Consider the following 140,818-nt stretch of genomic DNA (forward strand, 5'->3'; position numbering starts at 1 on the left):
AGGATTTTGTCGAAGAGAAAAAAAAAAAAAAAAAAGTCTTAAGTATTTAAACATGTCGGACCACGCATGCATCCGTTCCCAGCGTTGTGGGTTTTGTTTTTTGGGGTTTTTTTTTTTTTTTTTTTGGTCTCTTCCCTCCCTTTCCCTTTTCTTTTTACCAAAGTATATTCATCAAACTGCTGAGTTGGAAAGATCTGTAATGAGTTTTTGAGCTGTATGACTGTGTTTTTTTTTTTTCTCTCCCCCCCCCTCCTCTTTCTAAATCTTCATCTGACATTAAATAAAGCAAATCCCAAACAGATTCACTGCCGCACGGTTCTGCTCTGTCTCCTCAGTCTGTTCCCAGGTCTGGCTCGGGGCCGGGCGGCGGCGGTGGCTGCGGGAGATGCCCGGGCGGCCAGCGGAGGCCCATGTGGCGCGCTAGGTGGGACCCCGGTGTCCTGAAGGCCGAGGCCCTGGCCCTGCTGCCCTGCGGCCTGGGCATGGCGTTCTCCCAGTCCCACGTGATGGCCGCTCGGAGGCACCAGCACAGCCGGCTCATCATCGAGGTGGACGAGTACAGCTCCAACCCGACCCAGGCCTTCACCTTCTACAACATCAACCAGGGCCGCTTCCAGCCCCCGCACGTTCAGATGTAAGTGGAGGCTCTCGGCGGGCCGGCTGCCCGGGGCCGGGGAGGGGGGGGGGCGGGAAGGGGCTTGCTACAGGCTCCAGGCAGGTTCAGACCCTAGTTTTAGGCTGCCTGTCTTCCCTCACCTCTGCCCCTCCCTCCCTCCCTTTCGTCCAGACCCCTTTGCCTCTACTGAGATAGCAGAGATGCTTTTTCCAGTCCCGCTCCCTGCCCCTTGAGGCTGATGGAAAAGGCCAGCGATGTCCCAGCAGTAAGGCCAAGGCGAGGGCACAGACTCGAGAGCCCCCGCGACCGGTGGGGGGAACCTCTCCCCTCCCTGGATTGTTTTCTGAGGTCTGGAGAGGAGAGGAGGCCCAGGGAGGAGACGGATAAACTCCTTGCTCTGCCCCAGGCGGCTAGCTCCTTGCGTTCCTAGGAGACCCTCCTCCTCGTTTATCCCCCACTTCCTCCAGGGCTGCGAGCACCATTTCTAGGCAGCCCCGGTTCCGTGGGGGCCTGGCGGCTGTTCCTTTGGGGAGACTGGAGAATCTGGCACGTGGACCGCTTTGGAGAAGGAGCCCGGGGGGGTTTCCAATCCCAGGCCAGGAGGTGGGGGCGGGCGGGTTGTGGTTCCCTCGAGAGCCGTCCTCTGCTGTGAAGGGTGGGTGCGGGGAGCTTCGTCACGGGAGGAAGGGCTGAGGGAGGCAGGCGGGCACCGGGCCTGGGGTGGGCTCCAGCCCATCTTCCCTCCGTGCTTGCTTGGAAAAACGCTCATTTCTGTAGGGACTGAGGCCTGGTGTTGTCTGTAGCTGCCTACTTTATCTGTTTGGGAGACGGCCTCCTGTTTCCATTTTGGGGCCAGATCGGCAGGTTGGGGCAGGAAGGTCTCAGCATTCTTAGTATCCGGGACCTGGAGGCCCGGCAGGGCTGCTGCAGGGAGGGGGGCCTTCCCCAGGCCGGGTTTTCTCTTTCGTCGATGGGGTTAGTCTTCCCGGGCCGGATGGGACCCGGCCTGAGGTCCCTGGATGCTGGGCTGGACTCCTGCCCCAGCGGGAACGCACAAGAAGAACATGTGGGCAGAGCGGGTGGGGTTCACATGGCCAGTGCCCCCTGTGCGCCCCCACTTAGAAGGGTCCCCAGGATGGGGTGCCTCAATGGCTCCATCGGTTGAGTGTCCGCCTCTCGGTTTTGGTTCGGGTCATGATCTCACGGCTGTCGTGGGTTCGAGCCCCGCGTCGGGCTCTGTGCTGACAGCACAGAGCCTGCTTGGGATTCTCTGCCTCCCTCTCCGTCTGTCTCTTCTCTGCTCTCTCTCTCTCTCAAAATAAGTAAACATTAAAAAAAAAAAAGGAGGAAGGGTCCCCGGGTGCCAGAGCTAATTCCACGTGGCACCGTGCTGTCACCTACAGTGCCCCTGCCCGGACCCAGCAGACACCCAGGCAGGCCTCTGCCCCAGGACAGAGCCAGGGAAACAGGAGGTCGGAGGAGAGGAGGGCCGGGGGGCGGAGGAAGGACCCTCTGGAGAAGATGACTTCTAGGTTGAGGTCCGAGGAAGATGAGCGAGGGCAGCAAGCTGGGAGAGGGTCGAGAAAAGGGGACACATGAGGAATGCAGAAAACGCCCGGCTGGGGGCTGGGGGCTGGGGGCTGGGGGCTGGGGGAAGCCTTCCCGTGCGGACCCCTGCAGGCCAGGCTGCATCCTGAGGAAGGGCAGTGAGCGACCACGTGGGAGAGGGGCCATCTCCCCCTTTAACCCCCGAGCAGCCGCGGGGTCAGGATGTTTGCGAACAGGCGCATAGCAGGCCCGTTAGAAATGCGCGCCCCGAGCCCGCCTGCCGGGCTCTGAGCCCCTGGCTCTGCCACTGCCCTGTGAGGGGGCTCTGGGTGCCTCGGTCTCCCCATCTGGAAAACGCCGAGGATTCAGTAGGTAGATCCACCCAGAGCGGGGCCAGGGAGCAAATGTTCCGTGCCGTTAGTCCACACTGGGCTGGGCCAGGTGCTTGATACAGCAGCGATCAAAGACGCGCCCCTGCCATGCCGAGCTGACCTTCCCACGGGGTGGCAGGCAGTTAGCGCACGTGTCACGGCAGGGTGTCAGGTGCAGTGGGGAAAATGCTTCCTGGCTTTCCTGTGGTCACCCAGCTAGAGCAGGCAGAGCGGATTCACCCTGGCCTGCTCTGAGCTGCCACCACCTGACATGGGGCTCCCGGCTTCCACTGGCCGCAGGGCTCAGGGGGTTCGGGCACTGCCTCGGGGAGGGCGTGTGCTGAGCCCCGGTCCTGGGCTCCCCGTCAAGTGCTCCCTCACTGCCTGCTCAGACCGGCCCGGCTCTGAAACAGAGCTTTGCATAAAGCTGGGTGAAGCCAGGGCCATGCAGGGACCCGGGGGGACTGCTTCGTCCCGCCCCCTCCTTTCAGACCGCAGCCCCCAAGCCCGAGGGAAGCATGCAGGCTGCTGGAGGAGGCTGTTTGGATTTCCATGACGAGTTTCCATCGAGGGGGAGACAGGGAGGATGGATGCCGCTTCCCCACACGTGATTTATCACCACCCTGGGCTTTGTCTCCGGGGTGAGGGAGCGAGGGGGCCTTATTTAATAAATCCACAATTTATATTTAATAACAACAGTGACAACCCAAACATGGCCTCCGATTGAGCTGCGTGATTTATGCGATTGCCCCCAGAGACCCTGGTGGTGGCGAGGCTGCCTTTGCCTCAGTAATGAATGTCTGGATCTGGGCCTCCCGGTTTGGGGCCCTGAGGCCCAGGACCCCTCACTCTGAGGGCCTAGAAACCCTGCGGTGGCCTCGGGAGAGCCCCTCCAGGCACCAGCCCTTCTGACCTGGCTGGGTGGGTGGGCACTGGGCCCGGTGGCCGGTGAGAAGACTTGACCGCCAGGCCAGGGTCATCCTGGGGGGTCTGCCCTAGAGGTGCCCTGGGGGTTGGTGCCAGGCATAGCAACTCTTTTCTCTGGCCTTTAAAAGGAGTCCTGTTGGTGGGGACTTGAGTCATCCTGTGTAAAGACCCTCCAGGCATGTCTTGAAGAAGACAGCAGAGTCAGGGGAGCGGGGCTGTGTGTCGGGCCTGGGGAGGCCCCCTCCCGGCCACACTTCCCGGTCCTGGCGCTGACCTCCCTCTCCCGTGGGCTTGGGCTTCAGAAGGGATCCTGTGGCCCCAGTCCGTCCATATGCACTGAGAGGCCCCCAGGAGACAGTGACGGTCAGCCGTGAGCCCGGGGAGCGTGAAGGGGCAAGGCAGGAGGAGAGGACTAAGCCTGGAACATTCCGTGCCTCCTTCCGCCTCGGGTCTCTGCACATGGTGTCCTTTGTGCCTCCTCCATGCTCTGCCCTGCTAACACGGACTCATTCTTCAGATCTCACCCAGATGTCACTTCCTTGGGAAGGCCCTCTGACCGCTCCCCAGACCAGATCTCCCCTTCCCTTGACCCTACCCCCTACCGCCCGGCCCTAGGGCCTGTCCCTGCCACCAGCATGGGGCTGGTCCCTCGAGCCTGGCACAGCAGAGAGATGGAAAGAAGAAAGAAAAGGGAGTGAGGATAAGGCAGGGAGTATGGCCCCGGAAGAGTGGGGGAGATCGCGGGGGCTTCCCGGGGGCAGTGGCATAGCCCCTGGGGTTGGGGGACCAGCAAAAGCAAAGGCTGAGAGGTGGGAGGGGAAAAGGGAGGGCAGCAGACTCAGAACGAGGGCCTCGTGAAAAGAGCACTGGGCAGTGGACACCAAGCTAACCAGTCATTGCCCTCCTCTGGGCCTCAGTTTCCTCACGGTAGAATGAGGGGATTGGCAGACTCTCCCATTGGGAACCGCCGTGGCTGCTGCCCAGTCACGTGTCCGGACGGGGTCAGAGCCTCACTGAAGGGAGGAGTCCTCTGGCCCCAGCCCCCTGGCCTTCAGAGCTTCCCATTTCCCCAGAAGTAGAGATGACGGGGGAGATGGCCTCTGCTTCTGACGTCGGGGAGCTGGTGGCTGACGGGAGAGGGAGGCCGAGGAGGGGGCCGGGGCCCAGGGAACGGCTGCAGGGGGCACTCACATCCAGGCTTCCAGCTTCGAGGGTCCTTGAGCTCTCCCGCCTTGTCCAAGAGTGAGTGGGTGGCTCCCACCTTCCAGAGCTGGCCTGGGGGCTGGGAGGGTCCAGGGCACGGTGAGGAGGTGGCCGAATTGGGGTGCCGGCCGAGGCCTGGGTGCCAGAGGCCGTGCTCTCTATTCTGCACCCTTCCTGCTGCCGTGATTCTTGTGGGAACACCCCTTGTTAGGCTGGGGACAGGTGGCAACAGGTTTCAGGTCTCAGAGAGAGCCGCGGCCGTCCCCTGTTCTCTGAGGCCCGCAGAATGTCGCTGGAAAATAACCATTTTGCTTTGTTAGCCTCAACAGGTTAGATGCCCAGATCCCTGTTGTGGAGACCCAGGTGCCAATCTACTCTGTAACTTACTAGCCAGGGCCTTGGATATGGGACTAACTTTTCCAGCCTCAGTGACTCCACAGTCTTGCTGTGACTCAGGTGTCAGCCAGGGTGTTGCATTACGAGTGTCAGAAACTCAGTGTCAATTGCCTGAAGGATAAAAGAGTTTACTGGCTTACTTAGTTAGTAAGAAAGCCCGTGTTTGGACCCAGCTTCAGGTACAGCTGGATCTAGGGATCAACTTATGCTGTTAAGTTCTCCCACCTTCTTGTCTGCTCTCTCTTTCTCTTTCTCCATATCTTGACTCTCCTTGTTCTTTTCCTCACTCCCAAACACTTCCAGGTTGGGTTTTTGGGGACTCCACGAAGTGACCTCAGGGGGTATCCTGTCCACAGGTATATCCCTTGTGCCTGGCAGATGCCCGGCCTTTAGGAGGCCTTTAGGAAGCATTTGCGCGTAGATTGACTGAATGAAATGAGCTGGGTCTAGAAACAGTCCAGTCCGGTGGGGGTTTTGGAACCAAAGACTGGCTTCAAATTGCAGCTTTACCGGCCTGCATAGCTGAGATCCCGGGCAAGCCTTTCCTGAGCCTCAGTTTTCTCATCTGTAATATGGGCATACCCATAATACCCTGCCCAGACGGTCACGGTGCGAAGACAGTGGGTGCATGTAACGTGCTTAGCACAGGATGAGCTCCCGTCCGTGGGGAGCACCCAGCATCGGTGTCATTACTGTTGCTGTTATTTCAAGTTGAGCATTTGTTACAATCTAAATAGCCGGAGGACAGTGCAGAGAAGCAAGAGTCTTTATTTTTTCCTCAGGGGATTATTAGGTTTGCATCCTCACTGAGCTCAGTAGCCTCGGGGTGGAGGGAAATAAGAATAGTTAATTAAAGAGCCCAGGCTCCAACAGCCCGACTGGAGCCCTCGGAACTGGTCCTGCTTTTGGCTGGCTGATGGTGGGCGGGGCTGAGGCCTGCTCAGGCTCCATGCTAAGGGTTCACAGGAGGAGAGGTTGTTGGGACCAGAGGTGGCTCTGGAGGTGGCCTCTCGCTCCCTGTCTCTCTCCCCCTTCATCATCCCTCTCTGTCTCTTTGACTTGGCCTCTGTCACCTTTGACATGCTTATGACCTCGGTATGTGTAGGGGTGAAGGAGGGAAGGAAAGAAGGAAGGAAAGAAGGAAGGAAGGAAGGAAAGAAGAAAGGAAAAAAGGAAGGAGGGAAGGGAGGAAGAAAGGAAGGAAAGAATGAAGGAAGGAAGGAAGGAAGGAAGGAAGGAAGGAAGGAAGGAAAAAAGGAAGGAGGGAAGGAAGGAAGGAAAGAATGAAGGAAAGAAGGAAGGAAAAAAGGAAGGAGGGAAGGAAGGAAGGAAGAGAAGAGGGAAGGAAAGAAGGAAGGAAGGAAAGAAGGAAGGAAAAAAGGAAGGAGGGAAGGAAGGAAAGAAGGAAGGAAAGAAGGAAGGAAAAAAGGAAGGAGGGAGGGGAGGAAGGAAGGAAGGAGGGAGGGAGGGTGGAAGGAAGGAATTTGATTGGCTCACTCGTGTTCCTGTGCCAGGACAAGAGCCCAGTAGCAACCGTCTGCCCCTTGTCCAATCGGCTGCGCTGGGGGCAGGCAGGATGTACAGGTGACCCACAGGCCTGCTGCCTGCCAGACCGTCTGTCAAAGGGTTGGGGGCAGGGGAGGAGGGCAGGGACTCTGAGGACACAGGGATGGGAGGGAGTCTTTAGCTCCCAGACCAGCTCAGGTCCCGCCTCCTCCTGGAAGCTTCTAGGGAGCCCCTTGCTGGGTTAGGGCCTTCTCTGGCCCCCAGCTTCTCCGTTGCCCAGTCAAAGCCGGTGGCCTTATTGTCACTGCCTAGCCAAGTCTGCCTCCACCATCAGTCTGTGGTCTCCTGGCCTGGGTTTAGGCCCGGTTCATCCCCGGGGCCCCGGCACTGAGCTCGGGGCCGGCCCACAGTGAGTGGGCAGAATGCGCTTGGCTGAATGAATGAGTGACTGACTGAATGGATGGAGGCAGAAGGAAGGCGGGGCGGGGGGGGGGGGTGCCGGGGCCTTCTTGTTGGTCATCATCAGACTCTGAGGGTTTTCCTCTTCTCCCCGGTCATGCCCCACTCTGACCTGCCGGGAGTCTAACTCGCCTTGACCGGCCCCGGAGAGGCCCGAGCGTGCTCCCTCCCGGGACGAGGGGAGGCTGGCTTGGTGCCTCCCACTGTGGTGGATAGAGCGCGCTAACGCTCCCCGCACATTAGCATGCTGAACCCACGTCTCTCGTAAGGTGTTAATTAAATTTCTTCGAAGTATATTGTCTGAAAAAAAAAAAAAAGGATAATTAGAAAGATGTCTTTAAAAGTATTTATGTAACTGATACGGTACCGCTTTTGGTTTGCCGCATAATTAGATTTAAACACAACTCCTCGAGCGGCATACTCATTTGGAGAGAGCCGCTCGTTGAAATGTCATTGCGTTGTTTTTAAGAGTTCTGAGCCTGGCAGAATCACTCAGCTGAGGAGGCTGAGCGTGGTTTGGGGAGCACCGGACTGGGAGCCACGGTCTCCCTTTGTTCCCTGGGACACGCGGGGCCACTTAACTCAGCACTGTCGTCCTCGAAACCAGAGGGCTGTGATGGGCTTCGCGGAGCAAGAACTTACCTTTCTGCAGCTCTTTTTAATTTCCCGGTGGTTTTTGCTTCGTGAGGTGGCTCCACGTTACAGGCGAGCGGAACCAGGCCACGTGTTTTGCTGAAGGTCACACGTCAGTGAGAAATGGCGGAGCTGGGACCTGAAGCCCGGTCTGATTCGGGGACCCTTTGCCCGCACAACCCTGGAAAGCCCTTGTTTCAAAAATGATGAGACCATCTCACGGTTTTGAAAACTTGCTGCCTATCTTTCGTGCTTTGATTTCCCGCGCTCCTGTGAGATCCCCCCACCCCTGCTTTTGCACACATCTTTCCCTGGATGCTGCGTGCCCCCCGCACGGTGCCTGGGGCTGGTTCTTTCACTCGGACCAGAGGCCGTAGAACTTACATTCTCGATGGGGCTGATGGTATCTCCGGAGGGGGGTGAAACTCATTTTTAGGGGGTGAAGAAAGCTTATTCTTCTTAGAAAGCCCAGATATGCATACATACACGAACAGTTATCTGTGGGGTTAAAAACCTCACGGGAGGGGAGCGAGTAGGGGAAAAACTCATCTAAACAGGGTCGATGATGGAAAGGGCCGCAGTAGCCAAACAGCAGGTAAGCCGTTGTAATCGCACCGCGCCCACAGGTGCTCTCCACTCGATAGTTACCTCCTTTAGCCCCTGAGGGCCCCATGTTACTGAGGGGAAACTGAGGCTCAGGGGGACACACGTTTTGCTCAGCCAGCGAGCGGGAAAGTCGGGACTCGGAGCCCCGAGGGCCCACTGGGAAGTCCGGGTGCGCCGTCTGTGTCCGTGGCTGGCGGGGCCGTGAGCTGTGCCCGGGCCTCGTGCTGGTCACGCACCGCCTGCAGTGTCTTCTCTCCCCGCAGGGTGGACCCCGTGCCTCACGATGCCCCCAAGCCGCCCGGCTACACCCGCTTTGTCTGTGTGTCTGACACCCACTCGAGGACGGACCCCATCCAGATGCCTTACGGCGACGTGCTCATCCACGCCGGGGACTTCACGGAGCTGGGGCTCCCGAGCGAGGTGAAGAAGTTCAACGAGTGGCTCGGTAGGTGCCGGGCCGGAGGTGGCCTTCCTGCGCTGCCGGGGGCCCCCCTCTCTGGCCTCGCTTTGCCTGCCCACCTCCCCTGGGCAGCCTTCCCTGACTGCCCGCTGTCGGCCACGCCTCGATGTCTCGCACCCCAGCTTTTGCCTCCCGCTGTGACTTAGTTTGTGCGATTCTTTTGGCCTGGGAGACGCCCTCCAGAAGGGATTTTGTCAAGGTTTGTTTATGTCCATTTGCATGTGTAGCCCCTGGCTCCTGAGACAGGTAGGTGCTCAATAAATAATTGGTGAATGAATGAAGGCATAGTGGGCGAATGAATGAATCAGTCTCTAGGAGCGGCAGGCACCCAGCTGGTCTGTACCGGCTCAGCCACCACCACCGGCGTGAAGGCTTCCCCAGTGAGGGGACCCCCAGGCAGGGGACCCGTGCGGACTCCTCCCCGGGGGCAGCCGTTGGGAGAAGGAGTGGAGCTCGATGGGCGATGGTGGACGATGATTTATAAGCGTGCCCCCCGGGGTTTGTCTTCAGCTTTTTGCTTTCTTCCCAAACAAACAAACAAACAAAAAACATAAATGTGGAGTGCCTCCTGGGAAAAACAACCTGCCCGGAATCTAGAGAAACCGCACAGCGAGCTGTCTCTGCCGTGGCCTGGGGGACAGATGGACGGCCCCTGGGCGGCCCAGCGTGCCAGTGCGCTGGCTGGGAGGTGTGGGTGCAGAGCAGTCCCACCTCCGTGCCCAGCGCTGCTCGGCCGCCAGACGGTCCCCACTCCCCCCAGAGCACCCCCTCCCCCCCACCGCGCACTTGGCTGGGAGCTCCGTGAGCAGAGGGCCAGGAGCGAGGCGGGGGGAGCCGCAGGAGCGAGAGGCCCAGCTTTGCCAGTCGAGACAAATATTTACAAGCAAGGCCTTCCCTCCGCTTGGCAGGCTTGGAGCTTTAAATATTGATTTTTCAAACGGGAGATTCTGGTCAAGCGCCCCGTTTGGGCTGGAATGTGTGGAGGCCGAGGTGGGAGAGGGCTCCCGCAGGGCGGGTCTATCTCACGGCTCCTTGCCTTGTCGCGTGCTGCCTCCTGGCCCCGGGCTGCCCCCCCTAGGGTGGGGTCCCTGCCGGCTTCCCGTCCCCCACCCCCCAACGGCTGCGGGTCTCCAAAGATGTGAGGCTGAGCCAAGCCTGTGTCCCAGGCAGGTGCCAGGCTCCCGCTGTGGGCCAGACTCCTCTCCGTCACTGCCTACCTAACTTTTGGGAACCAGGTGAATTTGAGGACCGGTGCTGTTTTCGTCCCAATTAGAAGGAGAGTTAGCCCGAGGGTCTCAAGGGTGGGGACTGATTCCGACGAGGTCCCGTCACTGCGGAGGGGATGAGTGAGGCAAACGGCCGCCCGTGCAGCTGGGATGGTGCCACGTGCTCCGGGAGCACAGGTCAGGGCCGACGATGGCCTTCTGCCGGCAGGGGAGGCTTCCTGGGGAAGCTGACTCCGGGCCAGGCCTTGACTTAGCAGTTGCGAGTCGGTGCAGGGAAGGGGCAGCTGGGGTCAGGCGTGCTGGTGGGCACTGGAGAGGAGTGGCCGGGTGCTGTGGCCGGGGTGAGGGGGTTTGGGGCGTTGAGGGTGAGGGCCCCGGAAGGAGGGCTGGGCTGGCCGCGACTCTGAACGTGAGGGGAATTGGGGGCCCCAGGGGGCCAGCATGGCGAGCCGGCCATTTTAGAAAGATGGTTCTAGCTGCCTTTTCACAGAAGTCAGAACAACGTGCTGTGGGAATTGGGGGGGGGGGGGGGGGGGGGGCGTGGCAGGGTCTTCATGTGACCCGGAGCTGGATCGATTTATCTGCCTGGGTTGTTGCAGGTGGAAGGATGAGCTTACACAGGGGGTCCCCCAGGCGTCTCCCCTTTGCTGCCTCGAAGTGTTTGCCGATGTCAGTGCCGGTCATTCAAGTGGGATAGGGTGGGGTCGGGGGGGGGGGGGCTCCAGACTCCAGACTCCAGAATGAGGAGCCCCTCCCCCTATTTGACTGAGCAGCAGGGAATTTGCGCGTGAGTGAGCACGTATATAGGAGCAGGCTCCTAGAGGTCTACCTGCAGTGGGCTTTTAGGGAGCCTGCCTGTCGCCCAAAGTGAGAAGTGAGACTCCGCCTCTGTGGGCTGGCAGTTCGGGGCCCCGGGAGGTGGCGACCGTGGCTGAGAGCTGGCCTGGGGGCTCATTAGGCCCAAGTGCATGGTCAGGACAGGTGCGCTCTCACAGACGCCTAGCGGTTAGTGAGTGTTGATGCGTGCGGGGCACTATTCTCTGCACTTGGTGTGTCTTATCAAATCCTTTCATCCTCCTGGCGACAGACTGAGGCAGGAGCCGTTGTCACCCCCATTTTACAGAGGAGAAAGCCGAGACCCACCACCGTGACGTGACTTGCCCAAGGCCACGTGGATGGCGTGTGGCAGAGCTACTTGGATTCGAACCCAGGCAGTTGGGTTCTGGAGCTGAGCTCCTCCTCAGCCGTTATCTCCTTTCTTGTTCTTCTTACGGTGAAACCTCTCTGATTCAACGTAAACGTGTGCGCTTTGCCATCTTGGATCTGCTTCCTGCCCGGGTAATTACAGCAGCCACGAGACCTGTCTGGGCTTCAGCGGCCTCCTTTTAGAGGCAGGCGGTCAGGCTCCCCTTGCCCTGCCTACCTCTTTGGAAGCAGGTTGTTTTGAGGCTCCATTAGGATAGAGGAATGATCGGCTTCTGTGAAGTGTTGTGTATGTGACATTGTCGCCCCCCACCCCCACCCCAAACTGGCGTTTGCCAGATCAGGTCTCCCCTTGGGGTAGAGGTAGGCGTCATGGGCGGGTCCCCCAGGAGAGGGGAACATCTGATCTGAGCCATGGGGGTGAGTAGCAGGAGAATTGGTAGAACAATGTGTGGGCAAAAGTGTGTGCAGTTTCTGAGAAGTGTTGATGTATGATCTTAGCTATGTCTGCAGTTACACACACACACACACACACGGAGAAAAGACTGGAAGGAAGTACTCATTCATCCATTTGGTCTGTCTCACTGGGAACCTCCCACGTGCCATGTGTGTCCCAGGCACCGGGGTGACAGTGCGGTGGGAGGGACAGGGCATGCTTGCCTTCTGGTGATGGGGACACGGTGCATCTGAGGAGCGGGGGGCGGGGGGCTCCTGTTTGCAGGCCTGTGGGCCAAGGATGGGACTTGGGGGTTGGTTCCAAGTGCAAAGGGGATTTGGGGGAGGTATGTGTAGGGGAGTGACCTTTAAAAAGGTATTCAAAGGCCTGAATTACGGAGTTAGAGTGAGACCAAAGTCTCTGGAATGTTCCAGAATTGATGTCTGGGTGGTGGGTCATGGCGTATTTTCTTCTTTATGGTTTTCTCTCTCCTCTACCTGGATTTTCTGTACGGAGCATGTGCATCATATAAAGGCAACAGTAAAAATCTTATCGTTTTTAAAGAAATCTTAGCCTCTCTGGTATCTGGTGCAGAACGTGTCCCAAGATGGCGGTGAGGGCAGCCCTGGCCTTAGGTCAGGCCTGGTGTCATCCATCTACTCAGAATGCCACCTGGAGCCCTTCCCTAGGACAGCAGGGCTTCCCCCTCACTCCCCATCCCTGGAAGGGCCAGGCTCTTCTCCTTGGATAAGAAAGTTATGGATTTGAAATCTACAGTAGCCTGCTTCTTCCCCGTTCATTGATTTCACAGAAAGCATTTAAAATCATATTCTAGGGGTCACCTCCAGGCAGTCAAGAGGGGATTTAAGAAATTAATAAAGACCTTCTTTGCAAGTCAAGATTGGACACCTAACTGCGGTGTGTGTGGCTAAATTCAAGCTGACTCTAATTTGCTGGCGGGTGCACTGCTCTGGGCTTGGCTGTGAGTGGTGACCGTGTTTTGCCCATTTGCAGGGTTCTGTCTGGGTCTGTCTGTTGGAGGGGGCAGGTTTGGGGGCGACAGGGTTCTCCTGAGAAGACCGTTAATACCTTTCCCGTTGCCCATTAATATCCCAAATATATTCATGAAGTAGAAATGCCAGCTTGGTTTGTAAATGTTCCGGGAACAGCTCAAAGATCACTAAGGACAGGCTTTTCAGCTAGAAAGGGTGAAAGGAACAGCAAAACTTGCTGAAAATGGAAAGGAATGTGCTGGAAGCTCCTTGTTTTTCCATAGCTAATGACCTCAGTGTCACCCGAACCAGCTGACGCTGTGCTCCTCCGTCCCCACTCTTGGCCTTGGCTCCTGCTCTCCCCGCAGTGGGGAATGTTCTTCCTCCTGTCGTGCAGAGTCCTGCCCGCCCTCCAGTCGCTGCGCGTGAAGCCTGCCCCGCCCAGTAGGGCAGCGTTGGCCTCTCTCCCCTCTGCACCCAGAGCTCCCCGTTCAGATCCTGGTGGTGGCAGGGCATTATCTGTGGCTTCATGCCCCTGTTTCCCACCTAGGCCATCAGCGCCTGGAGGGCAGGGCTGAGCCTCATTCCCAGCACCAGGCAGCACTTGGCCCGGGGTGGGGGTAGGGGGCGGCCAGAGGCTGTGGGCTCGGGATGGACGAGTGGGCGGCACACTGATGTGCTGCGAGCCGGTCACTGTGTCCCCAGCAGGGCCGTGCACAGCTGACTGTCGTTGGGTGGGAGCAGCCGTAAGTGGGGGCTCTGGGGAGGGCCGGGCGGTCTGCAGGAGGGTGTGAGCTGTGGCTGTTGCAACTTGGAACTTGGGGTGGGTCTGAGAAGACCGAGGGGTGGAGGCCGAGTTGGGGTCTGCACGATGAGGCCAGGAGCTGAGGCCAGCAGGGATCTGGACCCAACCAAGGAGGGTCTGGTATTTCAGGTGGCTGTCTGGGGTCCCCCTTGGAGGCCAGGGGTGCCGAGAGCAGGAGGAGACGCTGAGCCCCAGCAGCACCCACCTCCCAAGATGCTGGCTGCCGAGGCTGCCGCTGACCCGGGGTCTCGACACCACCCGCATCCCGCCCCGGGTGTGAGCACCAGGCTGCCGGCTTCCACTGGCGGCCGTGCCTTGAAGGACTGATTCACATAGGGTCACCAGGCTCGCTCTCTGTGACCAGCAGGTGCCAGGCTGGCTTCCTCAGCCCTGGCCTCTGCAGCCCTCACTCCCACCCCCTAGCTTTGGTGGCCTCAGACGCCTGCATGGGCCCCGGAGGCCACAGGCCAGTTGTTCCCTCCCCTCCCCTCCCCTCCCCTCCCCTCCCCTCCCTCCCGGCTTCTCCACCCTCCCCCCTGCCCCCACCGCCCCGGGCTGGACACCGCCCATCTAACTTGGGTTCTCCCGCAGCAGTCTCCACCCCACCGTCCTCTCCGCACCGCCCCATGCCCGTCTCCTTTTGTTCCTTGCTTTGCCCCTGCCCGCTGAAGCCTTGGTTCTTTCCAGATGACAGTCACTCAGGCCCCCAGCTCCTGCTGCTGCCCAGACACCCGCCCCGTCTTTCCACACTTAGCTTTCCCTTTGAGATCCAGCTGGTGTATTGTTCACTCTTCTCAGAAGACACTTCCTCCTGGCTGTCCACCAGAATTTCAGACTCGTTCCGTCCCAAACCTGCGTGCATCCCTCCAGCGTGCCCTCTCCCTTCCCTCTGAGGCCGGTATCAGCTGTCACTGGTATTCTGACCTTGCTACTGTCTGCCTGCCCCCTTCACCTGCTTATATTACCTGCTGAGCCACCGTGGGCCCCCAGGCGGGCCGGCCAGCCAGGCTCGCCGTCCCCCTGCCGGATCCTGTGAACCCCTAGAGGGTGGAGATAGTCGCCGTCCCCCTGCCGGATCCTGTGAACCCCTAGAGGGTGGAGATAGTGCCCCGGTCAGCGAGGGTCCTCAGAGCCCCGCCCCCGCTGGCCCTGAGGGCTGCTGGGCGGGTGTTGGTTGAATAAAGCGTGGAGACGTCTGACAAGCATAAGATGTGCCAGTTAATTAAGTGGCGCTACCCTTAGCAGAATCAGGCAGGGGAGGAAGATGGGGGCCTGGTAATGGAGTATTTGGAAGTTATAATTAACTTTTTACTGGGGCCCTAGCATGAAACGAGATATAAGACAATATAAAAGGGGTCCAAGGATTTAGTTAAATAGAGCTGGGTCTCCTGCAAGTAAACCCTTAATTAAAGTCTGTGAGGGAGGAAGGGAGAGGAAGGGAAACGGGAAATCACTCCACGGCGGTGTTTTTGGTTCTCGCCTCATCTGCCACAGTGTTGAAGGCCCGAGGGCCGCAGGGGTTCGGCCGCAGGAGTGGGCCGCCCGCAGCCTTGTGCCTCTTTGCGATGTAGCCCAGGAGCCCGCGGGATGGCTGCAGGTGGAGGTGAGGGGCCCCGGAACGCGCAGGGCGCTGGCTCTCCCCACGCAGGAGCTGGAGGGTGCCCCCAGGCACAGGGATTGTTAGGGCCTGCGGGAAAAGATGGGCTCCCCGTGCGGCTGGAGGGTCCCCACCCCCAACCCTGCCAACACCGCTCAACCACTTGCCTTCCCGCGGCAGCCACGTCCCAGGTTCTGACTGTTCCCTGATCTCCGGTCTGCCCTTCCTGGCGGGGTAGCCGCCCTTCACGTGGAAGGCTGAGCTGTCCCCAACCGCCGCCCTCAGCTCTGTCCCCGGCAGCGTGTGTGAGCACGAGACCCTGCTTTTGTCTTATCCCTTTAACTTTTTGACCTCCGTCCTTCCCGCCTCTCCCCACCAAACATTTCTCATCTGTGTGCGTGTCACCTGCTTGCCACGCCTGGGCCGTGACCGTGGCACGTCTCATGTTTTGTGTACAAGGCTGCAGAGACGGCCCCTGCAGAGATAGTACACGGAGCCCCTGCACCGTCCCCGGTCCCAGGGCACCCCGCTGCGGAGCAGGACCCTTCCTGGGTCCCCCCGGCATCGGCAGCCTGCTCTCCAGGCAGCAGAGCTCTCCCACTGTCCAGCACTGTGCGGACAGGGCACAGGCGAGGAGCTCTGCCGGTGTGGCCGGGATCCCCAGGGGTGGAAGCAGCTCAGCTCCTCGGGGACGGGCCTCACCCTGCTCCGTGGACAGGACCCGCAGCCTCTTCAACCAGAGCAGGGGATAGAGAACGGCAGTCGGGGCTCCTGGGGCCCGCCTCTGGCTCTGCCCCGCACCAATCGGGTGACCTCGCTTCCCCCCCTGCTGAGTGTCCGACCTCCATAAAATGTGACATGTGGACCATGTGTTAACGAGGGCCGCCCCGGTGCTCTTGCTTGGCTGTGCGGGCGCTGTCCGGGGAGCAGTGCCCCGGGCCCACGTTCCTCCTGGCCTCTGGGCCCCGGTGGGTTGGGCGAGGGTCTGCTTCTCCTGCTGGGCTGTGACCGTGAGAGCACGGGGGAGGGGTCCACACTCACCCCGCTCAATACAGGTTTCAGGAGCCCACTACATTCGCTGGCTCGGTGTTGGGGGTTCAGGGATGTCCACCGCGGGTGTGGTTCCTGCCCGAGGGGCCTGAGGCAGGGACGGGTTATAAAGATTAAACAGAGTAAATAGACAAGATCATTTTGGTGATTAGATCAGTAAATCAGGTCAGCAAACAGGGCGAGGTGAGAGTGACTGGGGCAGGGGTTTATCTGACATAAGGTGGTCCAGGAAGCCCCCTCCGAGAGGGTCCTGCGCTGAGAAGAACCCAGTTCTGAATTGCCTGGAGGGTAGCCAGAGGCCCTCAGGGCTGAGCACAGTGGCCCTGGAGGCCAGGGAGGAGGCCCGGTCCTGCTGCCCAGAAGCTGGGGTGAGGACGTGGGTTTTATTCTAAGTGTTAAAGTGGCCACTGGGGCTGAGGCAGGGGAAGGACATGGTCTGACTCAGTGTTTTGAAAGACTCCTTTGGCTGCTGGGTGAGCTGGGCTGCGGCTACTGGGGCACCAGGAGAGATTTTACAGGTGTCCTTGAGAGGCGAGGGGAGCCGGGACTGGACCTGGGGGTGGCCGAGGGCACAGTGCAAAGTGCAGGGTTCGACCGCATTTTGGAGATGACATCAACAGGGTTTGCTGATGGGAGGTGGGGATGGAGTGTGAGGCGGGTCACTGACCTGGTGTCCACGGAGCCCGGCAGGCCTGGCTTAGGAGGGCGCTCAACCCGTATTTGTTAAGCAAAGGAAGAAAAAGAAAGAGAAATTTTATCATGTGGTCACATCAATCAAAATGTGCAGGGGCGCCTGAGTGGCTCAGTTGGTTGAGCTGTTGTCTGAAGTCAGTTGTCTGACTTCAGCTCAGGTCATGATCTCGCGGTTTGTGAGTTCAAGCCCCGCGTCGGGCTCTGTGCTGACGGCTCGGAGCCTGGAGCCTCCTTCAGATTCTGTCTCCCTCTCTCTCTGCCCCTCCCCCGCTCTGTCTCTCTCTTTCTCTCTCTCTCAAAAATAAATACACATTAAGAAGAAAGAGTCCTTTTTTTTTTTTTTTTTTTTTTTTTTTTTTAAAGATCTTACAGGGATTATCACTGAATGCAGATAGTAGATCTAACGTGGATTCTGGTTCCTTTCCTCATTAGTTGGATATAATGGCCCGATTCAGACATTTCCAGAAACCTGTTATTCTTGCAAAGACTCAAGACTGAATATTTAATGCAAAATTTTTCTTTGACTTCGGTCCCCATTTCTGGCAGCTCTCTGGTCAGGAGCCTGGATGGTGCCCAAGGAATTTGGTTGTAGATAGCACAGTGGCCAAAGTGAGGGATGACCAGGTGCTTTCCCAGGGGCAAGACTGATGCCCAGATTTTAAAAAATGGGTGAACAGTGCAGCACAAATTTGGTGTTCATTTCAAAAATTAAATTTTTATACTCATCAAAAAAAAAATTCTTCACAAAGCCAAAGCATGTTTTAGGGGCTAAAAGAGAGAAAATTAACTTCTAATGAAGGTGAAAGAATCTAGAATTTCTAGCTGTGGTCAAATGATCTTGGCTAGGCATAATTGCAGTGTTTTCGTATTAACATATAACCAACCCCCTTGAGAAGTGTGGTTAAGTGGGAATTATCTATTTGCAACAGAATGGCTTTGGAAATGAATGAGACCCACTGGGGTGTGTGTGTGTGTGTGTGTGTGTGTGTGTGTGTGTATTCTTTTTTAAAATGTTTATTTGTTTATTTGGAGAGAGAGAGAGAGAGAGAGAGGAAAAGGCAGAGAGAGGGGAAGAGAGAATCCCAAGCAGGCTCTGTACCGTTACTGCAGAACCCTATTTGGGGCTCGAACTCATGAACAGGAGGTTCATGACCTGAACTGAAGTCGGATGCTTAACCGACTGAGCCACCCAGGCGCCCCGCATGTGTACATTTCAAACATGTTTTGCAAGACCATCATCCTAAAAATCTCTGCCTTAAGTTAAAAACAACAACAAAAAATTTATGCTTAAACAAGGTATAGAAGCACATCTCTGAAAGGCCTGGGGTCTCTGAGATTTCTTCCTTTGTTTCCTTTTGTTATTCTGGGGGATTTTATGCCTGCTTATTTATATCCCAGTTTGTGCCGAAAGATTTGAGATGATTTATAGAAGCAGTAAGGATAGTAAAATGGTAACACGTCACTGATAAATTAAAAGCCAAGATTTAAAAAAAGAAAGAAATTAGAGTAGTTCAAAAGGAGAGCCTAGAATATCAACACTCAGGGTTGGATGGACCCTGTGAGCTGGAAGTAGGAGCCTGAGCTTCCTGAGGGCCAAAGTGAAAAGGGTGATGCATTTGGTAAGTGGCTTTGATAATTGGAAGGAGGAAATCTTCAAGCCACTCTGATCCACACCCTGTGTCATGTCGGGCATCCGTCTCACTCAGCTGTGAGTGTCTTGAAGGCCAGACTTGTGTCCCTGTCATTTCTATGTAGGAGGATCTTGGTAAAGATTTTTGTATTTGAATAATACCAATGAATATTTGTTTGGTGTTTCCTGTATATTAAACCTGTCCGTTTCTGCCATTCATTGTGTGCCCCAGCCCCTGCTTGGGATTGATTGAAGTTTGCTTTTTTCCCCTCTACTGGTTTGGAAATTCTACATTCTTTTTCAATTTGTTTAGTGGCTGCTCATAAATTTTTAATATGCATATCTGACTTAACTCAATCTAAAATTAATCGATGTCTGCATTCTTCCCTGAAGGTCCCTGGAACGCACCCACCCCGTCCCCTCTTGCTGCCACCTTATGTATCTTTGTTGTCTGGTGTCTCACTTCTAATTTGTTTATAAGCCTGCCCTGAAGTATTCGCCATCATGATTATTAATAATAATCTTTTCCAGTTTACAGTTGATTGTTTACTCAACGTATGTTTGCTGAGCACTTGTTATGTGCTGGGCATGATCCTGGGCACTGGGGATGCTGCAGTGAACAAACAGAAGACAGGCCATGGGTAAAGAGAGCTGTGGTGTGTTGGAGAGTTAGGATAAGGGGTCAGGGCAGGACCCGATGAAGTGACATTTGAGCAAAGTGCCGAACGGGCGGAGCCAGTTAGGGAGAGCATTCTGGGCAGGGGCGGCAGCTTCGAGTCAGCAGTGCTGGTGGCACCTTTGAGGGCCACTGGGCAGGCATGGCTGGATTGCCACGGAGGGCCCGAGGGAGTGAGTGAGTGAGTGGGAGAAGCGGAGGCTGGATAGGGGACGCGAACCAAGTAGGAAGGCCAGGAGGCTTCACGTAGGAAGTGGGAGTTGAGGGAGACCTTGGCATCTGAGCGACGTTTGGTCAGGTGAAGGGTGGGTTCAGGCCTTCCAGCTCGAAGGGGCAGGCTAACCAAGGGTCTGAGGCTGGAGCCCTGACTTGCCATTGGTTTGCAGTCATTCACTCCCTCAAGAACACGTATTGGGCACTTGTGTTGTCCTAGACTCTGTGCTAGACGCTGAGGGTACAGTGGGTGGCAAAACAAACAAGATTTCTACTGGAGAGACACGTAAATGAGAAAGCACCATGACATGATGCCTGACGTGGTAACCTGTGATCAAGTTAGACCCATGGAGGTTTAATTCACAGCTCACCTGCCTGCCAGGCATGGGACCATGGGCAACGGACTTACCTGGGTCTCAGGTCCCCATCTGTACGATGGATCCTCCCAGACTGGAGGAAGTGTGGAGGAAGGATGATGTGTTAATAACCACGCGGGCTCAGAGGCTTTGCTGGGTTTCCCTCCATGACCCTTCGCTTCACCCCACGGGGCATCTTCACTCCTTAGTGCCCGTTCGAGGCTGCAGAACCGTTGGAGGGAATTGTTGGTTAGTAGAGAAATACCGGCGCGGTCATTCAAAAGCTGAGGAGGCAAGATTTTCTTGCTGGTATGCTTCTTTTCTTTTTTTCTACCAGCTTGGAGCGATGTGTTTGGATGTGAAATAAGCCTGTGGGTTTTTTAAAATGTCATTTTCATGCTGGACTTCATTCCAAAACAGGAATAGTCCACCGCTCGAACATCCTGGCTAGCACAGAAATGAAATATTCTGTCCCCGTGTGCACACAAACCTCTGAAATGTCTGGAAGATCCCACCATTTCTCTGTCCGCACCTTCCCCCGCATGCCTCCTGCACCTGGGCTCAGCGTAGACTTTGCCGGAAGCTCTGTGTCTGGTTTCGTTTGGCGACTGTGATCACCACTCAGAGAGGGCGTGGAAACTGCCCTGCCCCCACTGCTGTCGTTATCACAGAGCTGCCCCTTCTCGTGGGGCGTCTCCCTGCCGGGTCTCTCACAGAATCCTGACAGCTAGCCCTTCTCAGACTTCAGGTGCGTGAGAAGCTCCTGGAGGGCGAGTCTGGGTAAAATGTGGGTCCCAACTTGGCAGATGTGGATGGGCTGGAGATTCCACATTTCTTACAAGCTCCCAGGCGGTGAGTAGTCAGGCCCTAGGTCCAGTATGGTAGCCATTGGGCCTCATGTGGGTATTGAGCACTAGAAATGTGGCTAGTGCGACCGAGAAGCTGACTGTTGTGTTTTATTTCATTGTGATTCATTCGAACTTAAATAGCTGTGGGGGGTTAATCACCATCGTATGGGACAACACAGCTAGACAGCCCCTCGAGGTGTTAGTGTCTCTACAGATGGAGAAACTGAGCTCAGGGAAGTGAAGAGCTTGCCCAAGATCTTAACGGCAAATAAAAGTGGAATCAGGATTGTCACTCAAGGTCTGTTCTCTTTCTTAAATTTGTAGTATTTTTTAATACCTAAGGTGACCTTTTTTTTTTTTTTTTTTAAATATGGGAACTTCTCCTGTGTATCCAGAAAACCCTGGCCTTTTCAATTAGCAAATCACTCCTTTTCAAGACTGTTTTGATATTCGTGGTCATGAGTAACACTTTATAGCATCGGGGCCAGCCAAATAAAGTCATGTTTAAGTTGCTGACAGGATGTGAGAATTTGTCCGACACCCTACGTGTCATATTCGGAAAAACACATTTTGCTACAAAGACTCATTTCCAAGTCTCATGGGGGCTTACCAATAATGCCTTCCTCTGGATGGCACTTTATAGTTCAAAAACACTCTACAGTCTAAAGGTGTTCTCATGTTGTTTGCTCACTTCTCCCCTGCGACAAAAAGCCCACGTTTTTTGTAATGTTGTCCCCACTTTGCAGATGAGGAGACAGAGACCCAGTGCAGGGATGTGGTTTCCTGGAGGTCGCCCCAAGTCCTGGCTTTCAGAGGTCACCTTCTCAGACCTTCCCTGGATTGGTCAGCTTCCCCACCCCGATGCTTTCTGTCCAGCTCGCCCGCCTGGCTTTATTTTTTTCGTATCAAGTGTCCCCACCTGACCTGGTACTTACTTGTTTATTCCTTTGTTGCCAACATCGCATGGGGCCCACTACTCAAAGGCGGGGATCTTGTTGGTCTCATGCATGCCTGCACTTCAGCACCACAGACAGCACCCCCAGTTGGCACTTCATATTTACTATTTATAAATTAAATCAAATTCCTACCACGAGAAAGGAGCCGGTGGGAAGGATGCTGCCTTTGGAGCGGGCGGATCCCCTCCCTGGCCCTGACCAGCCACATGCCTGCTGGGCAACCTTGACGTAGTTATTACTCTTCTGCCTCAGGTATTCACCCAAAAGTGAGGTACCAGATAGGATGATGCCCTTTCTTTGTAGAGCTATTGTGAGGATTGAGTAAGGCATTGCCGTTGGGATCCTGCTTAGTTAAGCATGTGGGTCCGGAGAGATCCCATGGGTTTGGATCCTGGCTCCACTCTTCCCATGGGCATGTTACGTCTTCTCTCTGAGCCTCAGTTTGCTCCTGTGTAAAAGGGATCTAATCTTGATAGAGCTCAGTAAGGCAGGGGGTGATCTGGGCTCAACATGGGACCTGGCACAGGATAATCACATCATATATTCAGCTACTTTTTTTTTACTTTGAGAGAGAGAGGAGAGGGGAGAGAATCTCAAGCAGCTGCACGTTCAGCACAGAGTCCCACATAGGGCTCAATCCGATGACCCTGGGATCATGATCTGAGCCGAAATCAAGAGTCAGACACTCAACCGACTGAGCCACCCAAGTGCTCCTCAGCTCCTATTTTTGTTGTAGCTATTTTATGAATGCATCTAAAGTGCCTGGCACGAAGTAGATACTAAGCTGATGGCAGCCTTAATTGTTATTATTAATATCTCCAAGGATGCCGCCTTTTTTTTTTTTTTTTACAATCGGATGTTTAAGAGTTAGGATTTAGTTCTTTGAAATTTGTTTTAAAAGGAAAGCAGATTTTTTTTAAGCGTATAGGTTTGTTTTTTTGATTTCTCTTAAGAAGAAGACGAATTTCACACCTTTCTGAGTGTGCACGATGCAAATGAAGATCTGAGACTCACCGAAGGCCGTCTGGAGCTAATTCTGGGCTCGTTTGACAGCCACGACACTGAAGGGGAAGCATCAAGCTGACAAAACGGGGCTTTCTTTGGTAATGTCCCAACCTCTCCAAATAGTCACTTTCCAGACTAACATTTGTCAGATTGGTGTTCTAAAGAATAGTTTGTGTTCATTGATCCAGCTCTGTCCCCTTCCTGCTTAGCACTCCTCACTGATTCCTTGCTGTGTCCTGGGTAAAGTCCAGACTTTTGCCTCGTAGGGGAGGCCCACTGTGGTTGTGATCCCAATTGTCCCTCCCAGGCCTGCTTCCACCCACTTTGCCCACCCTGGGCTTCTGAGCAATTGACAACCACCTAGCAGGTGGATTTTCTCACCTCCAAGCATTTGCTTGTGTGAGGGGCTCTTCCTAGGATGCCCCTCTACCCTGGGAACCTATTCATTCTACTCTATTCATCTGTGATACCTATTTCTATGATTATCTCTCTCACCCACCGTTTCAGAGCCCCTCCCTTGCTCCTAGTCAGGGAAAGGAAAACTTAGTGCTGTATCGTCCCCTATGACTTGGTATCACCCCTACTACAGATCCCAAATTATTTGCCTGTATCTTTCCCACACTGGAGGGCAGGAGAAGGGGCTGTGTTGGGACGTCTCTGTTCCCAGTCCTCAGCACTTATTAGGGCCAAGGAGAAGGATTGTGGAATCCAAGAATGAATAAATAGAGGTGGCAGGCTGATTCTACTTTAGTGCATCTTAACAACCAAAATGTCTTTTTAGCTTCAAAATGCTTGGTTTTATGAAGAAATACTTTAAAAATAGGAACCTTTAGCCTTCGTCATTTTCGAATACCTATTTCAGTGGCTACAGCAAAGAACATTGCTTTGGGCCATATTTTCCCCTCTTTAAAAGGGTTGTTTATAGCCAGAAGGCACCTGTGGAACCTTTTGGAAAGGACCAGGTATCTGACCCAGTAGCCATGCCTTTAATCCAGGCTGTCAAACCCTAGGTGAAATCTGTGTTGGGAATGGTTACGCAGGTAAGGCGGAGGCTTCTTGTACCAAAACTTCTCAGCTAGGACTTTTTGATGCGGGGGGTAGAGGGGGTGATGATGAGGGGGCCAAGGTTCTGGATGGCCACTTAGCCTTTTCACCTCTAAACCATGATGACCTCTGAAATTCTAAAATTGTTTGTATCTACGATTAGAATGATTGGGTTCTAAAGTTCTGAAAACCCCATTTCTAGCATTCTGAGTTCCCAAGAACCTATGGTTCTACCTGCTCATAATTCTAGTTGTTTGGGATTCAGGGTCCTTGGTGTTTTTCTTCTGAGATTAAAAAAAAATTGTGGTAAAATATACATAATACTTATCATTTTAACATTTTTTAAAGAACGTGTACAGTTCAGTGGCATTAAGGACATTCACAGTGCTGTGCAACCATGACCACCATCTGTTTCCAGAACTTTCTCATTTTGTAAAATTGAAACTCCATACCTATTAGACGATAAATCCCCATATTCCCTTCCCTCCCCCAGCCTCAGGCAGCTACGATTCTACTTTCTGTCTCTATGAATTCGATTAGTCCAGGTACCTCATATAAGTAGAATCACACAGTGTTTGCCCTTTGGTGACCACCTTATTTCACTGAACATGTCTTCAAGGTTCACGCGTGTGTCGGAATGAACATCCTTCCTTTTTAAGGCTGAACAGTATTCCATGGTGTGGATATACCATATTGTATTTATCTGTTCATCTATCAATGGACACTTGAGTTGTATCCACATTTTGGCTACTGTGAATAATGCTGTTACGAACGTGGATAAGCAAATATCTCTCTGAGACCCTGATTTCAGTTCTTTGGGGCATATGCCCAGAAGTGGAATTGCTGAACCGTATGCTAGTTCTGTGATCTTTAATTTTTCAGAGAATCGCCATCCTGTTTTCCATAGTGACTGCTCCATTTTATATTCCCGCCAACAGTGCCCAATGGTTCCCATTTCTCCACATCTTCACCCATACCTGTTGTTTTCTGTTGTGTGTGTGTGTGTGTGTGTGTGTGTGTGTGTGTGTGTGTATTTTGTAATAGCCATCCTAACAGATGTGCTCATTGGCCATTTGTATGTCTTCCTTGGAGAAGTGTTTTTTTCAAGTCCTTTGCCCACGTTTTTCTTGCTGTTGAGTTCCAGAGTTCTTTATATGTTCTAGATACCCACGTCGGGCTCTGTGCTGACAGTTCAGAGCCTGGAGCCTGCTCCCTCTCCCTCTTTGCCCCTCCTCTCTCTCTTTCTCTCTCTCTCAAAAATAAATAAACATTAAAAAAATTTAGAAATATTATTTGCAAATATTCTCCCCCCCCCATTTTGTGGGCTGCCTTTTCACTCTGTTGATGGTGTCCTGTGATATACAGAAGTTTTAAATTTAGAAGTTATTTTTTTTCTTGTTGTCTGTACCTTTGGTGTTGTATTCAAGAAATCAATTGGCAAATCTAATGTCATGAAGCGTTGCCCTGTTTTCTTTTGAGGATTTTGTAATTTTAGCTCTTTTAGGTTTTTGTTGCATTTTGAGTTAATTTTTGTATGTAGTGTAAGGTAAGAGTCCACCTTTGTTCTTTCGCATGCAGATAGCCAGTTTTCCCAGAACCACATGTTGGGAAGACTGTTGTTTCCCCCGACTGAGTGGTCTTGGCACGTTTGTTGAAAATCATTTGACCATATATGTGAAAATTTATTTCTGGGCTGTCTATTCTATTCCATTGATAGATGTCTGTATTTATGTTGGTACCATACTGTTTAATTACTGTAGCTTTTTAGTCAGTTATGAAATCAGGAAATGTTTGGCTTCCAACTTTGTTTTTCTTTTTCAAGATTATTTTGGCTATTCAGGGTCCCTTGAGATTCCATATGAATTTTAGGATGGGTTTTCTACTTCTGCAAGAAACGTCATTGGGATTTTGGTAGGGATTGCATTGAGTCTGTAGATTGCTTTGGGTAGTATTGATATCTTAACAATATGAAGCTTTCCAATTCATGAACATGGGATGCCTTTTTATCTCTTGGCGACTTCTTAAGTCTCTTTCACCAAATGCTTTGTAGTTTTCAACATACAAATCTTTTTCCTCTGGTTAAGCTAATTCCTAAGTGTTTTGTTCTTTTGGATGCTATTGCAAATGGGATTATTTTTGGATTGATTGTTAGTGGATAGAAAGACAACTGAGTTTTTGCACCTGGTTTTTGTATTCTGCGTTTTTGCTGCGTTCATTTAATTTGTTCTAACGTCTATACTGCTTTTAAAATTGTCCTCAAAGGCTGTTTACAGTGTCCACAAGATCTTCTCCAAAGCATTGTGCTATTTGAAATAAAGTCATTCAGAGCTCCTCATAACAGGAGCGACCTTGTGAGGACTTAAATATATGGCAATAGTCTTTTTTTGGAGGAATATTTGATTTAAAAAACTCTGGCACGTGTAATACGTGTTGATTGTGACAGAGAGGGGGACGTTCACTTCTCTGCTTATCAATTGTGTAGTTTTGTAACCGCACTGAGCCCCAGTTTCTATATCTGTCAAACATGGTGCCCATTTTGTGAGGCTGTTATTGTGAGTGACAAACAGGGATGAGGGGGCTTGTCTCAGGCTCTCAGCAGGTGACAGCTGTGACGTCATTAATGGCTGCCTGACCTGCGGGGGGGGGGGGGGGGGAAGGAGCTGCTTGGCCAGATCACCTGCTGTGGAACCTGCTGCCAGAGTCATCCCAGCACTTAGATGCTCAGAATATCAGAGGAATCAACCAGTTAAGATTTTCTGCCTGTTTTGTCTTTTTTTTTTTTAATGTCTTTTTGTTTTTTTATTTTTTTCGTTTACGTCCATGTTAGTTAGCATACAGCGCAACAATGGCTTCACGACTTTGTGTGTCGTCCTTGCCCGGGGGCCGCGCTAATCTTCCCCGTGTCGTTCCAGTTTTAGTGTGCGTGCTGCCGAAGCGAGCACCTGTTTTGTCTTTTAGTTGGTCTTAACTATGTTTTGGTTTGATTTGGTTCTAGGTTTGGAACAACAGGCAGAGCAACTGAGAGGCCAGGCTGCCCCTGGGGAGAACTAGGAAGTGGTCAAGGGGTGCCCGGCCTCCTGTTGCCTTCTTATTTAATTAAAGTCGTATTTGTGTTAAGGCAATACGCACACACACTTAGTCACAGTGTGCCGTGAGGCTTACCTGCAGTCTCGATTTCCATTTCCCATTTAGATCTGGTGGCTTTTATTGCCAGGTGCCTCTAAGTAACAACTTTTATTGCTATTTTTTATTTTTTAATTTATATATATATATACATATATTTATGCTTATTTATTTTTGAGAGAGACAGAGACGGAGTGTGAGTGGGGGAGGGGCAGAGAGAGAGGGAGACACAGAATCCGAAGCAGGCTCCAGGCTCCGAGCTGTCAGCCCGGAGCCCAACACGGGGCTCGAACTCACAAACTTCGAGATCATGACCTGAGCCGAAGTCGGACGCTTAACCACTGAGCCACCCAGGCGCCCCTCCTTTTTCAATTTTTGATGTTACTTTTTAATTTCTTAAAATTAAAAAATGGCGATTTAGACTTAGCCTCTCCACTCGTATACACACATCTCTTCTGTCCTTTTTTAAGTTTATTTACTTATTTTGAGAGAGAGAGAGAGAGAGAGAGAGAGAGAGAGCATGTGAGTGGGGGAAGAGCAGAGAGAGAGAGGGAGAGAGAGAATCCCAAGCAGGCTCTGCGCCATCAGCACAGGGCTGGATGTGGAGCTTGAATTCATGAGCTGTGAGATCACGACTTGAGCTGAAATCAAGAGTCGGTCACTTAACTGAGCCACCGAGGCGCCCCTCTTCTCCTGTCCTTTTAATAGCGTTTTAAGGCAGTTTTAGGTTCACTATTTGTTGTGCAACTTACTGTTTTTCCTAAAGTAGTTAATTGTTTTGTTTTCTTGCTTGTTTTCCTGTGTACCCATCGTGGGTCATCCCCGTGTCCTGCCGAGTTTTAAATGCCCCTCAGCTGAGGAGCGGGCCACGCTAAGCCATTTTCAGGCTCTTTTTCCCTTGAGCCTCTGATGACTGCCCCGGCCTGGACAGTTGGGCCTGCACACTTCCATCATCCTGAAGTCTCCCTCCGCCTTTCTTCTGTCCTGGAGCCCCTACCTACAGCATCCCATGGCTTCCCTTTTCTTGCTTTACTCCCTCCCGTTGGGGGACCGCATCCTCTGGTGGCTCTTCCGAGAAGGAGTGCGGCAGACATAAAATTTGGCAAAGCCGCATGTCAGAAAAAGTGCTTATTCCGGCCTCGGTCTTAACTGATAGTTGGCCCAGCTGTAGGATTACAGGCAGCACACCATTTCCCCTCAGAATTTGAAAAGCATGACTCCAAAAACTTTCTTGTAGCTTCCCGTACCCCATTCTTGTTGGGATACCCCATCCTTAGGATCCGAGCTGTCTTGTTTCTGGGTGGTGTGCCTTGGGTGTGGGTATCTTCTCATTTATGTTTTCTGGGTACTCAGGCAGCCTTTTAAACTTAAAAGAATTTTGGGGGCACCTGGGTGGCTCAGTCGGTTGAGCGCCCGGCTTCGGCTCAGGTCATGATCTCACGGTCCGTGAGTTCGAGCCCCGCGTCGGGCTCTGTGCTGACGGCTCGGAGCCTGGAGCCTGCTTTGGATTCCGTGTCTCCCTCTCTCTCTGCCCCTCCCCTGCTTATGCTCTGTCTCTTTCTCTCTCAAAAATAAAAAAAAAAACATTAATTAAAAAAAAATTATTTATTTTTTTAAATTTTGAGCCAGAGGGAGACACAGAATCTGAAGCAGGCTCCAGGCTCCGAGCTGTCAGCACAGAGCCCGCTGCAGGGCTTGAACCCATGAACCGTGAGATCTTGGCCTGAGCCAGAGTCGGACGTTTAACCGACTGAGCCCCCCAGGCGCCCCTTGTGCAGCCTTTTTAATGGAACAAACTTTGTCCTTTAATCTGGGACATTTTCTCATATTATTATATTTTTTAAAATCTCCCTCTTCTCTTTTATCTCTGATGTCTCCCTCTACAACTCATACAACTGATTTTTGTATCTTTTCTCGCCTGGTACTCAGGTCCCTGTCTTTCTGTTTCTGTCTCTGGGAGAGTTTCTCAAATTTATCTTCCCGCTCTGTGCCCAAATTTGAGAAACTCTGCTAAGATTTTCTTTCTTTTGTGAAGGACACCCTGGTAGAACTTCACGGGTGCCCTATCTTCTATTATCTCACCAAGGGCGTTAATTATATACTAAGTCATTTCTCCTGTGCCAGCCCCATTTTCCCCAATTTCCTTTTCTCCGGTCGTTTTGGTCTCTAGCTGTGTTCAGCCTGAAGGTTTTCCTCCGAGGTCTGGCGGTCCTGTGTGTTTATGCGTCTGAGAGCTGTGCGTGCAGGGCAGTGGCTTGCCGTGACGGGGACCCGGCCAGCTCTTTGGGGGAACCCCCTATGCCCTGTCTTTTTCCCCAGAGAGGGGTTCCCTCTTTGCAAGCCTGGCTCCCGGAATTTGAGAGCTGAGTGGGGAAGGGGCCTGGGCTCTCCAAAGTCCCCACGTCTATGCTTTCAGTGCGTCTTCCTCTGGTTCAGCCCCTACCTTGCTGTCCATCTTCCCTGGGGCCTGATGGTCCCTAAATGAGATTCTTCTGAGCTGTTTGTTTTCCCTTGAGACTAAACTCCCTCTTTCTGTGGAGATTGGGAGGGAGGGAGGGGCGGGTGGGCTGAATGCGTGTGTTAAGAGAGAGCCCCAGCCCCACCTGCTCCCACGGGTGCTAGGTCAGACCACACACCTGGGTCTGCATCCCAGAGCTGCCTGGGACTCTGGCCACAGCCGGGTCTGCTTCCTGGGGTCCCCTCCCCTCCCCTCCCCTCCCGGCCTCTCCCCAACGCCCTCCCAAGACTTTGGTTTCAGTTTTGTCTGCTCAGCCAGGCCAGTCCACTCGTCTGTCCCTCCAACTCCCAAACCTTTGGAGGGTCGTGCCTTTTTGATTCCTTTACCGTTGATTTCATGGGATGTCAGCAGCAAGGAGAGGAACGTGGGCCTTGCAAATGCCCGTGCTGTGCAAGTGCCCGTTTGGTCCTGCTGTCTTACCCTGTGACACCCCCCTGGGGAGCTCCCACCCCAGCCTCGCTCCCGCACCCGCCTGGCAGGTCTCAGCTGAAAGGGCTCGCAGGGTTCAAGACCTGCACGTCACCTCGTCATGGAAGAGAAGGGGTCTCAGGCCTCAGCCCGGGTCTGGTGAGGTTGAGGCAGAGCTGAGGCCGAACCTAGGCCTCCTGGCCTCCAGTCCGGGGCCCTTCCCACGGCCCCGCCCTGGGCCTTGGTGCCCACGGACTCCTGACGTCTGTTGAGTGAACACCACGACTTGTGGAGGCCGCCACGTGATAGGCTGGTCTGCGCCTTAACGACCGTTAGTCCCATTCATGGTAATTAGCTTAGCCTTCTAGAACATCCTTAGAGGATTGGTTGGGAGGCCTTAGGTGAGCCATTGACCCCTCTGAGCCTCATCATCTGCCCTACGTGGATGATGACACCTTGTGGGTTCAGTGAATGTGTGTGACGATCTACCTGCCTGTACTAGTCCCGTGCCGGGCAGGTCCCTGGCAGGGTGCCCAGGCTGGTGGGGGATACGAGAGCACCGGCTGAACAGGGCTGGGAGCCCTGGGCGTTGGGGAACCCCCATTCCCCTGCCCTGGTTGGGAGCAAGAGGGTGTTCCTGGCAGGCCTCTTGGAGGAAGCGGCAGTTGGGCTGACTGTGTAGGGTGAGCGGGATTGGAGTGGCCTCAGAAGGAAGGGCGAGGAGGGGGTCCTGGGTGGATGGGACAGCAGGAGCAAATGTCCGGAGGCCTTCGGCATCCCAGGGGCGCTCGGGCAGGGCAGGGCAGGGCAGGGCTGGGGGTGTCGTACAAGGTGAGGTCAGAGCACTGACAGGGCCTGGCCTGGAGGGGGCGCCATAGCCTCAAGCGCCAGGCCTTACCAGCTTGGTCCCCGGCTGAGGCCCGGGCGTTTGCTGAACACCTTTGTGCAAGTGCGTTCTTCCTGGCTGGGACTTCCGGGGAGGTTCCTGTGAGACCTTTCTGGCTGCATTCGCTCTCGTTCTGGGGAGGAAAAACAAGAAACTCTTCGGTTGTCCTTTGCAGTCTCAAGTCACCTGTGCTCTGCAGTAACCAACAAGCACTTAAAGAGGCTTAGGACTGAATATTCCCGTTTTTAAAACATCTCCCAGGAAAAACAAATGTTTGGAAGTTAAGCATTTTGGCTGTTAGGATGGAACAGAGGAAAAACTGCATTTGCCTTTTAAATATGGGGGCCAGTGCTGAGTTGTGGATCCCGAACCCTCGCAAACGCTGGACCACGCGGGCCGGGCAGGCTGGGGTCCGCCTGGGGGTCCGCCTGAGGGTCCCCGCGGCGCCTGCGGTCCTGGGACGCGTCCTTCCCGCCCTGGGTGTCTCCACACCCAGCTCTGGGCAGGCCGGCCTGCCAGCGTGACGCCAGGCAGGTGACCTGACCTCCCTAGCCTCCTTTTTTCATCTTGACCTTCCCGGCGAACATTTCTGGACCGCGTCGTAGACCACAGTGTTTGCTCCTCCTCACGGCCCTGGAAGGCAGTGGTCGTGCTGTTATCTGGCTTGTATTCACGTGCCTGTAATCTTCTGTATTCTGATGCTTTGACATCTTGGGGCCTTGCTGAGCCCGGAGGGAGGGTCCTCCCAGAGGTAAGTGATTCTAGAGATAGTGAAGGACCCACTTTTGAGCGTGCCTTTCTTTTTCCTTTTTTAAAAAATTTTCTTTTAATGTTTATTCATTTTTGAGAGAGAGAGACAGAGGGAGCATGAGTAGGGGAGGGGTAGAGAGAGAGGGAGACACAGAATGTGAAGTAGGCTCCAGGCTCTGAGCTGTCAGCACAGAGCCCGACGTGGGGCTCAAACCCACAAACCGTGAGATCATGACCTGAGCTGAAACTGGACACTTAATCGACTGAGCCCCCCAGGCACCCCTGAGCATGCCTTTCATATACAAACCAACCAACCCAGAGCCCCTGCCCACCCCCCACTGCCTCCTCTATAGGCCCTCATGCTCTCAGCCCCCTCTCCCCTGACCCAGTCACCCTAGGGGCAGCCCCTGTCCCCCAGGGCCTGCCAGAATCTTTCAAACTAGCCAATCCTAAACTTGCTTCCCCTGCTTCCCCTGTCTTTTCCCTCGGAAACCACAACAAAGGCTCCAGTCCAGGTTTCTTTTTTACTTCCTCTGCCTCCTGACCGACCCTGGCTTCCCCGTGTGGCCGGGTGTGGCCCTGAAAGCCACCTGTGTCTAGGGATCTGCGAGTATAGACTTCCTTACTCACGACAGTCATTTCCATGTGTGCGTGTCTTACTATACCTGATTAAAACAAACCTTTACACGTCTTCCTACGGTGATTGTTGCAAGAATCCTAAGCATTCTTCTTATAGATGAGGATACTGAGGCTCCAAGAAGTAAGAGTTTTCACCCCAGGCCAGACAGCCAGTAGGTGGAAAAGGGATTCAGGCGTTTCTGGCTCTGCGGCGTGCAGCCCTAACCACTGTGCTTTACTGCCTCTCACCTGGGGAGGTAGGAGCGTCTAGAAGCACTGAATGTAAATTGCCTATTACACTGCCTAGCACCGGAAAATGCTCACAGCAGGGCAGCAAGAAACAAATTTTGCAGGCACAGCCCATGTGCGTGTTCCTGTGCCTCGGCTCTGGCCACTGGCCCAGGCACGCGTCTGCAGACCTCTCCAGTCAGTTCTGGAGAATTCCCCGTCTCCTCGAATTGCCAGCCCGCGTCCTCCGTGTGTGCTTGGCTGTGTGATTCCATCACCGGCATTAACGCGCCGAGCTGTGTCGAGACCCACGGTGGGGGGGCTCAAAGCTGAGTTGGGGAGCCTGCCCTATCCCGGTGTTGTTCTAGACCGGGCGCCGTACCGAGAAGCCTGCTAACGCGAGTCTCCCAGACGTTGGCAAGTGTTTAAACACAGAACTGACAAAATGCAATCAGAGATCGTTACGCCGTCTCTTTATTCCATCCCCCTCTGCTGTGTTCCGTGAGATGGGAATGGGCGGGAAAAGCCGTAAGTGGGCATTTTCCTGATTGTTGCCGCATTTAGAGCGCTCTAAAACTCCGCCGGGCTCAATGCGCCACTCCGGGAATGGCATAGATTACAGAGAAGCGTGCACATATCTTGTTGAATTTAACAGATGACGCAGTTTGGAGGCAACACTTTCTGTTCAACGGGATGGGTAAGTGTTAGCGATAAAGAATCGTAACCTTTCGGAAGGAGCGTAAGCTTGGAAGCGCAAGAAGCGGCGGTTTTGATGGGTGTCCCTCCGCGAGCCCCAAACGCCGCGCACGCTTGCTCCGTGTGGCTTCTGTACGTGGATGCGTTTCTATTTGGGTATATACGGCAAATGGAAAGTTAAACCAGGACGGTCGTCCACCGGTGCTCAGCTGATTCGTACCTAATGGTCTTTTTACCCCCATGACTAGCAAATGCCAGGGTCTTAAATCATCTGCCCGGAGGAAAGGAAGCATTTGGGGAAGATGGTCGAACGTTGTTGTGCAGCATATAAAGGTATGACAGTGTCCCACAGTCCTGGAGGCGGGGGAAATAGGGCTGGTTTCCAGGAGGACTTGGGGCTTCTCAGAGATCGGGTTGGCCCCCGATCTAACCTGCCCCTCGAGGCCACGCTCCGCTTCTCTCAAAGTCCACAGCTTATCGGGCACGTGGCCCCAGAGGCTGGTTTGGCTGCTGGTTGGCAGCCTCGAGGTGCAAACCCCGGCCGTCCGCTGTCTCGCTGTGTGACCTCAGGCAGTCGCCTTCCCCTCTCTGAACTTCAGTCGCCTCCTCTGTCCACTAAGCGGTGTTGACTAGTCCCGACTGGGACTGACCTCGTGACTCAGTCTTGTTCCCCAGAGGGTCCCCGACGGTGTCTCACCAGGGTCTAGAACAGGGCTCCTGCTGGATCAGAGCTTGTGGACAGCTGACCAGGGCTTGGGGTGGTGTTACAACAGGCCCCAGGGAAGGAAGCGAGTGTGTGGCTTGATGGGCTTTTGGGATAGGCTGACTGGATTCTTTGCTTCTGTCGGGCTGATGAGGGGAGGTGAGTAGGGAAAAGCACTTGGACCCACCTGTCCCCTCTCTTCACCAGGCCAGCACGGCCGCCCCGACACCTGCCCGGAGGACACCTCCCTCTCGCGGTTCAGGTACCTCTGGCACCTTGTCAGGCGCCGGGGAGGCCCCCCCTGCATGCCAGCCCACTTCTTTGCTGCCAGGAGGGACAGCAGCAAGAAGGGACAAAGGGAAGAGCATTAATTTCCTCTGTGTGCTGACGACTTTGTATTCATCACGTCTTTTTACCCACAAAGCCCCTGCAGATTAATCAGTCCCTAAACGCCCCCCTCCTTCACTGCACAGATAAAGAGGGGGGAGCTGACGCCACGCAAGAAAGCCTGTCATGATTGGTCATTGGGCGTTTTATCCGGTCAGGTTGTAAGAGCTGCAGGATGATGTGACCACCTGAAAGCTAATGCAGCCTCAGGCTGTAACAACAGAGGTAGCAGGTCTAGAACAGAGGAGGGGACTTCTCCGCACTCCTCCAGGATGGTCAGGCTGTTCCAGAGCCTTGGTTCTGGCTCCCCTAGCGAGAGAGCAGGTCCATCTGGAGAAGGCAGTGCGCACGATAGTTTGGGGGGCCAGGTCAAGATGAGGTTTGATGAGGCCGAGCCACAGGGTCTGTCACGTGTCCAGCGTCCTCTGTGGTGACGAGTCACTTTATTATTGATTTGTGTAAACTTAGGCAACCTCGCCGAGCCCGGCTTTTCCCAGATGCAAAATGGGGATACCTACACTTGAGCGTCTGTGAACGTCATACACAGCTGGCGAATTGCCAGGTTCAGGTGGCCATCCAGACAGATGTGTCTGTGGCTGGGCCTCCAGCTCAGAGGGGCACGGTGCCCGCTTTGCCAGGAAGGGAGAGCCCGGTCGGGATTTGAGGGTATCGTGCAGCCTCTCGTGGCTCCTTTCCCCACCTGGCTTTGTGTACAGGAGCCTTGTCCCCCCCATCTCCGACCCACTCTTCCCTGGGAGGGGAGAAGCCTCAGTTCCCTCCTCTGCTGAGGTGGGAGGACGAGGGGAGAGCTGACAGCTTCGTGCTCACTCCCCGATCCCCGGTAGTCGGGAGCCGCGGAGATAAACCGTGCAGTTGGAGTAATTTGTTAATTTGCTTAAGGAACACCCCCAAGTCGGAGACATGACATAAATACGTGAGTGTGGCTCGGGCTCCCCCGGCCGGGGCGACGCCGAGGTGGGACGGTGGGATGGACGGGTGACGTGAGGCGGAAACGTAGAGAATCCGAGCTTGAAGGTGGCAGGCTGGGTCCACGTCTTGTCCCCCGACTGCAGGGTGGGGAGGGGCTCCGTGAGGGCCCCCAGCTGACTCTGCGGCCTGGTGGCCTTGAAGGAATCAGGAGCCGCTGACCCAGAGGCGTGGGGTCAGCTGGACCGACACCCGGTGTCACCTCCCCTGCTCACCTGCTGTGGGACCTGGGCAGGTTCTTGGCCTCAGAGCCGTAGCTACAGAGTGTGTCTCGGAAGGTTCCGGGGGATCAGAGGGACCAGCCTTTCCCCAGCTGCTCAGGCCCCTGCGAACCTCCTCCCTCCCTGCTGGCAGCTGGAGCAGGGCCACCGAGGTTCTCTGCCCCCCGTCACCCTGTGGTGCTTCCTTCGCCAGACTTCTACCGGGACCCGCCGGGCACGAGGGGAGTGAGGCCAACACAAGCAGATAGTCGGCACCCCTGGGCCGGCCCAGCAGGGTGGGCCGTGATAAAAGTAGGTGGGGAGGCAGAGGGCCTGGAGAGCCCGTCCCCCGCCTGACTGGTGGCACTGAGGGACAAGGGCCAGGCCTGTTCTCTGCAAGTCTCCAGGGATGCGGCAAGGGCCAGGAGCCAGGTGCCTGCCGGGAGTGGGCAGGACTTCCAATGAGTGACGTGGGCTGAGCGTAGGGACTGGGGCAAACTGACATCTACTTCCTGCCTAAGGGAGGCACAGATCCGTAGCATCTGACTGGGCCAGGATCATGAAATGTGCAAATCGGTTGATCGACTGTTAGAAAACAAAGAATGGCATTTTACTGGGAGTTTTTCGAGGTGTGTGTGTGTGTGTGTGTGTGTGTGTGTGTGTGTGTGTGTTTTATGTTGGCAACAAATTCAAGTAAAAAAGTTACGCCAAACAACATGCGTCTGTGGGCAGGTCTGGCCTGCAAACTCTGGCCCCGGGAAAGCTGCCTGTGAATATCATGAGAGTATCCTGTGTTGTGATCTCTGTTCCGTCCCTTCTGAAATCCCAGAACAGTTTTGCGAGGTCGGCATTCTTCTTCCCACCGTACAGGTGAGGAAACTGAGGCACACAGCTGGTTAGTGACAGAGCCGGGTCTGTCATTGTCTCGGGGCCTCCCCGAGTTGAGAAACACCGAAGAGGAGAAAACACTCTTTTCTCAAGCTTGTGAAGAATTCTGGGGTGGCTGGTGAGAAGTGTGAGCAGATTGTGGTTTTCTGCCAGTTTTTCAGAAAACACTTCTGGCTTCCCCTCTTCCCGGCCCCCGTGGCTGTGCTGGGAATCAGGTGGCCTTCGAACAGTCACAGAGCTCAAAGCTAGACGGGATTTGTGTGTCCCAGTTTCCGGGGTGGGGTGGGGATGTGGAGAAGGAAGTTTCTAACCGGGTTCTGGACTGTTCTGTTTCCTCGCGATTAGAATATAATAATTGTAGGTACAGTCCCTGAAACATTGTTATTGTTCATTATGATGGTGATTTATTGTCTGCCATGAGACTCACTCTGCCCCTTTCTGGAGCTCACACAGGCCTGGGCAGACACACTTCTCCCTAAAAGGCCTATGGGAAGTCGGATCTGACCACAGGTCGACCACATGTGATCCAACATTGAGGGTGTCAGTTCTCAAGGCAAATAATCCTTAGGATTTGGAGCATTTTTGGAATTGGGTTCATGACAAAACACTCAGCAGAGGACATAGGGTTTCATGTCACAGTCAAGGGTGGGAAGGCCCTGCTGTTCCTGGACTTTGTTCCCCCCTGGGGAGCCAGTCACAGGGAAGGAACTCTGTGGAGCCTGGGCGGGGGGGAGGCACAGAGATCCTTAGCCCCCAGGAAGGGGCATTCCCCAGGCACACCCACCTTGATCAGAGGGGAAACTGAGGCTCAGAGAGGTTAAGTGACTTGCTCAGATGATGGTTGATGGAGCCGGGATTTGAGCCGAGGTCAGCTAGCCCCAAAACTAAGCACTTTACCCTGTGTCTGCTCTTGTGAGGGTCACGGTCACCCGGGATCAGAGAAGATGCACTGTGAGGGAGGGGTCTCCACCAGCCAGACAGTCTTCTCCGTGTGCCAGGAGCCAGGGGGGGTTGAGGACCCCTGGGAGGGTGCCCTTTCGCATCACCTTGGGGCGCCAGGACAGAAGGCCAGAGCCAGAGGCGTGGCCGTGGCCTTCGGTGTGCTGGGACACAGCTCTGTGACCTGGGCTTGTTGGGGCGCTCTCCTGGGCTCTCCCCAAGCAGGTGGAAAGTGTCAGGGGCCACGCGGGGCTGGCTCAGAGTCCAGCTCTGCCACCCCCAGGCCACACGTCCTCCACCCGGGTGTCCCCTGCGCCTCAGTTTCTACATCGGCACCATGGACGTGGTGGGTGCCCGGCGCAATGTACGTGCTCCGGCAACCCTCTGGGATCACGTGAGCTAGTCATTTATGCTGAAGAATTCGGGACAAGTGAAGTGACTCTCTTGCTGACGCAGGTGATGGTAAAGCTTAGTGCCCCTGTTGTCGCTGTGGCTCCTTCAGAAACCAGAGTCAGGTCATTTAGAAGTTCCTTCCGATGGCCACGACTGCTTCTCTGTGCAGTGGCCATGGAATGTCACCACTTGCCTGCCTGGACACTCCTATCCGAGGCCCCGAGCTGGGCTGCTGTGTTCACGAACCCCTAGTGCTCGCCCGACCCACAGGACCCGCCCCGCCGGGAGGGGCCGCGAGAAGGGCGTGGGCCTCCGGGTTGGTTCACCTTCAGCTTTTCATTTTTCATCCAAATCAGGGCCCACGGGTGCCATCACGACTCTTTCTCCAGGCCCGGCGAGCCCGGCAGCTGAGGCTGGTGGGAGATGGGGAGTCAGAGGGCCCCGAGCCTGGGGCCAGGCTGGCTCTGGGGAGCGGTGGGGGCTGGGGGTGGGTGGCGGTTTACTGAGTCCACGGGGTTGTGCCGGTGGGGGGGGGGGCAGCTGCGCTGGAAGCATCTGGGAGGCAGCCCCCACACCTGCTTAGGGCATCTGCCAGGTGGGGCCCCAGAGGACAGGCAGGAGGTATGGCGTGGGCTTCTGCCTGGGCTTCTGCGCAGAGCGGGGCCAGAAGGACCCTGTTACTGGTTCAATGTATGCTACGCATAGCCAGCTTTGTTTTGGTTGTACTTGGACTTCATGGTGGGCCCTGGGACCGTGAGGCTGGGGGAGTAGGCCTGGGGGTCCAGGTCAGGGTCTCCTGTCCGGGGAAAAGTCTCCCAGACACAGAAAACAGAGGCGGGCAAGTCCTGAGCGTGGGGCGAGGCACGCTGCAGCTCAGAGGCCTGGAGGAAGCTGCGTGGGCCCCTCCCGCGGCCTGGGGTCTGGTGGCCTGTCCCCTAGCGGCCGCCTGGGCGGACGGGCTGCGGGGATGATGATGGGGCTGATCCGAGGGCACCCGCTGGGAGCGGGCGGCAGGAGCTGCTCTGCCCGGGATGCCGGTGGCCGTCGTCTGTCCCTGCCCGCTGCCCCCCCTCCCCTGGGGCCTTGTCGTGGCTTTCAGAAGGCCGACAGCGATGTGCTGTGTGTCTGTCTGCGTCCGCCTCTGCAGGGAGCCTGCCCTACGAGTACAAGATCGTGATTGCTGGCAACCACGAGCTGACCTTTGACCAGGAGTTCATGGCTGACCTCATCAAGCAGGACTTTTACTACTTCCCGTCCGTGTCGAAGCTGAAGCCAGAGAACTACGAGAACGTGCAGTCCCTCCTGACCAACTGCATCTACCTGCAGGACTCGGAGGTCACCGTGCGGGGCTTCCGGATCTACGGCTCCCCGTGGTGAGTGCGCCGGGCGCCTTCCCGACCTCGGCTGGGGGCGCTGGAGGAGCTGAGGCTGAACACGCGGAGGGAGGTGGGGCGCGGACAAGCACCGGGGAGCCCCGGATCCCTGCTGGGCACTGAATCTGGGCTCTCCCCTCACCCGCTGTGTGACCCCTGGCAGGTCACGGCTGCTCTCTGAGCCTCGGTTTCCCCGTATCTAACTGGCAAGTAGTCATATCAGCTGTGTCCTCCGTGCGGTACTGTCTCACACACAGGTGGGTAACTGTTATCAACCCCGTTTTCCAGGTGAGAGTGTGAGGCACAGAGAGGGTGAGGACCTTGCCAAGTGTCACACAGCTAGGGAGGGGGCAAAGCTGGCACTCCGGTTCCAGAACCCATGCTTTCAACCATCATTCTATATGCCAGGAGCCTCCCTATCGCCATGTCCCCTGACAAGAGGCATAGGTGAGGGGGGACGATTGATCAGCCAGGCCGAGGAAAGGCAGCTGGAATTTTCGTGGAAGGCCAGAGACCTGGTGTACTGTGTCGTTTTAATCACAAGTCCACATCAGACCCTTACCCTCTGCCGGGCATGCAGAACAATCAGGCCTCATCCCTGTCTTGGTGGGGATCAAGGTGAGAACAAGTTGTGACTCTTCTGTGTGTGGTCTGTGGGTCCATCGGGGCCCTGGTGATAATGATGGTGATGATGGTCATGTTGATGATGGTGGTGATGATGACGATGGTGGTGATGGTGATGATGGTGATGGTGGTGATGATGGTAATGAAGGTGATGGTGATGATGGTGATGATGATGGTAATGGTGCTGCTGATGGTGATGATGGTCATGTTGATGATGGTGGTGATGATGATGGGGATGGCCGTTATAGTGGTGATGATGGGGATAGTGATGGTGATGGTGGTGATGGTGATGGTGATGATGGTGATGATGATGGTGATGGTGGTGATGGTGATGGTGGTGATGGTCATGTTGATGATGGTGGTGATGATGACGATGGTGGTGATGGTGATGATGGTGATGATGGTGATGATGATGGTCATGTTGATGATGGTGGTGATGATGGTGATGGTGGTGATGGTGGTGATGATGATGGTCATGTTGATGATGGTGGTGATGATGATGGGGATGGCTGTTATAGTGGTGATGATGGGGATGGTGATGGTGATGATGGTGGTGGTGGTGCTGCTGCTGATGGTGATGATGGTGGTGATGATGATGGTCATGTTGATGATGGTGGTGATGATGGTGATGGTGGTGATGGTGGTGATGATGGTGATGATGATCATGTTGATGATGATGGTGATGATGGTCATGTTGATGATGGTGGTGATGATGACGATGGTGGTGATGGTGATGATGGTGATGGTGGTGATGATGGTAATGAAGGTGATGGTGATGATGATGGTAATGGTGCTGCTGATGGTGATGATGGTCATGTTGATGATGGTGGTGATGATGATGGGGATGGCTGTTATAGTGGTGATGATGGGGATGGTGATGGTGATGATGGTGGTGGTGGTGCTGCTGCTGATGGTGATGATGGTGGTGATGATGATGGTCATGTTGATGATGGTGGTGATGATGGTGATGAAGGTGATGGTGGTGGTGGTGATGATGATGATGGTGGTCATGTTGATAATGGTGGTGATGTTGATGATGGTGGTGATGATGATGGGGATGGCCGTTACAGTGGTGATGATGGGGATGGTGGTAGTGGCAGCAGCAAATCATTCCTGAGCAAATTCTGTTAGCTGGTCCCTGGGCTAAAGTCTCATAAGCATTGTTTCTAATTCGTACTCAGCCCTGAGAGGACCGATTCACTGTCCCCATTCTACGGGTGGACAGGTCAAGTGTTCCCTAGAGGCCCAGCTGGCAATAGCCACAGGGTGCCAAGTGCTGGCAGGGTGAGGAGGGTACCATACACGGTGGAGAGAGACCACATGTCCTTGAAAGTGTGGCATGATCCCAGAAGGCTGCTTGGAGGAGGTGAGGTGACCTGAGTTATGAGGGAGGAGAAGGGCCTCCCCAGTTATGGAGGGGTAACGGGGCCCGAAGCCGTCAGAGTAGTACACGCAGGGAGGCTGCGGGACGATTTGGGGGCACACGGGGACTGTAGGGTGCAGGGACTTCAGGGAGAGCTGTTACCAGCACAGTGTCTGGGAAACCCCTGGGCTGCCTGCTGGACGCCACACCATGACACCTGGTGGCCAGAGGCTGCGGGTGGGTTTAGGACCTTGTCCCATCCTGCCAAGGCCTCCTCATGGGGCAGAGGGAACATGTGCTGTCCTACCGTCCCTGAGCCCCAGGAGGTGCCTGCTGTCATCTCTCTGGTCCTCACCGTGTCCGCGGTTGGTCCCCATGAGCTCCCCGCAGCCTCTGAGGTCTCAGATGAGGACTGCTGGGGCACTGGAGGACATGGTGAGCTCGGTGCCCAGGACAGGAGCAGAGGGGAGGTGGCTGAATCTGCCTGGCAGGCCGCCGGAGCCCAGACTTGGAGAAGAAGTCTGGCTGGGCACGGCAGAAAGACTGGAGCGGGAGGCCCGCGAGGGAGTCAGGAGGGCCAATGGGAAGGCCTTCGGGTACCAGACCAGCCAATCTGGACAGCATCTCTGTGCCCCGTGTTTCCCACACCCCCTTGCCCCTACACACCCGCATGCACACACACCCCTTCTCAAAAATGTCATGTTCTGTAGGAATTAATAGTGTGGCTTTGGAACCAGACTGCCTGGGCTGAAACCTGGGCCTCACCCTTGATGGGCTGTGTGACCCTGGGCAAGTCACTTCACCTCTCTGTGCCCCACTTCCCTTCCCTGCCAAACGGGAGTGGCAGCACATCTCCTGCAGACGGTGGTCGTGAAGGTGTCGGGGGTTCGGCCGGGCCTGGTGCCCCCACCATCAAGCTCTCCACGAACAGAGACACCATTGCTGTTCTTTGCTCCAGAGGCCAACCTTCTGACACCGCTTGGCCAGAACCCAGTAGGTGGGACGGAGGACAGGCAGGAGGTGGGGACTGGCAGGTGCCCCCCTGCGCCCACCCACTTCCCCCCAGAGCAGCTGTGTGCACCCCCAGGGCTGGGCACTGAAGAACCCCTTTGGCAGCCTGCTCTTAGGGCTCATGGGTGAGTGGAGGGCCAGGGCCAGGGCCCCGTGGTCCCCTGTGCCAGCTGGAGGCCAAATCCTGGTGCTCCCGAGGCCAGAGTGAGGCCAGCGGTTGGTGCGACTGCTCTGTGCTTGGGCCGCCAGTGGCGCCTGCGTTTGGCTTTTGTGACTTCCAGCACGGACAGTTCTAGACTCTTTAGTTCTGGTTCTCCTGGGGCCTTACTGCTTTCTCCTTGACGTCCTTACCCGTCGTCCTGTCTGTGGGAGTGGGAGGGGCGCAGGACAGAGAAGGGACCCAAGGAGGCCTTGGTGAAATCCAGGAGGGCTCCCTGTGGGAGGGGGGATTTGAAGTGGGGTTTCCACAGGTGGAGGAGGCAGGAGAGGAGCCATATCTCTGAGCCCCGTTCTGTGCTGGTCTCCACCAGACTCTTTGGGGTGCTGTTTCACAGCCCTCGATGCTGAGGGCTAAATGGTACCTCCTCTGTGCTCCCCGTGCAGGCTGGGAGCTGGCGTTCTAGCAGCTGCCCTGGTTTCCCGTAGGCCCCATCTGGGGCTGGGAGCCGGTGGCGGGAATCATAGCAACAGCAGTGGCCGGGCAGTTGGTTGGTAAGGGAAAAGCCGTTCAGATCGGGGCACCGTGACTATGTAGCTGTGTGACTTTGGGCAAGTGCCTTAACCTCTCTGGTCCCTCTGTAGAGTGGGGAAATGACACCACCCACGTTGCAGGCAGTTGTGAGGTCTGTGTGGGCCCATCCAGGGGAAGGCCTGGCCCAGAGCGAGGCCCTGGAGGTTGGTTGTAATTACTGTTACCCAGGAACCCCTGGGGTGGGGGCCGGGAGGGTAGCTCTCCTCTGGCTGATACCTCAACAGCCCCCAAGGTAGGGCCAGGACTCTAACGATCCCATTTCACAGAAGGGCAAGTAGAGGACCTGGCCTGCCCAGCTTGTCTGTAATGACTGGCTGTCTATATAATGACTGGTTGTCTAGACTCCTAGTTGGGCTCTTTCTGCTCCTGGTTAGAGGCCATTCGGTGTCCTCGTATGAACACCTACTACGTGCCAGGCCCAGAACCACGGGCTCTATGTGTGTTCCTTGGTTCTCCAAAAAGCCTTCTGATGCGCCTACGCCTTATTGGCCCCGTGAGGATATGGCGGCCAGGGCACCCGACTGATGTTCTCAGGGTGACCTGTTAATTGCCTACTTCATTTGTCAGGGCTTTATTGAGTGCCACACACTGATCTGGGTCCCGGGGACATGCTGGGAGCCAGACAGGTGCAGCTCTTGCCTTCACGGGGTTGTGTCCCCCGTGGGAGGCACATCAGCCACCAAGTCCTTGATTCCGCAAAGGCCAGGGGGCCAGGGCCTGGGAGCTGGGCTCCGGGCAGGCTTCCCATGGGAGGGGCAGGGGCTGAAGAGGCACAGGTGGCCAGAGGGTGGGGGGCCGGGGAAGGGTATGACAGAGGGAACAGCTTGAGGGGCCGTGGGCGTTCTGGGCGCGGAGCGTGGCTTCCAGCCTGGGGGTGGGTCGCGGTGGGAGAGCGGAGGCCCTCACCCTGGGCGCTCAGCTCTCTCAGTGAGTCACAGCTCCCTCTGCCTGTCGCCCTGTGTTTTCAATCCATGGGGACCCAGCACATCACAGCTGAGTCCCGGAAGGGAGACCGCGCTCAGAGGCGCAGGCCCGGCTGTCAGTCAAGTGCTCATTCCCTGGGCCCAGACACGGCAGACGCATCCCTAGGCTCTGCCTCTCGCTCCATGTCTGACCTGGGGAGTCACGCCTCTCTGAGCCTCGGGGTCCCAACTGCACCAGGGGCACCGTGGGAAACGGCACGAACCTGTCCCTGGGAGGCTATTCACAGCCGGGGCCGATTCTGCCTGGTGCGGGGCTCATGCACCGACTCCCCCCAACTGTCTGTCGAGGCTCAGCCCCCAGCCCCCGCCACCTGGGCACAAGGCAAAGCTCGTGGCAACTGTTAACTAAATTCGGATGTTCGGGTTTTCCTTTCCTTTCCCTGCTCTTCACGTGCAGACTCACCCGGACACTACAAGGAGACGTTCTCTCCAGCTTTAGATGCCTAGTTATACCAGCGGGGAGATCAGAGACTGAATAAAGCAGCACTAGCCACGAGGACCTCATAGCATCGGCGTCGGAAGCACGTGGGCGAGGCTGACCCAGGTTGAGAGACAGACCTATTTAGTGTGACCCTAGCAGGCATGGGGGCGGGGCACAGAAGGCAGAGAAAAAGGCAGGCTCTCATCCTCGAGGGAAGACCATCCTGCAGGCAGGAACCCAGAAGAGAGGTGGTGAGACCTTCCTGAGTGGTGAGCTGCCCATCACAAGGGGCGTGCAAGCACAGACCCGCTGTGTTTGGGCCTGGTATCCTCCCAGCCCCTCCCGCATCTGCCTGCACTGATGATCCCCACGCAGGGGACGTACTGGCATGCTCTGCACATGGTCCTGCACTCGGAGGGAGGGCAGTGTGCCCAGGCTGGCCTTGACATTGAGGACTCTCCAGAACCAGCTGGGGAGGGGACACAGAAAGCAAACTCGTGGTCACCGCGATCGGCTTTTCTTCTAAGTGGTGCCACCAGGAGACAGATGCTGTGCTTGGGAGAGAGAATCGTTCCAATTTTTTGTGGGGCCACCTACCCTGAAGGCCACAAGGCCGTCATGTGCCCAGTCCCCTGCAGGGCTCTGGGGACCCCGAAATGGACCAGGCCTGGCTCTGCCCTCTGGGAGCTCAGATGAAGTGGGGGGTGTCCATAACCGCTGACACACCCCGTGTTGACCCAGGCCGTCCCTGGCCCCAGGCTTGCCTTCAGGTTCCCATCGGCCCTTGACGTGCCCGCGCCCCCCCCCCCCCCCATGACAGGGCACCATTACCTGCAGCAGGTGATGAGCCAGACAGAATAATTTATGAGTATGTCCCATGCAATCTTTGGGACATACTTGCACTAAGAAATTCTTTGTTGTTTATCTGAAGTTCACAATGAACACCCTGGCCTGAGATAGTCTGGTTCTTTGTGAAAAGGGCTGCTACACTGGGCATTGTGTGGTGTCTTCTTTTCCACTCAGGATTATATCGTGCTGTGTTTTATTTATTTATTTTTAAGTTTATTTATTTAGTTTGGAAGAGAGAGAAAGCGCAAGTGGGGGAGGGGCAGAGAGCGAGGGAGAGAGAAAATCCCGAGCAGGCTCTTGACGGTCAGTGCAGAGCTTGACGCGGGGCTCGAACCCACGGACTGCGAGATCACGACCTGAGCCGAAGTCGGACGCTGAACGGACGGAGCCCCCTGGGGGGCCCCGGGTGTTGTAAGGGCTTATTAAATTACGTCCATTTTGCTGTGCTGGTGCCTCAGGCCGGCTTTCCTTCGCGGTCCCCCGATGGCCAGTGAGGCTGAGACTCTTATGTCAGACCCTTGGATCTCTTCTTTTGAGAAGTGCTCACGTCTTTTGCCCGTTTAAAAAAAAATAATTGGGTTGTCTGTCTCTTTCTTATTGGTTCATAGAGATTCTTCAGGGGTTCCGAACAGGAGCTGTAACGTTACAAGTGGCTTTTCCTCCTCTGTGATTTTCTCTCTCTTTTTTTTTTTTTTTTTTTTAAATTTTTTTTTTTTCAACGTTTATTTATTTTTGGGACAAAGAGAGACAGAGCATGAACGGGGGAGGGGCAGAGAGAGAGGGAGACACAGAATCGGAAACAGGCTCCAGGCTCCGAGCCGTCAGCCCAGAGCCCGACGCGGGGCTCGAACTCACGGACCGCGAGATCGTGACCTGGCTGAAGTCGGACGCTTCACCGACTGCGCCACCCAGGCGCCCCTTCTCTCTTTGCGGTGCCTTCAGATGGCCAGAAGTTCTGAATTTTGGTGTCGTCGGCCGTATTGGTGTTTTGCTTTCCGTGCTCTGTTCGAGAAATCTCCGCCTCCCTGGAATCGTGAAGACACGTCTCTATTGTCTTCCGGAAGCTTTGCCGTGTAGCCCTTTCTGCCCTTTTCTGCTCCTGCTCAGTACTGCCACTTCCCCCTTACGCGTGGGGTCTGTGTGTGGGCCTCTACTGCTCCCTCCGTCCACTTAGGGCCTCACCGTCCACGACAGGGCCACCCTGTCGTAATTACTCTGGCGACGGTTTTCTTTCCTACTGGAACGTTTGGGGCTTCCTGAGAACAGGGACCTGAATCTCTGTTTGGTGGTCCTCACTCCAGTCTAGTACAGTGCCTGGCTTAGCAGAATAAATGTTTGTTGGATGGATGGCTGGATGGACAGGTGACAGATAGCGGGCCGTGGGGACTCAGTTAAAAGTCAGACCTGGCGTGGCGTTCCTGCGTCTGTCTTTCTGGGGCCTCTTCCAAGTGCACCCTCAGCCTCCTTGCCTGCAGCGTCCTTCCTCCTCTCCCTCCTCCTCCTCCTCCTCCTCCTCCTCCTCCTCCTCCTCCTCCGTGCTGGTCTCTCTAAATCAGGGCCTGCCCATGCCGTCTCTCAACTTACCCCCAGGCTGGAGGCCAGATCCCTGCCCCCCCACCGCCGCACCCCGTTCCCTCCCTACCCCGGCAGAGGCTCCATCACTGAGGCCCGCAGTCCAGAGTCTCGCCAGGGCTGTGTGTGTTTGGGCCGCTGTCCCTGGGGCACCGCGACCTTCCAGGCCTCAGGGGAGCCACGTCCGGGCCCCTCGGGAACAGACTGCGCTGAGCCCTCACCAGCCCGGCTTAGAGGAAGGGGTGGGAACCAACCGCCGAAGAGAGGAAGAACTCAGCTGTTACAGGATCTTAAGCGTTGGGAAAAAATTCTGTATACGTACCGTATTCATTTATGGGTCTTGGATACATTTTTTTGTTCTCATTTAACTGAAAACGGCCTTGATTTGAAAAAAAAAAAAAAAAAAAAAAGAGGAGCGCGGGAGGGAGTGAAATTGGCATGCAGCTTGTCCATCTGGTCTAATTACTTCTGGTATTTTGAAAGAAGGAATGTAAACCTGCTGAGACATTAAACTTTGAGAAGTGGCTGCCGGCCGTTGCTGGGCGTCTGGGCGCGGATCCTGGTTCTCAGCTTGGCGGCCTGGCACTGCCTCCTCCAGGCAGGTGCCCTGCCCCTCTCCCAGGGAGCCAGGGGCCTGGGGGACTGGCTCTCTTTACACGCCAGGCCACGCTCGAACGCTCGTGCTGCCGGGCGGGTCCCGGCCGGGGGATCTGGGGTCCGAATCCAGGCTTTCTGTGAGATGACAGCATGGGTAGACCCCCTGTGGCGCTGTTCTCGGGATTCTGGGAGGTCGTGGGTATCAAGTGCTTGGCACAGAGTAGCCAGTCGGCACACGGTGGTCCCGCCCACCCCCTAACCCTCTACAGCTCGCTGCCTGGATTGCCCAGAGATCAAGGTTTCCTGTACAGCCAGGGGGTGCCCACTGAGCCGCCCCGGGGGACGGGGTGCGGGCAGGGGCCGAACCTCCCATGTCCTTCCCTCCCTGTGTGCGCAGGACAGGCCGCCGGGAGGGGTGGGGGCAGGAACTGAGCCGTCTGGCCGTTTTAAGGAGCAAAGGTCTGCTTGTTGGTGGATGATCCCGACGGCACCTGTTCTCACCGCTGCCCTGGAGGCCCTGCGCTCAGCCGCTTCGAACCTTCTTAGCCGTCGGTGGGGTCTGGACCCTTGTCCCCACTGGAGAGCTGAGGAGGCTGAGACCCAAGAAGGGAAGGGACTTGCTTCGGGTGGCCCAGTGCCTGAGAGGCGGGTTCCACCCGGATGGAGAATGGTTCCCCCCCCCCCCCCCCGCCAGAACTGGGTACAGAGAGGTGCTAAAAGGTTTCTTTTTTAAGTTCATTAGATAAGTCTTTTGGAGAAAAAAAGAATGAGGCTAATATAGTGAAGTCCTGGCTTCTTCCTTGCCCCGGAGGCTCCCGCCAGGATGTGGTTGAGGTCCTGGGACCCTCCAGGCCTGAGGCCTGTGGTCGCCCATGGCCCGCTGTGCCCGGCTGCAGCCAGAGGCGGCTGGGGGCACAGGGAAGCCCCCCCTGCCCCGTGGCCACGGCTCCCCCGACTTCGGGGACACCGCCCTTCCCAGGAACACTGCGGAGTCCGTTTGCCACCGGTGCCCTCTCCACCGCGCTCCGGGGAAGGCACAGGGAAGGTGCCGCTGTGGCTCAGCTCCAAGCCGCTTACCCAGAATGCTTTGCTCTTTCTCTTAAGAAAACCTTTTCAGTCTTTCAAAAAAACATTTATGTATTTTTTTTAGTCTCCCTCTAATAATTGCCCAAGCTGTTTGGGGCGTTGGCCGGTGGGATTGCACACTGGTGTTCTATGAAGCTCTGCCCGGGGACGTCCCGGGCAGCCCAGTTTGGGGGTGTAGCCTGGTTTGGGGGTGCCCATAAGACAGAAGTGTGCCCGCCTCGGTCTGTGGGTGCACGTGGCTGGGGATGGCTTACTTTTGCTTCTTGACCGAGGGCTTCCTGGGCCGCGTGGACCCGCCTGCTGGAGGACAAGCCCTGGCCCGGGGGTCAAGGGCATCTTCCATCTGGTGGAATCGTCCTGTCTCTATGTGGCCACGGGGTGGCCTTTTCTGCTCCACTTCCCTGCCTGCCCCCCGAAGCCCTCCGGGGGCCCAGCTTTACAGAGGGAGGGTGGCAGGCCCAGCTCCCTCCCCTTAAGCCCCTGAGGCCTCCTGCTTGTTACTTCTGGGCCAGGAAGACCCACCTTCCCTGGTTCAAAGGCTGCTGGTCTCTGTGTACCTAAAGCTGTGTTTCTTAGAATTCGTCTCGTGTTTCTAGGTGGTGTTAGCACGGGGCTGTGGCCTTCCTCCCCCGGCTTTCCTCCCTCTTCTGCAGCACGACCCCTGAGACCCCTCACTCAGCAAGCTCCCCAGGGCCTGCTCCGCCTGCCTAGCAACGGGGCGAGTCAGGATTGTTTTCATCCCCATTTTGCAGATGGGGAAGGTGAGGCTTGGGTAGCCGAGGAACTGGCCTGAGATCTCGGCCCTAGGCAGAGCTGCTCGGGGGTCCAGCCCAGGCAGGTGGGCTTGGTCAGCTTTGGGAGTGACCGGCCTGGACCGGCCAGCAGGCAACCTCGTCAGCTGCTCCTTCCCTTCTGCCCTTCTTCCCTTCTGGCCGGATGCAGAGCCCCAACGGGGCTTCCTGGATCCCTGGGCCCAGCATGTTCTCCCTGAGCTCCGGGTCCTGCTTCTGTGAAATCAGACTCAGATTCTCCCCTCCCAGGGCCGGCCAAGGGCGGGATGAGGGCGGCACGCAGAGCCACTGGGGGGGGGCATCGCTGCGACCTCGACCTCGGTGCTATTGCCCCGCCTGCCCCCTCGGGTCGGGGATGGGCTGTGCTCAGTGGAAGCCACGGGGCCCGCCTGCCCCTGGGACTGGCCGCAAGCCCCACCCGAGCCTGATGCCGGCCTGTGACAGTGCGAAGGGGGTCGGGAGCCAGCCGACACAGGCGTGCCCGCCACCAAGGGTCCGGCTGCCGCTCACGTCCTGTCTCCTCCCTCCCCTGGATTCCGGCGGTCGCCAGCCCCACAGGCAGCCGGCGAACTCTGGTGTCGGGAAGAAATTCCTCATGGTCCCTGGTCCTATGCTGTGCTGCCTCCACTCACACACACGCACACACACACGCACACACACACGCACACCCGCTCCTCTCTCTCTCACGCAGAATTTCTCCTTTGCCCCTTTCCTGTCCTTATCTTTGTTGCTTCCACGTTGTTGTTATTTTCTTTACAGAGGGCCCCTCAACACATATGCGCACGATTCTACAGGAGATTAATGTTTGAAACGAATTGTCTGCCTTCTGAGTCCCACCGAAACAAAAGATGAATGGTCCGCACCTCCGAAGGGTGGGGGAAATTAATTAGGAATGACAAAGGACCCCATTCTTCGGTTCCACTTATCTTGCTGCCGACTTGTGGTAACTGCCGTGTGCCAGGGCAAGGTGTGTGGTTGACAGTCCTTGGGGACGTGTTGCCAGCCCGCGTGGCCCTGCCCCCTCGCTGGCAGCCGCTGCCCCTGCCGCTGCGAGGTGGCTCCCTCAGCCTCGCCCGTGCCCTCGGGGAGGGCAGAGGAGAAAGGCCAACCCCTCTATCAGAGCTGGGCAGGTGGGAGCGGCAGCCAGCACTGTGGGATGTCCCCAGGGGTCAGGGGACCGCCTGTGGGGTGAGGGGTCAGCATGAACCCTCTCGGGGAAACCGGGTGTGTCACTGACCTCTGAGCCTCGGTTTCCCCTGCTGCCGAATGGGAGCACAACCTCCCTGGAGTGCCGAGAGTGTCCCGGGCAGCACTTGGGGACGGTGACACGGGGCAGCCTCATCTGAGATGCTCTCCATACTGGCCGTCTCTGAGAGAAGGCAGAAGCTTCCTCTCTGTGGGGAGTGGGGCCACTGCCTTCCTCAGACCGCAGCCTCTGCCTCCGTAGCATGAGGGGTGGCAGTGAGAATGTGTGGCCCCGCGGGGTCCACTGTGACAGGCTGTCCCCTCTACCTGGCAGGGCAGCCGTCCTCAACCCCCAGCCCAGGAGTGGGCGGCCTGGGGAGGCAGGGGTTCCCCCAAAGGAGGTGAGTCGGACGCAGCAGAGGGTGTGAGCACACTGAGCCTGCTTCCCCTCTGAGGCCTCATCTGTGAAATGGGCACATGAGCCCCCCCGGGCAGGTCACGGGAGGCGGGATGCCCAGTGGAGGCTGAGTGTCTGTTCTCGTGCTGGTTCCTGCTGCAGCTCTCGGGGCTTCGGGACTCCAGGGGCTCTGGGGGGGGGGGCGGGGCTCCCATTGGGAGGGTGTGCAGAAGAGGGGGCTGATGCTTAGTTCTTCCCACCTGCCTGCCTTCCGGGCAGAGCACCTGCTGTTAATTCTATCCTACATTCATTCATTCCCGCATCCCGGGAGCAAACCCTCCTTGAGGCCGCCTGGGCTCTGCCATCTGTCAGGCAGAAGGGATTTTGACCTCGGCCTGCCCTGCAGGAGCCACCATGAGGGCACGCAGAGAAGGGTGGGTCACCGGTGCTTGGGGGATGATGTGACCAGGGGAAGCCTCCTGGAAGAGGGGGCCTTTAAGCCAAGGCTGAACAAATAATGGGTCATGGACTCTGAGGTGAGGCTAGGAAGGGCCTTTCAGATGGCTGGAACAGCAGGTGCAAAAACCCAGAGGTGGGGCAAGGCTGGGCTGTGTTCAGGAAACAGAGAGGCTTGTTGTGGCCGGCAGGTGGTGAGTTCAGCAGGAAATCTGAGCAGGACAGTTCAAAAGGTGGGCTGGGACAGAGCCCAAGGGCCGGTGTGCCAGGCCGTGAGGTCTGGGCTTGTCCTGCAGGCATAGGGAGCCATGGAAGGCTTTGGAGTAGAGGAGTCACATAGGGGAACAGTTGAGAGGTGGGGCACCAAGGGCCAGAATCACAGGCTACTTCCTCTCTGTCCAGCCAGGCTCAGAGGGGACCTGGCAGGGCCAGGGGTGGGGCTGGGACCTGGCAGGGGAGACTGGGAGCTGCTCAGAGGGACAGGCAGGCAGTTGCCATTGAAGAGGGGGAAACCTGTGGCCTGAGCACCCCAGCAGGATCCTCTTTGGGCCAGTCGCCCATTGGGCACAGGAGGCGGGAACCAGGAACCCCTGGAATCTCTCTTGCCTCCTGTGTGTCCTCGGACACACCTCTTAACCTCTCTGTGCCATTGTTTCGGTGACTTTAAAGTGAGAGCCTCCCCGGACTTTGTCCTGAGGGTTGGCTGATTTGAGATGGGGAAGTGGCCGGTAAAGTAGGGGTTTGCTGAGGAAGGAGAGGCAGGATTCCTGGTCCTATCTGCATAATTCTGGCTTGAAGGCAGAGAGCCCAGGCTCTGGAATCCGCTCTCTGGGTTTGAGCCCTGGTTGCGTCACTTGGTCACCAGGTAACCCTGAGCAAGTCTCTGTTCCTCCCCACACCTCGGTTTCTGCATCTGTAAAATGGAGCAGTGATGGCAGCTGCCTCCCAGAGTGTGTGTGAGGACTGGGGGCTCATGGAACACCCCTGGAGGTGTGCTGGTGTGGGTGCCCTCTTGGGGTCCCCGCAGCGCCCCTCGGCATTGGCCGAGGGAACCCCCGATGCCTGCCCTCGGGCATCGTACCCTGGCCTGGGTGTGCCCCTGGGCCCAGCCCCACTCCGGGGCACCCTGGGGCCTCCTCTGTCCACACACCCCAGCATCCCTGGGAAATGGGTGGCCACCCCTCAGGCTGCCTGAATGGCCCCAGGGGACACCCCCGCCTGGGGGCTGCACGCCTTACCTGGCAAAGCGGAGCGGCTCTAGACGAGCACCGTCCCCCTCCCTTCTGCCGTCGGGGACCCGGGATTCACGCTTCGGGGGGAAATCATTTAATGATTGGCCACGAGGAGGTCATTTATATTGGCTAAGCGGGCTTAATTAGACTGGATTCGAAGGTTACCATAAGCGCACAAAAAAGCTGTTAAGGGGTTAACCTCTGAGAGATTACATTGTATTCAGCGCTCTGTTAAAGTTTGAATTAATTTTTCCCATGGGTTTGTTCACATTCTAATTTTCAACTAAATGAGACATCTGTTTCAGAAAAGGAAAATTTGCTCTGGTTGTCATGGCAACTATCATTCTGTAAGAAAATTATTCCAATGGTTACTTTAGAACAGAAAGACAGAAATTCAGGACGTAGAGCCGCTTCCCATCGCTCAGTCGGGTTTCTGATTCATCCGACCTCTTTGGGGTCTGGGACGTGTCCTGGAAGGCGTGCAGACGCTGGGTTCCTGGCCCTCCGCGTGGCGAGGCTGGGTCCCAGGGCTAGGTCACACTGGAGACGGGGAATGTTCTTTTGCAGGGTCCCGGGATCCTGTCTTGGGCATTCGCAGTCCCAGACCACTGGCTGTTCCCGATGTGGGTGGGCCAGTAGCGGGGGCGGGTGGGGGTGCTGGACCCTGGCTGCTTAGGCGGGAGGCCTTTGAGCCTCTGCCTGCCCTGTCGTCGGCCTGGAAACCCGGGCAGTCTTGCACTTCACCTCTGGCCCCTAAGGGGCCTGACCGGATGAGGAGGAGGTCGATGGACCATCTGGGGCTGACTTCACCTTGAACTGGAACCACCTCTTCCCGTGGCAGAAACCCAAATGCACGTCATCCAGGAGGGGCTGGAGAGTTTTCCGGGCCCCGTGGGCTGGTCTAAGGCCTCTGGGGAGGGCGCTCACCCTGAAGAGGCTGTCTCTCCAAGTGCTCTGGTCCTGCTCCTGGCCACCCTGGAGAAAGCCCCTGGCCCCACAAGGGTGCTCCCCAACCCATGGGCCATCCTGGGAAATGTCTCCTGTGGATGTCTGCCTGTGTGATTTGACCTGTTCCCCCTAAAATTTCAGTAAGAGCTAAAACACCCCCTTTTCCCATTGACAGAGCTCCTGGGTACTTAGCGTTTTCCTAATGGAAGTACAACTTCGTCCTTTTAAACCTCCTCCCTCTCTTCTTTTCCTGCCCCCTGTGTCAGGGGTACAGCACTGAACAAGAAGGACCCCCACCCCTGCCCTCATGGGGTAACGTCTGGGGACATAGGCACCATTGTCCTGCTGGGAGAGGTAAAGTGAGCGGCCCGGGGGCAGAACCAGGAAGGATGTCTGATGCCAACTTCAGGGCCTTGAGCAGCCTCTCAGGGCGTCCCCGGGGGCAGGGTGGATTCCACCATCCCAGGACTTGAGGTGGTGAGTCTCCAAGAACTCGGCAGGTGCATCTATGGGGAGATGCCACCCCCAGGGGAAGGCTCCGTGGTGCTGGGCGAGGAGAAGCTGGGCAGGCGGAGGCAAGCGTGGGTTGGCTTCTGGGGGTCTGCGGGGTCTCTGATGGATTTCTAAGCGTCTCTTTCAAAAAGCCACCCCTTGCTGTGGCTCACAGGAACTAACAGATGCCTTCTCTCCATGCAGATGAGGCCTCGTCCCGTCTTGTAAATATTTGATTAGAGTTTTGAAGAATGGATCCCGTATTTGGAAGGCAGCACCAGAAACACGTTGCTCCTTTCCCCGGAGGCTGACGGGGCTTTGGGCTCCTGGGAGGACCCCTAGGCTTGGCTTTCTGAGTGCCTTCCAGAATGCTGCTGTCTTCCCTGCAGTGCCTGAACCCTGGCTCAGCCAAAGCGGGGCTTTGCGTGCGCTCAGGGTCCTAGGGGCTCAGAAACTGCGGAGCCAGGAGCTCGGCGTATTAGGGCAGGAGCCTGGGCTGGCCCCTGGAGCGGGACTGTCAACCGTTTCTGACCAGGAACCGTGGTAGGAGAGGTATTTTACGTTGTGATTCAGTACATCCATCCGTGGGTGTCTATTTAAATATAAATATATTTAACTGAAGAATCCTTTCCCTGCTAGGAGGTACCTTTTTCTGTGATGTTTTCTTTTCTTTTTTAAAAAAATGTTGGGACCCATCAAAATGCCGTTTGAAAAACCCAGCCCTAGGTCGAAGGTTCTTCATGCAGGCTCCGTGGATGGATTTCAGGAGGGGCCCATGATGGTGAGAGTGATGGGGACGATGACGATGGTGATGGGGGTGATTATGGCGGCTGAAATGCATTGAACTAGACGCTGTTTGAAGCACTTTAGGTGGATTCACTGGTTTATTCCTCCCACCAGCCTTACTGAGATGGTATCATTATTCCCGTGTACAGATGGGGAAATTAAGGCCCAGAGAGAAGTTGAGTCACTTGCCAATGGTCACACGGGTAGTAAGAGGTGTACCCATTGTCACTCAGCTCGGTCTGACCCCAAGGTTGCCATGAAGTTGGGTATAAAATTGTGTGCGTGCAGGGGTGCATTTTCTGTGGAGAGAGCTCTCACCTTTGTTCAGATGTGCAAGGGCAGCCCCATGTGGATGTGCCAGTGATAGGAGGTGTCTTCTGAGGGCACTGTCCCCAAGGCCAACCCACCCAGATGCTGTTCCCCAGCCCCGGCCACCTGGTCTTGTCACCTGGCAGGTGCTTCCGGTGGTTGGGGGTCCCTTGGGCAGCCCAAACCTGGGGACCCAGTCCCTCTGTGCCTGCTTCTCACCATCTATCTCTCCGTAGGCTCAGAGTGCAGATCCCAGGCCCCCACCGGTCCGGGTGGTTCTCCTGGGGCCCATTCATCTCTTGGTATGAGGAACCCTCCTTGGCTCCCCCTACAGAACAAGACAGGAGCTACAACCCTTCCCTTCGAGGCCAAAACTTAGGCTGGCAGGGGCTTGGGGAGATAGATGGTGGCCCGGTAGGTTCTGCCCACTTTTGTAGGTTTTCCTGGGTGGCACCTGGGGTCTGTCTTTTGGATACGGGGCATCATTTTCAGTTTTGAGGCTTCGGCTTCAATCCCAAGGCAACAGGAAAAGTCCCATTTGACAGCTGTTAACAGACTGATTTATTCACTTAGGCCTCACCCAACACCATTTGTCAACCCGCCGTTTATTCCCTGCCCCTGGGCTGGTCCCGGATGTGCAAGGGAAGAGGAGGAATGGAATAGACGGGGCTTTGAAGGCCGAGGGGAGAGAGTGTCCGATCCGGCTCAGCAGTGACTTCTCCACTCACGAGCTGTGTGACCCGGGCCCCTGGGCCCCTCGCCGCCCCTCACCGAACCTCAGTCTCCTTGTCCGGAACCTGCCGTGAGCAGATCAGGGTTTTCAAAGTGTGTTCTCTGAGACCCCCAGGGTTCCAGAGAGGTGCTTTGGGTGGTTGCCAAAAGCTAGAGCTGTTGGGTCGACCGCCCGAGGCCTCAGTGTCACCGTGGAAGGGCGTGTGGATCGTGGGAGGGATTTTAGTGGCAGCTTTGGGCACGGGAGAGACTTGGAAGTCAGAAGCCCAGCTCCACTGCTGACTTAAATGGTCTGTGCTGGCCGGGCAAGCGGTAGTGAGGTGCCCAGCCCGGGAGTCAGCACACGCTGGGGCCCAAATCCCCAGGCTAGCTCACCTCTCTGAGCCTCTGGTTTCTCATCTGTAAAATGGGGATCGTCTTTAGTCCTTAATTCACAGGGTTCTTGTGACAGGTAAGCCATCCCTGTGATGTGCTTAGATGGCACCTGGCCAAAAAAAAAGTAGGTATCCAGGAAATGCAGGTGACGGTTTCTATTTCCTGCTCCCTTCTTCTCAGTTTCCTCGTCCGTAAAACAGGAAGAGACCTGGCTGCCCACCCTTGCCGCGGGTGCGAAAGTCCCTGGGGTAACAGGTGGGGAGGTGGCGGCGGCAGGGTGCTTAAAACAACAGGAATTTACTCTCTCGCGATCCGGAGGCTGGGGTCTGAGATCAAGGTGTCACCAGGGTTTGTTCTTTTCGAGAGTCCTGAGGAAGAATCCGTCCTCCCCCAGCTTCTGGTGGTGGCTAGGGGTACTCGGCACTCCTTCGCTTGGAGACAGCATCGCTCTGATCTCTAAGCCCATCGTCGATGGCCCTTTTCTGTCTGTGTCTCTGTTTTCACATGACCTTGTAAGGGCACCCGTCATCGGATGAGGGGCACGCCCTAATCTGGTATCCCCTCATCTTAACTTGATGATATCTGCAAGGACCCTGTTTCTGAATAGAGCCCCATTCTCAGCTGCTGGGGGTTAATACTTCAACATATGTTTCTGGAGGACACGATTCGGCCCCTTAACTGTGGCGATGCTGATGGCTTTGTAAACACCAAAAGGCTATGCTCTCGTGGGAACTTATAACGACTTAGTGCTTAAGGGATGTTTCTTAGCGGGGATGCTTTTGTTAGAAATGAAAACAATCGAATGGCTTCCTGTTGGCCCATGTAACTGAGAAGCACAGAGGCATGGGGGGTGTCTGGTGTGAATTTGATCTGGCGGGCTCCCCAGGGCCCTGTGGTCCAGCCGTCGCCCTTTGGGACAGCTTAATAGCTGCTGACAGCTTCCAGGGCAAGGAGCTCACTGACTGATGCACAGGGATGACAGTATCCTAGGTCCACGGGGAGGGGCCTAGGTTACGTGTTCACCGTGGAGCCAACCCAAGGGAATGACTTGTATCGCTCAGTCTACATGTGACGTTGAGATTCCATTCGTTGGCCTAGGTCCCTCTGGCCTTGTCCTTAGAGCTGAGATGGACTCAGCCTGGGTGGGAGCTTCAGGGGAAAGCAGGAACGGGCGTCCTCCACTTGGAACCCGTTCTCTCTGGGTTGAGTCTCCCTCTGCCCCAACTGTGGGCGGGGGGTCGGGAGAGCATTTTCCCGGCGAGGGGTAGGTGAGTGCGTTCTCTGTGAATTTCCTCGGAAGGGCTTGGAACAAGAGGGGCCTCTGGCAGAAGCTGGTTCTTTTTAAACTCTCGTTTTTAAAAATGATATAAATAGGGGCGCCTGGGTGGCTCAGTCGGTTAAGCGGCCGACTTCGGCTCAGGTCATGATCTCGCGGTCCGTGAGTTCAAGCCCCGCGTCGGGCTCTGTGCTGATGGCTCAGAGCCTGGAGCCTGTTTCGGATTCTGTGTCTCCCTCTCTCTCTGACCCTCCCCCGTTCATGCTCTGTCTCTCTCTGTCTCAAAAAGAAATAAACGTTAAAAATAAATAAATAAAAATGATACAAATAATATTTATTCATCATAGAAAACCAGAAACTGTGTTGAAGGAAGGGAAAAGGGAAGAGAATGCCCGGGATATCTCACGGCCCACAAGTGGGTCAGGATTCTGGCTAAGTACAGGCGATACCCATCTTTACTTTGGGTTTCTAGCATCGAGCCAGCCCTGAAGATTCTTGGGAGCTGTGGCCTGCTTCCCCTTCCTGTGATCGCCCCACGCGCTCACTGGTCCCCTCTGAACTGCCTGTTCTTCTTCCGTAGGCAGCCCTGGTTTTACGGCTGGGGCTTTAACCTCCCGCGAGGCCAAGCGCTGCTTGAGAAATGGAACCTCATTCCCGAAGGCGTAGACATCCTGATAACCCACGGACCACCACTGGGTAAGAGTCAGCTGTCCCCTCCTCGGCTGGCCTGGCCAGCGGACGCAGAGGGCTGGGGCGTGGCCCGGCCTGTGCACCGAGATCAGGGATCTGTCGGGCCTGTCGAGAGGAATCCCGGATGAGCTCTGTTCTGAGTCTGACCTGCTGTGGCACTGGGGACAACCGCCCCCAGCACCCCCCTTATTTCCCAAGCACCTACTATGTGCTGGGGGTTCAACTTGTTACCTCGCGGACTCCCCACGGCCACTCAGGGAGGTCAGATCGCTGCCCATTTTACGCGTGGGGCTCATTGGAGCTTAGGGAGGTCAAAAGGCAGGGCTGGGGCCTTGACTCTCCAGACCGGGATCCTGGGGGCCGGATACCTTCAAGGTCGCTCGAGGCTTCATCCTGTGCACCTCCCACCCCATCAGACACCTGGGGGGCCTCACCCCCACCCACCCCCACGGTCTCCAGGGCCTGTGGGTTCCACCCTCCACAGCTCCCCTCCCGGTCCACCACCCTGGTCCGAGCTGATGTCACCACTCACCCACTCGTCCGGCCCTGTGTTAGTCTGCTAACCACCTCTGGGCCCCCTCTGGCTGCCCCATGAGGGGCTCTCTCAGGCCTCCCGTCCCCCTTTCCTCACACACACTTCCTGTCTGTCTGCACGCCCCTCCGATTCCACCTCTAAAGCTCCTTCCTCTCCTCTCCACCACTGCCGTCCCCCCCGGGTCCAGGCCAGCGTCTTCTGTCTCTTTGATGACTGCCACGGCCTCCTCGCTGGTCCCCCAGCCCCCGAGTCTTGTCCCTTCCGCTCCAGTCTCCTCACAGCAGCAGGAGGGGGGTTCTTTGAATCGGCAGCTATGCCGTGCTATCCCTCTACAGCCCTCCATAGCTCCCCTAGTCCTTAGAATGCTGTCCAAACTCCCAGCAGTCCAGCCGCTACCGGCCTCCTCTTCCTCCCGCTGCCTCCAAAGAACCTGCCATCACCCCTGCAGTGTGTGGGGCCGGGGCAGGTGACGCTGGATGGGGCGGACGACGCTGGACAGCGGGCCAGCCTGGGCGGTGCTCGCTTACCAGGGCCTGCAGGCTGCTGGGTAGAGGGGCACAGAGTGGCCAGGCCGGAGGCACCCTTGTCTCCCTCCCTCTGTCTCTGTCTCTCTCTTTCTCTCTGTCTCCCTCTCCCTTTCTCTCCTTGCCTCTCTCTCCTTCCCTCCTCCCTTCCTTTCCCTTTCTCTGTCTCCCTCCCTCCCTCCGTTATCCCCCCGGGCAGTGTCAGTTGCCAGTTGCCGCCTTCCTGATTCGGGACTCGGAGGATCCCCCTTCCCCTCCCCAGCATGCGCAAACCCGTCTCACCCACCCAGACAGCGAGGGGCCGAGGGGCCGAGAAGGACCCGAGCCGCTCGCTTGGAGTCATTAATTATTCTTCGTTTGTGTAGCCATGTGAGGATAATAAGCAGCCGCCATATGGGGCGGCTCCGGGAGGCTGGCGGCGTGGGCCACGCCGTGCGGAATGGGGTTCACGCTCGTGAGTCTGTGATGTTTGTTCGGGAAGGTTCCGACGTGGAAACCTCGCTCCTGGTGCTGCCCCGCTGCCAGCCGGGGGGGGGGGGTGGGGTGGGGTGGCGTGTGTGCCCTGGGGCCTCACCCGTCCCTTTCAGGCCTCGGTTTGCTCATCTCTGTAATGGGTGGATGCTGCCCTTGAGGCCGCTGGGGGCGGGAGCTGTAGTGGGGGCGGGGGCGGGGGAGGGGGGCTGGCCTCCGGACCCCGTCATCGCCCTCCCGTTGTCTCCTCACTCAGGCTTCCTGGACTGGGTCCCCAAGAAGATGCAGAGGGTGGGCTGTGTGGAGCTGCTCAACACGGTGCAGAGGCGCGTCCAGCCGCGGCTGCACGTCTTCGGCCACATCCACGAAGGTCGGTGGGGGGTGGGGGAGGGGGGGCTCCTCGCCGGCCCTTTCCAGGGGCCGCCTCGTCCCCCTGCAGCCCCGTCACCTCCTCCCCGTCTCAGCCCTTGCTGACACGCGCTGTGCCAACATGCCGGCTCCCGCCGAGATGTTTGCGTGAGGGGAAGACGGTTGCAAAATCTGGCGGGACTTAGGGGTGAGTTTGCTGACCGGGAGCCCCCGCCTCCAGCCCGGAAGTCTCGGGGTCACGGGCTCTTGGGAGGAGCGGCCGTCGGATGGGGCACGGAGGACGGGTCAGGTTCGGCAGGTGCGCTGTGCGCGCCCTCAGGCTGGCGGCCCGGTCCTGTCGCCTGCGTCCCTAGAGCCTGTGGAGGGCCACCTGCTCGCCTGAGGCGCTCTGGCGACCCCCTCGCCCCGCACACACATGGACGTGGCGTTCTGGCTCTGTCCCCGGGGGGGGGCTGGGGGCACGCGTCGTGTCCACATCGTTGGGATGGCGGGGGACGGCCACTTCACCTTGAGGGGCGGCGGGCGGGGCGGCCGTGAGGTGACGGGTGAGGTCAGCCCCAGCCCCGGCTGCCCGCACGCCCCTACGCATGGCATCCGAGTTACCAGCTGGGCAGACCCCTCCTTTTGTTCCTCTCGAGCCCTCGTCCCACCTGTCCAAGGCCTCCCTGTCCTTGGGGCCACCCCCCCCACTCCCGCCAGAGAGCACACGGGCTCCCACGGGGCAGGGGGCCTGACGTGTTTTCCCCCAGAGCCGTGTCTGCTTGGGGCCAGGGCCGCTGGGCCTCACAAGAGCCCGGTCCACATCAGATCGCTTTCCAGCCCAGAAGCAAACAAGCCTCAGCCCTTTCCCTGAGGGCCACGGCCGGGCGTTGTCAGAGGGCAGGAGAGAGCAGACCTCCCCTCCCCTGGGCCCGAGGAGCTCACTGGTGATGTGTATGGATTAGTATCCCATTCGGTGCTCACAGCAGACTTGGGAGGAACATCTGTCTCCATCGCCTCCGTTTATAGACGAAGAGGCAAAACCGGCGGCGGTGGGGGGGGGGGGTTTGGCAGCTTGCCCCAGACCTGTTCAGCCCACCGTGGCCGAGCGCCCTCTGACCACCACACCCACTAGACCCCCTCACTGCTCTGGGTCCTGGCCTTACCCCTCAGCCCTGACAGGCGTGTGCTTACTTTCCAGGGTACGGTGTCATGGCAGATGGGACGACCACCTATGTGAACGCGTCTGTGTGCACCGTGAACTACCAGCCTGTGAACCCGCCCATAGTCATTGACCTCCCCACACCCCGGAACTCCTGACTGCCCCTGCCTTCTCCGCCCTTCCTGCCCACATCAGCTACGTACGCCTGGCCGAGAGCACGGACCCCCAACCACCCTTCCTTCCATGCAGACAACCTGTCTGGTCGAGGGGACCAGCCCAACGGATGGGTTGAGGCCTTGGAATGAAGAAAATCACCCCTGACTCTTCAGCCTCGGTCACCTGGAGCCAGGAGCCTGCGGGTCCCTGTCAGGGGTTCCGCACTCATTATTCTGCGTGTACATTTCCGCGTGTACCTTGTCAGAGGACCTAAAGAGCTTGTGGTCCCGTCCCGCTCGGGAGTTGACGGCCTCTTCGTCCTTCTCAGTCGGACACCCTCGTGGGTTTGGGAAGCTGCTGCTTCTGGACGGATTTTGGAAGTTCTAGCACAAAAGCTCCCTCTAACCGAGGGTCTGTGTGGCTGCAAGCCCCAGGGTTGGGGGTGGGTGGGAGGTTTTGTAGCCGGGGTGCGAACAGCCCGCCCTCTCCTCCCGGGCTGGAGAGGAGACGGGCCTGCTTCACAGCCGAGGCCCTCGAGGGAGCGATCAGGGACGTCTCAGGAATTCGGACCGCACCCGGCCAGGCCAATAAGCCGTCTGCCTCGCCTCGTGGCCCTGCTTTCTTCCTGTGGGCATCTTTGCTGACTTGATCAGTGGCCTCAACCTCCAGGTACTTGCTCGGAGCCTGCATCCGGGGGGTCGGTTCTACAGAACGAGCCACGTCGGTGCCCAGGACCGGCTGGAGGGTTCCCGAGTCATGGACGGCCCCTGGTCCCGTGCTCCGCAGAGCTCAACAGGCTGGAGGCTCTGCAGACTGAGGCCACGCTGCCGCGTGTGTGTGCCCACGCGAGTGTGTGTGCACCTACACGCACACACACACACACACACACACACACATACACATACACACACGCACTTCTTAACTTGATAAAGTGGATCCCGTGTTTCTCACTACCGTCCTTGAATGGGGTTCCATCCCTCGGTGCAATTTCCCGAGCACCCTTTGGGTTCTGTCTGGCGGGCCCACAGCTGAAGAAGGCTGAATGGTTCCCAGTCCTTGTTGTCAGTGTCTGTCCTGTTAACGGGAGGGCAGCACGGTGGCAGAGGGGCCCTGGGCTCCGGCAGCTGCCCGCAGGGGGCTTCTCTTTTCTTTAAATTAGGCCTGGGGGGGTTTGGGCCGAGTCTCAGAGGGAGAGGGAGCCAGCAGGGTCTCGTCAGGGTGAGGCCAGAGAGGCAGGGTCCCCGTGTGCAGGGTCAGATCCTGTCTTTTTTTCCAGTTTTGATGTTTTGTCCATCCTGGCTATTTTTCTGAATCGATTTGGATTTTTAAAAGACATTGGGTTAAATAGCATCACATTTATCTCTCCTGCCAAGCTTTTTGGGACCCCCCCCCCCTCGCGCCTCTGAGAGGAGGGCCTTACTCACTTCACCCCAGGCCCAGCCCTTCACAAGCCCTTTGCAGATACAATCTCATTTAATCCTCAGGCAGTCCTGCAAGGTTAGCCCTGCTGGCCCCATTTTGGAGATGAGGAGATGGAGATCAGAGAGGTGAGGTCACTTGCCTGAGGGTGCACAGCTCAAAAGGGGCAGAGGCAGGCCTTGAGCCTTGGTCTCTGGCTTCATAACCCCTGCTTTGCCACCACCCAAAGCTCCACCCCTACAAGGCACTTATGTTTTAAGGGTCCGGTTCGGGACCCCTCCAGCTTGTTCCTCATAGAGAGCCCCTGGAGCCCACAGAGGGATCATGATCTCTGAGCCCAGCACCCGGCATCCCTGGAGACCACGACTCCTTCCTTACTCACGTGGGGCTCCCCACGGGGCATCGTCCACGACGGGAGCCTAGCAGCACCGCCCTGACCGAGACGGGCTGGGCTCCGTGGGGCACAGGACTTCGGGAGTCCGTTCGGGCAAGTGGTTCCTGGCGGCCGAGGATGTTTACAAGGTCTCTGGGGAAACCCCGGATGCATGACCCATGTGCACGCGTGGGGTGGAGAAGACACAAGGCCCTTTCAGACACCTCTACCGAATTTCTATGTGGACCAAGAACTATAAACTTGAAAAAAAATTTTTTTCCTAAGGTATCTTCAGAATATGGTGTATTTTTATGTGGAAAAGAAAAGTTATGAAGGCAGCTGTTACTTTGAAAGAAAATTCATTAAAAGTCCTTGAGGTATGAAAGACAATGGCGTGCTCCTCAATCATTTTGGCATAACTTGATTGTGGCTGTAATTTTTTTTGTCAAGCATGTCAGACAATAAAGTCTTTGTAAAAAGAAGGAGATGTCCACGTGGCGCCTCTTCCTGTGTGCGTCTTGGGGTGTCGTGTGAGGCACGTGGGGGAGGAGTGGCATCCTCTCCGCCCGGTCCTGAGTCCTGGGCAGAGTTCAGAGGCCAAAGACCGTCCACACGGCAGCCGCAGGCATCCTTCTGCTTGCTCCAGTGTCCCCAGGGGCGGGCCAGTCTCAGAGGCGGTTGGCATGGGCCGTTCTGTGCCTTATCGTGTTCAAGTGTTTTGACTGATTCCTCAAAACAGAGGACCTCAGGATGGTCTTAGCTCTGGGCCCTTCCCGGAAGCAGTATGTCCAACCCAGTCCTTATCATCAAACCAAAGGTCCAGGTCTTGCCTAAGAAGAGCACTGACAGGTCTAATGACATCAGACACTGAGCTACCTAAGCTGTAAAAGTCCTGCCATTTCCTTCCTTCCTTCCTTCCTTCCTTCCATCCATCCATGCACCCATCTGTCCATCCATCCATCCAGCCATCCATCCACACATCCATCCATCCGTCCGTCTGTCCATCTGTCCATCTGTCCATCCAGCCAGCCATCCACACATCCATCCACCCATCCATCCATCCACCAACCCACACACCCATTCATAGATCCATCCACCCAGGCCCACAAACCTTCACTGAGCACTTCCCATGGGCCTGACTCGGACTAGGGAGGTGGTGGTAGGTTAAGGAGGTAGGGTTTCTGAGGGACGGGTGTGGGGGTGAGAGTGAGGGAGAGCCAAGGATGACAATGGATGTTGGCTGCCAGTCATGGAAGGGACAATGGGAGCTGGAAGGTTTGAGGAAGGACCTGAGTTCTGTCTGGGACTGGAGCCGGAAGTGCCCTTGGGATATGCAGGGGGAGGAGTTCAGTGGCTGGAGGGATAAATGGCCCTGGATGGAGAGGAGCCTCTGTGGAGATCTACATTTGTGGGTCACAACCAAAGCCACGGGTCTGGAAGAGGCCTCCCAGAGGGGTGTGGGGAGGGCAAGAGGAGCAGCCTGGGGCCGACTTCTCAGCTTCTCCGTGACCCTTTCGTGTCCTCAGAATAACCCACCTGTAAACTGCCCCTCCACCGGGGCCTCAAAGGTGCCTGCAACAACTCCCCATCAGTGGGCAACAAGGAGGAGCCACTTGACTTTGGGTAGTCTCGGCTGCTGTCCTTGGCCAATGTGAGCCCGAGCAGTGCTTCTGGGCATGAGGCAGGGAACCCTGTGGTGGCTGCTGCCTCCTGTAGGCCCTGCTCTAGTGCACGGGTCCCCGAGTTCTGCTGAGACTCCAGATGCAGCCGCTGCTGAGCCATGGGCTCCTGCTGCCCTCAGTGTAGACGGGTGCTGATTGGGCTTTGGACAAGTGGTGGAGGGGGGCCCACAGCAAGGGTGCCAGGGCCTCTAGCCCCTCGCCTCTTAGTGCTTCAGTACCCGGGGCTCATGCACACTTAGCCGTCTTTGCCATACAGGATGGCGTCTCAGACAACCCTCTTGTCCATGGGAGTCTAGTGGGCAAATGCAGCAAGCCGTCTCCCCTCCCGAAGTTCACTGTCCAGCAGAGACCCCTGCCCCAGCCCCCTGAGTAAACCAGTGGAGGTGACAAGCTCTACAGACAAGGGCTTCATCCCGTGCTCTCCCCTAATGCCACCCCCAGCTCCCCGCTGGGCCCGAGCCTGCCTGGGGGCCCTCAGTCCTACCCTCCCATTGAAGGCGCAGACCGTGAAGGTCTCCAAGATGTGGGAGTCGGGATCTGATGTCTGGAAGCTCGCGGTGTACTTTGGGAGGCTCATCTGATCCCAGAAAAGAAGGAGAAGCCTCAAGTCTTCCATGCTTGGGGCCCAGAGAGCAAAGAGGGGATGGGCTTGGGGGCCCCGAGGAAGAGCAAGCCCAGCGTACAGGGAGCTCAGGGAAAACTGTTCTGGAGGAAGGAACCGAGCTGGGCCCTGAACAATAGAATATGATTTTCCCATTAAAAAAAAAAAAACAAACCTTTTTATTTGGAAATAATTGTAGATTTACAGAAGAGTTGTAAGGTGGTGCAGACGGTTCCTCTCTACCCTTCACCCAGTGTCCCCTGGCGTGAACATCTTGTATAACTGTGATGCCTTTACCAGAACCAAGGAATGAACGTTGATACAACACTATTAAACTATAATCTTGATTTGGATTCCAACAGTTTTTGATTAACGTCCTTTCTCTGTTCCAGAACCCAGTCCACACTACCACATCGCATATGGTTGTCATGTCTCTTTAGGGATGGTCTCTCAGTCTATTCTCGCTTTGCCTGACCTTGAAGGTTTTGAATACTGGCTGAATGCTCCGGAGAATGTCCATCAAGCTGGGTGGGCCTGGTGTTTTCTCATGATTAGTCTGGGGTTATGTATGGTGAAAACACAACAGAGCTGATGGGTCCTCAAGGCATCTTCTCTGGGGTAACATGATACGGCCATGACTTATCACTGCTGATGTCAATCTTGAGCACACAGCGGAGGGGATGTCTGCTGGGTTTCTCCACCATAAAGATGCTAGCCTTCGTTTTCCATACTCTGTTAGGACTGAGACACCAGTCTGGCTCATGGCCAAGGAGAGGTGAATCGAGCGCTCCCTTCCAGAGGGAAGAGCAGCAAAGAATTTGAGGACACAGTTAAAATCACCACATTAATTAATAAATATTTGGGGGAGGTATTTTCAGGCCATGCAAATGTCTTATTTCTCCTTCAAATTTTGCCTGGTCATTTTAGCATCAGCTGTGGAGGGATCTTGTCTGGAACGATTACTGAGGTGCTCTCATGGTGATTTTCTAGTTCTTTCCTCAGACATTTCTTATTTGGAATTGTTCTGTAAGGAAGGCTTGTCTCTTCTCTGCCATTTATTTTCTATCAGCACAGGCTCATGGTTATTTTATCCATTACGTTAAAATCTAGTACTAGCATTATTTATTTTGTTGCTCAGATTGTTTTCATTTTGTCCACTGGGAGCTCTTTCAAGTTGGCTCCTGTGTTCTTTTCACATGTTCCTATCTTTCATTTGCCTTGACTTCCTTGATTTCTAGCACTACCAGATGCTCCAAATCCATCTTGCATTTTCCTTGCCCCTGCCACAGAATCAGCCATTTCTCCAGAGAGTTCTAACTGCTTTTAGAAACTAAGATCTAGGTGGTAGATGTGCTAGCTGCTACTGGGGTATTTCTATTTCTAGGTCCTCACAGTGGACAGAATGAGGAAATATATGTAGTATATTAACCCATCTATATGCTCATGTATCTCTCCAATATGTATATCTATATCCATCCATACATCTTTCCATCCATCATCCATCTTTCTATCCATCTTTCCATCCATCCATCTATCCATCTATCTATCCATCCATCTTTCCATCCAACCATCCATCCATCCATCCTTCCATCCTTCCATCCATCCATCCATCCATTCATCTTTCCATCCATCCATCCATCCATCCATCCATCTTTCCATCCATCCATCCATCCATCCATCCATCTTTCCATCCTTCCATCCATCCATCATCCATCCATTCATCTTTCCATCCATCCATTCATCCATCTTTCCATCCAACCATCCATCCATCCATCCAACCATCCATCCATCCATCTTTCCATCCTTCCATCCATCCATCCATCCATCCATTCATCCATCTTTCCATCCATCCATCCATCCATCCATCCATTCATCTTTCCATCCATCCATTCATCCATCTTTCCATCCAACCATCCATCCATCCATCCAACCATCCATCCATCCATCTTTCCATCCTTCCATCCATCCATCCATCCATCCATTCATCCATCTTTCCATCCAACCATCCATCCATCAATCCATCCATCCATCTTTCCATCCTTCCATCCATCCATCCATTCATCCATTCATCTTTCCATCATCCATTCATCCATCCATCCATCCATTCATCCATCCATCCACCTACTCACCTATCATCTATTGATCTTAAAATAAGCATTAATTCACGCTGATACAGCAATGCACAATGCAGCATGCATAATTTATTCTTGCCTTTCACCTTGCTTATTTGTGACTTGTTCCTTTGACAAGGAGGAGCCCAGCTCCCATGTCTGCAATCATGTGTGTGTTCTATCCTAGTATACCCACAGAGCAGTTTCAGAATGGTTGATCCGTAGCCCCGTCAGAAACACAGTGACACGGTACAGGGTTCCCATAGAATCCTTTTCATCTTCAGTTTGACAATTGAAACTCTGTTTTCCAAGGGTAAATCGATCAGGTCCTTTCTCCCAACCCAGTTTGGTGAGGTAATGTCACACGCGGTGCAATTCAATTCCGCTGTTGCAGTCTGCATTATATCCTGAGATTCCCTGACATCCTGGTTGACTGTTTTAAATATGCATACTGCCAAGTCACTCTTTGTCGTGTGTGGTTCTAAGGGTTTTCAGAAATGCAGAGTCAGGTATCCACCACCCCAGGACCCTAGGGAACAGTTCCATCACTCAAAAAATTCCCCTTGACTCCTTTTGAACCATACTGTTTTCCAAAATGGCCGTCTGTTTCCATAATCCCACTGGCAATGAGTGAATGTTCTTGCTGGTCCGCATTCTCATCACAATTTGGTATTTGTTCATTTAAAAAATTTTGGCCCTTTGAGTAGGTGTGTCTTGTATTTCATTGTAGTTTCAATTTCCATTTCCCCAATGACTAATGACGTTGAGCATCTTTTTATGTGCTTATTTGCTATTCACGTACATTCTTTTCAGATTTTTCTGTCCTCTTCCTTAAAAACTGGGTTTTTTTTTTTCTGTTTGTTTTAAATGTTCTTTATGCTCTGGATACAAGTCCTTTTTTTTTTTTAATTTTTTAATGTTTATTTATTTCTGAGACAGAGAGAGACAGAGCATGAGTGGGGGAGGGGCAGAGAGAGAGGGAGACACAGAATCCAAAGCAGGCTCCAGGCTCTGAGCTCTCAGCACAGAGCCCTACTCGGGGCTCGAACTCACAAACTGTGAGATCATGACCTGAGCCGAAGTTAGTCGCTCAACCGACTGAGCCACCCAGGTGCCCCTAGATACAAGTCCTTAATTGAATATGTGACTCGCAAACCTTTTCTTCTAGTCTGTGGGTTGTCTTTTCATTATCTTCACAGTTTCTCAGAGCAAAAGTTTCTAATTGTGCTGAACTCCAATTTACCCATGTGTTCTTTTAGGAGTTATGTTTTTGGTGTAGTATCTAAACACTCAGCGCCAGACTCAAGGTCCTACAGATTTTCTCTGATGTTTTCTTGTAGAAGGTATATAGTCTTTTGTTTTACATTCAGGTCTATGATGCATTTTCAGTTAATTTTGGTGTAAGGTGTGAGGTTTGCGGAAGTTTCATGTTTTTACATATGGATGTTCTTTCTCCATTGAATTGCCTCTGTGCATTTGTCAAAAATCAGTTGACTGTATTTGTCTGGGCATACTTCTGGGCTCTCTATTTTCTTCCACTGATCGATATGTCTGTCCTGTTGCCAGTATCTTCTCTCTTGTGATGACTGTAACTTTATGGGTAAATCTTGAAATTGGATAGTGTAAGAGGTCCAATTTTGTTCTTTTTCAGAATTAGTTTGGGCTCTTCTGGTTCCTTTACCTTTCCATGTACATCTTTTTTTTTTTTTTCTTGAGAGAGAGGGTGCAAGTGAGTGAGGGGCAGAGAGGGAGAGAGAGAGAATTCCATGAGGAACAGAGAGAGAGGAGGGAGTGAGGGGGGCAGGGGAGAGAGAGGAGAAAGAGAGAGAATCCCATGAGGGACAGAGAGAGAGGAGGGAGTGGGGGGGGGGGGAGGGAGAGAGAGAGAGAGGGAGAAATAATCCCACAGAGCCCAAAGCACAGCTTGAGCCCATCCGAAGAGGGGCTTGGGCTCACCCGATGTGAGGCTCAAACTCATGAACCATGAGATCATGACCTGAGCCTCAGTCGAATGCTTAACCAACTGAGCCCCCCAGGTGCCCTTCCATATACATTTTTGAATGAACTTGTTGACATATAAAATAGATCTTGTGGAGATTTTGAGATTCTAAGGGATTTATAATGAAATTGGAGAGAAGTGATATTTTAACAACGGTGAGCCTCATTTCATGAAAAACATTTCTCTCTCCATTTGTTTAGATCTTTGATTTCTTTCATCCATGTCCTACAGTTTTCATCATACAGATCCTTCACACATTTTGTTAGATTTATTTCTAAGTACTTCTTTGGGGGGAATATTACAAATAGTACTGTTTTTAAAGTTTTGATTTCCTGTTGCTCACTGTGGGTACATAGGCATACGATTGACTTTTGCATAATGACTTTGTAATTCACTTAGCTTAGTTAGCCTTTTCGGTGGGTTCTTTGGAATTTCCTATTAGGCGATCATGTCATCTGCAACTAGAGACAATTTTATTTCTTCCTTTCCATTTTTGATTTTTCCTTTTAGTTTTTCTTGCTTTTGTGCACTGGCTAGGACTTGCAGTATGATGCTGAATCCGTGATGAGTGTTAGCTGTAGTTTTTGGTACATGTCTTTTACTCAGTTGGAGGAATTCCCCTCTGCTCTAGTTTGCTAAGAGTTGTCCCTATGAATCCATGCTGAATTTTGTCAAATGCTTTTTCTGCATCGAAATGATCCTGTGTTTGATGCGATAGGTCTAAGTGCGGCTCTCCTTGAGAACCCGTCCTCTTGAGGGTTCATTGAACTTGGATACATAGATTCATATTTTCCTTCAAATTTGGGGAGTTTTGGGCTACTGTTTCTCCAACTATTCTTGCCGACACCTGCTTTCTCCTCTCCTTTTGGGCCTCCCGTCGTGTTTATGCTGGTATGCCTGATGATACTCCACAGGTCTCTGAGGCTTTGTTCATTTTCCCTCTTTATTTTCTTCTTTCTGCTCTTCAGACTGGATGATCTCAATTTACTTGTCTTCAAGTTTCCTGATTGTTTCTTTTGCATGCTCAAATCTGCTGTTAAGTTCCTCTAGTGAATTAAAAAAATTTTTTTTCAATATTTATTTTTGAGAGACAGAGAGAGCAGTGGAGGGGCAGAGAGAGAGGGAAACACAGAATCTGAAGCAGGTTCCAGGCTCTGAGTTGTCAGCACAGAGCCCGACGTGGGACTTGAACTCATGAACCGTGAGATCATGACCTGAGTTGAAGTCAGATGCTTAAATGACTGAGCCACCCGGGTGCCCCGCCTCCAGTGAATTTTTAGTATGTTATAGTTTTCAAACTCCAGAATTTGTATTTGATTATTTTTAATGCTTTAAATCTCTTTATTTAATACTTGTAATATTTTCAACCTGGTGAGATGTTATTCTGATATGCATCCCTTTAGCTATGTGAATATATTTAAAATAGTCAACGCAAAGATCTGTCTACTAAATCCAACATCTGGGCTTCCTCAGGGATAGTTTTGTTTTTTTTTATTTTTATTTTTGTTAAGTTTATTCATTTTGAGAGAGACAGAACAAGAGAGGGAGGGGCAGAGAGGAAGAGAAAGAAAATCCCAAGCAGACTCTGCACTATCAGCACAGAGTCCGACATGGGGCTCGAACCCACGAAACGCAAGACCATGACCTGAGCCGAAACCAAGTCAGATGCTTAACAGACTGAGCCACCTAGGCGCCCCACCCTCGGGGACAGTTTTTATTGATTACTTTTGCTCCTGTGTATGGGCCATACTTTCTTCTTTTTATGTCTTGTGATTCATTGTTAAACACTGGACATTTTAAATAACATAACACAGCAACTTTGGAAATTAGATTCTAGCTCCCTCCAAAGGTTTGTTATTGTTGCCTGTTGTAGTTGTTGTTTGTTTAGTTACCTTTCTGAACTAATTCTGTAACGTCAATATTCTTTGTTCCTGTGTGGCCACTGAGGTCTCTTCTGTTAGCTTAGTGGTCAGCTAAACATTGGACAGAGATTCCCTTAAGCACTTGGAACCAGTGACTCAGACTTTGCTGACGAGCTCTGCGTGTATGTGGAGTCACGTCTTCAACACACAGCCAGGTAGCTGAAAACTCTGCCTTAGCTTTTATTTCCTGCTAGTGCGGGGCCTTAAGGTCACTCAAAGGTGCGAACATAGGTCCTTCTCCTATCTTTTCTGAGCATGTGCACATCCCTGGACATGTGCCAGCCCTGTGCACACACATGGCCTTCTAGAATGCCGAGGAAAATCTTGGGAACCTTTCAAAGTCTCTGTGAACATCTTATTTTTAGGTTTTCTTAAATTGGTTGGCCCAACTTTATCCACTACCTCAAGCAGCCGCAAAGTTAAGATACTTGCTGGTAATTGTTTTTGACAAACGTGCCCTTTGGACTCCCGGGAAAAGATTTTTTGTACCTGAGCGATCTCTGAGTCAGTTCAGTACAGACAGTCTCCCAGGGAATCACCAGGCGAATCAAATGTGACGACTCTTTGGGAATGAGGCTTTCAAAGTGTTCCGGCTCTATTCTACTCCCTTGGGGACAGCCACTGCGCACGGAGAGGGTAGGCTGTTACTTTCCTGAGCCATCGTGGAGCTGGAGAATGGCTGATGGGACTAGAACAAGTTAAAATGTCACAAAACTTCTTTTTTTTTTTTTTTTTTTTTTTCCTCTAAAACTCAGCTGCTTTTCTTGAATAAATGCTCCCTGGGTTCCTATGTAAATACTTGGTTAATTTCCAGAATTTTGAAAACGTTGATTCTGACGCTTTTTGCCCCCTGCGGACGTACTGCTAGCTAGCACGAATTTCTGCCTCTCCCCCAGGAACAGGGCCTTCTCTGTTCATGTGCTCCCTCACCCGCACCGGGTCCCAGTTGGTGCCCTCGGGCTACAGCTTTGTCGTCCTTCTACACCTTACTTTTCCTGCTCCCTCTGAGCGACAAGAGGTGGGTTCCGGCAGAGTTTCCGCAGCGGCCGAGGCTCTCTTCTCCCAGCCGGCATCACTGGGGAAACAGGAGAGAAGCAGCACTCTCTGGTTTCTCCCTGACTTCTGGGAGCTCCCGGTGGCATTTCCGAAGGATGCACACGCCCCTGGGCCAACAGCCCCCAGAGCCTTCACATCCTCAGGCTGGCCTTTAGCAACTCGTTAACAGTTTCCAGCTGAATCCTCTTACTGGCTTGTGTGGTGTTTGGTGGTACAATTTCACCCAAGCAAGCGCTTGGGCCCTGCTGCTTGCTCCCTGCAGGCACCTGCCTCCCCCAGGATTGCGGCGGGTGGTTTTGGCGAACTCTGTTAGACGGATTGAAGAAAAGTCATTAGTCTGCATTAGTGATGCTCCTTCCAGCTCCCCGCTTCGAAGAAGCCGAAAAGCACCGGTGTTTCTCGAGAGTAAGAGTAAGCCAGAGTAAGTCATGTGGCTGAGCTTGGATTCAGGGAGCGGGGAAATGGACGTCGCTTCTTCAGAGACAGGAACTTCCAGATCAAATGCAACGGGCACAGACACATGAAGGGGAGACGACTGGGGCCATTTGTTCTGATAGGAGGAGCTCCACCAGGGGTGGAGAGATGGGGACTTGAACTTTTTTTTTTTTTTTTTTAATTTTTTTTTTTCAACCTTTATTTATTTTTGGGACAGAGAGAGACAGAGCATGAACGGGGGAGGGGCAGAGAGAGAGGGAGACACAGAATCGGAAACAGGCTCCAGGCTCTGAGCCATCAGCCCAGAGCCCGACGCGGGGCTCGAACTCACGGACCGCGAGATCGTGACCTGGCTAAAGTCGGACGCTTAACCGACTGCGCCACCCAGGCGCCCCTGAACTTTTTAACATGATAGGATTCAGAGGGGACACTGCACTCAGCTGGGTGGGGCTCAGGGAAGGCTGTCCAGAGCCGAAGACACCTGCTCGGGGATGCAGGGCCCAGGGAAGGGGTGGAGGGGGATGGCAGTCCCATCTGGGACTTATCCCCCTTTAGGTAACAGTCCAGGCCTCTCAGCCTCCTGTCTTTGATTCTGACCTCCCTCTCGGCCCCTTGCTGAAATCCTGTCCTGAGGTCTAGCTCCAGGCTTTGTGCTTAGGGCTGGGGCCCTTTGGGGTCCCACAGACCAAGGGCTTCCCCCGCCAGAGCCCTAACCCTCCTCTCTTTCGATTGCTTGTGACCTACCATTTTGGGAGCTCTAGGGGCCAGGCACAGGGTGAACTGGCCAGCTGGCCGGGCCCACGGATAGATGGTTCCAGAGGAAGGCAGAGAGGGGTTATTACCTTCATTTTGCAGACACGGAAGTAGAGGCTCAGTCCAGAGGGGTAAGTGGCACAGAGGCCAGGGGATGGGCAGGGGGAGGCCGGACACCCCCTCAGTCCAGCGCTGTTCTCCTGACTCAGGCTTGAAGGGTCCAGGCATCAGGAAAGTGGCTGGCCTACCTCTTCTGGGGCTGAGGGAGGAGATGGCTGGTAGCCCACTCGCCCGCAACCCTCAGCTTGGGAACTCTGCCAGCTCCCCAGGAAACCCCACCGCTGAGCCAAGCCCACGGACGGCCCACACTGGCTTGAGGAGGAGAAGACGTGTGGGCACTTCCTGGTGCCAAGCTGCGTGCTAGATCTTTCCACCTTCGGCCCTCCCGATGTCCTCTGAGTTGATCACTCACTTACAAGAGTGGAAACTGAGGCTCAGAGGAGCCTGGGTTTCCTGGTACAGCTAGAATTCGAACCCAGTCTCACGAACAGCAGAGCCGCCCTGAAAACGCTGCCCGTGTGCTGACCTGGCCTTGGCCAGCTGTGAGCGCACACAGAGTCCTGTTTTTGTCAGGATGAGCCATTTGCCTCTTGAAGCCCCTTCTTGACCTGGAGGCTCCCCAAACCCCTCAACGACGGACCCACAAGGCCGCTGGACGGCATGAGACTAAAGGTCTGGCTCGGCCTTGGGAGGTCAGGAAGGCTTCCTGGAGGAGGGGGCTCTGAGATGAGTTCTGAAGGACACGTCGGCATTTCCTGAGGAGCAGGTGGGAGAGCAGCAGGTGTGAAATGTGAGGCTGGGAGCAAGCCCGCTGGGGGGAAGACTGCGGCTGGGCACGTAGGCAGGGCCTTGAACAATAGGGCAGGGGCACCTGGGAAGGGTACCCACCCGCCTGTCACTCCTAGGAAGAGCTGCTGGGGCCGGGGCCAGGGCCATCCCCGCGACACGACACCCACTTGGGGTCAGCAGGGGCCATGGCCCTCTCTCCTGCTCCCTGCACTCAGGCCGCCTGGGCACCCCTTCCCTGCAGCGGGCATCTTCCTCCCCGAGATTCCTCTGGGCCCCCAGGTTCTCTGGGATCTTGGGGCATCCCCTGCCCTGGCCAGAGCCCCCGTAGCCTCACCCTCGATGCCCCCTTGCCGGGCCGGGGAAGTCTCACTCCCCAGGGCCAACCTGCCACTGCCTTCGCCTGCCACGGGGGCCTCCCTGCCTCTCTCGGCACCGGCCTCGGTGTTGCCATATCTCCAGGGGGGGGGTGGGACCCCATCTTGCCAGGGGGTGCGGCCAGGGGGTCGGAGTGCCCCCGGGACAGTAAGCGCTGGCCCCTACTTCCCGAGAACTGGGTGAAGGCCACAGGAAAGGGAGGAGAATCAAGGCCGCTGGCCAGGGCCCTGCGAAGCCGCCCTCCTGGTGGCTGGGCCTCCCTCACAAGGAAACTAAGTCCTGCGTGTTTCTTCAGGCCCCATCTTGGTGAGGCCCTCGGACCCACAGAGTCTGGCTGAGAGCGAATTTCCACAGCTGCACCAGTTTAGGTGGATTAGCGAGAAAAACCAAACGCAGTGGAGCCGAGAGAGGATTCTCCCCGCTGGGCCGGAGCTGAGCCGGCGCTCCGGGGCCTGTGACCACCCCCAAGGCGAGCATCTGGCAGAGGGGGCCTCCTCCTGGCTCCGGGCTGACGGGGCAGCCTCCAGCGCGAGCTCACCCCTCTGGGCCTGGGGGTCCTGGCCGAGCTGAGGCTAGGACCCAGCACACGGGGAGACCAAGGTGTCCGCAGAACACCCTCACGGAAAGAGGGCCTGTGGTGGGCGTAGCTCTTCTCCCCACACCTCACTGGCTTCCAGCGGGGAGGCCGAGGCCCGCCCCCCCTCGAAATTCTGCGTACTTCGAGCTGCTGCCTCCGTGGGCCCCCGGTGGGGAGGGGTCTCGGACCTGAGGTTCTGGCGCTGCTTCTCCTCCGGAGCCACCTGGGGTGGGGTGACAGAGGGGACTCCTTGCTCCCACCCCTCCCTGATGGCCAGTGGCCACACGACTCGGGGGCACCTCCTCCCAGTTCCTTCTAGAACCTTCCAGAAGGCAGCAAACTCTACGTCTCTCTTCGATTTGCTTCACAAAAGGTGGTAAGGGTCGCGGGGATTGGAAAGTTCTCTTGGCTTGTCAGACCCGTCATGTCTGAGGAAGGGTCCCTCCCCAAAAGGTCACCGGTGGGTGCTTCTAATCAGCTGCCCGCTGGGCGGGGCCCTGGAAAGGCTGAACAGGGACGAGGCCTTAGACGTGGGCTGCCCCACCGTGAAGTCAGGCTGGCGCCCGCGTCCCTAGGGACAGAGCGACAGCCATGCAGACAAGCCCAGCAGAGACACAGATCCAATCCGGGAGGCAGGAAGGCCTCTGGTCTCCCCTAGGCAACCATGCAGGCTGTCGTGAATGAAACCTCCAGAAATCTAAGTTTCTGAGCATTGTATCATTGGTGGTTCTTTTGAAGTCTTACGAATCATTTCTGCAAAGACTAACATTTTATTTGCTCCAGCTGAGTGAAGGGTCCCGTGGCTCCGTGGGGCGGAGCTGTGGCTGAAGCTATGGCCGTGGGGCAGCGCAAAGCCTTAACCGCCGGGAAAGACACGGGGCTGCGTGTGTTTCTGGAGCACCCCCCCCCCCCCGCCCCCGATTCTGTGATCTCATTCGTCTTAGGGACAGACCGCGTGGTCCCCACCCGTCTGCACTGGAGGCACCCGTCGGCCGCCTACTGGAGGAAGGCCCGCAGGAAGTCGTTGTAGGAGATTTTGGAAGACAGTGTCTTGTCATAATACTCCAGGATGTGGAAGAACTCCTCCTCCGAGAGGTTGATGCTGTGCTGTCTCAGGACCTGTCGGAGAGGAGAGCAGCCCCCGCTGGTGTCGGTGACACTCGAGGGGGCGGGCAGCCAGGAAGGGGCTGGGACCCACCCGCCTCTCCTCCTCGGACCCTGAAAGGCCCACCTCCAAAGTTGCCCCAAGCAGTCCTCTCCCTCGGTGCACATCCCCCTCCCTCTTCCTCCCTCTCCCCTGACTCTTCCCTCCTTCCCTCCCACCTCCTCTCTCCTAGGCCCTCACCCTCCCAAGGGCCAGTGGGTGTGACAATGGAAGACTTCCAGAACAGGGGAAGGTACTGGTTCCCCCCGCTTCCAGCCCCCCCGCCCCCAGCCCTCCCGGAACAGGTTGATAACCGTTGCCTCCCTGCAGGGTAGTGAGGCTGGTCCATGCGTTCAGACAAGGCCTGGACGGAGAGTAGAGAGGGCTGGAAGGGAGACCCAGCCACAGGGCCTTAACCAGGGTTGGGGAGGAGGGCAGGGCTGCAGGTGCAGGGCGCGGGGCGTGGCGGATCCCGCAGCGCCACAGCCCCCGGCAGAGCTAGCTGCCCACCCGACAGCAACTGCCCCTTCCTCCTCAGTGAGCAGACCCCTGTGTCTCCAGCTAAAAGGCAACACTTCTCGGCCTCTTTTGGGGCTAGGTACGTCCTGGCCAGTGACACCTAAGCGGGAATGTGATGTGGGACTTCTGGGAAGCCTCCTCTAGAGAGGAGGCCCTTCCCCTTCTCCTCTCCTCCTTTTCTCTGCGGCCGGGAATATGGAGGCGATGCTAGAGCCCCAGCAGCTACCAGAGACCATGAGGCGACTTCGTGGACGGAAGCCAGGTGCTGAGGGTGGCAGAGTAAAAAAAATGAAGGCCCCAGTGGCTGTCCCCGGGCTGGCTCTGGCTTCCTAGCTCGTGACTTGTTTCAAATGAGAGGGAAACGGACTTTCAGCCGCCGGGTCCCCGCTGTTACCCGCAGCTGAGACAGATCCCTTACATGCGTTCCCCCGCCGGAAGTAAAAGCGGAGACTAAGTTGCAACTTAATTTCCTACCGATGCTTTGTGTTGTGATTTGTTTCTAAGAGGGGACTAGAACGTGGGGCCGGAAGGTCCTGGGGTTCCTCCGGGCAGCGGGCGACGGGCCCCATCTGTGGGGCTGAGGGCTGGCAGCAGACGAGGAAGCTGAGCCTGGGTGTCTGAGGAGGGTCCTCGGCACCCAGCTGGCCTCTGGCTCAGGCTCTGCTGAGGCCCGGCTGCCCCTCTAGTGCCCCCCTCCCTCTGCCGCCCACCCCCGGTTCCTGGGACGCAGACGGGACCCCAGCCACCTCCTTCCTCTTTGCTGGAGACTGAAGGGGACCCCGGGGCTGAGAGCTGACTTGAGCCCAAAGACAAGACAGACAGTGTGAACTGGAAAGTCACGGCGGGGGGGGGGGGGTAGCCCTGAGGGCAGGTGTCCCCGAGGGCTGCGGGGACCGGCCCTCCTCCTACCTGCAGCCCTGCCCGCCCACCCCGTGCTACTCATCTTCCCGGCTTAAAACAAGAGGGTTTTACTTTTTTTGTTTAGTTGAAGCAGAGATGAATCTAAGGGACAATTTTTTTGTAAGTGCATTTCAAGGTCATAACCCTTCGTGTCTGTCTGACGTTGTGACTGTTCTTTTCTGACTGTAATATGTGATTTTGAATCTAATGTCTGGACCTCAATTATTTGCTGGACCGGCCGGCTGCTGTGGGGGGTGGCCAGCAGCACACGGGGGGCAAGAGGCAGAGAGGAGCGAGTGACCGGCTCTCGGGAGGCAGTGCTGGGCTCTGCTGCCTCGGTGGCCACAGCGGGGACCCTGCTTTGTTTAGCTCCTTGATGTGGCCACCTGCTCTGTGGGTCTTATGCAGGCAGTCTGGGCTCCAAGGAGCACTGGCACCTGTGGTGGTGACCTGAGCCCTCAGGTATGTCCCCACGGGGTTCTAGAAACCTTCAGGGAGGAGAACCTGGGGTCTGCAGGTGCGGGGCAGGTGGACGTAGCCCTCGATAACTTGGGGTCCCAAGGAAGTGAGGTCCGGGACAGCCGCTCACACCGGGGCCTCTGCCGGGGGGGCGGGGGGTGAGGGGTCCTCTTTTGAGGTCTTCTGGCCGCTGCTCCCCGTTCGGACGCCGCAGGCGCCCAACAGCTGAGCTCACCTTCCGGAAATCAGCCACGCTCAAGAGCCCCGTCCCGCCCTCATCGTAGGCTTTGAAGGTGCGTCGCATCGGCCTCCAGCAGTGCACAATTTGGGGCTGAATCCGCAGTAAAGCCGAGTAAAAGGAAGAAGTCTCTGCACCAGCTTCTTTCTGGGGGAGAAAAAACCCCACAAAAACCGAGAGGTGGTGAGAAAGGAGCTTTCGAATGGGCAGCATGGGGTAGACAGGTACAGCCCGGCGGCCGCGAGCTCCCCTCCCGGGCCTTAGCCCTGCTTTTGCCCCTGCTCACCCCTGCCTTGGGCTCCCCCCCGGCCCACTCCCCTGTAGAATGGGGCCTGCCGGCCGGACTCACGAGGATAATGGTAGATCGCTAACCCTGCTGTTGGTACAAGGCAGCCCCCGCCTCCCCTGGCCCCTCCAACCTGGGAGGAAGGTCACTCCCTTGACCCCCGTCATCTCCTGGACTGGGAAACGGGAGGCTTGGGGACGTGAAGTGGCAGGTTCAGGACCGATCTGGGCTCCGTTCCTCCCAGGTGAAGGAGGAGAGAGAGGGCCAGACAGAGATAGCTGGCCGGTTTTAAAACAGTTTGAAGGAAAAAGAGATTTCAGACTGGGTCTCCTAGTAGGTTTATCATAATGAACAGAGTTTTTTCAAAAATTCCAAGGTTGTAATTATATCTTGTAATTAGACAGCACACTACCCTGTGATTATTTCATTTAGGTGCTATTAGATAGAAAACAAGATATTTTAGCATGATTTAACCCTAACGCGTGTCTGAATATCAGAGGTGAACCATAGGCAATAACGTGTTAACACATTTTGGGAAAGTTTAATTTTAACGCGGCACTACATAAAACCAATTAGCGCAAAGTTGAATTGCTTTCGATTTTTACATCCTTTAGCACCTAGGATGGAAACTCACCAGATACCCTATAGCTTCAATTAGCTGCCAATTTACCCAATCTGCTGATCTGCACTGGAAAAAGCAAGGATTCTGTGTCGGCTCCTCCCACACCCATGCGCCATCTGAGAGAGCCTCTTCCCGTCCTCGCACAGCACAACCAATCGCTCTGGAAGGCCTCTGTCCCCAGCTTCAGCGTGGCCGCAAAGCAGAGTCCCAGGCGGCCTCCCCAGGGGGGCGTCTCTGCTGGCCTGGGCGCCTTACTCGTGTGGTGGGGGACTTGGCGGCCTGCAGAGGGGACGGGCCTGGAACAAGTCACCAGGGCCAGGCGGGGCTGGCCCCGCTCTTTCCTCGGAAAGGCCGCTGGGGAGAAGTCTCCTGCCGTCACTCACAACGCAGAGTGGGACGGGATGGAAGGCAGGACCCTTTCTGAGTGGCAGCCGTCGTCTGTCGGGGTGTGAACACCAGAGCTGGGGGGCGGGATAGAGCACACAGGGCGTGTGCCGGGACCTCTGCCCAGGGGCCCGGCTCCCAGTGGGGCCGGACTGGAGCACCTATCACCTCACTGAATACAATCTCAGTCTGACACTCCTACGAGTTCCCGGCACCTCGGTGTGGATGGGTGGAGGGTCTGGAAGCCTCACAGTCTCTGTATGGGGCAGGGCTCGGAAGGGCTCACCCTTCGCAGGCCTCAGAACCCAGCGGATTGCCCCCTTGTTTCCAGAAGGGGAAACTGAGGCCCAGAGAGGCAGAGGAAGGCCAGAGCTGGCGGGGGGCCTGGCAGGCTGTGTGGCCTCCATCGTTCCCCACCTGTGCTCCTGGGTCCCATGAAGATCTAAGGCAGGTGGCCCTCTCTCTGCTCACAGAGAAACTGAGTTTAGAGCAACGAGTGTCTCAACTTTAAGTTTTTCTTCCGTAACTCGGCCAAAGCCTTTGATGCTAGCTCGTGCTTGTCTAAAGTGGAAATTCCACTCGGATGGGACCTGATCTTGCACAAAACTACCTACAAATTTAGCTGCCTAGAAATTTTCTGCAAGGGATCCACTGTTTGCTGGGCTGACCCGTCATGACCCTGTGGCTGCCAGGCACGGGCGGGGACCGGCTGGGGCTGGCCGGGTCTGCCCCACACCCTGGTCCCCGCCGCTGAGCCCTCGGGGGCCTGGGAGCCATTGTTGGTTCCCCAGATGGACAATGCCAGCTGTACTCGACTTGTTCTTTAATTCGACAGAATGGAATTCACTGTTACAGATGATGGAATATGAGTAGGAAAAAGTGGTTTGTTTGTTTTTTTCCTTCATAGTTTGGAAAGACTGGAGAGAGGCGAGTCTGGGCAAACCCTGGCTGGACTGTGTGTGGGTCCAAATCATTGAGAACAATGGTAAAAATCCCCCAGCTGCTATTTAAGCATCTTTAGGTTCCCATTCCTCTTGAAAGAAAGAAAGAAAGAAAGAAAGAAAGAAAGAAAGAAAAAGAAAACCACAGTCAGTGCATCGTGGGTGCAGTTTATACAGAAAGATGATGAGTCTCCAACCTCTACCACCGTGCACCCGGAGGAAAGGGTCTGGCCTGCTTCAGATGGTTGATGAATGAATACACTTCGATGTGTCCGTTAAAAATGTTTCACTTTGCTATGACCCCCCCCCCGCCCCCGCCCCCGGCTTCGCCTTTTCCGTTAACTGACTGATTACTGTTCCCTGTGCCTCGTATGAACAGCCGTGCTGTCCCTGACTGTCCGCCATACAGATGTCTCCAGGTGCTGGGGGAAGAGTCACCATAACCAGGCGTCAGCCACCCGGGGAGTCTGAGGACCTGAGATCCAGTCTTGGGTCTCCAGACCCGTACGGGGCTCCAGAAGGAGAGAAAGAAAATGTCTGAACTATTTCCAAGAAAGGAAATTCTGAGCTGTCTGCAAGGTTCTGGAAGCCTGGCGGAGGCCTTACCTTCAGCTACACCTCTTGCCTCCCAGGCACAAGCTCCCCGAAGTACCTGCCAGCTCGCTGGCTTTGGGCCCGCCAGGCAGACCCTGGCGGTCGGGTGCTCACCTGAAAAGCGCCCCGTGCTGTACAGGCCTTTAAGTAACGGAGGAGATCGGGCAACAACGAATTGCGTGACAAGTGTATATACACACGCCTTATACGTGTGCAAACACGGGCCACATAAGCATCACACACACACACATCACACGTGCACACGCACATATCCTGTAAGTGTGGTATACACATATATCACATGTGCACATACACGTATCATGTGATATACATACATATCACACGTGTATATCATACCCTGTGATACACACGTATCATTTATGTCATACACACGCGATATACACATATATGTGTATAGAGAACATCTCGGCCAATTTTCTGGGTCCACGTGGAGGTGGCAGTGAGACTGGAGACATTTGACAAATGGGTCCTCACTGGCCAGCGGCCCCCCCGGAGCCTCTGTGTCCACTTCATCCACCTTTTCTTTCTTTTTTTCTTCTTCTTCTTCTTCTTCTTTTTTTTTTTAGTTTTTTAAAAAGTTTAATAAACATTAAAAAAATTTTTTTAAAAAAGGGGGGCGCCTGGGTGGCTCAGTCGGTTAAGCATCCAACCTCGGCTCAGGTCATGATCTCACAGTTTGTGGGTTCGAGCCCCACATCGGGCTCTGTGCTGACAGCTCAGAGCCCGGAACCTGCTTCGGATTCTGTGTGTCTGTCTGTTTCTGCCCCTCCCCCGCTCGTGCTCTGTCTCTCTCTTTCAAAAATAAACACTAAAAAAATTTTTTTTTAAGTTTATTTATCTCGAGGGGGGTGGTGGTGGCAGAGAGAGGGAGCGAGAGAGAATCACAAGCAGGCTCCACGCTGTCAGGGCAGAGCCCCACGTGGGGCTCAAGCTCACGAACCGGGAGATCATGGCCTGAGCTGAAATCCAGGGTCAGACCCTTAACCGACTGAGCTGCCCGGGCGCCCCGCGCCCACTATTTCTATGGACTTACGACAAATTGAGACAGAGGGGAGGCCCACGCCCACACTTTCCAAGAGTCAGTCTACGTACCATCTTGTTTGCGTTCTGGATCTTCATTCTCTGCATCAGCGAGGTTTCCTTCGCTTTCAGCAGGAGGACACAGCTCTGAATGAAGTCACAGTAAGCAAATTTCCCGCTGTTCTTTACATCGTACTTCACGGCGAGCCGATGCGATTCCTCTTTGCTTATGTCCAGACTGAACTTCTCCACGAGAGCTAAAGACAAAAACGTCAATTCAGTTGGTGGCAAACTGTTCACTCACTCGTTTGTTCACGCACGCATTCTTTTTTTTCTTTTTTTTTTTTTAATTTTTTTTTTCAACGTTTATTTTTATTTTTGGGACAGAGAGAGACAGAGCATGAACGGGGGAGGGGCAGAGAGAGAGGGAGACACAGAATCGGAAACAGGCTCCAGGCTCTGAGCCATCAGCCCAGAGCCCGACGCGGGGCTCGAACTCACGGACCGCGAGATCGTGACCTGGCTGAAGTCGGACGCTTAACCGACTGCGCCACCCAGGCGCCCCTTACGCACGCATTCTTGCCGTAGGCCCCGGCTTGGGTCCTTGCTACAAAGGCAGACTTTGTATAAGTGATGCCTTCCAGCCAAGCGCAGCCCGTAAGATGCTGCTGTGTGTGATGGGCAGACGGAGGTCCCTCTGCCTTGGCACCGGGGAAACAGCAGAAGCAGCGTCACCGGCGTTCGCCGGGCAGGGTGACGCTGGGCTGGGGAGCCCACAGGAGTGGCCTGAGAATGCCTTTGATGTTCCAACTTGCAGGAGGTCAATGGCAGGGCACGGAAAATACAGAATGACTTCTGAGAATTAATACATATTTTTTTTTTTTTTTTTGCAGAATTGAATTTTGGATGTACCACTCAAGTCGGACAAGCTGAGCAGAGTAAGATCTGGTGGCTTCAGTGGGTTCGTGGTTAAAAACTAAACACAGCAACCATGCTGCCAGCAGGACCAGCTAAGGTTCATCAGTCTCAAAACCAAGAGAGTTAACTAAAACACGAGTGGAAATTGAAACATGCGTTAAAACCAACGTGGCCGATTTGGTGTCGGTGAAACACGTCACATTAACGCAGCGGAGCAACGTTGGACTATCAGTGGTTCATATTTTGTATTTCATTTAGAAGTGGCTACTTTTTGTAGGAGCTGTTCGCTTGAGAGAGTTCACACGTTGTTTCGTTTGCACGTTGGTAAGCCATGATTGTCATAAAAGTGATTTATTAATACTGGAGATTCTCAAGAAAAAACTTTCCTCAAAAAGGGATCTAAAGATTAGGCCAGAGGAGGGGGGTCCGACTTCAGGGGGCTACCAAGCAGGGGGGCGACAAGGCCAGATCGATAGTGTAAAATGTTGCACAAACAAGACGCGACCATTAGCGCAAGTATAAATCCAACTGATGGAATTTGAAGAGCTCATCGAAGTGACACGTGGTGACAGGTGGATCAGTGGGGACAGAAGCAATGGGGTGGATGGGCCTGCATGTCCCCGGCCACCGCCCTCCTCCACCTGTCCCACCCTGGAGCTCTCCAAGTCTGTTAACAGAGACCACAACCAAGTCTGTGATTCCTAAGGCGGAGAGTCACGGCTTGCTGACTTGGTCACCCAGGCATGAACGTGCCCTGCAGTGGGTTGAGAGGCGTTAGGAATTCTTTTTCTTTTTTTTTAACGTTTATTTTTGAGAGAGCGAGCGAGAGAGACAGAGACAGAACATGAGCGGGGGAGGGGCAGAATCCGAAGCAGGCTCCAGGCTCCGAGCGGTCAGCACAGAGCCCAACGCGGGGCTCGAACTCACGGACCGTGAGATCATGACCTGAGCCGAAGTCGGGAGCTTAACCGACTGAGCCACCCAGGCGCCCCATTTTTTTTTAAATATAATTTCTTGTCAAGTTGGCTAACATACAGTGTGTGCAGTGTGCTCTTGGTTTTCGGGGTCGATTCCCCCGATTCCTCGCTTATGTACAACACCCAGCGCTCATCCCAACAAGTGCCCTCCTCAATGCCCATCACCCATTTTCCCCTCTCCCCCACCCCCCCATCCACCCTCAGTGTGTTCTCTGTATTTGAGAGTCTCTCATGGTTTGCCTCCCTCCCTCTCCGTTTGTAACTATTTCTTATCCCTCGAGCCTGGCGTTTATGGAGGTGCTTGGTAGCCACGGCGAGGGAGATGCTCCCGCCCGTTTCTGTGGATCTGTGCCGGCAGGGCGACCCCGTTGTGAGAACGTACCTAGGAACTCAGCCGTGGTGATCTCCCCCTGCTTGGTCGCGTCCTTCTCTTTGCATTCCTTCAGGAACTCCCGCCAGCAGCCCTGGATTCTCCTCCGGAGCTTGCTGTCTATGGGCTCGCAGTTCTGCAGGGGCAGGGTGTCTGCTGTGCTTGCACTGGCCGGGGTCTAGCGAGAGAGAGAGAGAGAAAAGGAGGGGGTCTCGCAGCGTGAGATTCAAAACGAAGAAATAATACAAGCTGTCACAGACAGGCCTCGGGTTGAGGTTCACAACCGCGCCGGCAGGATGAGCTCAGAAATAAGGGAAAAGCAAAGCGTAGATGGTAATTCTGCCATTTAACTTCCACTTCCATCGGCGGGCCATATTTGTGCCGAAACACAGTAACCAACGTGGTTTTGGAAATCAACATATAGCCAAGATTCAAGTTTAGGGAGATGTTATTTAACTATATTAATTACGGGTGTGTGTGTGTGTGTGTGTGTGTGTGTGTGTGTGTGAGACAATATTTTTCACCAGAGGAAGAGTCTTATCAAAGACAGGGAGTCACCTGTCATTTTCATGGATGTCCAATCCTGTACTCCCTTCCAGAATGTCCTATATTGTGAAATCACATAGACCAACTATAAGGCTATCTTATTGCATTTTCCGTTTAAATATGGGGAATGAATTGAATGCAGCCCAGGCATTGCCCGTGAACACGTCCTGTCATTATCTAATAGAGTAGTGAACTTGGGGCACCTGGGTGGCTCCGTTGGTTACGCGTCCGACTTTGGCCCGGGTCACGAGTTCGAGCCCCGCATCGGACTGTCTGCTGTCAGCGCAGAGCCCGCTTCGGGTCCTCTCTCTTTTTCTCTCTCTCTCAAAAATAAAATAAACATTAAAAAAAAAAAGTCCAATACAGGAACTCCATTGAATTCCTGGTCTTTCTCCCAAATTCTGTACCACCCGAGCCTTCCCCCTCTGGCTTGATGTAACGCCCTTCTCCCAGGTGTTCAAGTCAAACCCTTAGAGGCTCTCCTGGACTCTCTCCCTCTCCACCCCACACCGAATCCACTGGGAAATCCTGTTGGCTTTACCTGACTGCCGGCCGCCGGCTCCCCACTGCCCATCTCACTCAGAGCCACCGGGCCTCCCCCCTGGACCACTGGAGCCTCCCCCCCACCTGCTCGCTTCTGCCCACCCCCCTCCAGCCCCCACTCCACCCACACCCTCTATTCCACACACAGAATCCACAGCAGGCTTTTTAAAGACGCTGCAGCCCACATCACTCCTCTGTTTAAACACCTGCAAGGGCTCCAGCCTCTGGAGTGAAAGCCACAGTCGCCCCACACCGCCTGCCTGTCCCCCCCGCACCGCCCCAGCGTGTCTTCCGCGGCTTCCCTGACAGTTCTAGACTCGGTGGCTTAAGACAGCACACTTACTCTCTTACAGTTCTGAAGGCCAGAAGCCTGAGGTGGGTCCTACTGAGCTAAAACCAAGGCGTCAGCGGGACGGTGTTCTTTCTGAGGTTCTAAGAGAGAATCTGTTTCTTACTTACCTTTTCTGGCATCGAGAGGCGCCCACACGTCTTAGCCTGTGGCCCCTTCCCGCACCTTCCAAGTCGGGAGCAACAGTGGAGACTTTCTCAAATGGCGTCTCTCCGACACGGACCTTTCTGCCTCTGCGTCCCCCGTTTACAGGTCCTTGTGATTGCCTCCGGCCCACCCGGACACTTAGGATCCTCCCTTGTTAAGTCGGCTGATTAGCACCTTTAATTCCACCTGCAGCCTTGATCCCCGCCCCGTGCCATGTGAGGTGACGTATTACAGGTCCTAGAGATTAGGACGCCAACATCTTTGGGGTGCTCCTGACCCCACCCCTTCATTCTGCTCTACTCAGTGTCTCCAACTCGCTAAATACATGACGTGCCCATCATCCCCGACAAGAATGTAAACTCCGCCAGGGCAAGGGATGCTTGTTCACTCTCAGCTCTCGAAAAGACCCAGCACAGAGTAGATGTGCAATGAATTCTGCACACGGTTGGGATCCTCTCAACCACCCTTTCTCGGGGCTGCTGCCCTCCGGCTTGCAGATGAGGCGAGCGCCTCAGTGAGGCCGGCCCCCTTCCCGCACCCCAGACCGGGCGGCTCAGCCCGGGGCCAGAGCCGCAGAGTTAGACAGGCCTGGGTTGGAAACTGGATCTCCCCGTGTCTGACTGAGGGACCCTGAGCACATGAGGACACCTCTTAGAGCCTCGTATCTTCAACCGTAAAATGGGGGTGACGACACGTTGCGGTTGGGCGCGTGTAGGGCCCTCGCACAAAGCGGACGCCTACCATGGGGTGTCCGCCTTCCTGCCCGATGAATGCCCAGCTCGCTGATCGAGGGTCTTCTGTCCCCGCTCCCGTACCCATTTCCTACCCTGAATCCTCCTTATTCCTCCTTCCAGCCCTCACGCCTTCCTTCCACCCAAGCCTCCCCCAGTCCTTCCCCACACCTCCCTCCCCCCTCCAGGCAGGTGAGCGCTAAGGACCCACCTTGGGCTCCTCTCCTGTGCCCCCGCCCCAGGCTCACCCTATGGCACCTTGTCGGTCACCTGCCACTCAGGACCACTGGGGTTTGGGGATCTGGGGACCCGGGGCGCAGTGGCGCCGCGAGACGAGGACTCACAGAGGGGTGGCTCTGCGTTTTCAACCCTGCTCTGAGGTCGGGCGCAGGCGTTGATGAAGCTGCGGATCTGCCTCTCTCTGAGACTTCGGGAGCACTGCAGCCTTTCTGGGCCTTGGTGGAACTGTCAGTGGCTGGCGGTGTGGCCCCTCTCTCGGAGCTGAACATGCTCAGGAAGTCCAGATACTTGAGCCTCCCCTTGGCATTGACCGGCATCTCGCTCCACAGTCTGTCAAACTGGCAAAGAAGCAGAAGTCGTTCCCAGGGGTTAGTGTAAAAGCCCAGCAGAGTGCCCGCAGCGCCCACGAGAGTGGACAGAAGCCAGTGGAGGCCAGCGCTCACGTCGGCAGGGGGGCCGAGGCCTGCGGCAATGAAAACAAATTGAAAAAGAAAAAGAAAAAAAAAAATCCGCTCAGCCTCCACTTGATGGAGGCATCCGTGAGAGAGGAAAAGCAAAGACAAGAGGATTATTCACGGCTTCCACAGGACAATTTTTTAATTGAATTGGGCCCTTAGTGAGCAGTGGAACGCCATTAAATGTTGTGATTAGTCACAGAGACTGAGCGGCAGTCTATGAGAACACTTTAGGAGAAAATGCAAATCAAGGCCCTGGCCCACCTTGGTCCCGGGGAAGCCCGGCCGGACTCATTTCTCTTCCTCGTGGGCGCCTGAGTTCTGCCAACAGCTGGCCAGGCACCGCGGCCCTCAGCCGCTGTGTTCACGGCCAGGTGCGTGTCCCCGAAGGGCCAGCCCTGTCCTCTCACAAGGTGGGAAGGGAGGTGTCTGGGAAACCAGAGAGAAGGGTATGGCTCTGGGCTGGTACCGTCTGACATCACAGGCCACGTCGGAACCACACCGGTGGGGCAAAATGACTCCAGCAACCTAGATGAGCCACTTTGGATGACTGAGGGTTTTCAGGAAGCTGAGAAGAGGGCTAACTGATTCAGAACCAGTGGGGTCCCAGCCTCCTGCGCCCACCCAGGAGAGCAGCGGCCTCTAGGGGCAAGGGGAATGGTGTTTCCCGTCCGTCCCTCGGGCCTGACCTTGACCGGAGGCCAGCATCGCTCTTGGCCTCCGCTGGGGTTTCCAAAAGGCAAATTATGAGAGACAGTACCGGTTGGGTTTGAAATTCCGGAAATGAAGTACTGGGGGGTGGGGAAGAGAGGAGGAATGTTCTAGGCCCTGAGAAGGGAAGAAGGTTTAGTTTGGGACAATATTCTTTTTTTTTTTTTTTTTTTTTAACATTTATTCATTATTGAAAGATAGAGAGAGACAGAGCATGAGCAGGGCAGGGGCGGAGAGAGGGGGAGACACAGAATCCTCAACAGGCTCCAGGCTCCGAGCTGTCAGCACAGAGCCCGACGTGGGGCTCGAACTCATGAGCCGTGAGATCATGACCTGAGCCCAAGTCGGAGGCCCAAGTGACCGAGCCACCCGGGCGCCCCATAGTTTGGGACAATATTCTTGATTCACGTTTTAAACTTTTTATTTCAAAAGAATTGTAGATTTGCAGGAAGTTGCAGGGATGGTACAGAGAGAACCCTGGTACCGTCCCCTAAAGGTCACGTCTTCGGGAACAACTTTGAAACCAGGTTGTGGACGGTGCCGTGTACGGACGGTTCCACGTCATTTGTGATGTGTGCAGAAGCGCGTTGCTTTAATTTTGATCGGTGAGGTCAAACCAGCTGGTGGAGGGGAAGTGAGAGACCTTGAGAAAGTGACCACGTGTCTGTCTCAGACAGACCTCACCGTCACCAATGGCGGTCGTCACCCCCAGTCAGGAGGAGGCTCGCCACCCGTCTCCCTCCAGGAAAGTTCTCCCAACGCCCCGGAGCAGATGTCCGGCGCTCTTCTCCACCTTCCCGCCCATGCTGAAGCCACCTCTGCAGGTGACGCCAACCTGCCCGGTCCTGCAGCTCTCTGAAGGTCGTCAGATTCATCTTTAAATGTCCTACATCTCCCGAAGGGGCCGGCACATGGCAGGTGCTCTAGAAACGTTTGCTCGGCTGCTGAAAGTCCTGAAAAACTCACCTAAGACCGATCAGACAACGGCAAGACCCTTTAACAATGAAGGGGACAGACGGTGCTAAGCCACATCGTGATCGCATTCATCACGAAAGGCTTTCGGGAAGCAGAGCAGGATGCGGCCTGGAAGAGGAAGCGGGCGCCACCGGCTCTCGCGCACTCCTATGTTAGCCACGTTGGGGAGGAAGGAGGAGGAAGGTCACATTATCAAGGGGAGATACAAAGAAGGGTGCCCGTGTTATGGACCCCGTGGAAACCTGAAGCATGGGTGTGAGGACGTTTATAAAGCCGCTAAGGACAGCAACGGCGTCTCCTGTAATCTTCTGGTGCAAACGAAGTCCAAGAGGGAGCCCGGAAGCCCTCTCTTCGCCAAAGGAGCCTCACCATGAAGGCAGAATGAACGTGGCCAGGAGGACACCGAAGCGGGTGGGTGGCAAAGGGAAACCCACGCGTGGCTCCTCAGTCCTGACAGATCGCGCCCCAGAATGCTAATGGAGCCCTACAGATGCTGCAGGGGACGGAGGCGGGTGGGGCTGGGGGGACAGGAGAGGCATCAAGAAGCCTGCAAACAGGGCACCACACAAGGGGCTTCTGACCCGTGAGCTGGGCGTGAAACCCGGGCAAAATTCTGATAGTTCGTGAGCGAGTTGAGAGCGAGTGAGTTTCCACGTCCCGGTGGCGGAAGGCGTGCTTCCTGAAACGTCCTCTTCAAATGCAGAGAAGCCGTTAACTACCTTCCGAACGCCTAAAGATCTCTGACTTTGGGCCCCACTTCTGCAGGGAGGCAAGCTGCCGGAGATCGCCACTCGCATCTAACAGCAAGAGAAAGCCGAGTATCTACACCGTCAGAAGGGTTCGGGGCGCCCGGGTGGCTCAGTCGGTGAAGCGTCCAACGCTTGGTTTTGGCTCAGGTCATGATCCCACGTTTGTCGGTTCGAGCCCCGTGTCGGGCTCTGCGCTGACAGTGTGGAGCCTGCTTGGGATTCTCTCCCTCCCTCTCTCCGCCCACCTCTCTCTCTCCTTCAAAAAAATAAATACATAAACTTAAAACAAAACGAAATCAGAGCTGTTTTAGAGCCCATCAGAGAGCTGAGGTTCCAGGGAGCCGAGGGGACCGAATGCCACGGAGCCCCAAGTCTCCGAGGAGAGCCAGACACGCCAGCTCTCACGCCTGGCAGCACTCGGGAAGAAGCCAGCTAGCACGTTCCAGGCCGAGCGTGTGCCGGCACGTGAGGCTGGGATGACGGAGAGGCCCAGAGACAGGGAACGCTCGCGCTCACCAGCTCCCCTCCACCCGCCTCTGCTGCTGCTCTGGAGAGAGAAAGCACGGGAGGGGACAGACTCGCAACACCGCACGCTTCTCCAGACCCTCCTCTCACGGGAAGCGAAAGCCTTAAGCCACTGGGGGAGGCGTAGCAAACCCACTCAAGACCAGGACCCCTGGGGGAGGGAAGGAAGCAAACCCTTGTGTCTCTAGGAGGGGTAGATCCACAGATCCACGGCCCCAGGCGGAAGGGTGCGGGCAAAAGCCCCGTGCTTCTGAAGGAGGGGCAGCGACCCTAGGATCTGCACCTCTACCAAGCAAAGGTCAGAGGTCGGCTTACCTCCTCTCCCGCCCAAGACCCACCCACCACGGAGACCGGGCAGAGTCTGACCGCCACAGAAGGGGGTGTGGAGGGGCAGGAATGCGGAGAAGGCGCCACCCTGGCCTAAACCAGGCTGGACCAGGAAGGCCTAGACAGCGCCACCCTGCGTAAGCCTGGCCCTGAGCACGGGGGGCCCTGTCCTGTGGCCCGGACGTGCAGGAGGAATACTCAGCAGCGTCCTGGCATCTCTCCCTGCTGGAGGGTCTGACGCCTGTGCACCACGCACCCCTAGGGTGGGGGCAGCAACGGTAACACTCGAACGCAGCTCAACTGCCGACCAGACTGATTCCGGAATGCCCTCCCGTTCGCGGTCAGCCAGAAGAGGTATGTCCACGTTCAGGCATAAATACTATTGATATCTCTGTCTCAACTCTTCTTTACATGACGTCTGGCTTTCAATATAAAGAAAGGAAATCTAGACCTATCGACAAAAGATGAACTGACCCATCGCCAAGAGATACAGCAATCACCCGACGAGAGTCAGAGGAGGCTCCTTTTGTGGGGTCATCAGACAAGGACTTTCAAACAACTGCGGTTAACACGTCAGCGGACCGAGTAGAAAAGGTGTGTAACTTGCACGAACAGAAGGGGTAGAGAGATGGAAAGCAGTTTTTGAAGATACATGTCCTGGGGCGCCTGGGGGGCTCAGTTGGTTAAGCATCTGACTTTGGCTCAGGTCACGATCTCCTGGTTCGTGGGTTCGAGCTCCGCATCGGGCTCTGCGCTGACAGCTCAGAGCCTGCTCGGGAGCCTCTCTCTCTCCCTCCCTCCCCCACTTCCTCTCTCTCTCTCTCTCTCAAAATAAAGTTAAAAAAATAATAACAATAAAAGAGCACCGTCTTGTTCAAGCACAACGGGGAAATCGGGCTGAATAGAAACGGAGCCGTGACACCAGAGGCCCGTGCGTGTGTGGCCCACAGGAGCCGGGGTCAGCTACAGGTAGTGGGGGGCGGCACCCCTTTCAGGAACAGGGACAAGATGCCCCGTGTGAGGTGGGCAATTAGAGGCAAGCCACCGACCTGCTACCTGAGGGGGAAACAGGGGCAGCCAGGCAGAGCTGGGACGGGCCTGTGCTGCCAATGGGCAGCCTTTCTAGAGTCACCGAGGACCAGACCCCGAGGCCGAGGTGGGAGGCGTCCAGCCCCCACAACCAGGCCGAGCCACGGCGAACCGCCTGGCCGTGGGGCCGCGTGGAAGGGCCACGCCGGGCAAGCTGCGTGTGGAGGTGTCAGGGACTTCGAACAGCCTCCTGGCTCCGTCCCTCCTCCTCCCGTGTCTCTGACGGGGTGCTTTCTTCCTCTTTGGGGTCGGGCGCCCGGAGAAAGCGTGCACAAATTAGCAGATACCAGCACCGAGAGACGCTGGAAGACAGGTTAGCGCTCTCTTCGCAGTGTCGGGGGGGGGGGGGTATCCTCCGACACAGAATCCCGTCCCCAGACTATCTCCTAAGGAGAAGGGTGAAGCAAGTGAGCTTCACGGAGGAAGAGTGAGCGGGAAGCAGGAGTCCATGGCAGATGTGGCTGCGGGCAGAGACCCGGGAGACCCCAACATCGCCCCCGCCCAGCCCCTCCACCCGCAGCACCCCACCCCTGTCCACGGCTCCCCTGCCCTTCGGGCTCCTGTGGTCCACTCACCCTTCTCCCGCACACCCGACCTCCTCTGCTCCCAGGCCCCGAGCCGCCTCCTCAGGGAGCCTTCCCTGACTGCCCTACCCAAAGGCTCCCTCCGCACCACCCTGGTTCCCACTCCCGGGGCCTCTGCGGCATTTATCACCAGCCAACACGCACGTCTCACTCACTCCCCCTGCCCCTGAAAAAGCGCGGACCACGAGGGCAGATCTGCGGTGCCCACAGCAGCTCCTCTAATGCCACATGCTCGCCGCTCCTGCTTCCGGAATGTTCCCTCCACCTGCACTGCTCTCTCCTGTCTCCTCTCAGTGGCAACTCCCACGACCCCAACGTCACGCCCTTAGGGAAACTGCCCTGACCCCTGGGTCCAGGCCCCCACTGCTGGCCCATCCTAGCAGGGAGCAGCTTGTAACAACATAAATAACGCACAGCTCTCCCCTCCGTGGATCCGAGCTCAAAGGAAGCAGGGAGCAGGTCCCCCTTCGTTGCTCAGGACCTAACATCACCACTGTGCACAGAGGGCCCCCAGTAAGTGAACGAGCAGATGGGTGCCGCCTTCAGCCACTCGGTGCATCGTCAGGACAGACAGCCTTGTGCCGAACAACAGGCAGACGTGCCCTGTGAGCCAGGCCAGGGCATCGGGAGCTCAGGGTAGAGGCGGGGAGGCCAAAGTGGGGCATGGCCAATTCCTCCAGCTACAGGTACGGTCAGGAAAGGCTTCGCTCGGCTTGGAGCCAGTCCTGAAGGAGGAGCTGGCGTGGCTAGATGTGAGGGGGCAGGCGTAGGGAGACAGCAGCGAGCGGGAGAGGCTGAACAGGCCGGCTGGAGGGGAAGGCATCGAGCTTGGGGAGTGTTGTGCGCTCCCATTTCATAGGGAAGGACAATGAAGCTCAGAGAGGTTGTGTAACTTGTCCAAGGTCACACAGCTGGACAAGCACAGAGGCAGAACTGAAACCCCCACCTGTCTGCCTGAGAGACTGCTGGTTCTTTGTCTGTGTTCTTCTAGTGTCCTAGAGGTGTCTGTTTAAGAAACACCACTCTTGAGAGGTGTCTGGGGGGCTCAGTCAGTTAAGCGTCTGACTCTTGATTTCAGCTCAGGTCATGATCTCATGGGTCATGAGATCAGATTGAGCCCCACATTGGGCTCTGCCCTGACAGCACAGAGCCTGTTTGGGATTCTCTGTCTCCTGTCTCTGCCCCCTTGCATGCTCTCTCTCTCTCTCTCTCAAAAATAAATAATAAAAAAAAAAAAGAAAAAAGAAACACCACACCTGAAATGGTCGGAAATGTTTGATCCTTCCTTTCCCTAACGTAGCTGTAAATATAGCTAAATCCTCACGCAATTACCAAGACTGACCGAAACCGCCTGACCGGGAGAGGCTCTCTCTGTGGGTCTCTCTTTTCTTAAGCAATACCCAAGTGGACCCAGTTCCCAGGCCTTTATAACACGCTTTCTGGGGAGCCACAAAGCCCCATCAGTTTCCAACTCCACCTGCTCAGAAAGTTGCTCTCCTTTTCTGAAAGGTTAATTACACCGGAAGTTTTCAAAACAGCTGGTACTTCCCTGCTTTCGGAGCTCGGTCATCCAAGAAAGCTGACCTCTCGGATTCATGATAGTTGGATGTTTTTTTTTAGGATGAGATCGTTTTTAGAAGACGTGAGATCTGTACTCAGATGCTGGTTAACACGGCTGGACCTGTCCCAGAATCTTCGGGGAACCCTTCTGAGTAGTGGCAATTGGGGTCTCGACATGTTAAGGAGCCAAACTACTTCTGTGTCTCCCTGTACCACACATCGTCCCATCGAACCAAGAAGGTCATGGCCCACGGGTCACACAAGGATCTTTCCTTCCTGTTTACCAGCCTGTGTCCAGAAGCTCCCTTCTCAAACAGTGCACAAGTTTTGCTAATCATCACCCAACTTAAACCATGGTTCTTACGCCAGATTTTGATGTCCTCGGTGATGCAGACTGTATTTGCGATGTGTCTGCATAGTTTTAGAAGGAAGAATAAAAATAAAAAAGTATTTGATTTTGTTGCAGAGGTGGGAGGCTGGATGTGTCGGGGATGGTGAAGCTTTCTTGGTGGACGATTAAAATCAGATTCTCTGGTACAGGTGTCAGATATGCTAGCACATCACTAATTTATATCTATAATGAGAGCAACAGTTTACTCATTTAGATGAAATGAAAAATCTTCATTAGTAAAACCTTAGTTAGTTCGCCCCATCGAACCATAAACACAACTGGGTTAATCGTAAAGGTTTCCACCCACGTATAGTAATGGGGACGAGCGTTTGCAAACAGCGATCTCGCTCAGCTCTGACGATCTACGAGACCGAACTGGGGAAAAGCACTTTAATTCGGCTTAGCAAAAATGATCATGATGCTTTAAAAAGGTGATATTTTAGGAAAGTGAAATCTGATGCTCGAATTCTTAACGTTAGTGAATTCGTTCTTTAGGGTGGGGAGTCCTGAGGCCTGGGTGGCGATGGGCATGGAGTGTGACGGTCTCCCTTCCATGTGAATACTCTTAGTTCTCATCCGGGACCCCCTGAGAAAGTGAGGCCTGAGGGTAGAGCGCCCCATCTTGGGAGGGGAGGGTGACCTCTCCACCGGGAGCGGCAGGAAGCTACTCGGGCTGAGCCGGGGAAGGAGGCCGGTGGAGCACTTTCCGAAGTAGTTTGGATTTCGGTTTCCACCTGGGTGACTCTGTGGCACTAGGGCACCGGCTTGTTTGACAAGTGGGGAGGGCTTGCAGCAGTGTGTCTGCTGTCGGGGGCGGGGGAGCTCTGCTTCCGTGCTCGGATCGTCGGGTGCTCTGTGTCGCCCCAGCTGTTCGGCCACTGGACGGTGGGGGTGGAGAACGTGCACACTAAACCCGCCACGCTATCCGTTCACCGGGACTTGCTGAGCACCTGCTCTGTGCCGGGCTCTGTTCCGGTGTCTGGGCCACAGCGAGGAGCAAGCAACCCGGGGAACCGTCCCCCGGCACCAGCATTTAGTGTTACTATCGACTGAAGTCGGGAAACTGCAAGGCAGGTCCTCCGGAGACCATCCTGCTGGCAGGCCCTGGGGGGCCACAAGGGGCCAAAGAAGCCCAGGGTGGGAGGTTGCCAGAGCTAAAAAGAGCACCACTGGTTTCTGAGGAGGGAGCCGCAGAGAATCCCTTCTGGGGGTTCTGTGTGGGGCAGCAGGGCCTCAGAGAGGGTGGCCTTGTCCAGCCTGCGCGGTGGGCACGTCACCAGCATGCCTGGGGTGGGATCCCCAGAGCATCCGAAAGTGCTAGCAACAGAACCAGGGAGAGGGAACGGGAGGGGAGGCAGGGTGGCGGGAGGCCCAGAGCAACTCACAGGCTCTGAGCTGCCCCGTTCAGGTGTTGGGGGAAGACCGGCTGCCTCTTGGGGTCACACAAGCTCTGGGATTATCCAGGGAAGGAGAGGGAGAGTGGCCGCTGGAACCGAGTTTAATTGGATTTAAAAAATAAAAGTGACTGGGGCACTTGGGCAGTTCAGTTGGTTAAGCATCCAAATCTTGATTTCGGCTCAGGTCCCGATCTCATGGTTCATGAGATCAAGCCCCGTGTCAGGCTCTGTGCTGACAGTGCTGAGCCTGCTTGGGATGTTCTCTCTCTCTCTCTCTCTCTCTCTCTCTCTCTCTCTCTGTCACTCTCTCTCCCTCCCTCCCTCTCTCTCTGCCCCTCCCCTGCTTGCACACACGCTCTTGTGCGCTCGCTCTCTCTCTCTCTCTCTCTCTCTCAATAAACTTTAAAAAATAAAGAAAAAAAGTGACACAATTTGCACCCCGATCGAAAAGTTGCAAGTCTTACTTGTCAAACAGAAAACTCCTTCAATGAGATTGAAAACAAAACAGTAACGACACCACCCCCTGCTTTGCCCCCAAGCCTTCAAGTATTCTAAACTCTCCGTGCCCTGGGGAACAGTTGGCCGGGCACTCATACGTTAGGATGAGGAACCAAATGCATTTCTTACCTGCTCATCGGTCAGAACCTGCACGTGGCGAGCACAAAGAGCCCTGAATTCGTCCCTGGAGGCGGTGTTCGTTTTCATGGTGTCGAAGTTGTCAAACTCCTGAGCAATCGCACAGTAACAGGAGCCCACTGCCTTGTGGATCCGAGCCAGGAGCTCCTGGTGTGCTGTTTCCTTGGGAGTCGTGGGTGGTGGGCCTTGGGGCATTTTCTCGGCCCACTCGGCAGCAGTCTGGGCAGAGCAGAAAGGAAGATTGATTCACTTAATAAATTATAAACCATCTCGTGGCTCTGGGCCCCGGGGGAGCCCCAACCAGAGGTTCAGACCTGGCGGGCGGGGAAGCCTGGGCTCACCGACCATGGAAGAAGGAGCAAAAGTGAGTCAGTGCCACCAGGCAGGCTGCATGCAGAGTCGTCCCGGGGAGGGCGGGACTTTGTCCTCATCCGTTCACTCACTCGGTCTGTCTTTTGGTCCATTTCACAAACACACAGCGAGTGTCTGCTCTGAGGGAAGGGACGGAACAGGGGGTACGTCTCTGGACTGCTTTTATTTCCCGACACTAGTGCAGTGGATTTATACTTACAGCGGTTAGAATCTGAAAGGCAGGTTTCGATGGCCGTTACTACGCGATGCTGCGGCGCCACTGTGGGCTAAGTGTTCCCTTAAGCCCCAGATTTCTCAAGGATCACAGACATTGAGTCACGGCGGGGGCAGAATTTGTGGGGTCGGAGGCAGAGGCGGGCAGAGGACCAGACCCCTAGCATTCTACACCTCTCCCTGGGCAGCGCGCCTGCGGGTTGGGGCCTCAGGACGCTGTCCATGGTGCCAGGGAGCCCCGAGGAAGGGCTAGCGGCAACCTGGGCTCGGGGACCCCCTTCTGGAGGGAGGAGGAATGGGCTCTGGGGAAAGAGGGGCAGGGGAGGACCTGCTTAGTGTATGTTTAGGCTTCTGGGCTGGCAAGAGGGCTTGGGCAAGGTGAGCGGGAGGGGTCTGGGGAAGACCGCAGCCCACGTTCTGCACTTGCTGATGCCCACAATGGCGGACAGGCGGGACAGCAGGTGGGCCAGTCAGGAGCACAGACTGAGCTCACAATGAAGCCAGACTTGGGAGACCGGGGCTCAGAGGGCAGCTGCGTCCCGAGCCTCCTGAGAGGGGACAGCGCTCAGGGATGCAGTCCTCGCATCACCTACTTGCTGCAGTCAGAAAAGGCCCCCCACAACCAGACCTGTGGCCCCTGCATCAGCAGCTCAGCTCTTCGGGTTTGAGGAAGGGGTGAGGCTGGAGGTGGGAGGGGACACCGGGCTCCGTGAGAACCCACAGGTGACGACGCACAAGAGCTGTCCCCGGACCAGGGTGGACTCTGAAATACGCTGCGCTGCCTCCCTCAAACCCCGCCGTGCCTGTCAGCTGCAGCACCTCTCATGACGCACGGCGCTGTGCTGAGACCTTTACGAGATTTTCACGACTAATCCCCCCCCCCCCCCAAACGGTCATGTCTCATTTTCAGCAATATATGTATCATGCGTTACTATCCTTCAGGACAGATCATAATGTTACTTTATGAAGTTGGGTCAAACACAGAGTGCTGCTGCAAATATCTTCAAAAATGTGGCCACACTACACTCGGGCCACAGCCTGTCTCATCTTCAACCGCCGAAAGGTTAAAAGGAGCTTTTAAATACGTCCTCTTGGAGACATTCAAAGCAAATGAATGCCTTTCCTTTTTCATTCTAGAAACTAAGAGTGATGTTACTGACGCAGATGATACATGTTCCAACAGTTAAAGTTCACCTCCCATAGCTAAGCACGTGGCTAGCCCCCCAAACGTCCCAAGGGGTGCTGGTGTTCAGATTGCAAAGGGAGCCCCCCCCCCCGACGGAGGGTCACGCTCAGACTCCATCCTCACACTTGTCACTCCTTTGTGTCCCGAGAAGGATGGGCCCCAGGTGGACATAACTGGAAAGAACACGGGTGGACGATCTACAATCTAGAACCAGAAGGTGGGAGCCCTGAGTCTGACGCTAGACTCTCCCTCTAACACACCGTGTGGCCCCATGCAAGCCACTAGCCCCTTTTGCCTCGGTCTCCTCATCCATCAGGGCAGAGTAAAGGTGACATGAGATGCTATATGTGAGTGCTCTCTGAAAGTGTTGAAACACACAGCAAATGGGAAGTACTACTCTTCTAGCAACAGGTATAGAAGAATTCTCACCAGGCGGATTATGCAACCTTAGGTTAATATGGTTTTAGCTCCAGAGGAAACTGAATCGTTTTTAAGCAAAATATAGATTACTAAATTTAACTTGAGTATTAGAAAGGTCTGAATAGACAGGTAACCATAAAAGAAACTGAAAAGGCTGTTATAAGATCTACCGTCTATTATTAAAAAGGTGCCAAGCCTAGCTGATTTTAAGGGCAAGCTGAATCTCACTTCTATGCAATAGATAATTTTTATGTAAGTCAAATTGTTCCAGCACACGGACAGGAATACTTAGTATTCCAGCTCGTTATATATCTCCCTAATACCTAAGTACGGTAAACACTTGAAATAAAAAATGTGAACCAACCTAATTTGTGGACACGAATGTGACGACATTAAAACATTTTTTAAAAGACCATTAGAGATATTTAGCACCATTGTCCTTTTTTTAAATAAAAAATCAACTAGGATTTATTCCAAGTATACGAGTCCTCTAAGAATTAGCAAATCTTGCGACACCTGGGTGGCTCAGTCGGTTGAACGTCCGACTTCTGCTGAGGTCATGATCTCGCAGTTTGAGTTCAAGCCCCACGTCGGGCTCTGTGCTGACAGCTCAGAGCCTGGAGCCTGCTTTGGATTCTGTCTCTCTCTCTCTCTGCCCCACCCCCACTTGCCTTCTGTCGGTCTGTCTCTCTCTCAAAAATAAACATTAAAAACATTTTAAAGAATTAGCAAATCTTTCAATTCCTTACATTAGGTCACATACCGACAGATGGCAAAAAGGCATTAACAAAATTCAGCAGCTCTTCCTGATAGAAATGGTATAGAATAGAATACGATAGATAAACCACATAGAAATAAAACGAAGACTTTATGTGTAATACTCCCTCCCTATAAGAGAATATTAGCCAGATGCCATCTGCAAACATATTAAATGGGTGACAAAGCGTTAAAGTCAGAAACATGACAGGCATGCTCACTGACAGTTCTATGATTCACATTTTTAGAGACTCCAGCTTTTGAAATAAGACAAGAAGATGAAATAAACGGTATAAATGTTGAAAGACAAGATTCATCCTTATTTGTGGATGTGACTGCACAAGTAGGAAGTTCAAGACAACGAGGAAAGTGCCTGGAATGAAGCCAAAAATGCAAAAAAAGCAAGACCATTTTGGGGGCAGTAATTATAACTCATTAGAAATTGTGTTGTGAAAACAACACACGTTTACATTAGTGACAAGCTCTTGAGTATCTTGGGAGAAATTTCATATGCAAGAGTAAGGTATACAGAGACAGCTGTGCACGTTCTGGGGGGGGGGGTAGAAAGCAAGGATGGGATGGCAAAGGGACGTGCGCTGTGATCCCAGATGTGAAGACTGCATTTCAAAAGGTCTTCTCGAATTATAAGTACAAGTTAATAAAATCCTAAGAAACATCTCAATGGATGGGGCGCCTGGGTGGCTCGGTGGGTTGAGCGTCCGACTTCGGCTCAGGTCACGATCTCACGGTTTGTGAGTTTGAGCCCCGCGTCGGGCTCTGTGCTGACGGCTCGGAGCCTGGAGCCTGCTTTGGATTCTGTGTCTTCCTCTCTCTCTGCCCCTCCCCCACTCATGCTCTGTCTCTCTCTCTCTCTCTCAAAAATGAATAAACATAAAAAAATGTTTAAACCATTAGACACATGGACATTAAGGTTGATACGGAAAAATAAATATACAGAATAGCCGTGACATTTTTGGGAAAGGCAAGTAATCAAGCCTTTGATCTGCTGGATATTAAAATGTCATAAACGTGCTATGATCAGAGTAGTGTAGCTGGTCTCGGACCATGCCAGTAAATCCGTGGCCACCTGCTCGGGCTGTCGATGGGTGGGAAACAGGCCTCTGCTGTGGCTGGGCCATGACGTCAAGGCTACTGAAGGAGCGGGGAACGGCGTGGCTGACCCCAAGTCAGCTCTGGGTTAAGAGCGGTCCTCGCAAGCAAGAAAGAACATCCGAGCTTCACCAAGGAAAGTTCCTTCTTCTCTCCTGTCTCGTCAACTTCAAACCATCGGCCTCCCGAGGTCTCCACCTCCGCAAATGGAGCATGTGCTTCGAGTAGCTCAGGCCCGGAGTCGCCTGCGAAAGACCTACCCCCACTCCCTAACCGCCCACGATCCCAATGGAAGTTGACTCTCCATTCTCACCTCCTGGTCCAAGCCACCATCATCTCTTGCACAGATTACTGCAACTGTCTCCCTGCTTCCGCACGCAGCCATCGCCCTCTGTGGATGACCTTTTTAAAGTGCACACACACCTGTACACACACCCCCCCCCCCCAAGTATTAACACTTGTTCCCTCGACGGAGTGGTAGGCGAGGGCAGAGCCCTCATTAAAAAGCCATCGTCCCTCTCTTCTGAGAATGATCTTTTTAAGGTGTGCATCAGGTCAAGCAAAACTCTCAAAAGGCTTCACCTGTTGCCCAGAGTAACAGGCAGAGCTTCACAATGGCCCTCCCCGACTTGCCCTCATTACCCTCTGACCTCGCCTCTGTGACTGTCTTCCTTGCTCACTCTGCTCAGAGCCACCAGGCCTCCTGCTTTGCTTCAAACACAGCCAGCGCCTTTCTGCCTCAGGGCCTTTGCACTTGCCGTTTGCAGACTTCCTTCAAGGTCTTTAGAACATGTTTAGAACCACGCTCCACACTCCCTCTCCCCTGTCCTCGCTGGTGTTCTGTGGTGCTTTTTGTTCTCCGATCCCCTGTGTGTTTATTCCTTAATTGTCTTCTTCACCCTAACAGAAGATAAACCTCACGAAGGCAAGGGCTCTAGTCTTTTGTTCACTGCTGAATCCCCCACTGACTTGGCACACAGCAGGGTCTTATGCTTGTTCAAAGAAAGAACGGATAAGCAATGCACCCATAGAACGGAAAATGTCACGACCAATACAACGAATGAACTGGTGGGATCCTTGTGGGCCATTCGGGGCAGTGGCCCTGAACCTACGGTTAAAAGTCTCTGACCTTGTCACGATGCAAAGCAGTGGAAATGAAAATGAGATCCGACTGTTTTCTTTTAACAAACTGGCACATTTTTTGACTGATGAGCTCAATGCTGGAGCAGGTGGAATAAGGGATCTAAAGCCGTAACAAGTTCCTGTGACCTAGCACCTCTCCTTTCAGGACTCTCCTTAAGGAAAGAAACACAGTGAGCTCATGGAATTATGACCACTACAGGATTATTTACAAAATTTACGAGACAGAAAAAAAAAACTGGCAACAATTTGGATGTCTGACATCGGGGCAACAGTTAAATAAGATATGATATTTCTAAATTTTTTTTTCAACGTTTATTTATTTTTGGGAGAGAGAGAGACAGAGCATGAACGGGGGAGGGGCAGAGAGAGAGGGAGACACAGAATCGGAAACAGGCTCCAGGCTCTGAGCCGTCAGCCCAGAGTCCGACGCGGGGCTCGAACTCACAGACCGCGAGATCGTGACCTGGCTGAAGTCGGACGCTTAACCGACTGCGCCACCCAGGCGCCCCGATATGATATTTCTATAGGATGGATTACAATGCAGCTATTTACAGTCTTTTAAGGAATTATTTAATAATACAGTAAAATGTCTGTGACGTACTAAGTGGAAAAGAACCATAAAATGGTCCAAGTGATCACATAAACACAGACACAAGACACAGACACACGAATATTAATGCTTGTTCTCTGGGTGGCGAGGTAAGGGAAGACAAAGTCAGGAGGATGATGGGAACTCCCCAGCCAGGAGTCCTGCCGCCCCCGAGGGTCAGGGGTCCTGAGGCCCGGGGCTTGGGACAGTCTGGTTGTGAACGGTGCTGCTGAGAGCCTGGGCAGGGAGCCCTGCTCAGCGTGACAGCCCTGGATGTGAATGGGACCCCTGCTCTCCACCTGTGCACGCATCTGAGTGACGCCTGACTCCCAGAGCCCTGTGCTCACACGGGTGAGCACCTGTGCTGGTGCACTAGCAGAGAATGAGCACAGAACGCATGCCCTCGAGTACTGTACGGAGTCTCACCAACACCCGTGGGACATCTGCTGTGTGCCAGGCGCTCTTCCGGATACTGGGGAGGCGGAGGTTAAGAAGTAATCCTTTGAAAAAGTCTCTGCCCAGGGGGAGTCTCGAGGCGGGGATAGAGAGACCGGGGCGAAGTCTCAGGGGCGAGCGGAGATCCTAAGCGGGTCGTGTGCTCTGAGAAGGGGGCACCCTGCCAGGGACGTAGCTGGGCCTCCCTGAGGAGGAGGGACTGGCCTGGGAGGCAAGGAAAGGCAGGGGCAAGTCAGCCAAAGACCCAGAGCTGGAGGCCATGTCCTCACACGGCAAGGTCGGGAGGCTGGGGAATGCCCGGGGTCGGAAAGAGACAAGGGCGTGGGCCCGCACATTCCGGGCTCTTTGCACACACGCCTCCCCCAGCCCTCCCCCGGGCCGGGGACACACGCGGGCACTTCTCAAGGAGAACAGAAGCGGCACAATTTCGTGGCCAACACACAAGAGTGCGGGTGACTGAAACTTCTCACCAAGGTGGATTTGCTGCCCGAGGGAAATACTCTTTTCCTGTCTGCAACAGTTATTGCGCGTTCGCTGTCGAAAACTTAGCAACGACAAAAAGCGTACGAAGGATACACGAGGATCACCAATAACGCCACCCCCAGCGGCACCACCGTCATCACCTCGGTGCCCAGGGATGTGCCACGGACCTGGAGGTCCCTGGGCCCACGGCCGCTCTGCACGCCACGCTGCCCAGGGCACCTACCGGCCTCTGAAGGGCAGAGCCTCCTGGCTCTTCCGTCAGGGCGCTTAGGAGCCGAATCCGTTAGGCACCCGCATTCTGGTTCCCATCCCTGCTTTTTAACAAAGCCGCTCAGCCACCGCCAGCCTCGCTCCGAGGGACTGAAGACGCCAGGGAAGAACAGATGGCTCTTGGTCTGGCGCGTCTGTGTTCTGGAGCTTCTCACGTGATCATTATATCTGAATGGGGGAAAGAAATGGTGCTTTTTCTATAACTAGAAGGAATGTGTCTCCTAATCAGAAAGGACACCACTATCCTGAGATGCAAATGTCACTTTCCAATACTAGCTACGCTTCCCATAAAAGGCACCCTCACCCGGCATAGCAATCGTAGCTGCAGCACCAAGAGCTATACAGGGAAGGAATCGGGTGCCGGGCGCCCACCTTCGTCCACACCGTTGTCTGGAACGGGAGCCGCGGCCCCGCACCTCGGTGCTCCAGCCCTCGACGGCTCATCTGACAACTGTATGCATGCCTGGCTGTGCCGGGTACTGTTTAAATGCAAAAAAGAAAAAGAAAATAAAAAGTGGAATCCTGTACACCACGGGTCTGACCCTGTTGGAGAATGATTTATATGTTTCGAAGGAATTTTCTCTCATTTACCCAAGGGTACTCATGGAGCCTTGTTTTCCCCATTGTCCCTCCTGATGTTGCAGAGAAATACCGTCCCCCACTGCCACAGAGAAAATTCCTGGTCCCTGTTGGCGAAATGTATAAAAGAAATAACGTCCCAATACATGACGTATACAATCCTCACAGAGCCTGCAAATAACTTGGAGTGCTTCAGTTTCAAACATATCCACGTATCTCACTTGGTAAAAACCAAGTCCCGGCTTTACAACATAAACCTGTGGTTCCAAATTTAGCCATTGCTCAGGATCCCCCAAGAGCTGCCCAGGGGGTGGGAGTCAGAGGGAAGCAGCGTGTGGGGGCAGGTCAGAGGGAAGAAGTCTGGGGGGGGGGTCCGAGGGAGGCAGCCTGGGTGGGGGAGACCAGAGGGAAGAAGTCTAAGTTGAGGGGGTCAAAGAGAAGCGAGCGTGGACCTACGCAGAATTCATTTGGAGCCCATCCCTTTGGCCCAGCTTCAGGGCCCCTCTCCCTCTTGCAGGCTGATGTCTCTGCCACTGTCTTGGGCCCTCACACAGCCATTGGCTGAAGACATGGGGAGAGCCTTGTAGGCACAGCGCTGGGATCCCCACCCCGTGGCTCATCCTCCCCGCTCAGGCCAGGGCCATCTCTGGGCCCCTGCACGAGCACACTAAGAAGGGGCCCGCCTGGCCGCTGCGGGAGCACAGTAATCCAACAAGGGTGTGCCCACCGGATGGAGCGCACCTGCCGGGGCCAGACCTTCAGGCGGAGGGTGCTGGGCCTGGAGGGCAGGGACATGGACCAAGGGCTTTGGGGCAGCTGAATGGAGCTGAGCTCTGCCTTTTTCTTATGGCCTTGAGCAAGACATACACCCCTCTCTGCCTCATTTTCCTCACCGGGATAAAAACAGAACCATCACAAAGGGCGGGCCTGGGATTTCAGCAGAATAAAACCGTGCAGTGTTTGGCTCAGTGCCTGGCAAACGCGGGCTGCCACTCTCGCTGCTGTTGCTGCTGCTGCTGGGGGGTGTTATTACAGATATTTTTGCCTGAGTCTGCCAGACCTGGGTTTGAGTCTCAGCTCCCGGTGAACACCGTTTCTACCCTGAGTAATCGGAGGCATTCTGGTGCGTTCTATACCTGTAGGTCGGGCCACCTGCCAGGGAGGTGGAAGCCAGGTCTGAGGTGTGGTCACGCACCCCAGGAGCTGGGGCATGAGCCCAGGTACCCTGTGACTGTTCCACAGGACCCGGGTCTCCTGAGCAGCTGCCCCAGGGCCCTGGGCGGCAGGGGTGCCGGAGGTCAGGTCACGGGCTCAGATTCAGGATGGCTAAGCCAGCGCCCTGCTCGGACGTCGTGTGGCTGGCGACTTCACGCGAGTCACTTCACCTCTCCGTCTGTAAAGTAGCGACAGCCACAGCAGTCGAAAAGAACCATCCAACACAACGCAGACACAATCAAGGCGCACACCATCCATTTCAGGAAGGCACTGTACCAGCCCGCCTGAGATAAAGATGAATTAGCCTGTCTCTGCTGCGGGAAACTCACATCTGAAGCGGCGGGGGAAGCTCCAGGCGAGGGGCTGGCTGACCTGCCTCTAACCCAGGAGAGGGAGCAGCACTTGAGGAGGGGGTTAAGCCGGCGGCAAGAACCAGGGTGTGTGCTCCAGAAGGGTTAACTGAACCCGGAATTCTGTTAGCTCCCATGCAGTCTATCGTACGCTTCTTGCAACAGCTCGAATAGGGGAACGATTCCCGAAAAGAACCTTCCAGCATACTGTCACTAAGTTATGTCCAGCCACGGTCTTGGCTGACTTAGGAAATCGGTTTTGCACTACATTGCATCCCAAACAACTTCTCTAGATATAACAGGGAAGAGGGAACGTAATAGGGAAGAGGTGGACTGAATTGTCAACTAACCCAATAGAGCTGGAAACGGAGACACGCGTGTATTTGTTCCCTTGTGGGATATTGCATTCAAGGCTCTATTTTTCTCAACTCTCCCTGTATCCACGTCCTCTGTCTGCCAGGTGGCTTTGGATTCAGCCATACGACTTGCTTTGGGCAAGGGAATGTTGGCAAGTATAACATGAACAAAGAATATAAAAAGCACTTGTGTGACTGGGCAAATCCTCCTGTGCCAGCGACACTGTCTTGAGAAGAACAGGCCTGGGGCACAGCACTGGTCCGAGGAGGAGGGTGAGAACACGTGGAACAGAGATGACCCAGGCATGCCACCCAGAGCTGAGCCAGCCTACACCGGTCACAATACAGATGGAAAAACGAAATAAATGCTGCTGTTGTGGAGATGTCGTGGTTGTTTGTTACTTAGCGGTAGCTGACCAACACAGTTCTGAATGTCTAGTTAGTAAGAAATAGACGAGGGTGGGCACAGAGTACAAAGAAAAGGAGTTAAGTTGTTTGGTGTGGATGGTTTTTTGCGCTCAGTGTTCCTTGACGATGGGCACGCTGCAAGGGAACTTTGGGACCCTCCTCCTGCGGGTGTCCCAGATGGCGGTCACCTGGCTGGGAGCAACAGGCTTGACAGTGTGGTGTATCCAGGCGTCAGATTAGAAATATGTTGGTGTAGGGTTGTCTGGGTGGCTCAGTCGGTTGAGCGTCCGACTTCAGCTCAGGTCACTATCTCGCGGTTCGTGGGTTCGAGCCCCGCGTCGGGCTCTGTGCCGACAGCTGGGAGCCTGGAACCTGCTTCTGATTCTGCGTCTCCCTCTCTCTCTACCCCTCCCTTGCTCGTGCTCTGTCTCTCTCTGTCTCAAAAATAAATATAAACATTAAAAACATTTTTTTAAAGAAATATGTCAGTGTATTAATTTAGCTATTATGAAGGTTGTAATTAGCTAATCAGATAGCACAATTCTCCTACTAAGTTTTGTTCTAAATACTTAGGGACACAATTCTATAGTTTCTCTAGGATTCCTTACAGGAGGAAAAAACAAAACACAACCTCGAAACTTCATACAGAATAAGAACACAGCAGGTAGCAAAACTCCTAATTAGAAATACCCTGTAAAGAATTCCTCCACTTCCTTTTAAAGAACAATATAATTACTTCTAAGAATCGAAAAACTGCTTCATTTGATCAAATATTTTGATTAGCAAAGAAAATTAATTGTACTGTATCTTCATTTGTATTTACAGTGAATAAATGAATGTTAAAAATAACAACATAAGCGAGACTGCCTGTCAAAAAACAAGAAAAAAAGATAAAACGTTAAAAAATCCAGATGAGCATAAAGTGGAAGCTCTTTGCGCAAGCGCACTGCTGTAGACCCTTACCACCGTATCGTGAACCAGACGCTTGCCACTCTGAGAGCCCCCCAATCCCCCCCCCCCCGAGGGTGGACTCTCGTCCACTAGGAGGTCTCGAGATCTGAGTGACCAGCGAATTGGTGTCCATGACCCAGTGCACCGTTTGCGGAAGTGGGGGAGTGACAGTAGGGTTCCAGGCATAACCCAGGTTTCATGGCGCCATGACCACTGCCTAGACCTGAGATCTCTTTCCATGCAAGAATTCCTTCTGGGCAATGAGTAATGGTCGGTCTAAAGGTTCCCAGAACTTCCTTTGGAAAGGCTGTAACCAAGACATGCTTCCAGTCAACTGAACCAAGGTACTGAGACCCAGTTCCGGAGGCCACCTTTCAATGCGCCTCCATCATGCAGGTGCTGGGCTAGGGTGTTACGGAAGTTCCTCCAATCCTTGAATCTCCCCCTGAGGCAGCCATGGTTCTCCCTGTTGTTTAGACAAAGGAAGAGGGGCTGAGCTTCGAGGGGCGAGGACTCCCCTGCGGTTGGACCCCAGGCTACTCCCCTCCACTGACAATAGAGCTCGACATGGTCTGAAGTCAGGGCTACGCTCCTCCCACGCAGCATGACTATAGCCGCCTACCACACGCATGAGAATGTAAGTACCTACCAGTCATAAGGACGTGACAACTCATACATAGGACGAGGACCTACCCACTGTGTATCGCGCACTGGCCCAGGCACTGGGAACAGAGGCCTGGATGGCAGGCTGACCCCCTGCCCTGGAGGAGCGGAAGCTTTTGCAGATGGCTGGGGAAGCCAAGCGGGGAAGGGAGACCCACCCTGACAGCCCCGCCCTGGGCCTGCCTCCCTGAGCCCTTCCCTCTCTGGCCTCACCCCCACTGCTCTTGCCCTCTCCCCTCACCCCAACCCATGCGAGTCATGCCCACAGTGAGGAGCCGTCCCCACGCGGGTCTCTGCACGCGCGGGTGCCCAGCCGGGAAGCCCCATCTCCCAACATCCCTGCTTGGCACAAGCTCATCAAAGCTGCTGGCTCTCCTCTTTGCCCTGATGATGCAGGGCAAGTCCTCCCTCCTCTGGTTCCAAGCTCACCTCCATCAGACAGCTCGACACTCACAAAGGATCTCTCCAAGATGCCTTTGCAAACGCCCAATTCACAAACCCTTCGCCAGCGTGAAATTGCCATAAAATGCAGGGAAATAAAGGAAACATTTGAGCCACCCCTTCAACCCTTTAATGAGTCAATAAACTCATGGCTGAAGTCGTTTATGAAACTATTAAAATAAATTCTTCCACTCAAATAAATCCCACACCATATAATCACATCATTACTAAACATTAAACATTAAACACACACTCACTGAAGGAGGAGAGAATAAAAAAAGAATAGCGAATGCAAATATTTGGGGTTTGCTGTGCTCGGTACCAGGCAAAGCTCTTTCCGCATTAACCCGCTAATCCAAGTAACAGTCCCACAGGGTGGATGTGAGGACGGGTCCCATCGGACGGGAGGACTCTGAGAGCGCGAGCCTGCTGGCGCTTCACGTCTAGCCGTGTGACCGGGAATGGATGCCTTGACCTCTCTGTACCTCAGTTTCCTCAACTGCAAAAGAGGGATAAGGATAGTGCCCGCACCTTCAAAGGCTGCTGTCAGGAGGTTGGCTGAGTTAATTTACGTACAGGCTTAGACCAGCGCCTGCCCAGTGTGTGCATCCGTTGGGATGCTGGAGTCTGTGGGCGACGAGATGGCATTGGTAGCTGGCCAGGTACGATCATCAGGGGCGTGGGCGACTTGCTCTCTCCTCTCAGTCTCTCAGCATGGACCATCCAAATTCAGGCCTCAGTAGAAGTCAAGAGATGGAACTTTCCAGTCTGTATGCCAGTGGTCACAGCTATTTCTGCCAGAGCAGGAGACACTCGGAGGGAAGTGGGACGATGTCTACCTGTCTTGCCGTCTGCCCGGCCCCCAAGACGGGCCCAGTGCCTGGCACACATTCTCCTCCACATTTGATGAATGTTGGAAGCTCAGATTCTTGGGGAGCCCGGGTGGCTCAGTCAGTTAAGTGTCTGACTCTCGATTTAGGCTCAGGTCATGATCTCATGGTTTGTCAGTTTGAGCCCTGGGTCGGGCTCTGAGCCGACAGAGCAGAGCCTGCTTGGGATTTTCTCTCTCTCTCTCTCTCTTCTCAAAATAAGTAAGTAAACTTAAAAAAATATTTTTTTTTAAAAAAAAGAAAGTTAAGATTCTTCCAGGAGAATACCGCATCTGAGCCAGAACATAAATAGCTCACCTACAAGTTAGACACCAAGGCATATGACAATAAACAAGACACCAGCCCTATCCGTATTCTGGATTTTCTTGCAAGACTTATTTGGGACAATGACTTCTTGGGTTGATTCCTGGCTTCCTGATACACTCATGACCTTGTACAGCCAACGGTACAGCACAACTCTGGTCCTTAATTGACCACAAATTGTAATTAACTTAGACTGTCCTGGCTCCAGAGGGATCAATGAATGGGGACCTGCCTGGCCCGGCCACGCCACAGTCCATTTATTTTGAACATCTAGGTAGCATCTCACTGAGGCTAGGAATCAAGAAAGGATGCCAACGCGTACTGGAGAGGGCGTGCTTGTGAGAGTGTTTTGAGAATGCCAGAGCGAGTGACAGACACAGGGTGCAGCGTCGGAGGAGCTGGGACACGGAGGTGGACGAAAGCCCGTCCCCGCCCACCCCCTCCCACCAAGCACGGAATGTTTGGGTTTGAGAAAATTCACTCACTCAGATTCATAGTAACTACTTGAGTAGAAATTCAACATGGATATGCTTTCTTCCAAACCCTGTTGACTGGACAGGATCACCTCCCTGTCTGCCTGAAACGACTGTGTTTGAGAAGGGATCCCTCGGATGGAGAAGTGGTGGGCGGGCAACGTGACCTCCCTGCACGGGTGGAAGCCAGCCTGTTGGGGCCCCCTTCACATTTCTGCCAGGGGCATCAGAAACCAGGCTACGCTCCCTTTGGTGGCAGCCCCTGTCCTGCCTCCAGGGCGTCTTCACTGGCAGCTGCTAGAGTAGCGGGCGCCCGGCCCCTAATCATTCCTCGGAGGCGGTTCCAGGCGCAGGTGGGACCCGGGATGCGCGGCGCAGGAGCTGTAACCGAGCCGATCTGGGAGAGTTTTTAACCTTGAAGGAGCGACCTTGCCCAGGCTAAGTGGCAGCCACGTAAGTTTACCAGGTTGTACACCGAATTATTCATCTTCTGGGACGACGGTATTTTCATTCTGCGGCTTTTATCGCTACGGTTGGCTTCAAGCGGGCTGTCTGTATTGTGCAAATGCTGGGTCAGCGCTAGGACCAGTGCAGACGCTGATGCCCAGAGGGAACAGACATTTGGTCGTGCCAAGGTGCCGGCAGTGACCACCAGCAAGGTAGCCGGCTCACCCAGCCCAAAGGGCCAGAGCGGGGAGGTGGATGTGTCCTGTCTGCCTGACTCCCACGGGGAGCCACCCAACGCCTGGAGGCCCCGCCGGGCAGCTGCTGCCAATATCCAAGGCTATGGGTGACAATACTCCTCTTTCTCACTTTAGGCACAGTCAACCCAAGAGCCCTTCCCCCTGGCCAGTCACCAGGGCCACCCCACGCGTCCAAGTCGGCCTGCGCTGTCCCTCACAACCTGCCACGTCCTCAGTGGTCTCGAAGACAGTAGGTAGTAAATGTTGGCTAGCAAGTGGAGAGTGAGTGAAGTTTAGGGGAAATGTTTAAGAAAATCATGGAAATCATATCAAGAGGACTTCGCCTTTCTTGCCATCGGGAGCAAGAGTAAATAACAGTAATGATACATCTTAATAATTTAGTTAATTTATCCCCAATAATCTTAGCACTGTTTCCTGAAAAGGGAACTCCTCATTCTTTACCCATTCATTAAAAATACATGGACACCATTATATTTACAATAAAAAGAAAGATAAATCCAAGTAACGCTGTTAGCAACTAACATAAATACAATGTTCATAAAAGATTACAAACATTTTGATGTGCTTTACGGTTCCTTCTTCGGCTAAAAACTACAAGCTTAAATTCTCTCTCGGAAAAACCCGTCTTCAGATTATTTAACATCTCGCTGAATGACTTTAAAGACCATATATTATAAACACAAAGTATGGGAGGATCTCATTGGCTCTCCTTGTGCTCCAATGTGACAAAATAATTACTCTGCATTAAATAAGGATGCGTTTTGTTAAAAAATTCCATTATTTCCATGGTAATAAAGTAGAGAGATTTTATATGGGTTTCTGGTATGTCTTTTAAAAATTCTATTTCTGCTCTGAGCAATATTTTTCTATTCACCGAAGATACTGAAAGTGCACTTTAAGACTTAAAAGAAATGTTAATCGGGGACGATTTTCTAAAAACAAGGTGATACTCTCTATTTTGCACGTAGCGTTTTGAATGTAAAATGTTTTTCCCAGAAGTGAAAAAGAGCTATTTGCAGAGGATGGAAATTCAGATAATGTTTTCACCCAGTCTGTGGGAATCTTGTGAAAAAGGCACCGACACTATGGTTCAGTCCTTGTCTTTTTTCTTCTTTTGAACTAAGCCACCGGGTAGCATTTCGGTTTCAGTACTCCGTCCCCCCTTCCTTCATGCCACACTGGTTCGTGCTTCTCGTCTTGAGTCGGGGTGTGACGGTTTGGCAGGAGGGAGGAGGCATGCAAAGACGGGGGCCCCTCTGTGTTCCCCCGGCTCACAAGTCTCTGGGCCCCCAGGAAACCCTGCGTGTGGCTCCCGGAGCCGAGCGTGGTGCGCGAGAATGACGCGCCGCCCGGGAGGCCCCGCCCGGGCTGGGGCGTGTTGATCCGCCCTGGCCCGAGGCCCGTGACCCACGCTTTGAGAAGTGCTGTCTGACTTTGGCGGTGCGTAATGAGGCGGCAGAAGGAGCACGGAGGAGACGCTGCACCATGCCAGAGTTCCATACCAGGATCTGAAAATAATGCGGCATCTGTTCTGAAAAGCGCTCGGATGATTTTCGCATGTCGTGTGTGACAGGCATACGAGACAGGAGATCAATAGAAGTTTCGGAGGACAGATTTAGCAGGGTATCCAATATGAGAAACGGGTTGTGAGTAGGTGTAAAATTCTCGTCTCTACTCTCTGCATACTTTCAATCTATCCGAGGCCTTACAAAGCGTGTTGAAAAGTTGTTCCTTTTCCAAGAACGGATTCGGTTTGGCGAGGGATTATTCAGGGTGAACCTCCTTTGCAGGGAGCGGTACCCGCTGTCTTAATTACATTTTGGTAATCTGCTTTTAATTACTTGTCTCCCATGTGTCCCCTAGAGGGGAGGGATGACTGGTATCATATTTAACGAGCTTGAGGACGATGCGTTAACTATTCCCATTATTTGTTACTTCTTTTCCTTCTATGAAAAATGCCAGCCCAGGATTGAACTTTAGAAAGAGGCTCGGCTCTCCCACAGCCTCCTCCCCGTGCCAGCCACCTGACTAAGCTAACTCACGCCCTTGCTCAGAGGTCTCAGTGATCTCAAAGGGACTGAACTCTGGGGCAGAGAACAAAGGGCAGGGGTGGCCCCTGCCCCTCCCGCCCTCTGCAGAGAAACAGGGAGAAGGAAAAGCCCCACATTGCTTGCTCTGACTCGAACCGCCTATGGTCGCCGCACATCGAGGTCACAGACCCTGTCTTCGTGCCGGGCTTTGAGCCTACGAGTCCCTTGATCTGCTGTTCTCCTGGTCGACGCGCCTCTGCCAAAGTTCGGGCTTCTCAGCAACGCCAGGAACAGCGGGAGGAGGGCTGTGCAGGGGTCTGGGCGAGGCTGTCTCCGTGTCCCCAGCCCCCGGCCACTTCGGGCCCAGCACGCTCACTCCCGTCCCTGAGCACATTTCGCATCATCACGTATTTTGCACTTCATCCGGAAACCTCTCCGCGAGAACATTCGGCAAAGTGTCTCCGGAGGCGAGGGAGACTCTGGGAAGGAAAATCAGGGTCAACTAACGTGCGCGAAGCAAGCTGGCCACATTGGAAGCTTCACCCTCGGTCCGGGAATTCCCGAGCGGACAGAGATGCTCCTGGTGACCTGTGAGGGAGGATGGCTGTGGCCGCACTGAGGTTTCCCTCCCCTGCTGGCGGGCCGGCTGCCCCCTGGCACTGGGCTGTTGGGAGGGCTCAAGGCGGTCAGGCACTACGCCGCTGGAAGGGTTTGGGTTCATACTCCTAAGTGCTCAACAGAGGCACGCTATTGCACTAGAATGCCGAGCACTGGAGGCACCTGCAGGACCAACGCCAGGGGATCGGCCAAGTCCGTTAGGACACCCATCCCAGCAGACCCCTTCTCCCTTTTTCCTCCCCCAGAGGCCAGAAAGCTGCGGCTGCATTCCCTCGTGGCGCATGGGTCAGTGAAGCCTGTCCGTTCCACTTTCCAAATGTTTCTAGAACGGAGCCACGCCAGCAGCATCCCTCCCGGAGCCGTGAGCCTCCCGCCTCGCTCTGGTCCTTGGCCCCACTGTCTCTTCTCCAGACAGCAGCCACAGTGAGTTTTCTGACTTTCTAACCGACGCTCCTCTGCCCCAGGTCAGCGCACTCCTTCAGCCGCCGCTTCCGTATGTCGCTTACAGTCAAAGCATCACAGTCTGCACCCTGACCCCAGGCGACAAGGCCGCCTGCCCCATCCCTCCCTGGCTGTACTTCCTCTCTCACGCGCAGGGAAGACACGCCGCAAGCTGATGGGACACCTTCCTGCGGAGTCCTTGAACTAGCTGTGTCCCCTAACACCCCTCCCCTAGAGGTCACCTCCTCTAGACTCTTCAGACACGCCCTCCTTCCGTCCCGCTTTATTTTCCTCGGCAGCATGTTCTGGAATGTGACGTAGGATACATTTCTCATTTCTCATCTCCCCATCTCACAAGCCCCTGGAAGGCGGGGACCGCGTCTGTCTGGGTCACTGCTGGCCCAGCACCAGCTGATCGCCGGCATGTAGGAAACGTTGGCGGATGGAGGAGTGAGTCCACACCGTGGGAGGGCACGCGTCAAAGGAAATCCAGGTTCTGGAGAAAAACCAATAGCCTGGAAGATGCCGGTGACACCACAGTAAGTGAAATGGCAGTTCTGGGGGAGACGGTGCGGGGCAGCGAGAAGCTGGGAGGTGGAATGAGAAAGCGAGGCCTCACCTCTCGTACCCACAGTCCCGAAAAATGCCCGGGAGGGTTGTTTTAAGAAATCCAAGGGTGACCGAGAGGGGAGAAGGTATGCCGCAGGAACAAGTCTCAGTGACTGCTCTTGGGGGGCAGAGGGGTGAAGAGTTGATCCAGTAATCTCTGCTTTTAACGCTCTCGCCACCGTTCAATTTCAATTTCCTCTCCACGGGGCATATATTACTTCGATACAAATACGAAACGATTGTTGAAAAAGAGCCTCTTAAGAGCTGAGAAAATCCGCCAACAACCCCCAAGTCAGCAGCATACGCGCGCTGTCCTACACATACCCCCAAAGGATACTCGCACAGAAAACAGGATTGGAAGTAAACACACCAAAATGTTAACAGTGGTTGTCCCTAGGGATAACTTTAATTCTCTCCTTCAAAATTACCACAATATTCCAGATTGTGTAAAATGGGCATAAATGACTTCTACAGATATTAGCTCAGGCCACATCAAATTGTCAGTATTCGGTCACTTCTGGCTCTAAAAACGGCGATTTCATGTGATTCCACCCAATAGAAAAAATGACTTTAAAAAGTACGGGGCTGCTCTCGAGACCAATAAAAATATTCCTATCTTTTGACTTCAGTTATTTATTTCTTTGGGTTCTTTTCTCTAGGAAAGAATCCAAAACGCAGATATAGATTTACATATGAAGTGTTCATGGCGGAGTAATTTACAACGGCAAAAGCTGGAAAAAAAATCTAGACGCTTAAAAAGCGGGGAGGAGATGGAGTGCTACAAAGGCGTTTTGGCCCATGTTTGGAAAACCTTCCAGCGACGTGGTGCAATTTAACCTGAAGGAGAAAAGAAGCAAGATCCACGATCACATAGCCAGTGTCACCTCCATTCTGTAAAAGAAAGGAGCACATCTGCACACTGTGTTCACGGCAGCATTATTCGTAACCGCTAAGACGTGGAAGCAACCACCGATAGATGAACGGATAAGCAAAACCTGGCGTATCCCTACAGTGGACTATTTTTAGACTTAAAAAGGAAGGAAATTCGGACACAGGCTACAACACGCATGAACCTCGAGGACACTATGCTGAGCCGAAATAAGCTAGCTGCAGAAAGACAAATGCCGTACGGTTCCACTTCCACGAGCGGTCAAAATCACAGCGACGCAAAGCGGAGCGGTAGTCACCAAGGGCTGGGGCGAAGGGGTTGGGGGGGTTAATTAGTGTCTCGTTTCGGTTTTGCAAGATGAAAAGAGTTCTGGAGGGGGTGGTGGTGATGGTTGCACAGCCGTGTGTACGGATCTTAATACCACTCAACTGTGCACGTAACAACGATTGAGATGGTAAGTTTTATGGTAAGAGTGTTTTGTCACGATAAAAGGACTAGGGAAAAGATGCATTAAGAAGTGTGTGTGGGGGGGGGGGAGATCTCCAAGGCAGTGTGGCACATCGAGAGAATGTCTGCTCCGGAGCTGAACCTGCCTGGTCTCCTCTGCTAGTTGACCCGGCGGGAGTCTGACTTCCGGGGAGCTTCGCTGGGATAAGAGCCTGGTGAGACCGTGTGGGGAGAACGGCCCAGCACACGGTGGGGGTTGTTCTCGCCAACACGGCATCAGCATGGGGTTTCGAGCCCCGTTTTCTTTTTTGCACTTTCCTGGGTCTGCCAGAATTCCCACAGTGAATATCTAAAGTCGGGGGAAAAAGGTGTACTCGTTAAAAATAGTGAGCATCACCATAAGCAGAGAGAGAAGACGAGTCACAGGCCAGGAGGAGGTATTTGCTGCTCACGTACCAACAAAGGACAGGAACCCTTCTCAGATAATGAAACCTGAATGGCTCATAACACAAGAAAACGCGCAGGCTTACTGATATTCAGATGGGCAGGAATGAAAACATCTGCCAATACCCAGGACTCCTGGAGACCTGGAGCGTTCGCAGCTCTCACCCAAGGCTGGTGGGAGCGTGCACTGATCAGTGCAGCCACAGCGGCGGCCCCTGGGATGCTGCCCATGCACGTGCCCTCCGATCCCACGCAGGGTAACTCCGAGCGTCACAAGGGGACCGACGCAGGAGGCTGGCTGGTGCTCTGCTTGTAATGGAGAAAACTGTAAACAGCCTACACGGTCATTAGCGGGAGGCTGATAACCGAACAGGGTGCGTCCATTTAATAGAATTCTTCATTTGATGGATTCATTTTATGGCAGCCTAATAAGGGAATGCACTAAGACCAAAGGGATAACACGGCTAAGTCCTGAACGCGTGAGAGCAAACAAAAAAAAGTAAGCACAGAAAACAGTATTCGATGGAGTACCACTGGCATGCAGTTTGAAAACGTGCAACCCGACAGCATCCATTGCTTAGGGATGTCCGTCTAAACGGCAACGAGGAAAGAAGTCACAGCCCACACGGGAGACACGGCACAGCGTCGAGGGGCCTGGAGCTGGGAGAGACCTCTTGCTCACAGACCAGCTCTGCCACCTGCCATCAGGGGGCCTGTGCGCAAATTAATGTCTCTGTGCCCTAGGGTCCCCATCTATAAAAAGGGACATGAATAGCACATGCCAAGTATTGGTATTAAAGGACGGGGCGGGTTCATGTATGTAAAGGACCAGGGAGAGTGGCCCTCGGAAGGCACTGTGTAGTGTATGGTGTTGTTAGCATTACAAAGAACCTCAGACCTTAAAAATGTTCACGCTGTCTGCTCGAGTATGTGAATGTTCCAGGATCCGTCCTGGATCAGTGATCAAGGATTTGTGAACGTAGGTGTTCGTCACACATAAGAGCATGTGCCATTGGAGATGACGTAGGTATCCGGCTGCAGAGGGACAGTTCAATATACGGCAGGACAGGCCCCCTGTGATTTGACCGCTGCATTAGTTGTGGATGGCTCACATGCTTATTTTCATCTCTCCTTCCATGCAGGCGGGGACCATGCCACTCTGTTCCCTCTGTTCCCTCTGTTCCCTCTCAGCACGGAATGGCGATCAGAGAAATCCGTGTTGGCTGAGACCGGACTGTGATTGTTGCTAACGATTCGGGTCCATTTATGGTTAGAGATCAAGAAACAGCCTCAGAGTAAATACCTGGTGCGGCCAGAAATGCAGTCTGGGGGGAGGAGCAAGAGCCCTGCAGTCAGTCACACACCCTCCTCCCGGGAGCCCTCCCTGACTTTCCCAGCAATCTCTCCTCCTGCTGATCATGTCTCTGTTAAAGCCCACCCTCTCCACGCTCATCTCCAGCCCAGATTTGGCTGATACACGCCCCAGGGACCGGCACATAGGGTGTCCTCAACAAACATCTCCCAAGTGAGACCCGGTTCCCTCACTTCCGGCTCCAGGCCCGACACACTGTGGGCCTCACTTCTGTGGACACCAGGTCATCTTCAGGGATCTAAGATTCCGGAGAATTCTGAAGCAACCAGACAAAAGCAAGCTCCCAAAGTTCTTTGAAAACAAAACAAAAGAAAACCAAAACAAAACAAAATAAAGAGGTTTTCCATAAAGTATACACACTTACCTTTTAACACTCTATGTAGAATTTATACCAAATTTTCATTCGGAGTTAGCTAATTACATGAGGCGATTGCCCTTTTACTTGATGCGATTTTAATCAATTACCTGTTTGGCAAAAACTACTTTTAACCCGGTCTCAAAGAGAGGTGCTCAGGTAATGCCAACATCCTTACCTCTTCGGAGAAAGAGTCGAAGTTCTGGAGAAAATATTTCCAATTTATATGGGGGCTTAGATGAATTTTTAGTTTTCTCAAAAAATAATGATACTGGTTATCTGTGAGTTTGTGACAGAAATCCTTAAGAACTTGTCCAAAATCTGAAGCCTTTACAAACCCAGTGTCCTCTTTATCCAATGCAGAAAATGCCTACAGAGAGAGAGAGAGAGAGAGAGAGAGAGAGAGAGAGAAGGCAGATGTTACCATCCAGTGAATATTTAAAAAATATTTTTTTAATGTATTACTTTTCTGACTGCGAGTGAAGTCAAGTGTGTTCGAGTCCCCCGTAAATCCTACCTTACTGATCAAAGGCACCATGACTAAAACACTGAGACAGGTAAAGGAAGCATGGGCCTGGTGTGAGAGCTTCTGTGCTGCAGGGAAGGGTCGCTTCACTGGCCCCCCACCGTGTGGCTATGGAGAGGCAGGGGAGTGAGGAGCCCTGGCCCCTTTCCCATAGGGCTTTGAAGCCACCCGAGCTCCAAGGAGGCCTGCTTGGCAGAGGAGGAGAGAGGCTCTGGGGGGGGGGGGGAACAACATGCCCAAAGTGACTGTCACAGGGGGTTCAGATGCAATCCTGCCACAGTAGGGGTGGGGTGGGGGTCTCAAGGTACAGCCTGATTGAGAAGTGGCCAGGAGGAGCAGTTAAGGGACCGCCCCATCCCCACTCCCATCCCGAGGCTTATACTGGGAGGCTGCTGCCCTTTCCGCGACCCAGGGCCAGTGCCCGTGTGGCCTCGGCTCATGGGTGGATCCCCGTGGCCACGAGCCGGTGTTGGAGGGGCGGGGGTGGGGGGCGGCCAGGGCCAGCCCAGCCGTACTCCAGTCAAACTGAAAAAGTGCAAAAACGTGCTATAAAAAGAAAGCACATTTTTTTTCCATCTGTCGGAACAAAATCATTCATTTTTATTGCACTAGGAAATCTGTATCAAGCGGTGGGTTAGGATCTTTTTTTTTTTTTTTTTTAAGTGAGAATTGAATGTGCGTGCAGACCCCAAACCACATTCCCTGCTAGTTAATTCTCATTCAGGGCTAATTAAGCCCATCCCATCCGTCCATGGGGGTGGTGATATGTGTGCAACCAAATTAACCTTAAAATACCGTCTAGCGTCAAGTTTTTATTTAGCGTGTGGTAACGGGACAAAGCCGTGGGTGGTGGAAAGACCCGGGACACCCCCCTCTGCCCCACCTCTGCTGAGAAGTGGACTTTGAATTCCACCTCTGCTTTCCTACCATGAGATCTTAACCTCCGTGACCTTAGCTTCTGTGGTAGGAAAAGACGGACTTTGCAACTCACACTGTTGTTTTACTATGGCCCGCAAACAGCTGTACGTGTACTGGACACATAGTTGATCTCAACAAATGTGGAGAATGACCATAAAAATGAGCCCAGTCAGCTGAGCATCTGTGTTACGAGGACGTTAGAAGGCAGTGCGCTGAGGGGCGCCTGGGTGGCTCAGTCGGTTAAGCGTCCGACTTCGGCTCAGGTCATGATCTCGCGGTTCGTGAGGTCGAGCTCCAGGTCGGGCTCTGTGCTGACAGCTCGGAGCCTGGAACCTGCTTCGGATTCTGTGTCTCCTCTCTCTCTGCCCCACCCCCTGCTTGCACCCTGTCTCTGTCTCTATCTCTCAAAAATAAATAAACATTAACCAAAAGACAGAAGGCAGTGTGCTGGGCAATCTATAAACTCTATAGAAGCATAAGTTATTGTGATGTCGTTTCAGAAACGAGATGCATCTGAGACACATCTCCAGTGATATGCAAAGACGCACAAACGTGCCCGGTATCCTCGCTGATGGCTGTCCTCAGACCTCGCCATTCCTTCTGTGCCTCGCTGCCCCAGATGCCCTCTCTCCCTTCCATCTGCCACTCTCTTGGCCCGACCTCACTCTCTTGCTTAAAACATCACTGCCTAAGGGGTGTTTCTCAGAGGTGAGAATCATGGTTCCCCCTAGAGGTTCCACGAACTTCAGTTTGAGAAACATCCCGATGGATGTCAATAGTGCCACTCTACGTCAGAAAGAGGCAAAACCATCCTGCAAATGGACTTGTTTGGTCTGGAGAGTGCTTTAAAAACCTGAAATATGTCCTGACATTCCGAAACCAGGAGGTTTCAGAGTGTCTCATGAAAAATGGAAAGCTCTAGCAAAGTGGGGCCACTTTTCAGCTCAGCAACAGTCGGCTGAGACTGAGGAGAAGCTGTCCTTTCAACAGGGCTGGGTCTCCAGCCTGCTGCGGCCACTGCCTGGGCCCCTTCATCGTCTCTATGACCCTCATCCCGGTGGACATCCGTGTTCGCAATGCTCATGGGGTGACCGCTGGGCCCAGCGCCATCTCACACACGGGCGCCGGAAGGTGCGTAGAAGATGGCCTGTGTGCTTTCCGGATGACCCACGTGTTCAGACTAATTTTTATCTTTGCAGAATCATTAAAACGAAGACATAAAAATCTTAAATCCTCACAGAGAACTCCTAGATGTGAAAAAATGTCTGCTCACCAGCACAAAGGTCAAGTTGGCTGACATTCTAGAACTTTCACAGGCTGGCTGCGTGGCACTTGCCTTTCTCCTTCTCTCTAGTCCCTTATGCTTGGACCCCAGAGCCCACCTTGCCGCCATAGCCTAGGGGATTATTCACTCGGGGGATTTAGTGAGCATGGTCCTAGGTTTTTGACAGTGTCTGAAGGACAGTCTTGTTCTGATTGTGTCCAGCATGGCCCCGGCTGCTTTGAACCTTTGATCTCATTAAACTGCGAGGCCTGCCCTCTGCAGACAGCATTTTCTCTTCTTGCTGCTGCTGTAGGGGAAATGGAGGTATGGACCAGTCTCGGGGGCCGCCGCCCCACCACGGGCACGGCCACAGCACTGTTTTCCAAGGACTCCAGCACGGGCCACAGCATCATCCCTACACGCTCTGCAGTGTCATACAGATGTCGGCGGTCAACGATCTGTCACTGTACTTGGGGGAGCACCTTGCACGTCGCCTGGCTCCCGGTGTCCTTCCCGATGAGTCTCTGTGCCACAGCCGGGCCCCGGGCAACCTCTCCAAGGCCACCTGGTGCTATGGGCCCGGTGCTCACGGGACACACTGGGCCTGCTCTCCCCTCGGGACCTCTGTGCTCTGCCCTCTCTGCCCAGAGCCCCTTGCCCTCGCAGACACAGCACCTGCTAAACACTGAGCACTCCTACCTCAGAGAGCACACGCTGGGCACAATCCTGGCAGCTCCTTGTAGAGCAAACACGGGTACACACGTGCTCAAAGGCACCAGCTGATCTTGCCTGACCCATCTGAGTTCTGACACCCCACGAGAGTGAAGAGAGGGGCGGGGGGCCGGGAGGAGGGGAGGGCTGACAGCAGCTCTTCGTGAGTTCACATGAGCACCGGGACTTCAGTTTCGGAAGTAAAACCACGTTTCGCTCTGTCATACCGTTGACAAAGCCGCGCCGGAGGAGCCGACAACTTCCTGGATACTTTTCACAATCTCCGCCGGGTCTAGGGTCGCAAAAGTGAGGGGCGCGCCCTCTTTTTCTCTTGGCGGAGGTCTTGTTGGCTCGCTGCTCTCCACCGCCTTCAAGGAGTCAAGGTAATTGAAGGAGTTATCGTGCCAGCGGATTCCCCAACTTGTCCCCAAAGAAAGAAAGGAATATATTAATTACAAAAAGCAACCCCCCCGCTTATTCATTCAACAAAGAGCTGCCGAGCACAGAACAATGTGCAGAACAGGAATAATGTTAGGATGCTGTTCTCTGGCCCGGAGGTGCTCACCTGTCAGTTAGCTACGAGAGCAGACGGGCACACGCCGACGATGCAATATGACGGAGCGAGGTGAGGGCTGCGGGGGCCACAGACTTAAAGCCTGGACAGCGGGGCTCACAGCTTGGGACAGCAGAAGAAGGGAAAAGGAGGCCCAGCTTAGGAACCTGATGCACTGACTGGGGCAAACAAAGATGCCTCCGCAGAGACGAGGGGGGCAGGGCAGTGTCATGGGAAGATACACCCGACAGTGGCATCAGGGGCGGTCAGGAAATAAGGCCGGAGGGTGTGCGGGCTCAGGACTGTGGTCATCGAGACCTCGGCTCATGAGGGCCGGACTGAGAAATGGTTGGGGGAGGTGGAGAAAAAGAGAAACATGTCAAACAAAGGCAGTGGAAAGGGCACGAGGAACTGAGTAAAATGTATGTCAAGTTCTTTTTCAAGACTGGTCGGAACTGAGTGGTCAAGCTGAAAGCATTCAGGGGACAGTTTCACAAAACCTATACAGCTTAGTATTTTCTCAGATAGAAATTCTGAGCGCATGTCTCAATGAGGACAGCCATGTGGAGACTCCTCCCTGCCCTCCACTCTGACACAGAAGAAAATACCTTTACATTTGAGAAGAAAATACGGCGAGAGAAAATCCCAAAGTTTCATGAGAACATAGATCCTATTTAAAGATGTAAACTGATGCAAAATAAAGTTTAATTGCATTCAAAGTTCACATTTTTTGGTCACTTAAATTCTCTGGGGACTGCTGGCACTTTAACACCTAAGCTTTCTTTCAGTGGGATGGAGTCCACGTCAGAGAAGAACAGTGTGGAATGTTGGTAAGCCAGAGAGAGAAGTTTCTAGTGACTCAGATATCTGCTTCTAAAGAAAATGAGCCAAGAGCTGTGCTTTTCCAACCCACAGCTGCAGAGCGGCCTTCCACAGGCCCCACGTCGCTGGCTCCTATGATGGAGACATGGGGGAAAAGGCTAATCAACTCTATTTCATCAGCAGGATAAATTGCCAACTTGGTATTAAAATTTAGTAATAAAATCAAATGCATATGCTAATCGCAGTATTATTTAGAAAAGTCTATTTTGGATCTAGAAATGAATAATCTACATATAATTACAAATAACAGAGATGTTTATCATCAAGAGGTCTTTGAGAAGAAACAAGCAATTGAGCGATGGATCCTTATTAAGGTTTCAATTTGTAAAAAAAAAAGTTGATCACCCCCATTGAAAGGTGGACTACAGAAATTCCACAGTCTTTTTGTTGTTATTTATAAAAGTACCAAGCCTAACTATATTTTAACAAGGCTCTCTTACAATCATTTAGTTAATTATTTATCTGGTGCTGTTTTTCTATGATTTATTCATTGAATGCGTATGAATTCTTGTTCAGCTGGAAATACATTTAGTGAGAGGAGATCCTGTTTAAGGAAGAAGAGAACGTATAGGCATATTTGAGGATGAAATGATTCTTCTTCCGTTACACACACACACACACACACACACACACACACACACACACACACTGCATTGAACTTCTCTCAGCTCAAACACAGTTGAGTAATGGTTTCAACATTTTAAGGAAAAATTATTTTCTCCTTAGGATTCTATGCTCAGACAGGCCAGCAATCTGTGTGAAGGAGATTAAATAATTTTTTTCAGACAAAGAACTCAGAAAATTTATTTCTTGTCTGCCCTTTCTTAGAAAGTTACTTCAGGAAGTACTCCAACAAAACAAGGATGGAAATCAAGAAATAAAAAAGGGGGGGGGGGTGCCTGGGTGGCTCAGTGGGTTAAGCGTCTGACTTCAGCTCGGGTCATGATCTCGTGATTCGTGAGTTTGAGCCTCACGTTGGGCTGTATGCTGACAGCTCAGAGCCTGGAGCCTGCTTTGGATTCTGTGTCTCCCTCTCTCTCTGCCCCTCCCCTTCTCAAGCCCTGTCTGTCTGTCTCTCTCTCAAAAATAAGTAAACATTTAAAATAAATAAATACATACATACATACATACATACATACATACATAAAAAGGTATGTGATACAGGAAACGGGAATGGGATCCAACCTTGCTGGGGAATGGTAGGGACAGACCTGGGACAGGACAACGTGGGGGCCCGGCTCCAGAGTGGAGGGTACCAAGGAACACCTGTGAGAACTGTAAGTGGGGTGGAGTGTTGGGGAAAGCGGAAGGGTGACAACGTTCAATTTTAACTGGGCCCCGGGTTCCTAGAAAACAGCTCATTACGTTCCTGGAAACAGCTTACACAAAGAACCACCTTCCCCCATGTGACCTAGAAAAGACGCATGGGTACCCAGGTTTGCCTACAACAAGGTGGACACAGAGGCTCAGGGATGGTGCCGCCGGGAGGAAAGCTAATTTTCATTCATTCTGTGGGCACTGAACACATAATCATAATTGTGAAATGCTGGTCAAAGGTTTTTGAGTTTTAGAATCAACCTGTGAACCAAGCACAGAAGGCCTGGTTGTGGCTGCAGGGTAGAAGGTTAAGTTGAACTTCCTTTTCCCCAAATTAAAACCGCGCCTGACAAAAGACGGGACATGGGAGAATGAGAGAGGGACAGTGGTAAAAAGAGGAGGGGAGGCTGGCATGCGCAGAAACGGGAGGTAAGAAAAAAGTCGAACAGACTGAAAGCCAACAGCTTTCCCTTGTCCCCTAAGAAAACTGAGGTCACAGGGCAAAACGTCTCCCCCAAATCTGGAGGGATCCGGGCAAATACAGAGAATTACAGCTAAGATCTGCTTTCCTAGACTGAAAGCCTTTGGAGCCGGAAGCTGGAAGGAACACTTAAAAGACACCGCGGAAAACTGGTGGGGGCCGTGAATGGACTGTGTGCGGGCAAGAGACTCACGGGGGCCCCTCTCCAGCTAGAAGTAGGCATCAACGTGGGGTTAAGAACAGAAGGACCAGATGCTCCCCATCCCTCATCCTCAGGGAAACGCAGATCAAAACCACCATGGGATGTCACCTCACACCCGTCGGCATGGCTAAAATCAGTAACACAGGAAACCACGGGTGTCAGCGAGGACGCGGAGAAAAGGGAACCTTCGGGCACTGTTGGTGGGAGCGCACGTTGGTGCCGCCACTATGGAAACTAGCATGGAGCTTCCTCAAAAAGTTACCAATAGACCCAGCCCACAATACGGTAGTCGCACTGGGTGTTTACCCCCCAAGATACAAAGACTCGCATTCAGTGGGATCCATGCACTCGGATGTTCACAGCAGCGTTATCGACAAGAGCCAAATTATGGAAGCAGCCCAAGTGCCCGTCAACAGGCGAATGGATAAAGGACAGGTGGTGCGTGCACACAATGGAATATTACTCAGCCGTCACAGAGAATGAACTCTCGCCACTGGCAAAGACATAGATAGGTCTAGAGACTGCAACGCTAAGTGACAGGAGGCAGAGAGAGAAAGACAAATGCCGTATGATTTCACTCATAAGTGGAATTTAGGAAACAAGACAAATGAGCAGAGGGGAAAAAAAAAAAGAGAGGGAAAACAAACCAAGAAACAAACTCTTAACTGTGGAGAGCACAATGCTGGTTACCAGAGGGGAGGTGGAGGGGGGAAGGGGGATACTTACCGTGATGAACAAAATAAAGAGAAGGAAAACAAGAAAACAATTATGTCATATAAAAAGGAAAAGAAAACTAGAAGGACTGGTTAAAAGTGTGTGCAGGAAGCACTTGGGCCCCGTGTCCCTCCCCAAATTCCAAGCGTCTGGGTACCTGTGCCCCTCCCCCAGCACTCGCAAGGGGGGCTCTAGAGTTCGTGCTCTCTGGAGTCAGTGTTTCTCAACTGAAAAGCATGCGTCCCTAGTGCAAGATAGGGAGGGTTCTTAATGAAAAGAGGGATTAAGCGGAAGTTTATATCCTGATTTTACTAGTTTTCTATGGCTCTACAACAAAACACCAAGAGTAGCGGGTGGCTCAAAGCATCACACATTTCTTTTCTTACGGTTCTGGACATCAGAAGTCAGAAATCGGTTTTATTGGGCCAAGATCAAGGTGTCGGCAGGGCCGTGTTCCCTCCAGAGGCTATGGGAGAATCTGTTCTGCACCTCCAGCCTCTGGTGGCTGCTGGAGATTCTTGGCTTGTGGCCACGCTATGCCGATTTCTCCCCCTGTGCTCACCTCTGGGCGAAGTTCTCCCCCTGTGCTCATGTCTGGGTGACGCCTCTCCCTGACTCACTTTCATAAGGACACTGGTGATCTGAGGCCCACCCGGGTGATCCAGGATCATCTCCCCACCTCAAGACCCTTAATCACACCTGCAAGGACTCATTTTCCGTCTCACGTCACATTCACAGGTTCTAGGAATTAGGACCGGGGTATCTTTGGGGGGCATTCTTCAGCCTATCACACCGACTGCTGAAACTTCCAGGCTTCCCCTCCCAATCAGCTCCCAGACTGCCGGCAGCAGGGGACCAGAGAATCTTCTCTGGTTGGGCTGCCAGATTTAGAAAAACAGACCAACGATAACCTAGCAGGGCACCCAGTTAAATTGGAATTTCAGACAAACAAAATAATTTTAACATAAATGTATCCCAAATATTGCATGGCACATCCTTAAACTAAAAATATTATTGTTTCTCCGGAATTCAAATGTAACGGGGCATCCCTATATGTTACGTGTCAACACCAGTCTCTGGGAAATCTGACCAGCACTGCCCCCTTCTCCAAATTTTAAAGATCCTGACACTGGGGGTCCTCCAAAGAAACCGCATGCCAGACTGCCCTGCCACAGTAGTCCACACTGAAAGTTCAAAGCAAAGTCAGTAAGTTCTACCCCTTGGCACGGAACTTCTAACCTGCTTCTTAGGACCTCATTTTTAATGTGGAGATTTTCGAACAAGGAAACTAGTAGAAAAAAGCAACACGGAGGAGAGACTCCTTGGGCAAGGAAAACTTAAAAAAAAAAAAAAATCCATCGTTAACACCTTCAGAGAAATGAGATCACACATCCAGGACATGAGAACGTGATGCTCCGAAAGAGGAACACCCTGGGAACAAAGACAAGTTCTGGTCATTAGAAATATGGTTAAGTGTGATGGCAGAAACAAAAGTCCCAAAAGAAAGGGTTGAGAGTGAAACTGAAGAAATCTTCCGGACGGGGAAGCAGGAAGGAAAAGATGGAAGATGGGAAAGACTTGAAAATATAATGAAACATAAATAAACTGTAACAAAAAGGGGGAGGGGGCGCCTGGGTGGCTCAGTCGGTTGAGCGTCCAACTTCGGCTCAGGTCATGATCTCGCGCTTCCTGGGATCGAGCCCCGCGTTGGGCTCTGTGCTGACAGTGTGGAGGCTGCTTGGGATTCTCTCTCTCTGCCCCTCCCTGCTCACTCTTTCTCTCAAAGTAAATAAATAAACTTAAAGATGTATATAAGGAAACATCCTATGTGGTTGAATGTCCAATAAAAATAGGAGTTTCCCAAAGAACGGGAGAGGAAGTCAATGAAATCATCAAGGAACTTTCTCAGAATTAAAGGACATGACAAAGGCCATCCAGGAAGATGAGTGTGAACACTGTAGAAAAAGATTTTACAACCGGAGGTGAGTTGGGCGTTTAATTACTGATCGTAAGTACACAGGAAACGAAGCAAACAGGAAAGAAAGAAAAGATAATTATTAATTCCGGGGAAAACAAAATGGTACGCAGGAGGGGAAAAGCGATCCGTGAAACAAGTCACGATGTTGCAAACCCCGAATGCTGATCTACCCGAAACCGTGATGCAGCAGCATGGTGGCCCGTGGAGGGAAGTGTGTGTGGGTTCCACAGAGAGGCGGGGGGCGGAGTGGGTGAGGCGGTGGGTGCCGGTTAAACCCACAGCTTCCAGGTACGGAGTCAACAGACAGACACCGTCTAAAAGTTAAAAACCGGGAAGCAGCTATAGAAGCCTGTCGCTTAGACATTCGACTTAAGGACCAGAAGGGATCCCTGAAGCCGTCAGACTTGTTGACTCCGGGGACGGGGAAATTCGGAGGTTGCATTCTCCCTGCGCTGGGGGTTGACTCAAGCTGCTTACAACGGAGCCACGGGGATGCCTGGGCGTCACCTCAGTGGCGAAAGGCTGTCGGAACGGGCAGGGAGGGAGAAGCAAAAGCAATGCGCCGGCCCGTTTTCCCGTCCCGTCTATGTGAGAGGCACAGGGAACCCAGTGGAAGAACACCTGTTCAGAAGATCGGCCAGGTCCTCTTCCTTCAGGTGACAACCACATCCCCGCAGCACTTCCTGCATCTTGCTTACGGGTATGTAGCCATTTGGGGATGGATCGACTTTGGTGAGTGCTTTGCTGATATCTTGATAGTGGTCTTTAAGCTTGTCCCTGAAAGAGAATACATTTTAGGCATCCCCAAACCAGGAAAATAGATCATTTCTTTAAAGCAAGAGTTGGTGATTATTCTAATGTGATGATTTGCTGGGTCGTCGAGGAACTGATCTTGAAGGCGTTTTGCAGCCTTGGTGTAACTTTTGCATTAAAAGGTATTCTGGAAAAAATAGTGAGTTTGTACCGTCATCATTTTATTATTATTATCTTTAGCAGAACTATAGTATAGAAATTACAACCTTGTTTTTTTTTTTTTACTAGAATTTGTTACTTTAATGTTTATTTATTTTTGAGACAGAGAGAGACAGAGCATGAACGGGGGAGGGGCAGAGAGAGAGGGAGACACAGAATCGGAAGCAGGCTCCAGGCTCCGAGCTATCAGCCCAGAGCCCGACGCGGGGCTCGAACTCGCGGACCGCGAGATCGCGAGATCGTGACCTGAGCTGAAGTCGGACGCTCAACTGACTGAGCCACCCAGGCGCCCCGTAGAATTTGTTACTTTAAAAATAGAACAAGGAATTAAAAACTACAGAGAGCGACGCTCCTCGATGCGCTCGGTGAAAACTGGGGGAGCACCTCTTACATGCCAGCTACGGCCCTGGGCATCGGGACGCATCTAGGGCCTCAAACAGGCATCCCCAGAATAACTTACATCCCAGTGGGGCGAGGCCGGCTTGAGACAGAAGACATTGGGAACACTGCACAGGGGGTCAGTGGAGACTGGGGAGCAGGACTGAGGACCCCGCCTGGGAGCAGGCTGCAATTCCCATGGGGAGGTGCAGGTACGCCTCTCGGGGAAAGAGGCACTCGAGCAGAGATGGGTGTCACCCCCCACCCCCACCCCCAGAGAGCTCTCCTGGGTTCAGGGGCAGAGACCCCTTGGCATTTGGCATTTTATTAGTTTTATTAGGTACTGTGTTGTTAAGAAACACAGCCACCAGGGGCGCCTGGGTGGCTCTGGGTGGCTCAGTCAGTTAAGAGTCTGACTCTTTTTTTTAAATGTATTTTTGACAGAGAGAAAGAGCATGAACGGGGGAGGGGCAGAGAGAGAGAGGGAGACACAGAATCTGAAGCAGGCTCCCGGCTCCAGGCTGTCAGCACAGAGCCCGATGCGGGGCTTGAACTCACCGACCGCGAGATCCTGACCTGAGCCAAAGTTGGACGCTTAACTGACTGAGCCACCCAGGTGCCCCAAGTGTCTTGACTCTTGATTTTGGCTCAGGTCATGATCTTGCTGTTGGTGAGTTCGAGCCCCGCGTCGGGCTCTGTGCTGACACCATGAAGCCTGCTTGGGATTCTCAGTCTCCCTCTCTCTCTGTCCCCTCCCCTGCTGGCTCTTTCTCTCTCAAAATAAACTTGAAAGAAGAAAGAAAGAAAGAAAGAAAGAAAGAAAGAAAGAAAGAAAGAAAAGAAAGGGAAAGAGAGAGAAGAAAGCAGAAAGAAAGAAGAGAGAAAGAAGAAAGAAAAAATAAGAAAACGAAAAGAAAGAAGCAGAAAAGACAGATAAGAAAGACAAGAAAGAAAAACAGAAGGGAAAGACAACGCCAAGAACCTCCATATCCCGATCAAAGCTCAAAATGACCTCAAGACTCTATAGCTCTCCCTAAAAACGCAAAGAAGAAAAGAAAAGAAAGAAAGAAAGAAAGAAACGCAGCCGCCATTTGTGTGCGTCGACGGGCAAAGCTGGAGCTGTGGGCTTCATGTACGTTCTCCCACGGACTCTTCTCAACAACCCTGCAAGGGAGGTGGGTAACTATCTCCTCACTTTACAGACGAGGGACAAGAGTGCCGTCTGTAAAGTGGGCCCATCCAGGCCTGCCTCTCGCAGGGACAGAGGCGGCGCCTGGCCACAGCCCCTGCGGGAGGGCTGTTTTCCTTAGAGAACATGTTCAAGAATGTATGACTCCATCTGTCAAGAAAATTCTTCCCCGACGGGGGGGAAAATACAAATATTGTTAAGGGACTAAAACAAGTGTAGAAACCTTTCAGCATGAACAATCTTGCACCCGGCCTTGGTGAACTGGCTGTAAATTCCATGACCTCGGCTCACCCAGGTCTCTAAGAAGAGCGACATGCTCGTCTGGCAGGCTCGGGCTCGGGCTGGGCTGTGGGGTTCTTATTCAGGGAAGAGACTGTGCTATAAATTCCAAACCCGGAATCTTTGCCGGTAATTGTCTACCACCCCAGATATGTATTTGTGGAGACAGCAGTTCCTTGAGCATGCCTAGAAAAAAGAATCCACCCAGACAGGAGAGTCGGCGGGGGGGAAGCGGAGTGGGAGCGTGCAGGTCAGAAGGGGACAGTGGCACTGACTTGGAAGCTACGTGGGTCATCATCTGCCCCCTTCCCTCCTTGGCCTCCAGTTTGGAGCTGGCCAACTGAGGACTGAGCTCGTTCGAGCCACGGATACAAATGAGCAGCGTTAACTGTTCGGCGAATGTATACCAACAGCGGCAACATTCTGGATTCCCTTACAGGTGTGTGCTGAATTCAGTCCCGCATTACAGAATGATTACTCGTCATCACAACTATTATATTCCACTTAATCCTTCAAAATGAAAGCAAATGAAGGTATAAAAAAATCAAAACATTTTTTGAGATACATATTTTTAGAAAATTGAGGCATTCAGCATTTCTTGGACTGGTTTCTAGGCAGTAATTACTTCCCTTGCAGAGTAAATATGCGCACAGAGTAAATGAGGGTTTCGAGCACAGATCACACCATACCGCTGAACTGAACGAGTGTGGGCCGACACTCTGGGACAGGCTGCCACTGCTCCGGGCCCGTGGCTGGCTCCTGGTCTGGACAACGAGGCAGAGTCTGAAGAGGGCACAGTCATGGCCAGTGGGATGGCCACAGAGCCCTCCCCGACACCACCTTGCCGGGCCCGGCTCTGCTGGTTTTGTTCACACACCTCCCGATCCGATTTTCGAACAGGCCACGACTTCCGTGGCTGGTTCACTCTTTCTGCTCTGATTCAAATCTTCAACTCGGACTTGGGCAAAACAGAGCAAGGTGTGGAAAACAAGCATGAGTTTGAAAAAGGATTTTTCATAATTTTTTAAGATGTATTTCTGGCACGCCGAACAAGTTCTCTCAGATTTAAGAGGCAAATCAAAATTTCGGTCACTGTAACAGACCTGTCTCCTCATTTCTCATCCGAGGAGCTAGAAGATCCTGGAACCACCAGGAAGACTCACTGTCCCCAAATTTGAAAGCGGGCCATTCTGAAGGGCAAAGTTACTCGACGATTTTATAACCTGACGTCTTTGAGGAAACAGAAGTCGGTCATGCATTTTCATGAAATCAGGCTTGCCTTCTTTGGTCAGAAAGTGTGCTGATGGCAGAGAGGGCAGGGTGAGTGTGAATCAGTTAACTGAGCTCGGGGATCTGAGAGACACTGTTTGGTGGCTCCCAGTTCTTTCCGCTGCGATCCACGTTTGCACAATAAACGGAAACTCAAGAAGAGAAAGAATGCGGCGTGAGCCCGCCGAGGATGTGAGATTTCTCTTGGAGCCTCATTACTCACAAGTGGCAGGAGGGAAGACACGAGTGGGTAATGAGGCCAGCCCTGTCTGGTAAAGATAAATTCCACTTTCTCATTAGTTTTATGGCATATTTGATTTATACCAATCTTGAGCATAGTTTTACTTCAAATCTCACAAATTCGATTCTCTTGCTTCAGGCTTCATAACTCCGTGAACTTGGGACCTCATTCAGGGGTGTGTTTGAACTGCTCTTCTCGTAAACCCCATTTAGCCATTACATTTCTTCCCCGTGTCCTTGGGGGTTCTTATTTCCTTTGGGGATTCTTTAGCAACAACCCATTCGCTCATTCCGGTGCCATTTGAGGTGGTGGTGGTGACAGAGAGCTGAAGTGACAGGCAACAGACAGAAACACAGATGAGAACAGCATGGAGCTAGAGTCCCAGCCTTGGTGGGTGCTGACGGGAGACCACCAGGGCCTGGGACTGATCAGGGACATCTGTCCCATGGCTTGATAGTTACATCGAATGCAGCAAATTTTTCTCCTGTTATAAATTAAAAAAAATCTTTTTAATGTCTATTTATTTTTGAGAGAAAGAGAGACAGAGTGCGAGCGAGCAGAGGAGGGGCAGAGAGAGAGAGGGAGACACAGAATCCGAAGGAGGCTCCGGGCTCCGAGCTGTCAGCACAGAGCTCGACGCAGGGCTCGAACTCACGAACCGTGAGATCATGACCGGAGCCAACATTGGACACTTAAGTGACTGAGCCACCCAGGCACCCCATCCTGTGTTATGATTTTTTTTAAGTAGTACATTAGTAACTGGTTTTAAACTTTGAAGATAGTAATACACAGTCCCATCATCCAAATACAACACACTACCCCTCGCACATCATCTTCTGGTCCTTGTGAACAGGCACCCACGTTTGACGTGGTTCCAGTCATGATACACTTACTGGTTAAAATGTGTCATTTCCAATCAGCCTTTGATCACAAACATTTTCCAGTCTTCACAATGCTAACTGAACAGGCATGTAGTTTTTCATATTCCTGGGGCCATACTTTATAAGGCAGCACACTCACTGTGACTGGCAGGTGTCCCTTTTAGTTGTTGTTGAAGACACGCTATAAATCGTATCTTCCAACCACTAAACGGTTGGCTTCTACTACATTATTTCTCTGGGATAAAGTTCCCCAAGTGGAAGTACTGAGCTAAGGAATATGTCTTGTTCGTTCACTCATTCATTCACTCATTCATCCATTCATTCATTCATCCATGCATCCATTCATTCATCCATCCATTCATTCATTCATGAATCCATTCATCCATCCATCCATCCATCCATTCATTCATCCATTCATTCATTCATCCATTCACCAACAGAGGTTCGTGGGGCGTCTACGAGGAGTCAGGCAGTGTTCTGCACTACACGAAGACGGGCATGTCCTTCTGGAACTTGCCATCTGGTTGGGCGAGGGGTGGGTCCCGGGTGTGTAGGTTAGTAAACACCTGAAAAGTTCTCAAAGGTGACCTACAAAACAGGAATGATGTGAGGCCATGACTGAAGATGGCTCATAGCTCTTTAACTCCTTTATAACTCTGCGACCTCGCACCCATTTCGAGAACCTACAGCAGCGAGTAGTAGAATTTCATGACGACTTTGCCAGCACTGGGAGGTACCACTTCAAACCCACTTTGGCTGCAAGGGTAGGCGTCGAACAGGTGGCCAGCTCACGGTCCCGCGATACTTACGCACTCACCTGGCCGGCGCGGCCCTGTCTGGGCTCTGCTGCGGCTGTCGGGCCTCCTCGTGCACCTGCTGTGGCTTCGTGAAATGGCCCATGAAGTTGAAGTAGTCCTCGGCATAGGGCCGATGAATGTCTGCCGAGTAGTTAATCCCCAATTTCTGTAAAAATTCTTGGTAAGTTATGTGTCCTCTTCCGTCAGTGTCATAGCTTCAGAAACAAACAGGACCCTCGTCAGTAGCCACCACGGTGTGTGGGTGCTCAGTGTTCTGACAACATCTGCACTGTTTGGGGGCAAGGTGGGGCTCGTCTGGTTCCTCGCCACGCGGTGTGCCCTGCAGATGGGCAGCACCGCTCAACAGGGGGAGCTGGAAATGCAGAGTCTCTGGGGTCACCCAGACCTGACCTGAATCTGCATTTAACAAGATCCCTAGGTGATTCACAGGCACATCAAACTAGGAAACCTCTTATCAACAGAACGATCACACCTCACGTGAGGTGAGTTTGGCCACCCCGAGAGGGCGTCCGAATTCATGCACTTGTCATGCTGTGAGAAAGATGTCCGTGGCCACAGAAAATGAAAATCAAGCTTTCCATTCATTCAGCAGTGTGGGTTTTTTGTGTGTGTGTGTGTTTTTTTTTTTTTTTTTTTTTTTTTTATTGAGCACCTACATGTAAGGACTATGTTAAGGTTTAGAAGAAAGTCCTTCAAAAAACATACTCAATCTTAAAACTCAAATAAATGAAGGCCATTTGATTCAAATTCCCCATTTTCTCTTTGAAGAGATGCCAATTACATACGACCAACGAGCGAGACCAGTAAGGAAAACAAGATAAGAATTATGCTACGTACCTTTTATGTCATTTTCTATTAGTGAGATGTTTCTGAATTATAATTCATTAAAAAAGGCGTAATGGAGGGTTTTTATCTCCCAGCATTATTCAAATAGAATAGAATTACTTCAATAAAAATTTTAAGGCGAATTGCCAATTTTCTTTAAAGGAAAAAAAAAGCATTTATTTTTACCAAAAGATCTTGGTCCTCATCTAACCGATAAAAATGCCATTTGCGGATGTGAGTTTTTCCCAGATGAACTCAAGAGTTACAAGAACCAAGCCTATATTTAAACAGCGTTGTGGGCATAATCCTCTGGAAGGCTGTTTGGACGTTTGTCTGAGCATAAGGGCGGACGGCTTTCCTTTGTGAGGCCGAGCTTCCCTCTGCTCGTTAACTGACAAGACGAGGAAAAATCTGCCGAACCCCACGCTCGCTCGCCTCTGACACACGGAGACCTTTCCACCGGCTTCAGTTGAGCAGCAATGAAGGAGATGTATTTACTTACCTGACTCTCTTGTCCTCGAGGGGCGGGGTGGTGGGTGGGGGGTGAGGGGTGGGAAGTTCAGGCAAACACTCCATGCCCCTGTGCTAAATCCTGCAGCGCGTCCCAGGCGTGGGAATGCTGTCCACCCTTCCCCAAGGCCAAGGGGGCTGTTCCCCCGAGGCGTCCACAGAACCGGAGGCCTCTCCCCCTCCCCACTCTTGCTTCTGTACAAGCCCTACACGCTTGTAGCTTCCTTCCGCCGTGTCTGACTCTACGTGCCTCATCAGCACCCGGACCTATTTTTGCCATGTGCTATCTTACAAAGGAAGGAGCTTCCCCCCCCAGTGATCGTGAGGTGGCCCGGGGCAGAGAACTCCAAGTCAAACACAAGCTCCCAGGCCCGGAGACCCTGGCAAGGCGCTCAGCCGTTCTGGAGCTCTGTGCCCTCATCGGGGAGCCGCCCAAGGCCTTCCGAGACCTAACGTCTCAGATCGGCACCCGGACTGCCCCTCCGACTAGATTCATGAAAGCCTCTGAGGCCTTTCCAGGTGTCTGTTATTAGTACAACCTTCGTACTTGTAACCACCCCCCCCTCGCCCCCCGCCAGATACCATTCTACCTGCATTCAGTGGATTTTGTTTCTAAAGCAAAACAAAGGGCCACACCCACCAAAGGGGGCCGGTGGGGTATCTCCTTGCCAAGGCTCGTCCTGTTATTCTTGCAGGGTAGTGATGCTCAGGCGGCACAAGGCCTCTAGCAAACAGCTCTTCCTGCTACTGGGGGTAAGATTCCGGCTGCAGAAAGGGCAGTGGAGTTTTCCATCGATGTACCTAGGGAGGGGTGCCACTCCTTGAGCCTCTAGGGTAATCCCAGGGCCGTGCGTCTCTCCCTGAACTGCATCAGGCCCGACCAGCCTTGGGCCAGCAGAGCGATAGAATAATGCAACTCTGGTCAAGACCCCCCCCTTGAATAAAGCCCCCAAGGGCTCCCCACCCCTACAGGAGGGCTCCGGACCACCTGTAGACCACCCACCAGTGGGCGTAGACCACCCACTGACAAGCGACCCCTCTCTCTTCCTAAGTCGCAAGTGCTGTGTTTCCACCTGCCCCTGGATTCCTCTGGGGTCTGGTGAGGGTCGGTGGGTAAATGCTTAGACCAGGGCCTGGCACCCAGGGAGCACACGCCAGTGTCCTGTGGCTGCTTGACCCCCACAGGCTCAACCACGTCCTTCTTTTTGCCTCTGCATCTTTAGCACACGCCTTCCTCCCCTGCCAGACGGCAAGTTTCTTGAGGAGCAACCACGCTGTCTTTATCTTACAAACAGACTCCCAGCGCCCGGCAACAGGCCTCCCAAAGCTTCATGATCAATACTTGTCTGTTGAGCTAACGAAGGCGAAGGACGCGTGTTCCCCAGGAAGCACTGACATCCTGGCGTGCTATCCACAAGAGACTACTGACAACAAACTCTGAATCGTGACACTTGAACTGAATGAAAAGACACTTCTTAATTACTTCATTAATAAAGATCATAAACATTCTATTCTCATCGCAGGGGAACAGAAGACCAGATTGCACAATTGCGACTAAAATATTGTTGTGAACGTGAATAATAAGAGAGTTAATTCAGCTTACATAACCTCGCCCTTCATTATATAATCCTTTGTGTAACATTTTAAAAAATCAACTTGCCTATAAAGGTTGAATTTTAAAACGGTTCGGCAGCAGATGTGCTAGGAAAAATGTGCACATAAACAGAGGACCCATAAAAGCCTGCATTTGCATGTGGCAACGGCCACTAATTTATGATATGATCAGATTACCCTGCCCATTTATTGTACACACAGCAGTTCAGTCGCACACATGATTCGAATAGCTTCGCACTGATTGCTTTGCTGGAAAGTCTTAGTCCTTCGGGCTCAGTTTAGGTGCTCGACTCTCGTCAGTGACAGGTCTACCCCCCGACACCGACTCCAGAGTCAGAGGGTCTGGGGTAAGCCCCACTGATGACTCAGGCCAGGCAGCCTGGGACACACGGAATCCTCTCCGGTGTCGCCTGTGAGGGTGGTCTGACGGCCACGGCATTCGGCAAGTCCTGGTGGAATCACGGGTTCTGGAGCCATCTGGGGCCACGATCCCTTCTCTGTGCCCCCCAGCAAGTAGTGGTCTGGCCTTGGGTAAAACCACGCCAGGGATGGGAAACGCACCCCTTCAAAGACCGCCCGCTGGAGTGCCAGACAACCTGAATCGTAAATAGTCCTTTATGCTGAGCTAGGAGCCTATGTGGCCAGTCATCTCCAAGTGCTTCCAAAACTCCTTCCCTGCCATTGTGTCCCATTCGGGCTCCTCCTTCCTAATCTACAGACCTTGCTCATTGGACCCCTTCAAGTCCTTTCCCACCTTGGGGCTCTCCGTGTCCAGGTGTCCCACAGCCCGAAGCTCCCAGGTTCCGGCCAGGAGGCTGCCGTGGCTGAGCCGATGCCGAGGACCCAGCTTCTTGGGAACCTAAGGGTCCGGGCTGCTCCCAGGGAGCCGGCACCTTTGGCACAGGCATCTTGGCACTGTCTTTTCTTCTGATGCCGGAATACCAATATATAACTTACTACGAAATTATGAAATGTGCAAAAACGGGGCACCAGTGATCCCCAAAGCTTTCCATCAAGTCCACTTGGTCGGCTGGCTTTATACAACTAGTCATCTCTACCGTTCATCCTGAGACTTACTTTCCCGCTTTAGTCTTCTGTGAATTTTTACAGTGTGTTTTTTTTCATGGTTGTTCAGCAAAGTCTGTTTTAGATCCAAAATAGATGAATCCTGTCTGGCGAAACGAGGCTAGAGAATGTACTCAGCACGGTGCGCATGTCCCACAGCGGGTCCTGGGCAGGCCTCTCGGTGGTCCCCGTGCCGGACAGGCTCTGCCGAGACAGGCAGGGCCCTTCCTCTCCCGTCTCAGACCTGCCCCTCCTCCCGGCCCCGGGCCTCTGCTCACCGGCACGCCCTTCCCCAGCCCTGGCTAATGACTGTTTATTAAGACTCAGCTCAGGCGTCCTCGCGTCTCCTGGGGTCCCTCCCCTGAACAGGCACGCGGCTCCCACCGCCCCGCCACCGCCACCGTCGCGTTCCTTGTCTGCCCTCCCTGCTGAGCTGTGAGCCGCCTGAGAGTGAGGGCTGCCTCATCTCTGGAACCCCAGAAGCTAGCACAAGGCCTACAACGCAGGAAGTTTCAAAAACTCCCTGCTTCATGATTGTTCAGATGAATGAAGGCGTGAATGAAGATGCTTCCATCTTGTGATTTATTCTTAGCGGGCTCTCCAAAACCAAAGCAAACACACTGCTCCTTACAGATCCTAATTTGGCTTCAGTTAGCAGGTTTCCTTTCACACCAGCCTCCTCCAGGCTCGAACATTTTGTTCCTTTAATCCCCGATAAGCCAGTCCACGGTATGGCTCGCTTAACTCCCAGGTGCTCCCCGATCTGTCCGGCCCCTGTGTCTGAGCAGGGCAGTGGACCAGCCCCAGGCCGCAGGCAGGAGGGTGTCACCTGGGGCTGAAGCCCACCAAAGCCCGTGTGATCCTGTGGTTCCGCAGATGCCCCCCGCTGAGACAAGGCAGCCACAGGCTGGAAGCTGGCCAGATCCCCAAATCACCGCTTGGGAGAGAAGCGTCCAGAAGAGATGCTACACGTGCTATAGACGTAGGATGAGTGAGAAAAAAACCGGAGAAACAAAACATCGGTGTGCTACGCCACTGAGATTTGGGGGTTAATTCATTAATTTACTTCCACAGCATAAACGAGACCCTCCAGACTCATCTGAGGCTCTAAACTAATGCACTTCACAGGTGCTTAATAAATGTTGAGTGAATAATGGATGCTATTTTTTTTCCTTGTCTATATTCTACCCTATTTTTAAATTTTGTATTTTTGAAAGAGCAGATGTTATTTGTCCGCTCACGTCCACCTACCCATGTCGGGGGGCTTTCCTATTCCGACAGTCGGACCCCCCCGGCTGACAGAGCGTGTCACAGCGGTCCCAGCTCCCTCTGGGTGGGGGAGAACGCCCCTCCCATTGTGCGGGTGACCGAAGGAGGCTCCTGGTGCCTAGACAACCCATGGCTGGCCAGCCCCCTGTCGCCGGCTCAGCGCCTCCTGCCCTGTGGTCCAAAGCCGGACCAGGGGCGCGAAGCAGGGCGGAGAACCTGCCATTGCCAGCGAAGACCGAGCGGTTGAGAGGAACAGGCCAGGAGGGTGAGTGAGGGTGAGGACGACCAGCTGAGACCACGATGGGTGGAACAGTCACACTATCAGGTCACCATTTATCATTACGGCTGCTTTGCTGTTGTCTTGTCTTTTCCTTTACGCCCTTCCGGATTTTCTGAGACTTCTAAAACGAGTGTTGCATCAACAGTGCAATCAGAAAAGAGTCTCAAATCTGTATCATCTTTCTGCTACCACTTTTTACGCTTATGTACGCCAGGTATTCCCCATATATTATTTGGTCCCCGTTGCCATCCCATTTGATAGACGACTGAAGCCCGGAGAAGGCGAGCCACGGGCCCGGGGTCACACAGCTCAGTCTGGGGCACCACGGGACAAGGTGCAGCCCTCGCTAGACCACAGCCCTTAGCCGCAGGCTACCCAGCCACTTCCAACTTCCGCAGGGGCATCCCATCTCCTCACACAGCCTCTCCCTCCAGGCCGCTAAGGCTCACTTCTCTTCCTAAATCTCCCTCACACCTGTCCCTTCCTCCCCAGTCCTCCCTCCACTGCCAGGAAAGCTCACCACGTCCTCTCACTTGGCCCGCTGACCTCTGGGCCGCCCACCCGGTCTCCTGTAATTCATCCTCCCCACTGTGGCCAGAGTGATCTTTCTAGAAGGCAGGGCTGCCTAGGTCTTTCCCTGCTAGCCACCCGGCCTGACGACAGCGTCCCTACCTCATCCTGCCCTTCGTAGGCCGGTCCAGTGGATGAGCAGGCCCGCTCCCCCGCACAGCCCGGGCTGCCTACGTCCCGGCCATTCAGGTCAATCCGCGGTCCTGGGATGTGAATCCCTCCTTGGCCCGTCAGCTGGACGTTCATCTGGTGGCATTCAACCTCGTGCCCATCCTTCGGCACATCTTCCAAGTTACCCGCCGGCTGCTCCCGGGGAGGTGGGCCCAGTCAGAAGGCAGGAAGAGGGCAGTCCGGCTGTGTCCGGTGTGCCTCCCGCCGTGGCCGTGGTTCCTGCTCCGCACAGTGGCTGAGGTTCTAGCAGATTCAGAGGCAGCCTTGGGGTGAGACGCTTCCAGAAATGCCCCGTTTCCCGTTTGTCCTCCAGCCCCAGGTTAGGGAGCGGTTTCCTGATCCCTGGGTCACCCCCTTCCTCTTCCTCTTCTAGCCCAAGGGGGCGGCAGCCTCTGGCCTGTAAGACCACAACCCCCCCTCCCCACCCGGGCTTCCAGTCCTTTGACCTCTTTGTCGTCCGTCACTGCCTTAAGCCCCACTTGGCCAGAAATAGTAGGGTGGTTTCTGCTTTCCTGCCCAGATACTGGTGTCTAACATTCCTGAAGTTTCCTTTGTCTCGAATGTCCCTCTTCCTCATCCCTCGGGGGTAGTTCCACCTGTGGCAGACGTCACCACTGAGTTCCCCCGTCACCGTTTCTTTTTGCCCGGGACACAACTCCAGACCGCTTCTCCCAGCCTGCCCCGTAGTGGGCGCGGCCGCGTGAAAGGACTCTGGCCAACAGAACTCGGGGAAAGTGACGGCCGCGTTCCCAGGCCTGGTGTCACGACAGCTCCAGGGGGTGGTGGGGCTCCTGGTCCCCCCAGCGGCTTGTGGGCAGACCCCCCCACGACGCCCACGCTAGTATCAGGACACCATTATCGGGGCACCATTGTCTGTTACCGCGGCTGGCCTCCCCTGACTGACACATGCAGCAAACTTAGCGGAGCAGAGCGAGGCGCAGAGAAGTTAAGTAACTTGACAGAGGCCCCGCAGCTGTGAGGACGGAGGCAGGAGCCATGGCCACCCGTCTGGCAGCGGGGCACCCTCCCTTTGGGTCCCTCAGCACCCGTGGCGGGCAGTCCGCGGACAAACGCAGATGCAACTCTGACTTCGTGCAGTTGTCAGGGCAGACGTGTGTACGGTTAATAATGTCAATAAACGTATAAAGAAACTTGAGCCCGAAGCGGCAGGGAGTGTCTCACTCCCACTGAGACGGACACGTGCTCTATCCCCCCTTCAGGAAGACGAGTG

At 54.0% G+C, this 140,818-nt stretch overlaps 2 protein-coding genes and 1 pseudogene across 2 annotated transcripts in view; 1 reads left to right on the forward strand and 2 right to left on the reverse strand.

Moving 5' to 3' along the window:
• The first annotated feature begins 316 nt into the window (after nucleotides 1-316).
• On the forward strand, nucleotides 317-62,949 carry MPPED1 (metallophosphoesterase domain containing 1). Its single transcript, XM_030320867.1, has 6 exons — nucleotides 317-634; nucleotides 8,529-8,710; nucleotides 38,327-38,552; nucleotides 57,369-57,484; nucleotides 59,265-59,378; nucleotides 60,558-62,949. The coding sequence occupies exons 1-6, from the start codon at nucleotides 411-413 to the stop codon at nucleotides 60,674-60,676; spliced, it is 981 nt and encodes a 326-aa protein (XP_030176727.1). The 5' UTR covers nucleotides 317-410; the 3' UTR covers nucleotides 60,677-62,949.
• On the reverse strand, nucleotides 26,297-26,397 carry LOC115519571 (annotated as a pseudogene).
• A 12,609-nt stretch (nucleotides 62,950-75,558) lies between the features above and the next one.
• EFCAB6 (EF-hand calcium binding domain 6) overlaps nucleotides 75,559-140,818 on the reverse strand; it is a 225,418-nt gene continuing 160,158 nt past the window's right edge. Inside the window, exons 24-33 of the mRNA XM_030322319.1 lie at nucleotides 133,283-133,477; nucleotides 127,878-128,033; nucleotides 121,357-121,549; nucleotides 117,889-118,080; nucleotides 96,166-96,393; nucleotides 86,880-87,113; nucleotides 84,232-84,397; nucleotides 82,027-82,211; nucleotides 78,084-78,233; nucleotides 75,559-75,945 (exon numbers count right to left, since the gene is read on the reverse strand). Coding sequence (XP_030178179.1) covers nucleotides 75,823-75,945; nucleotides 78,084-78,233; nucleotides 82,027-82,211; nucleotides 84,232-84,397; nucleotides 86,880-87,113; nucleotides 96,166-96,393; nucleotides 117,889-118,080; nucleotides 121,357-121,549; nucleotides 127,878-128,033; nucleotides 133,283-133,477 — 1,822 coding nt within the window. The 3' untranslated portion in view covers nucleotides 75,559-75,822. The remainder of the gene's footprint in view (nucleotides 75,946-78,083; nucleotides 78,234-82,026; nucleotides 82,212-84,231; nucleotides 84,398-86,879; nucleotides 87,114-96,165; nucleotides 96,394-117,888; nucleotides 118,081-121,356; nucleotides 121,550-127,877; nucleotides 128,034-133,282; nucleotides 133,478-140,818) is intronic.

The sequence above is a fragment of the Lynx canadensis genome, chromosome B4, assembly GCF_007474595.2.
Source record: "Lynx canadensis isolate LIC74 chromosome B4, mLynCan4.pri.v2, whole genome shotgun sequence".
Lineage (NCBI taxonomy): Eukaryota > Metazoa > Chordata > Mammalia > Carnivora > Felidae > Lynx > Lynx canadensis.

Coding starts and splice junctions, on each gene's coding strand:
- MPPED1 (XM_030320867.1), top strand. CDS start 411: ATGTGGCGCGCTAGGTGGGACCCCGGTGTCCTGAAGGCCGAGGCCCTG. Junction 635..8,528: donor CAGCCCCCGCACGTTCAGAT/GTAAGTGGAGGC, acceptor CTCTCCCCGCAG/GGTGGACCCCGTGCCTCACG. Junction 59,379..60,557: donor CTTCGGCCACATCCACGAAG/GTCGGTGGGGGG, acceptor CTTACTTTCCAG/GGTACGGTGTCATGGCAGAT.